This window comes from Microcebus murinus, chromosome 10 (genome assembly GCF_040939455.1).
Source record: "Microcebus murinus isolate Inina chromosome 10, M.murinus_Inina_mat1.0, whole genome shotgun sequence".
In the NCBI taxonomy this organism is placed as follows: Eukaryota; Metazoa; Chordata; class Mammalia; order Primates; family Cheirogaleidae; genus Microcebus; species Microcebus murinus.
Genome location: NC_134113.1, coordinates 4388674 through 4531077, shown reverse-complemented (window position 1 = coordinate 4531077; position 142404 = coordinate 4388674). Strand labels below are relative to the sequence as shown.

Here is a 142404-nt window from a genome sequence, read left to right as displayed (position 1 = left end):
GGAGGGGTGCCGGGCTCTTTAGACACCAGCTCTCACGGGAACCACCAGAGCAAGAGCCCACTCCGCACTGGGGAGGGCAGGGAGCCCGCGAGGAGGGATCCGCCCCCAGGACCCTAACACCTCCCACCTCCAACTCCGGGGATCAGATTTCAACATGAGGTTGGAGGGGACCAAACCAAACCGCATCCCTCAATAAATTGAAATTGATAAAGACACAAGGGCAAAAGTAGAAGCAGTACCCCCCCAAAAAAAAGATTCACAGCAGTTCTGTTTAAAACAGTTTTACTGAGGTGTAATTGACATACAAAATAACTGCCTACAGCTAATATCTACAATTTGATGAGTTTGGTGTCCATACAGCTTTTGCAGAAAAAGGGTTCCCAGAGGACAGGAGTGAGGGGGGAAGGGCCCCGGAAGTCGCAGGGAGCTCAGTGCTCCACCAAGGGGGGGTTGTTCTGTTCCAGGCTAGAAGTGGGGTGGGGACCCCCAACCAAGCCTGGGGAGATGGGCGGGTTCTGGGACAGAGGGCCCTGTTTCCCCCACGTGAGGTGGTGGTGTGGACCCAATGCTTGTGTGCCCCCCAAATTCATATGCTGAAGCCCTAATCCCCCATTAACTGTATCTGGAGATGGGGCCATTATGGAAGTGATTAAGATTAACACACTGACTGCCACACTTGAAAAAAAATTTTTCCCCCCTGGGGCCACAGTGTTTTATGAAAACAAAAAACAATCCTTTCTAATTTGTTGTTTTTTATTGTTTTCTGTGTGTGAGTTATATGCAACACAATCCAAGTTTTTAGAATTAAATTGCCAGTATTAATTGTAACCATAAGAACATCAACAAGTAAGATTTTCATGAGCCAACTGCAGGGTTTTGCTTCACAAGGCCTCAGGCTCAAAACTAGTGTGAGTTAAATACAACTCACATGGCAGTCAACGTGTTAAATGAGGTCATGAGAGGGGGCCATGATACAACAGGATTAGTGCCCTTGTAAGAGACAACAAGGAGCTTGGCGTGCTCTGCCAGGCAAGGGCACAGTGAGAAGGTGGCCGCCCGAGATTCAGGAAGAGATGAGGCCCCACCCTCACCCTGATCCCAGACTTCTGGCCTCCAGAACTGAGAAACAAGCGCGTGCTGTTGGGAGTCCTGCAGTCTCTGGTGCTTTGTGACGGCAGCCCAGCTGACCTTTGCTGTCCCCAACAGACCCTCCCACCCCTTCCCTCCTTGGGTCCCCTGCCCCCAACTCCCACCCAGACCCCCACACTTTTGCCCTAATTCGAATCAGTCCCCCTAATTCGGAAGTTCGGGATGTGGGTCCCTGGGCAGGTGTCTTTTGAAAAACTCTCCAGGCGATGCTGGTGCAGCCCTGCGCCTCTGTCCCAGGAGAGCTGCTACCCTGCCCTGCACGTGCTAGGCGCCTCCTCTGGCCCCACACCCATGTGATATTGGGCACTACTATCATTATTCCCACTTTATAAGATGAGAACATTGGGGCTTACAGGGCTACTTGTTCCATGTCTCGCAGCTGGGAAGGGACAGAGCCTGGCACAGCTGGAAGGGCGCTCGGGACCACGTCACCCAGGGGTCCCCACCACGCTGCGTCGGAATCCCCTGGGGACTCTAACAAGCTCCTCGCCTGGAGACCCCAACCCAGCCAGCCCCGATGTTCCTTCCCCAGCGAGTCTCTCAATCGCGGCCAGAACTGAGAACCGCGGACTCGCCCGACCCTTCGGCTTTACAGGTGGGGAAACTGAGGCCGAGAGAACCCAAATGACTTGTTCGGGTCACACAGAGTTCTTGACAGAACTAGGATTGACACCCAAGTCTCCGTGTCACCCATCGGAGGCTCTTTCCAACACGCCGGGCGGGAGGGACGGTGCCGTGAGCCCTTTTGCGGGGGACGGCGGAGGCGTCCCTAACTACGGACCATGGAAACCCAAACCCTTGCCGAGTTTCAAGGCAGCGGGGCCCCAGGCAGGGGTCCCTGATAAGCAGTCCCCCAGCCTGGCCTGGGGGGTCCCTGCCCTTGCCTGGAAGAGAACAAAAGGGCTTCTCCAGGAGGACAGGGAGCCAGGCCACTCTCCGGTGCCACCTAGTGACATGGACAGGGCCCTCAGAGCCGCTCGCTCAGCCGGAGGACAGAACTCGCAGATCACACGGCGGGAGTGTTGGGGGCGGCCAGAGGCAGCAGGACGCAGGGTGGGTCCCCAGGTAAGAGGCGCCATGGACAGGGGTGGCCAGAGAACTGTCACCAAGGAGGTGAGACTTGAGGAAAGTTACGGATTTACATAAAAACAGAGCACTCTACTGAGAAAGAGTTAGATATGGCAGTTCCTCGGAAAATCACACACCGAGTTGCCACGTGACCCAGCGATTCCACTCCTGCGTGTAAACCCCAAAGGGCTGAAAGCCGGGACTCGAGCAGACACTTGCACGCCCGTGTTCACAGCCGCCAAAGGCGCCAGGAGCCCGCGTGCGGGAGCAAAACGTGGTCGTCCCCACAGTGGGGTGCCGTTCAGCCTCGCACAGGGAGGGGATCCTGGTACACGCTACAACACGCGTGGACCTGGGCATTGTGCTAAGCGGGTCAAGCCAGCCACAAAGGACAAATATTTTATGATTTCATGGATGTGAAGTGCTATGGCTGAGCATGTTCCCCGCAGTGCATGTGTGGGAAACTTAACCCCCAACACAGCGACGGTGTTGGGGGTGGAGACCAGGGAGTGATTAGACGGGAGGGTCCCACCCCCATGAATGGGCCACGTCCTTGTCCTGTGAGCAGGTTCCTCATAGAAGAATGGGCTGGGCTTCAGTGCTCTCTCTTTCTTCCCCCACCCAGCCCCTCTTACCCTCCAGTCTTCCACACGGGATGACAGCAATGAGGCCCTCCCCAGATGCTAGCTGCAAATTCTATTAGAGCAGCACAAACAGGCTAAGACATGAAGTACCTGGAAGAGTCAAATTCATATTTTGTGACGCTAGGAAGTAGCACCGAGGCTTAACCAGGGGCTGGGGAAGAGGAATGATGGGGCATGTTTAATGTATATGGAGGCGCGGTGGCTCACGCCTGTAATCCTAGCACTCTGGGAGGCCGAGGCAGGCGGATTGCTCAAAGTCAGGAGTTCGAAACCAGCCTGAGCAAGAGCGAGACCCCATCTCTACTATAAATAGAAATAAATTAATTGGCCAACTAAAAATATATAGAAAAAGTTAGCCGGGCATGGTGGTGCATGCCTGTAGTCCCAGCTACTCAGGAGGCTGAGGCAGGAGGATCGCTTGAGCCCAGGAGTTTGAGGTTGCTGTGAGCTAGGCTGACGCCACAGCACTCACTCTAGCCTGGGCAACAAAGCGAGACTCTGTCTCAAAAAAAAAGAATTTAGAGCAGGGTTTTGAACATTAGGCCCACAAGCAGTGCCCAATGGGTGTTGTCTGTCACCATCATCACTGTCATTGTTGTCATTGTCACCATTGTCAGGATTCAGAGGAAAGGCAGGTGTGGGAGGCATATAGCACCAAGAGGTGGGTCTTGAGTTAAACCTCAAAGCAGAGAGGGGCCTGCTGTATACCTGTGATAACCTGCTGTATACCTGTGATAACAGGTGCTTCGTGGCCCCTCCTGTGTCCTTCCCAGGCGTGCCCGGGGCTCACTGAGAAAGAGTGAGAGTTGGCGCCAGCCAGCCAAAGTTGTGCGTGGAGCACAAAGGACTCGGTGGCATTTGCAAGCCCACTGAGTGCAGAAGGCGTTGAGAGCTGGCGTTCCAGCAAGAGCACAGGCGACGTTGATCGTGCTGGGCTTTCTGGAATGCTGAGCCCCCTTCTCGCCCCCACGCACTCCCCCGACCCCCACCTCCTACCTCCCAAGCTCTCCGTGGGCTGTTCGGGCCTTAACAGCTCTGGAGAGCTATTATGATCTATCAGGTGAAAAAATAATTTACTTTGCAAAGTGGCGTGTGTGATTTTCCCCGTCGGCTGCAATAGCAACGGGAAATCATTTCGGTCGGCTGGGTGCATGATCCGTGTGTGCTAAACTTCTCTAAGCTTGAATTTACACAACGGAGGGAAACGGCCCCCTGGGACCCACTCGGCGCCGTGGAGCAAATAGCGCGCGTTTCCGAAGCGTGCCGGCTCGCGCCAGAACCACTGCCCGGGACCCTCCGCCGCCAGCCCGCAAGGCCAGCAGCGCTCAGGGACCGTCTCCCAAGCCCTCCCGTGGCGGGGCGGGGGCCCCAGAGGTCACCCACCTACCCGGCTAAGAGGCTGCTGGCGCCTTGCTCCTCGGCCACCAGCCGGCACAAGGAGAGGGGAGAGCGGCCAGCCCGAGGACCACGCGGCCCTGCTGCTTCCGCCTCCCTCGAGTTGGCAAAGTGCCCGAGTACTGAGGACCGTAAAGGCCACCAGCAGGCGGGCGTCCCCTGTGCTCCACTGCTTGCTGGCCAACTCTCAGGACTGCAGTCCTGAAGAAAAGTGCTGGGGTCGCCACGGCCAGGTTGCTTCAGTGTCTCAGGACGTGCCCGGCCTCTCGCTCCAACCTCTGCATTCCCCACGGGAAGAGTCCCCAGGGTCCTCCGGGGCCCTGGTCCACCCCGTCCTGAGGCAGGACACTTCGGGGAGCCCCGGGCTGGTCATCAAACGGTGACTTGAGTTATAAAATTGTACCTACAGCATAAGCTCACCTAGGTATGAAGAAAGAAATACGCCAAACTCTCAGCCGTGGCTGCCTTTCAGAGACTGGATGATGACTAAGGCTTTTTCTACTTTTTTTGCATTTTCTAAAATTTTCAACAGTGAACATGCAAGTAATAACAGTAATGCAAGACCTTGACGAACAAATCTCAAGTTTCCACTCTGACCTTGTGTCCAAGTTCTGGCAACAAGACTCGTGTGCAGAGAATGCCGTGACCGATCCCCAGCGGGACTTGGGACATCACAGACCCCATGCATCAGGGGCTCTTACTACGAAGTGCAGGGCGCAGAGGGCAGAAGCAGCGGAGAGACTGGAGCTCGCGCCCTGCAGGTGAGAGCTAAGGCAAGCCACCTGCTGCCCGGGACCCTCAGCCTCCGTGTCCCTCAGCTGCAGGTGAGAGTGGGCCTGCCCTCCCGTAGCTGACACCTGTCACTTCTTCCCGCTCAGACTCCACCCCTTCCCCCTTGATAACGTGGATGTCCCTGCTTCTCCCAGGTGACGAGCAGCCCGGCCGGAGCACAGGTGCTCACCCGATGGGGTGGGGGAGGTGCACGTCAGCGGCAAAGCTGGACACTTGGAGAATTTCTCTCTTTGGGGCACTCGAGCCCTGAGGCTCACGGAATCCCAGCACTGCCATTGTTGTGGCGGTTTTGAGAAAGTCAGTCTGGGAATTAAGCCAGGAAATGAGAAAACAGAGCAAAGACACAGAGCCCCGTGACTTGCCTTAGCCAAAGAGGCAGCAGCAGGTAACAAACACGGGCTTGGGGGCACTTTGTCCCCGTGGAGAGGAGGGTCAGAGAACCAGGCAGTGCTCAAAGAAGGATGGGGACGCAGCGAAAACCACAGGCGCTGCCTTTGAAAGGCTGCCACTGGCCAACTCTAGGTCAGTTTGAGCATGAACATAACTCCCATTCATAAAAAATGATCCACTGAATGTAACAGGAAACCATGAATCCAGACGCTCATACTCAAATCCACGCTCAAAGCAGCTCCGGGACAGGCCCCCTCACTGCAGGGCCCGCAACTCAGCCTTCTGCGTGGGATCGTAGGGTGACAGCAGCTCTCTGCAAAGAAAATTCCAGCAAATCCTCCCTCTTCTTTCTTTAATCCCATTCTTATGCCTTGAGAGTCCAGGGCCCAAGAGCCATGGAAATAGCCCCTGAAATTGTCCTTACCAATCCGTCACAGTGAGATCTGGTTTTGGAATTTGACATCTATTTGACCTTGGCATCATCCTTGAAATTCCTGTTTTAACGAGATGCTGTATCTAAACTAACTGCTCCGCCACCCCGTGTTCCTGTGCCACTGCGCGAGAGAAAACCTGGGCGCAGACAGCGTGCCCCCCAATCTCACAACTGCAGAAGAAACAGCGGCACCGACTGCCCGGCCGGCCGGCCGCAAAGAAAACTCAAACGCGGAGAATCGTGGCGGCGTGCCTCTGGCCCCTCTGGACGAAGGGAAACCATTTAACCGGACGCTTCCCTGGCTTTCCCTTGTCTACGCCATGCGCACCATGCATTCTCTACGCACTCTCCCACAAACATCATCTGTGCCTTCTCCTTCAATGGCAGCTCCTACTTTTCTTTCAAAAGAAAAAAAAAATTAAAATATGTGCTTTCTCTGGCATTGGTTCCCCTGTGGGGTAGAAGTCCGTCTATTTAAGCCTGTTGGTGGAAAGCGCTTCTCGCTACTCCAGGGCGCGACAGGGGCGTGGAGACGCCCAACAGCCGGCACTCGGTCGTCACGTTCTTCCTGCTGCGCCCCGTCTTGGCTAAGCACCTCTGAGAAGCAACTGCCAGTCGAGGGTCTGAGTGCGAGCGGTTACCTGGGAGGACGCTGGATTGCTGCGGCTGTCGCAACAAGCCGCCGCGGGCTCGGAGCCTCATCACCGGCGTGTTCTGCCACGGCGCTGGCGGGAGCCAGAGGCCTGAGCGTGGGTGTCGCAGCGCTGTGCTCTCCGAGGGCTCTGGGGCAGGCCCGTCCCACGCCTTCCTCCCGGCTTCTGGTGGCTGCAGCGGTCCTGGGTGATCCCCGGCTTGTAGACACACCGCTGTGACCTCGGCCACCGTCTTCACGGGGCCTCCCGCCCCGTGTCTGCCCCTGTGTCCGTCCTCTTCCCATGAGGACACCTGTCGTATTGGGTTAGGGCCCACCCCCCCCCCCAGGGTGACCTCGTCTTACCTTGGTGACATGTGGAAAGACGCTATTTCCAAGTAAGGTCACGCTCACAGGTACCAGGGGTCAAGACTTCACGGGACACGGCTCAGTCCCTGGTAAACGGGCCCCGCTGGGGAGTGTGGGGGCGTGAGGCAGGGAAGGGAGGAACCCACGACGAGTGTTCTGCAGCAGGTCACCCCTGGGAGCTCTCCAGTCCCGCTGGAGGTGGCACAGAGCACCTGTGGTGACTGCAGCCAGCCCGGCCAGGGAAGCCGGGCACATCTGCTCCCGCATGCCCATCGCTCTCCCGCACTTCCCACTCGGCTCGCGCTGGTGGCTCAGAGCCACGGAAGAGGCGGCAGCAGCACGAGGACCACAGGTGTCGCACTGAGCAGCTCTCCGTGCGCCCAAACGCAGGCCGAGGCCAACGGTGCCGGCCGCACACGCCAGCTGACGCGGGCTGACTCTCTGCAGCAAAGCCGAATAAAAACATGAGAAGTTGGACCTGCTCAGGTTCCACCCAAGGGCTCTACCGCTAAACGATGGCCTCGGGACGTTAAAGCGTGGCCACCGGTGCGGACACCAAGTCCGGCGAGACGGACGCGGCGAGGTCCTGGGACAGAGGCTGGCCGGCCACGCACCAGGGACAGGGCCCTCCGAGTCCCCGCTGGCACGTGGGCTGCTCCCACCGCCCCCCTCCTCCTGCTGAGCCGCAGGAGCCGAAGCCCCGCGTCCGTCAGGGGTCAGGACGTGGGCGCCGAGCCCGCCGCCATTCCCGCGTCAGACGGCGTCTCCTTTCCTGACGCACGAGACGGAAAACGAGCTGGGCCTTGGCCCACCTCGTTTCGAAGGCCACCACACTGTGCTGACCAAGGCCGGCCCTGCCGTCGGCTCCGGCACCTACGCGCCCCCAGGCACCAAATCACAGGGCAGCGTGCCCGCTTCAGGAGCGCTTAGAGCAAGCCTAATCGCCGGCCCAGGGGATGACGGAGAGGGGGAGGCAGTCCGAGTGTCCCCGCGCTTCCCTGGAGACGTAATTTAGTGTGTCTTGGCAGTTGTTCGCTTTCAGCCCTGTCGTAATTGTCAGCAGCAGGTTAAGCTTCTGAGAATGAAGTAACAGCTATTAATTAGAACATAGATTCATCGAGCAATAAGAAATAGAAAGAAATTGGTTTGGGGGACGGAAAGTGTACTTTAAACCGTTCCTCCTGTCGATTCCCACCGCGGCCGCACCGGCCCAGCTGTCGGGCTGCAGGGCGGTCACCCGCTGTCTGCGGTGACCCGGCCTGGCTGGCGCCGGGTAAGCAAGGCCCGCTCTGCATGCTGCCAACAGGGCAGCGAGGACCGTCCTCTTCCGGGTGAGGCCTCCCCAGACCGGCTCAGCCCAGAGTCCCTTCCCCACTCACCGAGTTCTAGGACCTGTCATTCATAAGTTCACCTCGTCCCGTTCGGGACCCAGCCAGTGTGGCTGCCGTTAAACTCACACCGCTGCTTAACGTCCACTGTCATTGTGAAATATTCCCAGGGAGAACATGAACTTGAGAGTGGAGAACATAGTCATTCCCCCCACTCCCAGATGTGACTCCTCATTTCAGATAAAATTGCCTAAGGAAACTGTTACTCCTTCATTACCTCCCTGCAGAAAACACGCTCGTCAGTGGGAGCCTGCGTATCCCAAGTCCCAGGTCCTTCAGAGCCAGGACTACGGGACCCTAAACTACCAGTCGACAGAGACGGGGGCAGGGAGGGGAGACCCCAGAGATGACCTCGGGGTCACTGAGGTCTGGAACCCACAGCAGTGCAGTGAGGGAGGGTGGCGATGAGAATGGGGGCATCTTCTCTCAAGTCTCCGTATGACTTCACTGGTCTCGTTTGGGCTGTCCTGGAAGTAAATGCCTCGCCCCCGGCTCCAGCCCTCTCCAGTACAATTAAAGTTCAGTGGAGAATTCCTGAGCGATCCTGGTTTGGCCGAGAGAACAAGCCTGGGTGGTGTACGTGGTTCCCCTTCACCAGGCAATGTCCTAGCGGGAGGACGTGCTCATTCATTCGTCCATCAGATTTGCACTGGGCACTTACCGTGGGCAAGACTTGGTGCCGGCCTCTGTCTGGGGAAGGGAGGGCTCGCGGGTGGAAAGGAGGGAGGACAGACCAGGCCAGCCTTCCACATGTCCAGCACAGGGAACGGGAGGATTGCTTGTAATCTTAGTACACCGAGAGGCCGAGGCGGGAGGATCGCTTGAGGTCAGGAGTTCGAGACCAGCCCCAGCAAAAGCAAGACCCTGCTCTCCACTAAAAATAGAAAGAAATTATCTGGGCAACTAAAAATAGGAAAAATTAACCAGACATAGTGGCACATGCCTGTAGTCCCAGCTACTCGGGAGGCTGAGGCAGGAGGATGCTTGAGCCCAGGAGTTTGAGGTTGCTGTGAGCTAGGCTGACGCCATGGCACTGTAGGCCAGGCAACAGAGTGAGACTCTGTCTCACAACAAACAAACAAACAAAAACCATGTACAAGTGGAGAGAGCTGCATAAACGCTAGCTAGTGATCCTGCTCCTCCTCCTCAGGATGATGGCACAGGCCCCGTGCTGGTAACCCCCCGCAGGCAGTACGGCAGGCAGGTAAAGAAGGAAGTGTCCAGAAGCAGCCAGTCTGACTACTGAATTCCAGCTAACCTTAAGATGGGCAGTGGGAGGCGATTTCCTATAATCCTGGACAACAAGTATGGGAGACTATTCTGAGTTTTATCCGAGAGAGACCAAAGTCAGGAGACCGGCTGTTTTCGGTCTTCGGGGGTGGGGTGCAGAGAGAGGAGGCTCAGGAACAGGCTTCTCGGTGTCCATGAGCCATTTGCTGAGCCCAGGATGAGTGCCTCCCTGTCCCCAGGGCCTCTCGCCCCCCTCCAGCCTGCGGCCAACCCAGCGCACCAATGCCCGGCTGACCGGGCATTTTTCTGGCATGAAGTGTGAGCTCTGATTGGCTTAGAATGGAAAGCAAGGGGAAGGTGGGGAGAAGAGGGAGAATCTGGTGGTGGTGGGAATGGGAGAAAATATTTTCAAAATAAAATTTAAATCCATATCAGGGCCACAAAGAAAAATGATTGATAAGAGTTGCTTACATTTCTTTTTATATTAAAGACTTTGCCATGCATCTAATTTGCAATGATAAGATGTCTTCTTTTTAAAAAATTTAATATTAAGGCCAGGTGTGGTGGTTTCCACCTGTAATCCTAGCAGTTTTGGAGGCTGAGGTGGGAGGATTGCTTGAGGCCAGAAGTTTGAGACCATCCTGAGCAACATAGGGAGACCCTGTTTCTACAAAAAATAGAAAAATTAACTGAGTGTGGTGGTGCATGCCTGAAGTCCCAGCTACTTGGGAGGCTGAGGCAGGAGGATCACTTGAGTCCAGGAGTTTGAGGTTGCTGTGAGGTAGGCTGTCATCACTGCACTCTTGCCTGGGCAACAAAGCAAGACCCTGTCTCAAAAAGAAAAAATGTAATATTAAGAGACCCTAAAGACAAAATACATTTTACAATTAAGTAACCCTCAAAATTATTAAAGACAAGATAAAGTAGTTTCAAAAGTATCTAAATAGGCCGGGCGCTGTGGCTCACGCCTGTAATCCTAGCTCTTGGGAGGCCGAGGCGGGCGGATTGCTCAAGGTCAGGAGTTCAAAACCAGCCTGAGCAAGAGCGAGACCCCGTCTCTACTATAAATAGAAAGAAATTAATTGGCCAACTGATATATATAAAAAAAATTAGCCGGGCATGGTGGCACATGCCTGTAGTCCCAGCTACTCGGGAGGCTGAGGCAGCAGGATCGCTTGAGCCCAGGAGTTTGAGGTTGCTGTGAGCTAGGCTGACGCCATGGCACTCACTCTAGCCTGGATAACAAAGCGAGACTCTGTCTCAAAAAAAATAAATAAAATTAAAAAAATAAAATAAAAGTATCTAAATAAATTTGTTCAAAGATATAATATTACACTGTGTGGGGGTTAAATATATGTGTGTGTGTGTGTGTGTGAGAGTGTGTGTGTGTGTATATATATATATATATATATATATTTTTTTTTTTTTTTTGAGATAGAGTCTCACTCTGTTGCCTGGGCTACAGTGCCGAGGCATCAGCCTAGCTCACAGCAACCTCAAACTCCTGGGTTCAAGTGATCCTCCTGCCTCAGCCTCCCTAGTAGCTGGGACTACAGGCATGCGCCACCATGCCCGGCTAATTTTTTGTATATGTTTTTAGCTGGCCAATTAATTTCTTTCTATTTTTAGTAGAGACAGGGTCTCGCTCTTGCTCGGGCTGGTTTCGAACTCCTGACCTCGAGCAATCTGCCTGCCTCGGCCTCCCAGAGTGCTAGGATTACAGGAGTGAGCCACTGCACCCAGCCTAAATAATTTTTCATTTTAACTTTCAAACAAAACCCTGCAAGCATGGAAAAATATGAAAGAATATACAGAAATAAGCCATACACAAAATGGCAAATACTACATGATTCCATTTACATAGGTATTGATAATAGGCAAATTCCTAGAGACAGGAAGGATAATAGAGGTTGCCAGGGCTGGAGGGAGAGTGGAACGGCAAGTAGTCATTTAGTGGGTACGGAGTTTCTATTTGGGATAATGAAAAAGTTCTGGAAATGGACGGTGGTGAGGGTGGAACAATTCAGTGGCATTGTGAATGTACTCAATGCCACTGAATTCTACACTTACACTTAATACGCTTAAATACAGTGTGTGGACAGACTGCCAACTCATTCTATGAGGCTAGTGTTACCCTGATACCAAAACCAGACAAAGACGTCACAAGTATAGACCAATATCTATTTTGAATATAATACAAAAATCCTCAAGAAAAAAAATACAAGCAAACTAAATCCAGAAACATATGAAAAGGATTATACACCATGGCCAAGTGGGATTTATCCCAGGAATCAAATAGGTTCTTATACCAGCAATGCCAGTTTTGTTGGGCCTCCAAAAATCTATTAATGCAATACAGCATATCAATAGAATAAAGGACAAGAATTGCATGATCATCTCAGGAGACACAGAAAAGACATTTGACAAAATCTAAAACCTGTTTGTGAAACCATTCAGCAAACTAGAAATAGAAAGGAACTTCCTCAACCTGATAAGGTTCATCTGTGAAAACCCGCAGTTGCCAGTTGCGTCATAATGAGAGGCTGGGTGCTTCCCCCAAGACTAAGAGCAAGACAAGGATGCCCATCCACCACTTTATCCAACATATTGCTGGAGGTTCTAGCCAGGGCAATGAGGCAATAAAAAGAAATAAAAAAGCATCCAAATTAGAAAGAAAGGGGTAAAAAAAACTATTTCTATTAATAGATGTCATGACCTTATATATAGAAAATCCTAAGTAATTGAGAAAAACTATTGGAATAAACAAGTTCAGCAAAGTTACAGGATACAAGTATCAAAAACTGATTATATCCCTGTATTTTAGCAATGACAAATCTGAAAATGAAACAAAGAAGACAGGTTCATTTACAATAGCGTCAATAAAAATAAAATAATTAGAAATTCATTTAATAAGTATAAGACTTGTACACTGAAAACTATAAAACAGGGCCGGACGCAGTGGCTCACGCCTGTAATCCCAGCACTCTGGGAGGCCAGGGCAGGCGGATCTCTCGAGGTCAGGAGTTCGAAACCAGCCTGAGCAAGAGTGAAACCCAGTCTCTACTATAAATAGAAAGAAATTAATTGGCCAACTAATATATATACAAAAAATTAGCTGGGCATGGTGGCACATGCCTGTAGTCCCAGCTACTCGGGAGGCTGAGGCAGCAGGACTGCTTGAGCCCGGGAGTTTGAGGTTGCTGTGAGCTAGGCTGACGCCACGGCACTCACTCTAGCCCATGCGACAAAGTGAGACTCTGTCTCAAAACAACAACAACAACAAAAAAAAAAACCTATAAAACATTGTTGAAAAAAAGTAAAGAATATCTAAATAAATTTAAAGATACCCATGTTCATGGATTGGAAAACTTGATATTGTTAGAACAGCAATACTCCCCAAATTCATCTATGCATTCAATTCAATCCCTATGAAAATTCCAACTGCTTTTTTGCAGAAATTGACAAGCAGATCCTACAATTCATATGGAAATGCAAGGGACCTAGAATTGCCAAAACCACCTTGAAAAAGAAGAACAAACTTGGAAGAGCCACATTTTCTGATTCCAAAAATGTACCACAATGTCCCGACCCGCAGGACCTTCTGTTACTCGCGGGGGTCAAGGGGGACCGTGCCTGAAAGAGATGGGCGAGAGAAAGGAACGAGACCAAGCAAATGGTTGTCAAGGTCTACTTTACTTGGATTCTTTGTAGGTTTTATAAGCATACAGAAACAAGGAAGTAGGAACAGAAAAGTAGAGTGGGGTGATGATGAGGCTTGGGCTTGGTCTTATCAGCTGTTTGTGACTGATTACTCAACCCCAACCTGGCAGGTGGTCAGGAACAATTGCAGTCAGCACACCCTGGAGCATTCCCTGGTCAGCAGTCATGGAATGCATTCTTCTCGGAGCTATAGCTAGAGGGTGGAGTGTTATTTTCGTTCTGGGAATTTTCCAGGGCGAAGCCCGTGCATAAGACAAGTCATAGGGGTGTTGAGGGTCCTAGCTTCCAACACCACAAAGCTACAGTGACCCAGGCAGTATGGTACTGACACATAGTAGACATAAACATCAATGGAACACAGTCGAGAGCACAGAAATTCACATTCATAGTCAATCAGTTGTGACAAGTGTGCCAAGGCCATTAATGGGGGGAGGGGGGAACAGTCTTTTCAACAACTGGTGCTGGGACAACTAGATATCCACACACAAAAGAATGAAATCAAACTACTACCTTACACCATATGCAAAAAATTAACTCAAAATGGATCAAAGCCCTACCTTACACCATAAACAAAAAGTAATTCAAAATGGATCAAATGCCTAAACAGAAGACCTAAAACTACAAAATTCTTAGGAGAAAATATAGGAAAAAAACCTCATGACATTGGATTTGGCATGATTTCTTGGCTATGACACCAAAAGCACAGGCAATAAAATAAAAATTAGATACACTGAACTACATCAAAATTAAAAACTTCTGTGCATGAAAGGACATAACCACAGAGTGAAAAGGCAACCCCCAAACAGAAGAAATGTTTGCAAATCATGTATCTGATAAGGGGTTAATATCCACAATATATATAAAGAACACCTACAACTCAATAACCAAAAAAAAAAAAAAAACTCCAATTTTTAAAAATGGGCAACATAGACATTTCAGTTTCAATGGAATTGACATTTCTCCGAAGAAGATACACAGATGGCCAATAATTACGTGAAAAATGCTCATTATGGAAATGCAAATCAAAACCGCAATGAGCTATCACCTCACACCCATTAGGATAGCTACTATCAAAAAAATAAATAAATAACAAGTGTTGGCAAGAATGTAGAGAAACTGCAGCCCTTGGTGGTGGGAATGTAAAATGATGTAGCGGCCATGGGAAACAGTATAGCAGCTCTTCAAAAAATTAAACATAGAATTACCATATGATCGAGCAATTCCACTTGTGGGCATATACCCAAAAGAATTGAAAGCAGAGTCTTGAACAGATATTTGTACACCCATGTACATAACAGCATTGTTCACAATAGCCAAAAGATGGAAGCAAACCAGGTGTCCAGAGTGGATGGATAAATCAACACAATGTGCTCTGTACACACAAGGGAATTTTATACGGCCTTAAAAAGGGAGGACATTCTGACACAAGCTACAGCACAGGTGAACCTGGAGGACATTATGCTAAGTTAAATAAGCCAGTCACAAAAAGACAAATATTGCATGACTCCACTTATAGGCAGTACCTAGAGGATTGAAACTCACAGAGACAGAAAGTGGAAGGGCGATCTCCAGGGGCTGGGGGGAGGCAGAAGTCGACGTCTAACAGATACAGAGTTTTTGGTTTTGCAAAATTAGAAGAGTTCTGTGGATTGATGGTGTTGGTTATTGCACAATAATGTGAATTTACTTAATGTTACTGAACTCTAAGTTTAAGAATAATTAAGATAGTAAATTTTGTATTATGTGTCTTATCACAATTTTTAAAAAGAAAATATAGGAAAATTGATTAAAGGTCTAAAATAATACCTAAAACTATAAAACCCTCATAACAATACATAGGTATAAATCTTTGTAACCTTGAATTTGACAATGACATCTTAGATATGACAGCAAAAGCACAAACAACAAAAGGAAAAATAGATAAATTGGGCTTCGACAAAATCACAAACTACTTCTGTGTTTCAGAGGAAACCATCAAGAAAGTGAAAACGCAATCCACAGAATGGGAGAAGAGATTTTCTAATCATGTATCTGTAAAGGGGATGCTATCCAGGATACGTAAAAAACTTTAACTCAACAAAAAAGACAGCCCAAGGTTTTAAATGAGCACGGGATTTGAATAAATATTTATCCAGAGAAGATATACAAAGGGCCAAGAAACACATGAAAAGTTGTCCGACATCATTAGCCCTCAGGGAAATGCTAACCAGAATCTCAATGAGCTAATACTGCACATCTGTCAGTACGGCTATGACCAAAAGAAAGGACAGCAACGAGGGAGGGTGTGGAGAAACGGGAACACTTACATGTAGCTGCTTGGAATATAAAATGGTTTTGCCTTGGAGCAGCTTTGGGAAAACGTTTGGGAGCTCCTCCCAATGTTAAACATGGAGTTACCGTATGTCCCAGCAACTCCACTCCTAAAATATGTAGCCAGGAGAACTAAAAACACACGTTCACACAAACACGTTTACGCAAACGTTCATAGCAGCATGATACATGATAGCCCAAAAGTGGAAACAGCACAATGTCCATCAACTGACGATAACCATAAGCAAAACGTGGTCCATCCATAGAATGGAATATTATTCAGCTGTGAAAAGGAATGACGTACTGACACACGCTGCAACGTGGCTGAACCTCCAAAAGATGCTCAATGAAGGAAGCCTGTCACGAAAGCCACACGTTATGTGATTCTGTTTATATGAAAGGTCCAGACTTGGGGAACCTGCCTAGACAGAGAGCAGGCCAGCCACTGCCGAGCTGGGGGACAGGGGAGGAGTGACTCACTGCGGCTGGGTGCAGGGTTTTTTTCCATGGTGATAAAAATGTTATAAAATTGTGTGAGGATGTTTATACAGTTCTGTGAATATACCAAAAGGCATTAAACTGCACAATTTAAATTGGTGAATTTTATGACGTGTGAATTGTATCTCAATGAAACTGTCTTTTTTTAATTAAAAATCAAATTTTAGGGGGTCCAAGTAAGCACAGTGATGTGTTTTCTTCTCCCACTCAGGTGGCAATACAAAAGGGACGGTTACATTCGACCACCCTCCCTGTGTAAAAAACCACATTTCTTTGGACAATCTGGTCTTCTTGAAGAATGCCAATTTACCCCTGCCCTGTGGCTGTGAATACGCAAAGCTACCAACCCACGCCAGATGACTCAACGAGGCTCTCCGTGCTGATGTCCACTTACTCTTCCTAGCTCTCTTTCCTGCCATCAGATCCTGCTGCTTAGTGAGTACTAAACTTCATTCTTGGGTTTGATCTTCCTGATTTGACAGGAAACGTGGAGAGGCCGTCTCCAAAGGCAGGTTTTGTTGTGTTTTGTTGTAAGATAAACCATAACCCACCAGTGGTTACTGAAATAATTACGTGAGGAACAACATCCTTCTTGCAAGTCCTGGCAGAACTTTGGGGTACAGAACGAAAAAATTCGCTTGCTCAGGACACAGTCATTTTAGGGCTTAGGCCAAAATCCCAGCTTGTACATAGTTGCTCTTTAGTGTATACTGATGAGAACAGTCACACGAAACGCCTGTGCATACACAGGTACGATAAACTCGTCCCTCAGCGACAGCCGTCATTCCGTGACCGCAGACTCCCAGGCTTCCGAATGGTGACGCTACGTAGTTTTGCACAACAAACCTGGGGTCTGCCTCTGACGATGCCTGTCTCCCGGGATGCAGGAGCCCCGAAAAGGGTGACCAGCTGAAAGACAGACGTGGAAAGAGATGAGTCGCGGATTGACGTACAGCGGCCTCCTGAGAATCCCCGAACGCTCAGGTATTCCGTGGAATGTTCCCGAGAGTGGCCGAGCAGGATGGGATGCTGCTCTCAAAGAAAAGCCCAGTCCCGGCTGGGGGGGGGGGGGCGTGTGCCCCAGACGTCCGTGACAGCCACCTTCAGGCCTCTGTCACCTTTCGGCTAAACGGTGGGATGGCTTCCTAACTCATCTTCCCTGGTCACTTTTCTCAGATGGCTGTCCGAGCCCTTTCACAGTCTGGCCTAGGGGCAAAAGTGAAATGTTCCCCCAGGGAACCTAGAGGTAGAGGGAAATAAGGTCTCTTTCCAAGATTTACTCTCGAATTATTGGACAATGATAACATTAAAAGATTTCCAGGAGAGGCCAGGCTTGGTGGCTCACGCCTGTAATCCTATCACTCTGGGAGGCCGAGGCGGGCGGACTGCTCAAGGTCAGGAGTTCGAAACCAGCCTGAGCAAGAGCGAGACCTCGTCTCTACTATAAATAAAAAAGAAATTAATTGGCCAACTAATATACATAGAAAAAATTAGCCGGGCATGGTGGCGCATGCCTGTAGTCCCAGCTACTCGGGAGGCTGAGGCAGGAGGATCACTTGAACCCAGGAGTTTGAGGTTGCTGTGAGCTACGCTGATGCCACAGCACTCATTCTAGCCTGGGCAACAAAGTGAGACTCTGTCTCAAAAAAAAAAAAAAGATTTGCAGGAGAAATAGAGAATTTCTGTAAACGTGAGATCCAAGAGTTTGGGGCATCTCCCCTCCTGCTCCCCACACTCTCCGAGAAGTCGGGTGGTGGTGTGCTGGTAAGTGTTGAACAACGGGCTCTCTGAGGAAGACGTCCTGGTTCCTAGTGTTTGCCTGTTTCCGTGGCTTAAATGCCCCCGAGGTGGCCAGTTCAAGCCACCAACAGGGTTGAATGAAGGGTAGGGGAGACATGCGCACAGTCAGTTCTCCTGAGCCATGTGGGCCAGCTCCAGCACGTCCCTGCATCCTAGAGAGACCGGACTGGAATGTAAGCGTCAGCTGGTAAGCAGAACCCAATTAATCACTGCTTACCCCATGTGAGGAAATCTGTGCACACTCAAGGAATGGTGATCCATGGAAAATAGGGAAAAGGAGCCACGTCCACAGTGCCTGTGTGGGCACCACCCAGGGAGGGGGCGCCCTGCTCCTTGCCCCCGGGGGCAGCTCTCATTCCCCTGGCCTCGACGGACTGCAAACCGTGACCCTACCCCCACAATCCGATCCCTTGCTTTATCGAGCAACCTTCTGATTAGAACCCCACTTCCCTCGAAGGGCGGTTTGCATGTCCCGAGGGCCAAAGCACGGCTGCTGAGCAGGTGTTTTGCTCTACTGAGCACTTGTACTTCTGGGTCTTTGTTAATTGATAAACTGGAACCCTAAAACGCGTTCCCATCACAATCCTTTTAGCACGTCCTGACTGCTTCCGGGGCGTAAACTCCAGTGCTGTCCCCGGGCCGTGAGGCCGCCCAAAGCTCTGGGCAGCAGCCCTGTCTGCCTCCGGGCTCCGCGCACGGGTCAGCAAAGCCCCCACGGGAAGAGCAGTGCCGACATCCTGGCTGTCCCGGTCGGTCCCAGTGCCTTCGAGCAGTGACTCTGGCGTATTTTCCGGCTTCTGTGCTGCTCTCAGGAGGAATGCTGCTCTGTTACAGGCACTGGTCACAGCCAGAAGTGGAAACCCCTGAAAACATTCCTCTTCCGTATCTGACGTTTACTCCTATTTCAAGGTCTGGTTCAAATGACACCTCCTTTCCACAGTTTCCTCCACCCAGGAAGAGCCGCTTCCTTGGAAACGGCCTGTAATACCCACTTTCTCCCACAGCCCAGGGAAGTAGAAGCCGGCCGCTGCGATGTGCTAAGACTCCTTCCAGCCGCGGGGTGTCTTCTATCGGAATCCGTGGGGAGCAGGAAGAGAAGCTAGGAAGCCTAGCAAACAGGACCGGTCTTCAAGGTCAAGGTCCAGAAACGGGCGACCTCTGCCTTCCTGACATTAAACTGCTTGAAATTAGACTGTGACCCAGGACGCTGTGCTTCCTGACGGACGTGGGGCAGGCACGTGAATTGAGACGGAAACGGCTGCGCATTGAGAAAAGGCAGCTTCAGGGTGCGTTTAGCACGCAGCTGCTCCGCGGGGGCAGAAGAAATGGCAAGTGCGGCCCAGCCGCACGGCTAAGGAGCGGCGCCACTGAAGCCCGCCATAAGGACGGGTGGAAGGTGACAGTCTCGCCACCGTCCCCACCCCTGGCTCCGCTGAGGAGGACGTTACTGAGACAACCGCCACGCTCGCGAGGGGGCCTGAGCGGTCTTGGATGCTCAGAAATAGCATCAAGATGGGACAAAGATCATAACCCTGCCGAGGCTTTTGTTAAAAGCTTGAAGCATAAGAACCATTTCTTAGACATCTCAGCACAAGTGGCCCTGGGCACCTTTCTCTCGAAATCCTTGGTCCCGACAAAGGCAATGCATTTAAAGGATTCCGTTTAAAGGAGCGGCTTTAAAGGATTCCAAAAAACGAAGAGGCTGCCGCGATGGCCCCCGTTCACTCTGACCGCGTCCCTGACGATCTCGTACTTTGTTTTGAAGCTTTTCGGCTGTCCTTTGTAGGTTCGCGAGAATCATCTGCAAAGGCTTGGACGCACCGACCTCATCCCAACTCCCAATCCCCTAAGGGATTCCGTGGCCTGCGGTTCACGGGACCCCCGGGGTTCCCGCATCGCCTCTGGGGGACCCGCGCTGCACACGCACGCCGCAGGGCATCTGAGAAGCGCCGCCCTGCTCCCTCCAGACCAGCGTCCCGCTGCAGGAGGAAAGAGCTGAAGGCTGGCCCTGCTTCCCAGGAGGCTGAGGCAGCGAGATGCCAAAAGCTGCGGGACACCTTCCACGCCGACAGCATTCCCTGAGCGGCTTCCGGAAACGAGCCAGGGCGGCTGTTCCTGGAGATACCAGCAGTGATGAGCCGCTGTTCTCTTAAAGATGACCAAGTGTGCAAACTGCCCCTCAGCCCCCCACGACGCTGGACGCTGCCCCTCATCCCCCTACGACGCTGGACGCTCCCCCTCGTCCCCCTACGACGCTGGACGCTGCCCCTCATCCCCTACGACGCTGGACGCTCCCCCTCGTCCCCCTACGACGCTGGACGCTCCCCCTCATCCCCTACGACGCTGGACGCTGCCCCTCATCCCCTACGACGCTGGACGCTCCCCTCATCCCCTACGACGCTGGACGCTGCCCCTCATCCCCTACGACGCTGGACGCTGCCCCTCATCCCCTACGACGCTGGACGCTGCCCCTCATCCCCTACGACGCTGGACGCTGCCCCTCATCCCCTACGACGCTGGACGCTCCCCCTCATCCCCCTACGACGCTGGACGCTCCCCCTCATCCCCCTACGACGCTGGACGCTCCCCCTCATCCCCCTACGACGCTGGACGCTGCCCCTCATCCCCCTACGACGCTGGACGCTGCCCCTCATCCCCCTACGACGCTGGACGCTGCCCCTCATCCCCCTACGACGCTGGACGCTGCCCCTCATCCCCTACGACGCTGGACGCTGCCCCTCGTCCCCCTACGACGCTGGACGCTGCCCCTCATCCCCCTACGACGCTGGACGCTGCCCCTCATCCCCTACGACGCTGGACGCTGCCCCTCATCCACCCACGACGCTGGACGCTGCCCCTCGTCCCCCTACGACGCTGGACGCTGCCCCTCGTCCCCCTACGACGCTGGACGCTCCCCCTCGTCCCCCTACGACGCTGGACGCTGCCCCTCGTCCCCCCACGACGCTGGACGCTGCCCCTCGTCCCCCCACGACGCTGGACGCTGCCCCTCGTCCCCCCACGACGCTGGACGCTGCCCCTCGTCCCCCCACGACGCTGGACGCTGCCCCTCGTCCCCCTACGACGCTGGACGCTGCCCCTCGTCCCCCCACGACGCTGGACGCTGCCCCTCGTCCCCCCACGACGCTGGACACTGCCCCTCGTCCCCCTACGACGCTGGACGCTGCCCCTCATCCCCTACGACACTGGGCGCTGCCCCTCGTCCCCCTACGACGCTGGACGCTGCCCCTCGTCCCCCCACGACGCTGGACGCTGCCCCTCATCCCCTACGACACTGGGCGCTGCCCCTCATCCCCCTACGACGCTGGACGCTCCCCCTCGTCCCCCTACGACGCTGGACGCTCCCCCTCGTCCCCCTACGACGCTGGACGCTCCCCCTCGTCCCCCCACGACGCTGGACGCTGCCCCTCGTCCCCCCACGACGCTGGACGCTGCCCCTCGTCCCCCTACGACGTTGGACGCTCCCCCTCGTCCCCTACGACGCTGGACGCTGCCCCTCGTCCCCCTACGACGCTGGACGCTCCCCCTCATCCCCCTACGACGCTGGACGCTGCCCCTCATCCCCCTACGACGCTGGACGCTCGCCCTCGTCCCCCCACGACGCTGGACGCTGCTCCTCGTCCCCCTACGACGCTGGACACTGCCCCTCATCCCCTACGACGCTGGACGCTGCCCCTCGTCCCCCTACGACGCTGGACGCTGCCCCTCATCCCCCTACGACGCTGGACGCTGCCCCTCGTCCCCCTACGACGCTGGACGCTGCCCCTCATCCCCCTACGACGCTGGACGCTCGCCCTCGTCCCCCCACGACGCTGGACGCTGCCCCTCGTCCCCCTACGACGCTGGACGCTGCCCCTCGTCCCCTACGACGCTGGACGCTGCCCCTCGTCCCCCTACGACGCTGGACGCTGCCCCTCATCCCCCTACGACACTGGACGCCGCAGAGGTGTCCTCCTGCTGGCCAGCAAGCCTACATGGTCGGCAGCCCAGTCCGGCTGGAAGGCGGCAGGCGAGGAGCTGCTTCTCTGACGTCATGAAACATGATCTTATCAACCCTCCCATTCGGGCAGCGGGTGCTGGGTTACTATTGCACATGCAAATCACGACAGAGCCGCTTTGGTCAACGAGACAATGACAGAGGCGTCCCCAAAATATCTTCTGGTGGTTAAACCCGTATTGCAGCTGGGCTCTGCCAAGAGCATCCCACGTGAAGCAAAATGTCTTAGGATCTGTGAAACGTGCTGTCTCAGTCCATGTGGGCTGCTACAACACAGCACCACAGACTGAGTGGCTGGGACAACATTTATTCCCCACAGTTCCGGAGGCTGGGAAGTCCAAGATGGAGATGCCAACAGATGCGGTGTCTGGTGAGAGCTCCTTCCTGGTTTGCAGACAGCACGTTCTTGCCGTGTCCTCACATGGAGGGAGAGAGAGAGAGAGAGAGAGCAGACTCCCTCCTGTCCCTTGTCATAAGGCACTAATCCTATCCTGATGGCTCCACCTTCATGGCATAGTTACCTCCCAAATGCCCTACTGCCATCAACATCGGGGATTAGTGTTTCAGCATGTGAATTTGGGGTGCACACATTCAATCCATACCATTTTTACTCAGCCAAAAACATGTCCTTTAATATAAAATAAGTCAATAAAAGATGCTTTTAGCCAGACACAGTGGCTCACACCTGTAGTCCCAGTGACTCTCGGGAGGCTGAGGCAGAAGGATCACTTGAGCCCAGGAGTTCAAGGTTCTGGCCACAGTGAGCTATGGTCACACCACTGCACTCCAGACTCCAGCCTGGGTGACAGAGCAAGATCCTGTCTCAAGAACAAAATGCCTTTAAATAGCCAGTTCAGCTCCCCAACCCACCTGAAGCACAATCAGATAGTAAACATCCAATTCATCGTACAGATCTTCGGAAACCAATGAGAGCCCATGGTTAAGAGCAGTAACTTATTACGTAGGCACTCCTATGGGTTTCCACCCTGGAAGTGCTTATATTCCAAGCCAGCAAAGGGGAGGAGAAAACATTTGTTCTTTTTGTTGTTGTTCATTTCCTTGATATGTAAATTGCACGGAAAGGAATTGTTGTTTGTTGGAGGCAGGGGCTGGTCATAAAAGAAAGCTGGATTTTGAGGAGAGAGAAGAAGTGTGCCTCCTTAGAGCAAAGAGAGCAAAAGAGCTTTGCAAGAGGCTTCTGGTCCTGCAAAACAGTGGTCAAGTTGCCCCAACACACTCTCCCACGAAAAACACCTAAAGTTCTAGATTAAATATAACAATGTCCTTTTATTTTATTTTATTTTTTTTTTTTGAGACAGAGTCTCACTTTGTTGTCCAGGCTAGAGTGAGTGCCATGGCGTCAGCCTAGCTCACAGCAACCTCAAACTCCTGGGCTCAAGCGATCCTCCTGCCTCAGCCTCCCGAGTAGCTGGGACTACAGGCATGCGCCACCATGCCCGGCTAATTTTTTTTATATATATATCAGTTGGCCAATTAATTTCTTTCTATTTATAGTAGAGACGGGGTCTCGCTCTTGCTCAGGCTGGTTTTGAACTCCTGACCTTGAGCAATCCGCCCGCCTCGGCCTCCCAAGAGCTAGGATTACAGGCGTGAGCCACAGCGCCCGGCCTAACAATGTCCTTTTAAATGCATGGTTAGGCTTGTGAGAAAGAAAAGGGAATTCCCACCAGATATATTCTCCAGCAAACTGGTATTAACTGAGCAGCACCTAAGTGGGCACATAGGTACTACAGTAATAGGGTATTGGGCAGGTGGGAAGGGGTAGGGGGCGGGTATATACATACATAATGAGTGAGATGTGCACCATCTGGGGGATGGTCATGCTGGAAACTCAGACTTGTGTTGGGGGGAGGGCATTTATTGAAACCTTAAAATCTGTTCCCCCATAATATGCCGAAATAAAAAAAAAAAAAAAGAAAAAAAAAGAAAAGGGAATTCCAAGATGCCAAAAACAAAGCCAGAGCAGGAATGACGGGAGGAAAGTACGAACGCCCTGAGGTCTGCGGCTCTTGAGCACACTCTGCCAACTGTGGGGAAACGAACTTCAGCGTTAGGATACCAGGCCAGCACGCACACGAGACTGGCATGGCCACCAGGGACCCCGAAAGGGTGGGCTAGGAAGAAAGTCCCACCTGCAAAGGAGTCAGCAAGGAACTGAGACTGTCTCAGCTTCGACTCAGGGTGGAAGGGGACAGGCTGCCCTGAAAGCTCTTGACCACAAGCCAGTGCTCAAACGGGTTTGTGCTTCAATTACCACCACCTGCATGGCCGGGGAACTTCAAACTGAGTATTTGACCCAAAGTATTTCCAGGTTGGTGGTGCCCCAGGAGCCTGACAACAGATAACTAAAATCTTCACCCTCAAGCAGGTCCTCAAAGAGTTCCCACTGAGAAAGTTTCAAGGAGCTTGAACTTTCCATCAAAAGCACTTACACATGAAGACATGTCTCCGTGACTGCAAGTGAGCAGATTCCCCATAGAGCAGATGAGTGAAGGCATCAGATTTAAAAAATTATCAAATATAGAACATAAGTGTGCCTAACATATTTAAATAAAAAAAGAATTGAAAACATGAGTAAAAAATAAAATAAAAAAATAAAAATGGGCCGGGCGCGGTGGCTCACGCCTGTAATCCTAGCACTCTGGGTGGCCGAAGTGGGAGGATTGCTCGAGGTCAGGAGTATGAAACCAGCCTGAGCAAGAGCAAGACCCCATCTCTACTATAAATAGAAAGAAATTAATTGGCCAACGAATATATATAGAAAAAATCAGCCGGGCATGGTGGTGCATGCCTGTAGTCCCAGCTACTCGGGAGGCTGAGGCAGGAGGATTGCTTGAACCCAGGAGTTTGAGGTTGCTGTGAGCTAGGCTGACGCCAAGGCACTCACTCTAGCCTGGGCAACAAAGTGAGACTCTGTCTCAAAAAAAAAGAAAGAAAAAGAAAAAGAAAAATCTTATAAAGAAAAAGACCGGGCAGATCTGAAAAAGAATCAACTAAAACTTCTAGAAATAAAAGCATAAGACTTGCTCTCAGAAGTTCTATGTTAAACTTCTGGTTAGACAAGAGCTGGGCGTGGTGGCATGCACCTGTAGTCCCAGCTGCTCCGGAGGCTGAGGCAGGAGGATCGCTTGAGCCCAGGAGTTGGAGGTCACGATGAGCTATGATCACACCACTGCACTCCAGCCTGGGCAGCAGAGCAAGGCCCTGTCTCAAAAAAAAAAAAAAAAATTACCCATGCTGTGGCTGGACTATGAACATGCATAATAACTTGGAGGGGAGCCGATGGGGCACACCGACCGATTGCACTCGGGCATCTGAGAGGAGCAGAGGTTTGTCTCCAGGCACCTGGAATTATGGTGCTACCTTAACCCAGAGGGGGAGAGATTGCAGCCAAGGCGGGGGGCAGAGGCAAAGGCGGAGGTCGGGGTTCCCTGGAGTTGGAGACGTCAACACAGACACAACAGGATTCGCGGATCCCGAGTCCAGGGGGGAGGCTCGGGCTGGAGATGAGAAGCTTGTATCTTCTTCTCTGTGAGCCTTTTGTAAGATTTCCCACACAATTCCTAAATTAAAGCAAATCCTTCGTGCCCCGGTTTGGGACGTGGAAAATAAGCATAATTAAAGAGCGGCAGGATTGAAGCACAGGCTCTGCGGACGGACGGGGCGGAGGCCGAGGCAGGCTGGACTCGCTGCCGGGGGACAGGAGCGAGGCTGTGAGGCGCCGGGAAGAGCACAGCCCCCAGCCCTTTTGCCGAGTGCTCACGCCAGCCCCACGGTTTCTTCCAACCTAGGACGGCGATTTCGCTTCTCCGCGCCTCGCCTCCCTCCGTTACTGTGAGCTAGAATCTCGCTCTGCGCGCTTCCCGGGGCTCTGGCCAGAACTAGGCGCTGACTGCCAGGCCCGGAGCCCGCGCCCGCAAATGTTAGCTCTGACCGCGGTCATCCGTCTCCCCGTCTCTCTGACTCCGTAGGAGCTTCAGGCTCCTTCTCCCTCGTGTCACCAGCTTACGGCACAGCGTCAGCCGCAAGTGGGCGATCGGCACGTGTCTGGTGCGATGAATGGCACAGGGAAGTGGCAACAGGCCGTGGCATTGGGGACAGCCAATTCTTCACCGCGTGCACCTGCGGGCACCTTCCCCGCACCCCCTCGGCTAACGTCCCGGCTCGTGCCCTGGCTCCGGCCACCCCCACCTTCTCCAGAACCGCACTTCCGTGCCTCCCTTTCCTCTACCTTCAACCTCTCCTTAGATTTTTCCCCTTTCGTTTTCACACGCTCAGGGTTCTCCCGAGTAACAGCAAAACGACTAATCTCCCGCCCCACACCCCCTCCAGCTTTCCCACCACTACAGCTCTGTCCTCAGCCAGACTTCTGCAAAGTCGGCCACACGTGCCCTCCACACCCCGCCCTGCCCTCGTCACCCTGGCGAAGGGCTGCTGCCCAACCCTCCCTTCTCCCAAACGGCTTTCTCTGGGGCCACCGGTCATTTTGCTGAATCCAATAGACACTGCACAATCCTCCCCTTTCAACAGCGTTCGAGACACCGAACCACCCCTCTTCCTTGAAACACTTCTGCTCCTCCTGTATCTGGGCTGGCGGTCCCCAGCCGCCCCGGCTGGTTTTCCCTCCTCCAGGGATGAGTAAGTGCCAGGGGAATTCCTCAAGAACACGCCTTCTCATTGTAAATTCCACCTCTAGGCAATTACATCGCTCTCATGCCGTAGGTTACTCTTTGAACACTATTTTTTTTTTCAGAGACAGGATCTCGCTCTGTTGCCCAGGCTACTGTTGTACAGTGGCCTGGTCACTGTTCACTGTAACCTCAAACTCCTCAGCCCAAGAGATCCTCCTGCCTCAGCCTCCTGAGTAGCTGGGATGACAGGTGTGCACCACCATGCCCAGCTAATTTTTTTAAATTTTTTGTAGAGACAGGGTCTTGCTATGTTGCCCAGGCTGGTCTCAAACTCCTGGCCTCCCACAGTGCTGGGATTACAGGCGTGAGCCACCACGCCTGGCCTCTTTGAACACTTAATGACTCCCGGCTCAAACCTCCTGTTTAAAACTTCAGACCCACATGGATGTATCGCAGACACCTTAGACCAATATGTTCAAAACTGAACTCACCGTCTCCACTCCTGTCCCCACTCCTGTCCCCAGGCCCTTGCCTCTTTCAAGGTTGCTATTGCGGCTGCTTTTTGCTCCTGAGCTCGGTAGGGAAGGAAGGAAGGATTACTCCAAACACACAGGAAACACGTAGTGTTCAGAGAGGAGAGGCCAAAGTGAGAAGGAGAAAACAGCCTCCCCAGGTAAGTCCCTCCTATATTTATTTCCAAGGACACGTGCAAAGGGTCAGGGCTGTTTGCTAATTTAACCACGTCCATACACGTCAGCTGTTTTCAGCTGACCTGTGCACTCAGCAAACAAGCAGCTTCGGGCAGGTGTTTTCTCCTGACCCTTCATTCACCTGCCCGCGTGCTGTACATCCATCCATCACTCCACCCTTTCTTCTAGGCCCAGCCCCTGCAGGCCCCCTCTCATAAGCAGGAAATGAGAGTCGTCCTTGACTTTCCTGTCTCCCAACCCCTATAATCAAATCAATCCCCAAGTTCTGTCGATTCTAGCCCCTCAAGTCAGATCAAATATCTACGAAGTCCCCCACCCCCACCCCATTGCCATTGCTGAGAGAATTAAGCACTGTCCCGCAGCTTCACTGGGACTGGACACCTGGCAGCTCCGGGCCTGGTCTCTCCTGGCCTCTGCCCCGGGCGCTATTATCTCTGCTGATCGTAATCTCTATCCAACCAAGAGTATAACAGCTGTTCTGAATTCTGTGAGTCTGTCTAGGAAATCAATGGACCTGAAGGTGCTCTTGGGGACCTCGGGTACATCAGCAATAATCCAGTGCTAAGAAGCATGAAGATGGTCTCAGATGTGAAAAAAAAAAAAAAAAAATGGGAGAACTCCTTTTGGTTTCTTATAGGACTAGATGCCTTGGCTATTGGGTTGGGGGCTGGGGGGTGGAAAGAGTAGTGAGTGATCAGAAGCTATTAGGAAGTGAGGTTGACATGTCTCATAATGGAACTACAGAGCTGAAAGGCACCTTAAAGAGAGCCTTGGCAGAGAAGGCAATGGAGGGAAGCCCAGGGGTGCGAAATGATTTGACCCACGTCACAGGTTGGTTCGAATCGCTGAATGCTCCCTGAACACTAGGTGCCAGGCACTAAGCCAGATGCTGGGGAAATTAATTCCCTGGACTCAAGCAGCTCATAGAAGAGGCTCGGGTCGGGGCAAGCAGAGCAGGACGGCTCAGTCTTTGGCCACTCAGCGGGTGGTGGGTGTGCAGTGGTTCCCAGACCTTCGGTGCTGCCAGTGTGCTCCGGGCCGTGCACGACACAAAGCAGTAGAGAAAGGAGCTATTACCCTCCGTGGGAAGCTGCAGGTGCAGAGGGGTGGAGAAGGGGCGGCTGGGGACAGGCTTCTCAAGACAGATGTCCACCGAGACTCGGGAAGCCGCACGTGGCCCCCAGCCCCGTGCTTTTTAATTCACACATTTTGGGTAATTCACACAATTACCCAAGTTCACTTGGGTAGTTACTGCAGCAAACAGAACCAAGCAAGGTGACGGGTGCTTAGCCACCTCGGTACGAGCGTCGACTACAGTGGACAGCCACAGATGAACGCGCACGGCCCAGTGTCGACTTTAGCCGACAGCCGTGATATGACTTTTCTAATTTTTCATGTATCAAACTAAAATTGTGAACATTTAAAAGTAACGTCATGAAAACATATATGTCTATGTTACCTATTCTGATATTTACATGACAAGTAAAGGTGCCTGTAAAGTAAGACGAGCGTTCAGTGCTTTCAAGCTTTCCTCAACACGCAAGAGCAAGACGGGCGCGTGGTCAACGCACAGCGCAGACTGCCGTGCGGACCGTGAGAGCGGCTGTGGGCGAGGCGTCGCGGCCGGCGGGCGCCGGACCGAAGCGGGTAAGGGCCTGGTCACCTGAAGGAACAGGAGCATGCTCCCACAGAGCTGCAGAGACCCGCTGCGGCCTGAGCCAGGCAGCGCCCGCAGCGCCGAGACCCCGGGCGCTCGGTCAGGCAGGACCAGACTCGCGGGCGCGTCCTGTCTGTGGTGCAGCGCTGGACATTTCTCCCGGACTCTCCAGGGAAACGAGAGCTCGGGGGAAGAGTGTCAGCTGGGACCAGCACAGGCGTCCACGGTGGATTGCAGACGGGCTGCCGGCTCGCTCTGCCTGCGGCTCTGTGCGCACACGGCAGTCATCGAGTCCATGCCGGGGGCCCAAGTGGACAGTGCCCCACGTGTCGCACAATGCGGCCCTGGGGGAGAGGGCAGAGTCCCTGGGTGGGCCTCTGGGAACTCCGGGAAAGGAAGAGACCGAAGTTGCTGCCCTTTCCTCCAACGGCAGGGCCTCCCGGGAGTCCGGAATGCGGAAGGACGACCTCCAGGCGTCAGCCTCACTGGGAGAAGTCGGTGGCCCTGGCGGCGTCCCAGTGAGCCAGCACGCGCACCCTCCCCGCCCTGTCCAAGCCCCAGGAACTCTGTGCCACTTTTGAGTCCCCCCTGGGGACTGTTTCCCTTCCGAAGTCTCTGCGCCTGTGTCCTGGGGCGGCTTCAACAGCAGAAACTCCCTCTCTACAGTCTGGGGTCGAGAGTCCAAGATCAAGGCCTCAGTCTGGCTGGTTCCTCCTGAGGCCATGAGGGAGGACCTGCTCCAGCCCCCTCCGAGCCGAGCCGCTGGTGTTTGCCACCGCGGGCTCCTAGACCGCACCTCAACCTCTGCCTCCAGCCTGGCACGGCCTTTTCCCTGTGTGTGTGTCTGTGTTCACACTGCCTCCTGTTATAAAGACAGCAGTCACACTGGATCGGGGCCCACCCCACCCCAGTGTGACCCCATCTTCGCTAATTACATCTTCAACGACCTATTCCAAAGAAGGTCACCTTCCGAGTTATTAGCAGTTAAGACTTCAACATATGAATTTCAAGGAGACACAATTCAACCCGTTAAAGTCTCCCTCAAAGTTCCCATTAGAGGAAGCAGCCTCGCAGGCCCAGAGATCTCCACTGTCCCCAGGAGGGGTGGTGGAGGACACTGCCTGACCCCCAACCCGCCACTCACTGCTCCCTCTGCCAATGGGCGGGACACTGCTGGGCCTCGGTCCCCAGGCGACGCCCACTCCTTGCTCCCTCCAGGGCTGCTCTCCCGGCACTGAACACGCAGGGTGGCGGCTGTCCAGGGCTCTGCCTCTCTGCCCTCGTGGGGTGGGAGCAGGAGGGGGGTCCACCCAGTTCTTCGGGCCTGTGGCACCTGGTAACCCTGCTCTTCTGAGGTCAACGGGCACTGGCGCGGCCCGTTAATAAGGTGATGCTGTCCTCTGGTTGGAACCTGGTGCACTTCTTATGCAAGAGGTATTTAGTGAGCACATGAATTAAACCTTGCTTTGGATACAAATGAGTGTGTGTGTGTGTGTGTGTGTGTGTGTGTGTGTGTGACAGCCATAGAGACTGGGGGAGGCAGGCAGGGGAGAGGGGAGAGGGGAGATGGGAGGGAAGAGAGAGAAGATGAGAGGGAAGCACAAAGTACCTTCCCCACACCGGAATCCCCGGGAACCTGCGATGCCCGCCTGGGGCTTCAGACACCGAGACTTTAAGATGTGCCCATGACACCCTCATCCTGGAAGGCCTCCTGGGCCTTGAAGCTGCTGACGGCCTCACAACTGACGTGGCTTTTCCAAGCTGGCTTTCAGTTGCCTGCCCTCCGGACAGAATTACCTCGTACCTTCCATTTTTCTCACCTCTCTCACACCAATGTCAGTCTTGCTTAACGTCAGTCTCGCTTCCGCATCCGAAGAAGGGCTGCCTTTTAACACCTTCCCTTTCATAATGTTTTTTTTTTTTTTTTCCTCCTAACCTTAACTTAGGATTTTTTTTTTTAACTTTTTATTTTTTGAGACAGTCTCACTCTGTTGCCCAGGCTAGAGTGCCGTGGCACCAGCCTCGCTCACAGCAACCTCCAACTCCTGGGCTCAAGCGATCCTCCTGCCTCAGCCTCCCAAGTAGCTGGGACTAAGGGCGTGCACCACCATGCCCAGCTAATTTTTTCTATATATTTTTAGTTGGCCAATTAATTTCTATTTTTTTAGTAGAGACGGGGTCTCGCTCTTGCTCAGGCTGGTTTCGAACTCCTGACCTTGAGCAATTCTACCAACTCGGCCTCCCAGAGTGCTAGGATTACAGGTGTGAGCCACCATGCCCGTCCACTTTTATGAGTTAAATCTACACACATATAACCCTCTTAGGATCAGAAGAATAAAGTAATGTAGCCTAGAAGGAGTGTAAAAACATTTGTAAACTTTATTTGTAAATCACATACATTTTTAGAGGGAGTCTCAAATATTTCCCATAAAAGTATAATATAAGGCAATTCAAGCAAAAATTTTAAATGAAGCCTTTCCCCAATTTTTTGTGAGCAAAGAAAGAAAAAAGAAATTAGTATTTGTTGATTGTGTACAAAATGCCCAGGAATACACTTCTGTCTCAGTATGTGATATTCCCAGGAATCCTTGGAGGTAGGTGGCATTGTCCTCATTTAACTGATGGAAAATAATAATAAAGGGCTCAGGAAGATGAAATAGCTTCACTGCTCAGTAATAAAATTGTAATTTGAGCTTAGCTGTGTCTGCCTTTTCCAAGTGCATTGGGCTGTTTCCACTCTAGGAAAAACTTCCTTGGCTCCAACTTTTAGGTAAACTCTGGTTAATAAATGTCATGTCACAGAAAGTTCTGGAAAAGGCCACAATAAGGGAAGCCCGGCATTCATGCACCTGCAACCAGGAAGTGAGTTAACATCCCATAGAGCAAGCCTGGACTCCTGGGAGGTGGCGCCAGTGGATAACCGCTTCCCTCTCTGTCACCAGTTGGCACAGTCTGAGGCACATTCGATACGTTCCCAGGAGGCACCAGGGGGTCAAGCGTGTGGTGGTTAATTTTATGTGTCAGCTTGGTGGGGAGTGGCGTGGGTGAAATTCGCATTCAAATCAGTGAACTCCAGGAAAGCACATTTCCTTCCATAAGGTGAAGGGGCCTCATCCAATCAGTTGAAGACCTGAATAGAAAAAAAGGCCAGTGTGATGGCTAATTTTAGGTGTTAACTTGACTGGATTAAGGGATACCTAGATAGCAAAAGATTGTTTCTGGGCGTGTCTACGAGGGTGTTTCCGAGGAGACTGGGGTGTAAGTTTGTGGACTGGGCGAGGAAGATCCACTCTCACCGTGGGCAGGCATCATCCAATCGGCAGGGAGACCTGATGGACCGAGAAGGCAGAGGAAGGGCGAATTCATGCTCTCTCCCCACCGGAGCTGGGATGCCCCATTTCTCCTGCCCTTGGACACTGGAAGTCCAGGTTCTCCAGCTTTTGGATTCCAGGACTCACACGAGTGGCCCCGCCACCCTGGCTCTTGGGCCTTCTGCCTTAAACTGGGATGACACCGTCAGCTTGGAAGGAGCCACCCTACTAGCTTCCCTGGTTTCCGGGTTGTAGACGGCCTACTGTGGGACTTCTTGGCCTCCATAACCTGTGCGCCCATTCCCCTAATAAATTCCCTCTCATATATGCATACCTGTATATAACATCCCATTGGCTCACTCTCTGGAGAACCCTGCCGACTACAGCTGGCCTCCCAGAGCAAGAAGGAATTCTGGGGCACACCGCCTTTGGACTCCATCTGCACCGTCAGCTCTCCTGGGTCTCCCACCTGCCAGCTTAAACTGCACATTTTGAACCTGCCAGCCTCCCTAATCTCACGAGTCAGTCCTTTATAATGCGTACACACCCCGAGTCCTCTGTTTCTCTGGAGAACGCAGACTCACACCGAGCACCCGGGCCCACAGCAGCACCTTTGGCATGGCTTTCCCCGGCTGGAGCAGAGAATCCATCTTCTGGATTCCCTGTTAAATGCTCCCTGGCCTCTGTGATCACTTACTTCCCAAAATAAACTAGCTATGTGCAAGCCTTGCCTCGGGCTCGCGTGTGTCCCACCCAGGGCAATCACTACACACGCGTGTTCCTAGCTCAAAGGCAGCGCTGTGTGTTTCTTATTTCCGAGCATCCTGAAACCCATCCTGAAACCCACTCCGGCCAGGGAGGCCAGAGTGTGACAATAAATGCTGGTTGAATACTTCTCACTTCCCTAATGGGATTGCAGTTCTCTCTGTCAAAGGATAATATTCTTTTGTATCCTTTCCTCCTTTGCTGCTCAGCATGTGGGAAGTTTGCAAAAATGCTTGCTGAACTGAATTGAGTACTGTATTTTAAAACTTGCCCATGTGCTGTCATGATGTAGATGCACTGTAGACCTTGTTATTATTCAAATATTATATTATTTGGTGAATACAATTAAGAAAGGCTTGGCTAACAACTTCCGCTCTGGTGTCAGATGGGCCTGGGTCCCTCCACTGACCAGCTGTGGCACAATGTAACTTCTCTAGAAAGAAACATAATTACATCTGTACCCTGACAGGAGATAAATGCCTTCCTAGAATTCCCATCCCAGCTAAATGTCAATAAAAGAATAAGGGAGAGAAGGGTTGTTTTTTTTTTTTTTTTCTCCTTTATAAGACTAAAAGAAAGAATGCCACTATAAAGATTCCCACTGAGGCCAGGCGCGGTGGCTCAAGCCTGTAATCCTAGCACTCTGGGAGGCCGAGGCAGGCGGATTGCTCGAGGTCGGGAGTTCGAAACCAGCCTGAGCGAGACCCCGTCTCTACTAAAAATAGAAAGAAATTAATTGACCAACTAAAAATATATATACAAAAAATTAGCCGGGCATGATGGTGCATGCCTGTAGTCCCAGCTACTTGGGAGGCTGAGGCAGGAGGATCGCTTGAGCCCAGGAGTTTGAGGTTGCTGTGAGCTAGACTGACGCCACGGCATTCACTCTAGCCAGGGCAACAAAAGTGAGACTCTGTCTCAAAAAAAAAAAAAAAAAAAAAAAAAAAAGATTCCCACTGAAAGAAATACTACAGGATTTATTTCAGGAAAAAAAAAAAATTTGAAAGAGAAAAATGTAAGAAACAATGGTGAACGATAATTGGTAACTCCAGAGGCAAATCTATATGAGCATTGACTGTATAAAAGCAACAGCAATAGCAACTAATTTGAAGAATATAAAAATGAGGGGGAAGTAATGAACAATAATGACATATAGGATATAGCGATGGCTGTTTGGATTCGAGCATTTTAAGCTCTTGGTATTATTCAAGGCCAGAGGAGAGATATTAATTTCAGATAAGTCAAATATGAATGTTAAATATGCAAATAGAACAAAACTTCAAGCCTGTGGGTGAGGAAGAAGTAGAGGAATAGGTATTATAAAAACTATAGAAGAATGCATGGGTTTGGATTTATGGCAGGCCTGTCCCCTTGAGTCTCTCATAGTGTCCCATGCCAGAGCAAACGGTGGCCCCAAACCATTGCCTGGCCTGTAGGGGGTTGCTGCCACTGAAGCGGGTTGCACAGTGGAAAAAAACCCAAAAAACTATGAAAGAGTTTATTTTCTAAGGTATTTATGCCACCATTCCAGAAGAGCATCGCCCTTGATATCTTATTTAGAGCTTAGAGAATGTGTAAGCTTTTCAGTTAGAATCAATCTTGTTCTACAAGTAGCTTCTAGGCTAAAATATCAGGGTTCATACAGTTTACAATGATCATACCTCTTTTCTACAGTTATCATTTAACAGATCTTACCATGCAGTGACATATTATGAAGATTATGATAAAGTTGAAGATAAAAACTAATGTACCAACGCCTAATGCCTTCTTCAGTTTTCTTATGTAGTAAGCGTATGTACCGTATCTACAACATCCTCAAACTTTACATTATATTTCACCAAGGCTATATATTTCATCTGAAAATCATAATCATCAAACTATACAGTTGTCATGACTTTATATCCATCTAGAATCTATGTAGACTCCAACCTAGCTTGTCTCCTTATATCCAAGTTCTCTAAATTCTCAGTACAAACAGTCCCCAATTTATGATGGTTTGGCTTAAGATTTTTCGACTTTACAATGATGTGAAAGCGATATTCTTTCAGTAGAAACCATATTTCATGTATCCATAAAACCACTCTCTTTTTCACTTTCAGTATGGTATTCGATAAATTACAAAAGATGTTCAACACTCTATTATGTAATATGCTTTGTGTCGTGATTTTGCCCAACTGTAGGCTGACGTAAGTGCTCTGAGTAGGTTTAAGGCAGGCTAGGCTACGCTGTGATGCTCGGTAGGTTAAGCGTATTAAACACATGTTTGACTTACAATGTTTCAACTTACAATGGGTTTATTGGGACATAACTCCATCCTAAGCTGAGGAGCACCTGTACCTGCCTTTATGTATTAGATATTTCACTTAGACTATTTCATTTTATTAACTGCACACCTCTCCATTACTCCTCTCTCGCAAGGTTGCTTTTTTGCTACAAAGAAACAAAAAGTGAAATATTAAACAGGGATTTCATTAAATTCTATAACGTAGAATTTTACCCAGTACCTTATCCCCCTTAGTCTCTGTCTTTATAACATGCTCTGAGATGTTCTTTTCAGATCAAGTTTATCCAACTGTAAATACTAAACATTTATTTTGCTTTCAGCATTTTATGCCAATTTTTTATGTGAGTTTTCCTGGCAAAAAAAAATCTGAGCCTACAGTGCAAAACAATTATGGAAATAACTTAGCTGAGTCATAGACTGAGTGGCTTATTACTATTATAGACATCTAAAGGTAACATGTTCTTCTGGAAAATTCCAATTATAGTGATTGTAGTATTATTTCTAATACAACTCAGTGCAAGTATTCTGCATATATAAGTGTGTATTACTAGATATATAATCCCACATTATCTTTTTTTTTTTTTTTTTTTTTTTTTTTTGAGACAGAGTCTCTCGCCTTGTTGCCCAGGCTAGAGTGAGTGCCGTGGCGTCAGCCTAGCTCACGGCAACCTCAAACTCCTGGGCTCAAGCGATCCTCCTGCCTCAGCCTCCTGAGTAGCTGGGACTACAGGCATGCGCCACCATGCTCAGCTGGTTTTTTCTATATATGTTCAAACCCACATTATTTTATCCCACTTGTGATCATGGTTTTCAATATTTGATTTCTATTTTTATTCAAAATGTTCTTTTTATTCAAATATAATTATTTGCCTATAGCTCATGTCTAGATAGACTGGCGTTCACTAACAAATTTCTTGAGACTTAATTTTTTTTCCAAATCAGTTTAAGCCCTGATTGACCATGTGTCATGGACTGGATTTTGTTCCCTCCCACCCACCCAAAATTCATGTTGAAGCCCTAATCCTCAGTGTGACTTTACTTGGAGATAGGAAGTAATTAAGGCTAAATGAGGTCATAAAGTAGGGCTTTGATTACCGATAGGATTTCTGTCCTTGTAAGAAGAGACACCAGAGAGCACACATGTACTCGTGCTCATTCTCTCTCTCTCTTTCCCCTTCCTCCCTCCATGCATGCATTGGAAATGTCCTACTGAGACATTTCCTCCATGGAAAAGACCACGTGAGAACATAGCTATAGCTGGAACGTGGTTCTCTATAAGCCAGAAAGAGAGCTCTCACTAGAAACCAAACTCGACGGAACTTGATCTGGGACTTCCAGCCCCCAGACTACCAGAACTGTGATGAAAATAAATGTCTGTTGTTTAAGCCAGTCATCCTGTGATATGGTGTTCAGCCTTCATTACGGCAGCCTGAGCAGACTAACACCCCATGTTTGGCTCTAGAGGCACAAAACTGAACCAGAGTAGGCTCTACACTTTGGGAGTACATTGTCTAATGAGAAGAGGCATTTTATGAAAATACATGCCATAAGTACTTCTAACTCAGCCATAGAGCACACGTTTGAACAAGGTTTTCAATGAGGTCCAATGAGAAGAAACAGCAATCCAGGCAGAGAGAATCCCAGCAAGGACTCAGAGGCACTCAAAGGCAGGATGTACCTGGTGAACACCGAGAGACTAAAGGGCACAGGGGCCATGACAGGCAGTGTCAGAAGGGGAGGCTGAATCCATGCACTGGGGCAAGATGTTCATGAAGGTCCCTGAATGCCAATACCAAAGAACTCAAGTTTCAATGTAAGAAAATATTTATTAAACAATATATGAGTAGGGGGTGCATGGTGGCTCACACCTGTAATCCTAGCACTCTGGGAGGCCGAGACAGGCGGATTGCTCAAGGTCAGGAGTTCGAGACCAGCCTGAGCAAGAGCAAGACCCCGTCTCTACTATAAATAGAAAGAAACTAATTGTCTAACTAAAATATATATATAAATTAGCCAGGCATGGTGGCACATGCCTGTAGTCCCAGCTACTCGGGAGGCTGAGGCAAAAGGATTGCTTGAGCACAGGAGTTTGAGGTTGCTGTGAGCTAAGCTGACACCACGGCACTCTAGCCCAAGCAACAGAATTGAGACTCTGTCTCAAAAAAAAAACAATTTTTGAGTAAGAGCTTACTAGGGCTGCCATAACAACTACCATACACTGGATAGCTTAAACAACAGAAATTTATTTTCTCACAGTCCTGGTGGCAAGAAGTCCAAGATCAAAGTGTCCACAGAATTGGTTCCTTCTGAGACTTCTCTCCTTGGCCTCTAGTTGGTCTTTCCTCTGTGCATGCATCTACATCCAAATTTGCTCTTCTAGCTGGGCACAGTGGCTCACACCTATAATCCCAGCACTCTGGGAGATCAAGGCAGGAGGATTGCTTGAGCGAGACCAGCATCGACACCATAGCGAGACACCATCTCTACAAAAATTTTAACAATTAGCTAGGCATGGCGGTACACACCTGTAGTCCCAGCTACTCGGGATGCTGAGGCAGGAGGATCGCTTGAGCCTAGGAGTTCAAGGTTGCACTCAGGTATGATAACACCAGTACACTCCAGCCTGGGTGACAGATTGAGACCCTGTCTCTTACACACACACACACATACACACACACAAAAAACCCTCAGCCTCACATCGCCCTCTTGCTACTGTTTCTTCTTCCAAAGGTATCATTCATATTGGATTAGAGGCCACCCTAATGACTTCACTTTAACATAACAGCCTCTTCAAAGTGCTTCTCTTCAGATGCAGACACATTCTGAGGTTATGGGGGTTAGGACTTTATATGAATTTGGGGGGGAACACAACTCAGCCCATAACAAATACCATATGCATAATACAAATAAGTTTAAGGCATGGCCCTCTACTGAAGTGATTCTTCTTGCACAACTTTTTTACTTTTCCCTTACTTTCCCCCCAATGGACTCCCAAGTTTTTAAAGATTTCATCTGCCAAACCGCATTTATTAACTTTAAACTTTCTCATTTTTCCATTTATCAAAATCAAAGACTAAATATTGATCAAATCTCATCAATAGAAAACATTTATAATTACAAAATAAAAAAGCCATGGTCCAAATGTTTTGACATGAAGAATGGAAGAACAAGTTGGATCTGTTTAAAAACATGGTAAATCTGCTCTTGTATAGTTTCTATACCTTCTTCTCCAACACTCCTATACCTTAATTACTTGATACCTCTATGCCCTCTGTTCACACCATTCCATCTCCCTGGTAATGTTCCCACCCTACTTCACCTTTCCTCCTCCACAAAACCAATCCACCCTCAGAGGTCATTTAGCTCCAAGACATGAATGTTTCCTTGATCACTTCTGCTTGCAGAGATTTCTCCCCTCTGGGAACTCAGAACAATTTTTCCCTCTGCCATAATTGGCCTTGATGGTTTTATTATTTAATCAGCTAATTTTGTTCCCAGAAAAATGATATAATATGCTCTGTATAATTCACAGTATCTTTTTTTTTTTACATATTATACATTGTTACTATTTTAGTGACTATAAAACCTCAAGCAAAAGCAAGTAACAGCACTAGAAAATTTAGCCATTGGCTTTAATCCTTTTGCAATGAAGCCTAAAATATGAAAAATACAAGTTGTGAAAGTTTCTGAGTGCTCAATGAATTGGATTCTCTAGGACAAAATAAGTCATGCTCTGCCCAAAGTTTCAAAATCTAGAGAATGTAGCTGAATCACAGCTTAATAATTCTCTGTAACAGAGCCAAATGTGTTCAGGTTGAAAAATATCTAGTCTAGAATCTATGAATGGGGGTGGGGAGTCCCTGACCCCTGGGCAACATTTCAAAAACCCTACTGGAAATCATAAATCTAGCTCACAATAAAACTGCTCTGGCTAAAACATCACAGCTCTTTTCTTTCAACCAGGATTACAGGAACTCTGTGCAATGGTATTTGTGATGTTACAGAAGCCAAAACCTCTGAATGCCAGTTACATTTTTGATTAGTAAAAAAGGGAAACTGAATTAGCAAATCAAAAATATGTTATAACAAAATCTTTTAAAACAAGAATCAGAAAAATATTAGCATTAGAAAAAATGAAAAGGTGTTTAGGGGGAAAAAAGTCCCAAGGAACTTAAAAACAGGGGATATTGCCTTAATAGTAATAGTCTATTTACTGAGCCCTTACTGTGTGCTTTGAATAAGTGCTCACATTTAATCCCCACAACTAAATGAAGCTACTACTATTATACTCATTTTACAGATGAGGAAACTGAGCTCTTAAGAGTTTAATAGTTTGTCCAAGGCTGCCCAGCTGGTAGTTGGTATGGCCAAGAATCAAACTCTGGGTGATTAACTCCAAAGCCCCACTGCCAGCTCTGATGGTAGAACATCTCCTGTTTTAATTCCTTCACATTATGAGCAAAGTGTGGACCTGCAGGCTTCCTATTGTTGGGGTGTTTTCTGGTAAATCCAAATAAAGATCGACTCCATCTCAGGGCTCAAGCCCACATAACACGAAGGCCAGAACACAGCCAAAACTCAATATTATCTTGCAATTCCCTTTACTGGGTTAAACTGGGCTTTAGCCTAGTAAAGAAATTGCCTGAGACATTTATGAATTGATCAGAGGGGCCAAACTGACACAACGGTGGTTCCTGTCACAGAACTATATTAGCAGAAAGGAAGGCAGGACCACATCACCATAAACTTGTTTGGAATTATGTAAAATAGGTAAAACGACATGTCTGGTCATTTATTTACTAAACACGAATATGAAAATAACCCAGCCTAAGCAACCGTTAAAAATCCTTTAATCAGGGGTTAAGCAAATTGAAAAGGATGTTTGAAAGGCAAAGTTCAGAAAAAACTGGCTAACACCTTTGGAAGACTGTTTCGTAAATGAGGACAAACAGCCTCACTAAAAAGAAGTAGCCAAATTCAATGGAGGTCGATGTCTGCACGCAACCTGTCAGACCGCCCCATTGTCCTGAGGTATAGCCAGTTTAAAGGTGTCATTTTAGTAAGCACTGAAATCCATCCAGCAATGTGCAAATCTGCTACAGTGCTATTATATGAATAAATCTTTTTATCTGCATTGCAAAGGCATAAATTACTTCATGCTACAATGTATAATTAAGAAGTTAGAGGCCGGGTGCGGTGGCTCACGCCTGTAATCCTAGCACTCTGGGAGGCCGAGGCGGGCGGATTGCTCGAGGTCAGGAGTTCGAAACCAGCCTGAACAACAGCGAGACCCCCGTCTCTACTATAAAATAGAAAGAAATTAATTGGCCAAATAATATATATAGAAAAAATTAGCTGGGCATGGTGGCGCATGCCTGTAGTCCCAGCTACTAGGGAGGCTGAGGCAGAAGGATTGCTTGAGCCCAGGAGTTTGAGGTTGCTGTGAGCTAGGCTGATTGATGCCATGGCACTCACTGTAGCCTGGGAAACAAAAAAAAAGGAAGTTAGGCCAGGCGTCGTGGCTCACGCCTGTAACCCTAGCACTCCGGGAGGCCAAGGTGGGCAGATCTCTGAAGGTCAGGAGTTCGAAACCAGCCTGAGCAAGAGCGAGACCCTGACCCAGTCTCTACTATAAATAGCAAGAAATTAATTGGCCAGCTAAAAATATATAGAAAAAATTAGCTGGGTATGGTGACGCATACCTGTAGTTCCAGCTACTTGGGAGGCTGAGGCAGGAGGATCACTAGAGCCCAGGAGTTCGAGGTTGCTGTGAGCCAAGCCCACGCCACGTCACTCCAGCCCCGGCAACAGAGTGAGACTCTGCCTCAAAAACAAAAACACCCCCCAAAAACAAACAAAAAACAATTAAGAAGTTAATGTGTTATTTTGTTTCACCTGGCAAGATAAATATTGCATTACTGCAAAAATAAAAGTCATGTTTTTTTGTTTGTTTGTTTGTTTTGAGACAGGGTCTTGCTCTGTTGCCCAGGCTAGAGTGCAGTGACATCAGCCTAGCTCACTGCAACCTCAAACTCCTGGGCTCAAGCAATCCTCCTGCCTCAGCCATCCAAGCAGCTGATATTATAGGGGGATGCTAATTTTTGTACTTTTTATAGAGACAGAATCTCACTAAGTTGCTCAGGCTGGTCTTGAAATCCTAGACTCAAATGATCCTCCCACTTTGGCCTCCCAAAGTGCTAGGATTGTAGGTATGAGCAACCCCCTACCCCGCCCCACCAAAAGTTGTGATTTTAATTAAGCCACATTTCAATATTAAATACAAAAAAGTCTACCAAGAATTAAGCTATCTATATTCCTTACACCGTAACAGCCTAGAGATCACACAGCAAGTTGACTAGTGGTTATCCTTTGAAGTTAAAAACAAAAATCACTATTCGATTTATAAGAAGGCATTAGAAACAGCTTGGAATAAATGAGCTTCACACAGAACCAAATATGAAGAGCCACCACCAGTCGGGCAAGCTGTTAGAAAGAAACTCAGAAATTGCCTGGGATGTTTCTCTCAATGAAGAAAAAGGGTTCATTCATTTGAATAGGTTCATTTAATGAATAGTTGAAGGGTTCATTCAATGAATAGTTGAATACCTATTATATACCAAAGACAGTGCTAGGTTCTTGGGATCTTAGAGGTTGAAAATACAGATTGAAAGTCATATACTGTACTGAAAAAAAACAAAAAAAGAGGAGAAAGAAGAGATAATAAAGAAAAATTCTGGAGAAAGTAGGACTACTTTACCAGATCTAAGGGAAGAAAATGAAAATTGGGTGAGGACAAAGTTAACCAAGACTGCCTCTCCTCTGTGAAGAGTTGAGGCTGGGGGATGGGAGGTGGGACGAAGAGGGAGGTAGCTAGAAAGGTTTAGTGATGAGGGCTTAGAGCAGTTCACTGTGAAGTACAGAACACAGCTGGAAGAGAGGAGGGCCCAGCTGTGTGGCTCTGCACTATAAATCTGTGGAGCCCCCAACAGTTCATATTTAATGTTGAAAGAGCACGTGGAAAGGGATGTTGGGCTGGAAGTGAGAACCTGGGTCTGGCCCTAACTCTGTCACTAAACAACTGGAAGGATCTGGCAAGTCACATATCCTAAGGGTTTGTACTGTAAGTTCTCTTTTGGTAGATTAAAACAAAAACATTGAAGAGTGTGCCACTAAAGACCTCTCTTTGAAATACACTGTTAATCAACATTCTCTGATGATGGTTTTTCCACTAGTTATGCATACAATTCATATTGTTCCATCCAACTCACAAGGATGGTGTGAAAGATCTGTTGAAATGAAGATGCACAAAATCTAATACAATACAGCTCCCTGGCTGCATGTTTCTGTTCACATCTAGCCTCAAAAAAAGAATATCTGGCTACATCTATGTTTTGGATTTCCTGTCTTCAGGAAGTAAATGTATTGGCAGGGAACAAACCTGAATTTATCTTAGATGTCCCAAGGTAGGGCCCACTTTTTCTTTTTTTAACCCTTGTATGTGCAATCTAGTCTCTCCATAAGGAGATCATAACAAGGGAGGAGTCCTGGAGCTTTTAGGAAGGGCTCAAACACCCTGAAATCGTAGATTGATTATCTACATGCACGTATGCACAAACTTTTTTTAGATTTTCAAAGTATATCCATACCTCCCCCAACAAAGTTAACTTCAGTGTTCAATGAATGCTCTAAGAATGTTCCTTTTCCGAAGCCAGTTTCCTAATTAGTTAATAATTGGTCTAACTCCCAGGGTTTTATTAATAGTCTAACCATCAGGCGAGGAGAGTTGCACAAAACACCATTGCTCTGCACAGCTGAACCTGTTAGTACCCTGCTTGAAAATGCAGTATTCGAATAAAGGAACAAAAACACAGGCCACGACACGGAACACACGTTTATCAGTCCCACGGTTTCAAAACGCCTTTGCACGCTTCATCTTTGTCGATCCTAACTAGTCGTGTAGTTCTGGGCGAGTCACTGCACCTCCGCGCCAGCCAACGCAGGAAACACGCAAAACTGCTGAATGCCGAAGGGGGCCGTGTTCCACCCACGACGGAAGTGGGTGCCCTACACAGTCCCTCCTAGCTCCGAAATCCCAGGCCCTCCAGAGCCACCGCCAGCCAGGCAAACTCCAGGTAAGGCCGGCAGGTGCGTCCCCGCGGAGGCCGGCGGGGCTAGGCCACCGGACGTGACCCCGACCTCACCGCACTCGTTTCCGGAGTCGCGGCCGCCCTCCCCTCAGCCCTGCAGCCCCGCCCCGCCCGGGACTCCGAGAGCCTCAGTCGCGCCCACTGCCTGTCCACCCTCTCCCGAGCTCCTCAAACAGCCCGGCCCCGCAGACCCCGCAGGCCCCGCAGGTCCCGGAGGCCCCGCAGGCCCCTCAGCGGCAACTCGCGCGCGAACCGCCCCCAGCACGCACGGCAGTCTCCAAGCGAGCACTGGCGCCGGCTTCGCAACGGGGACCGGCGCGCCCGTGCGCATGCGTAGGACGGGTGCCCGCCACCCGGCGCCGGGTTCCGGGGAGCTGGGCGCATGCGCCTCCTGACGCCCCAGGGCCGGCGGAAGAAGGGGTAGCAGCAGACGGCTTCCGCGCGCTTGCGCAGTAACTGAAGGCGGGCGTTTCTTTCTTCCCTTCCCCCCCCCCCCCCCCGATTTCGTTTTGGGGGCAGATTCGAGTTATAAAATGGCGGCCTGGGGCGTGCGCGTCGTCGTCGCAGCCGTCTTGGGCTGAGCGCACGGCTCTCACCTCGCCGCCGAGCACAGAGACGAGCCCCCGGGGGATATGGTGTTTGAGCGTCCGGGCTTGCAGAGCACCAAGTCCTCCCAGGCTCTCGGCGCGCCGGAAGCGACCGAGCGCGCGCAGCCGGGCGACCAGCAGCCGCCTGGAACGCGAGCACCGCGGCCTCGGCCCGCTCGCCGCCGCGCCCACTGCCCCACGAGGACCGCGGCGGTCGCCGGGGAGGTGAGAGGCGGCGGCCGGCTGCGGGAGTGGAAGGGGCCGAGGGCGGGAGCCGGGGACGGGAGGGCGGGGAGCGGGCCTGGGCGGGGGTCGGGTGCGGGGCCCGGCGGAGGGGAGCCGCGGCGGGTCGGGAGCGCCGGCCGGGCCTGCGGAGGGGCGCGCGGGCGGCGGGGAAGCCGGTAGGCGGAGGGTGGGGCGGGATGACAGCGGCGACGCGGGCGGGGCTGTGTGTGAAGCCGGGCCCGGAGCCGGCCTCGGTGCCGCGGCGTGCGACCTGAGGAAGGCTCGCCCGGGCGCGGGGCCCCTGCGGCCCCGGCGGAGGTAGGAGGCCGGGCGGGCGGCGCTGCTCGGGCGCGGGCCTCCCGGCTTAGCCCCCGGCGGTTCCCCTCACCGCTGCCCCCCGGGGCGGCCCCACCTCTCTCTCGCCCCCGTCCTTCACCGCCTCGGCCTGGCGTCGCCTGCTTTCTGCGTCCTCGCGCCATTCATTGGCGGCCCCTTTCCGCGGGTCCGTTTAGAAGCAGTTGGGCGACCTGGTTTCTTCCCCGTGGCGTTTGGGTCCCCGTGGTCGGCCCCCTTGCTCTCTCGTTTCGCTCTCAGGTCCTGCCACCTCTGTTTTCATCTCGGAGTCCCCTGATGTTGGCTGAAGTTCAACTCCGAGGGCAGGGCCGCGCCAGGTGGCAGCGACCACAGAACTGTGTCGGGCGCAAATGATGTCTTTTACAGTCTCCCAGACTTTGAGTTTCCTGTCACGTCGCTTCGTGCCTAGGCACCATGTCAAAACTTGGTGCCTTTTTACCCACAAGTGCAAACGTTTTTTAAACTCATTTTCATAATAGGTCTAGCTGGCACTTAGGTTTTTGTTTTAAGTACTTTACAAGAGGTTCTCTGTTTTTGGTTTTTCCTCTTCTTGCATAAAAAGAAAATGTGTTGTCTGAAGTATCTTATACTTCTGAGTAAAATAGGGATTTGGTAAAATAAATAAAATATTCTTAAAGTCTGGCTTACCATTCACGTTACTCTCTTTTTCTATGCTACAACTTTTAAATTCTGGAGGGAAAATGGTGGTTTTTTTTGGGGGGGGGCGTTGGTTTGGTTTGAGACAGTCTCTCACTCGGTCGCCCCCGGTAAAGTACCAGGGCGTCAGCCTAGCTCACAGCAATCTCAAACTCCTAACCTAAAGCGAACCTTCTGCCTCACCCTTCCCAGTAGCTGGGACTAGAGGTGCGCGCCACAACACCTGGCTAATTTTTCTAGGTTAAGTAGAGATGAGGGTTTCACTTTTGCTCAGGCAGGTCTCGAACTCCTGACCTCAAGCGATCCTCCCGCCTCAGCCTCCCTAGAATGTTAGGGTTACAGGCATGAGCCACCGCACCCCGCCCGCCGAAAATCATGTTTTATAGGTTTTATAGGTCATGGTTGACTATTTGTAAAAAAAAAAAAAAAAAATAGCCGTTGCATCTGACAAAACTTGTTTCTTTAAATTAATGTTTATCAAGCCCTTCCTCTGTCACAGGCACTGTTATGAACTAAGCTTTTTGTTTACTTCATTTAATTTTCATAACACTCCCTGTTCCACAGATGAAGAAACTGAGGCACAGAAATTAAATAACTTGCCCAAGGTCTCACAGCTAGAAGGTGGCAAAACTGGGATGCCAGCATCTTGAAATATTTTCTCAAATACCATATGCAGTACTCCAGGTCACTCGTTCAACAACAAAACACCAGTGATGAACTGGGCAAGTTTGGGGCACTTGGAGTATGTCAGTAAACAAAACAAAGGTCCCTGCCTTTCGATTATATATGACTTTGATTAATGTTAGAAAATGGAAGCATAATTAATTTAGATCATTTTATTAGGCCAGTTATCTCTTCAGATGTGAGTGTTAGATGTTTTATTTTTATTACAGTTTTTGCACATTCAACTCTACCTTTTTTTCCCTCCCCACAGTTAATCTTAAGTAGTAAATATAACCATTCCATCTTCTCATGTCTTCTACCCTCTGGTGGAGATGTTCTTTAATAAGTATGAAGTGGCAGCTGGGTGCTGTAGCTCACGCCTGTAATCTTAGCACTCTGGGAGGCTGAGGCGGGAGGATCCGTCAAGGTCAGGAGTTCGAAACCAGCCTGAGCAAAAGCGAGACCCTGTCTCTACTTAAAATAGAAAGAAATTAATTGGCCAACTAAAAATATATAGAAAAAATTAGCTGGGCATGGTGGCACATGCCTGTAGTACCAGCTACTCAGGAGGGTGAGGCAGGATTGCTTGAGCCCAGGAGTTTGAGGGTGCTGTGAGCTAGGCTGACGCCATGGTACTCTACCCTAGGCAAACAAAAAAAGTATGGAATGCCTAGAAGAATCCACACGGAGATCTTGCCTCTGAGCAGTTTAATAAGAAGTTACATCTATTTCTGTATTTGTTTTTGTTTGTATAACAAAAATTAATAGCAAAACTTGACCAAGGATATTTGGGGAGGCATTAAAGAGAGTTGCTTTCCAGGCAGTGGAAATGTATTCATTAAATCTCATATTTTATATTTTAGAATCTTGGACTTTAAAATCATTTGTTATGTAATCAGAAAAAAAGTACATACTTACAGAAGAAAATTTAAAGATTATTAGGATGTATTAAAAGCTAAAAGCCCCTATGTAATTGCCATACAGGGCATTAGATTTTGGAGGACTTTGGAATGCCAGTATTTGGATTTTGTTCTGTAGATAATGAAGAGCAATAGATAATATGTAAGTTAGTGTCTTAATGACCTTGAAGTTTCTAGGAAGCTTACTCTTTTGGGTTGTGGTGTTGAGAGCAAATGAGAGTGGGGAAAGACTACCAGGAAGGAGTCTAAGCTTATTTAACAGTCTAAGCCTTGGCAGGTGCCTAAAGCTAGTTGATAAGTTCCTGGGTGAGGTAGGTAGCAGAGGAAATGGAAAGGTGTTTTTTTTATTGTTATTTAGTAGGTGAGTTAGCAGAGAAGGCAGCACAGTACTCACAATGGAGCTCTCAGTTAGTTCTAGTTTTTTTGCTCGTTGTTGTTTTAATAGCAAAGGATATGACATTAGGATCAGAAAACAAATTACAAATTTGAGGGGATGCACACAAGCATCCTGTTTGGATAGGTGCTTACATCCAAAGCATAGATAATACTGTCAGTCCCCCAACTCCTACCCTTTCCCCTAACACTGTGGTATTAGAACAGTTAAGCTGATGGTTTATTTTTGAAGGGTTATAAGGCCTCAGAATGTTAACACATCCACATTATTCATTTTTTGAAGTTTAAAATGATTTATTAGCAGTATACAATTTGGGACAACTAAATGTTCAATCTTGGGAAACATATATTTCTATGACCTGTATCCTGAAGAAAAGTATTCATGTTGTGAAGGTATCAATATTTCCATTGTCTTATTAAAATTCTTACCTAAAGATAAACTTCTTTAATGAATCATCTTTAAGAGAATTTTCAATATTAAAATAGCTTTGCTAGTCTGGGCATGGTGGCTCACACCTGTAATCTTAGCATTTTGGGAGGCTGAGGCGGGTTCGAGGCTAGCCTGAGCAAGATTGAGATTCCCCTCTCTACTAAAAATAGAAAGAAGTTAGCCCGGTGTGGTGGTATGCACATTGTAGTCCCAGCTTCCCAGGAGGCAGAAGGATCAATTTAGCCCAGGAGTTTATGGTTGCTGTGAGCTAGGCTGATGCCATGGTACTCTTGCCTAGGCAGCAGAGCAGAGACTTTGTCTCAAAAAATATAAATAAATAAAAATTAAAAATAGTTTTGCTTATGGCAAGATGGGAAGTGTAATTTGCATAGAATAAGTTGGTTAAGGACATTTTGGTTGTATATACATAGGATTCTAGATTTTTTTAAAAATCAGTTGATGTTTTAATTTTTCCAGAAAAAGAGTGCTAGTGTTCCTTAGGAGTCATCAGCTGTCTCCTCAAATAATCTTGTATTGGATTTGTGACACTAGAAAGCCTAGCAACACCATTGTAGAGTTCTCATTAAAGCAGTTTCTACTGGCATCCGAAACCTTTTTATCTCATTTCGTGCTAGTGCACTTTTAAAATTCTTACAGAGTTAAATCTTGATGTAGAAAAGTAAACCACCTACTTCTGTTTTCTGTAACTTAGGTTTGATAAAATGGCCAAAAGAATTGCCGAAAAGGAATTGACAGACAGGAACTGGGATCAAGAAGATGAAGCTGAAGAGGTAAAAAGTAGTTTCCTTAAGAATCATTTTCTGCTTCTTCTATTAATACATGTAAATTCATTTTGGAGATTCCTCATGAAGATTGTGATTGTGATAGAATTAAAAGACATTGTAAAGAACATCCTGAATGGGAGGTATTATGGTTCCTTATAACCTGTTAGTGTAGAGGCTTATTACGTACTTTTGGGTGTGCTTTTCTACTAGCACCTGCTCCTTAAATACTCTCCTTTGTGGAAGCACCTTCCTCCTGAATTTCATGTACTTGCAGCATTCTAAATCCATGGATTTGAGTATGATATTTTAGTCATGACTAAAAGGTGAGTTAAGTGAGCTAGTCATGAACTTGGCATAGTGACTGTGCTCAAAGGTGAAAAGTGGTACATCACCACCATCTCAGTCTGCTGTAATCCATTACTTAACTGCTTTTTGGAGGCCTGCTTTATCTCTTATTTTTATAATAGCTCTGAGACCCCTAACAATTGCATTTAATAGGAACAGAATTTAGATTGGCCCAGTTTCCTTGCCAGCAAAATGCAAAGGATCTTCCCTGAGGAAATGTTTTTTTCCCTTATAAAGAATAGAACGCAACTGTATTTCTAGTGCCTTACCAGCAGTTTGATATTGCCAGACCATTTAGCTAAGGAAATCTTTAACCAAATTAGCCTTTCAAGTTAATGGCATAGTGCTAAGTTAAAAAAAATTTAAAGAACCTGCAAAAGTGTTTTGAAGCTTCTTATTAAACTGGTAACTTCCTTCTTTCTGAATCTTTCTAGTGCTAATATTTTTTTCCTTTACACATACACATACTCTAATATGTTCAGGGATACCAAAATCACAAATATATTTTGATGGGCCTTTAACTTACTTGATACTTTTTAACTAAGTCTTTGATTATGGATTTTTCTTTAGATCTTCAGCACAGTTACATTTTGTGCTATAGTAAGATTTGAACTATCATATAATAATTTGCTTTGATATTAAAATATCTAGGAATGAAAGAGCTCCCATTTGAAAATATTCTAATGAAATGAATGGTAGAAAGATTACATTTAATTAATTACATTTAACTTGGGGCAAGTGCAGCAGTCCTTTCTATGGATGTAGGGATCCCGTTAAGTTTAACATAATCTGAAATAACTGTAGATGAGTTTTGTTTTTTGTTGTGTTTTTTTTTTTTGAGACAGAGTCTCGCTTTGTTGCCCAGGCTAGAGTGAGTGCCGTGGTGTCAGCCTAGCTCACAGCAACCTCAAACTCCTGGGCTGAAGCAATCCTACTGCCTCAGCCTCCCAAGTTGCTGGGACTACAGGCATGCACCACCATGCCCGGCTAATTTTTTCTATATATATTAGTTGGCCAATTATTTTCTTTCTATTTTTAGTAGAAACAGGCTCGCTCTTGCTGGTTTCGAACCTTGAGGGTTTTTTTTTTGTTGTTTTGTTTTTTTTGAGACAGTCTCACTCTGTTGCCTGGGCTAAAGTGCCATGGTGTTAGCCTAGCTCACAGCAGCTTCCAAGTCTTGACTCAAGTGATCCTTCTGCCTCAGCCTCCCAAGTAGCTGGGACTACAGGTGCACAACACCATGCCCAGCTAATTTTTTCTATTTTAGTAGAGACGGAGTCTCGTTTTTGCTTAGGCTGGTCTCGAACTCCTGACCTCAAATGATCCTCCCGCCTTGGCCTCCCAGAATGCTAGAATTATAGGCGTGAGCCTTCACACCCAGCCTGTTGATGAGAATTTTTGCACAGGAAATATTTTATTCTGGCCTTACATGGGTCAGAATGAAGGGTTTAAACAAAGCCAAAGATCTTCTCTTTATCAAATTTCTGATTGTGGGCCTGGCATGGTTGCTCATGCCTATAATCCTAGCACTCTGGGAGGCCAAGGCAGGCAGATTGCTCGAGGTCAGGAGTTCGAAACCAGCCTGAGTGAGACTCTGTCTCTACTAAAAATAGAAAGAAATTAATTGACCATCTAAAAATATATATACAAAACATTAGCTAGGCATGGTGGCTCATGCCTGTAGTCCCAGCTACTCGGGAGGCTGAAGCATAGGATTGCTGAGCCCAGGAGTTTGAGGTTGCTGTGAGCCAGGCTGACGCCACGGCACTCACTCTAGCCTGGGCAACAAAGTGAGACTCTGTCTCAAAAAAAAAAAAAAGAAAACTGATATTTTATTCTATACTTTATTAATATCTTAGAATATACATTGGAAATATTTGAAGAATTGGTCATGAATATTTTTGTACCAAAGTTTTTTTTTTTTTAGACAGTTTCACTCTGTTGCCTGGGCTAGAGTGCCATGATGTCCTAGCTCACAGCAACCTCAAACTCCTGGGCTCAAGCAGTCCTCCTGCCTCAGCCTCCCGAGTAGCTGGGACTACAGGCATGTGCCACCATGGCTGGCTAATTTTTTCTATATATATTTTTAGTTGGCCAATTAATTTCTTTCTATTTTTAGAGACGGGGTCACACTCCTGCTCAGGCTGGTTTTAAACTCCTGACCTTGAGCAATCCTGACGCCTCGGCCTCCCAGAGTGCTAGGATTACAGGCGTGAGCCACCATGCCCAACCTGCACCAAAGTTTTGATGGTCTTAGTCTTTTCAAAACTTTTTGTTTATATCTTCCCTCTCTCTGGATTGGGCTTTGAAGCCTAGATTTGTAGATTCTAGGAGATTCATGATTTGCCTAACTGGAATTGGAATATACAAAAGAGAGAATAGACATAAACTTTTCCTTTTCCTTTTTTTTTTTTTTGAGACAGAGTCTCGCTTTGTTGCCCGGGCTAGAGTGAGTGCCATGGTATCAGCCTAGCTCACAGCAACCTCAAACTCCTGGGCTCAAGCGATCCTACTGCCTCAGCCTCCCGAGTAGTTGGGACTACAGGCATGTGCCACCATGCCCGGCTAATTTTTTCTATATATATTAGTTGGCCAAATAATTTCTTTCTATTTATAGTAGAGACAGGATCTTGCTCTTGCTCAGGCTGGTTTCGAACTCCTGACCTCGAGCAATCCACCCCCCTCAGCCTCCCAGAGTGCTAGGACATAAACTTTTTCTTAACATGCCCTCTCAGTAATTCACATTACCAGTATTAACAATATTATAAAATAAGATATAGATAAGTTTGTTGTAGCTTTTTTGCTCAGCATTTTATCTCCTTTTGGGCCTTATCTTACTGCTATTTAATTTGTACACTTCTGCAGGTGGGAACATTCTCAGTGGCCAGTGAGGAAGTCCTGAAGAATAGAGCCATAAAGAAAGCAAAGCGTAGAAATGTTGGATTTGAAGTGAGTGAGCACTGTTTCTTACAACTTTTGGTATTAAATACTAATTTGATTTCTGAGTTGCAGAGCATTTCCAACTCTGGGAGCAGTCACATCAACAAATGCTTTTTTTAAAATGGCTTACTTCTTAGTGTAGGTAATGGGAGATAGAAAAAAATAATAATGAAATCTATACCTTAATAAAGGGAGCTTATCCAGTTGAGGAAATAAGATAAATATTTTAAAAATTCAAGTCGAGTGACAATATGAAGAGGAAAAACAAAGATAGCAACATAAAAGATAGGAGAAATGGTATCAGATGGAAACGTAAGTATATTCAGAATTTTTTTTTTTTTTAATTGAGACAGAGTCTCACTCTGTTGCCCAGGCTAGAGTGCCGTGACGTCAGCCTAGCTCACAGCAACCTCAAACTCCTGGGCTCAAGTGATCCTCCTGCCTCAGCCTCCCGAATAGCTGGGACTACAGGCATGCGCCACCATGCCTGGCTAATTTTTTTTAGATACATATTTTTTAGTTGTCCAGTTAATTTCCTTCTAGTTTTTTAGTAGAGACAGGGTCTCTTGCTCAGGCTGGTCTCGAACTGCTGAGCTCGAAGGATCCTCCCACCTCGGCCTCCCAGAATGCTAGGATTACGGGTGTGAGCCGTAATCTGTTTAGGGAACATTATCTGTTCCCTGGGATCAAGGCCTGGGTAGGGGGAGCCCTTTCACTATGCTGGAAGCATTTCATGTGTCAGTTTTCTTTCTAGTATGACAGTATAGTATACTAAGATGTTTCATTCCTATGCTCAAAAAGATAAAAGATGAGTTGTAACTCTTGAGTTGAAATCATGCAGTCTGTAGTGGTCACTCAGCATTTAACAACTTTTCCCCAGTATAGTCCTCACTCCTCAGATACATTCCAGACCCATAAAGTGTCAGCTTTGTGTTGTAGACATCTATTGTCAGGCAGGAGAAGCCACTTTGAACATACTGGGTGGCAGCTTTGGAATAAACCACACATTTTGCAGTGTTCATTTTTTTTTATTAACCACCTCGGTACGAGCATCGACTATAGTCGATAGTCACAGATGGACACTCACAGCCAAGTGTTGACTTTAGCCAATAGCTGTGATAATGACTTTTCTAATTTTTCATTTATCAAAATAAAATGGTGAACATTTAAAAATCACGTAATGAAAATATACATGTATCTGTTACCTATTCTGATTTACATTACAAGTAAAGCTGCCTGTAAAGGAAAGCAAGCTTTCAGTGTTTAAAGCTTTCCTCATCACACAAGAGCAAAATGGATTTGTCATCAATGCACAGCACAAACTATCGTGCGGACTATGAGTGCCGGCTATGGGCAAGGTTTCACGGCTGGTTAGTGCTGTACCAAAGTGGTTAAGGGTGAAATATATTCTTACACAGGTTGAGTATACTTAATCTGAAAATCCAAAGTACTCCAAAATCTGAAGCTTTTTGAGCACTGATATGGCACTCAAAGGAAATGCTCATTGGAGCATTTTGGGTTTCAGATTTAAGTTTGAAAATATATAAGAAAGGGAGCGGATAGGTGGGGTATATGGGGAGGCAGTCACAGTTAGAAATTTACAACGAGTTACTATAGCAAACCTGGTGCTCAAAACATCTCATAAATGATGGTATATGTTAATAGGAAAACAATTCCAATTACAAAAATAAAATGTATTTACAATTTTCCTAGGAGATAGATATATATGCAATTCAAGGCAGAGATACACAGTCACATAGCAAATTAATTCTCAAGTGGTTCCATATAGTCACCTAGACGTATTTAAAATGTAATGGCTAATGTAATAAATACACATTCTTTGTTCCATTGCCTGCTTTAGAGTGACATGATTTCCTGGAGCTGTAAGAGCTCTTTTGTGTAGAATTTCATGTTAACTCAGGTTGCACTGCCAAGAAAGGAGATCTGAGAACCAACTCTAGAGATTAGGATTGCTGTTTTTAAATTAATTAATTTATTTATATTTTGCTGAAAGACTTTTACTTATGTTTTAATTGACAAAAATTGTCTGTTTATGGTGTACAGTGTGATGTTTTGAACTCTGTATACATTATGGCTGAATTGAGCTGATTAACAAATACATTGCCTCACTTTTTTGTGGTGAGAACACTTAAAAATCTACTCTCAGCAATTTTTAAGTATATAATACATTATTATTAACTATAGTCATCATGTTGTACAATGGATCTCTTGAACATCACTTTTTTTTTCAATTCCTATTTTTTTCTGGTCTAATTTCATTATTGCCTTATTTCATCATTGCATTATTCATCTTTGCGCTCAGATGTCAAATGTGACTCGACACGGCTAGCAAAAATTATAGAGATTAAAATTACTCTTTGAATGTATCAATAATTTGAAATATTAAAAAAGCCAAATAAATAAGTTTGTATGAAAAGAAACTCTAGTTTTTTATTCTGCCATGCTTTGTAAAATCTTGGGTATTTTAAAAACTTAAATCCTGAGTAGAATAAAGGAATCAAAATAAAAGCAAGCAAGTGCACAGGGTTAAGACTGGTGGCTAGCTGGTGGATGTAGAGGTTGGGCTGAGTGACGTTTGATGGCTCCTTCCCAGAGAATGATGCATGGGACAAGGGGACAGCCTATGGAGCCAAAGTGGATATCTTCTCGTTCAACTTTTACTTTTCTGAATGTCTTTTTTAGTTTTTGTTTTAACTAGTGGTTCTTTAATTTTATTACGATTCTAGAGCCAATTTACTGTCAGCAATTTCTAAAATACCTGTAAATAACATGTGGCTAAAGAGCCACTTGCAGCTTTACAGCTTGTCCATGAATCATTGTTTTTAAATGATAGCTATCAGTTTGATGTATTTTGATTTTGAATGATGAAAAATCAAATTTAGAGCATCAGAATCTAAGCTGTGTTAAGTGGGCAGTAAACTGAAATTTTCTATAGATGTGATTGAAACTTCTGTGGAAAAAGATACAATAATATATAGGCTAACTGGCTCATTTAGGAAATGAAGAAGTTCCAGTTGAAGTAATTTTTTGGTGAGGTCATGATTATAACCCATTTATGTGGAAACTTCAGATTTATGAACTCTCTTGGAAGTTTGGTGAAGAATACTACCCCCTGTGGTGGTTCAACCAGTACTTTGTTTTGTTTTTTGGAGACAGAGTCTCCCTTTGTTGCTCAAGCTAGAGTGAGTGCTGTGGTGTCAGCCTAGCTCACAGCAACCTCAAACTCCTGGGCTCAAGCAATCCTGCTGTCTCAGCCTCCTGAGTAGCTGGGACTACAGGCATGCGCCACCATGCCCGGCTAACTTTTTGTATGTATTTTTAGTTGGTCAATTAGTTTCTTTCAATTTTTAGTAGAGATGAGGTCTCGCTCAGGCTGGTCTCAAACTCCTGATTTTGGGCGATCTTCCCCCCTCTGCCTCCCAGAGTGCTAGGATTACAGGCGTGAGCCACCGCGCCCAACCTCAACCAGTACTTTGAACAAGAAAAGGTGTTTTGGTGGGCATGGTGGCTCACACCTGTAATCCTAGCACTCTGAGAGGGTGAGGGCAAGCCTCTGGGAGGGAATCATTTGAGCTCAGGAGTTTGAGACTAGCCTGAGCAAGAGAGAGACACCATCTCTACTAAAAAAATAGAAAAAATTAGCCGGGCATGGTGGCACATGCCTATAGTCTCAGCTACTTGGAAGGCTAAGGCAGGAGGATCCCCTGAGCCTAGGAGTTTGAGGTTGCTGTGAGCCAGGCTGACGCCACAGCACTCTAACCTGGGTAACAGAGTGAGACACTGTCTCAAAGAAAAAAGAAAATATTTTAAATTGCAGTGAGCTTAGCAAAGCGCACTATAAAGTGAACCTTTCTCCAGAAGTTCCCGGGACAGAGAGCAGCTTTAGAATCTCATAAGGAATGCCAAACATTTCCAGAGCATCAGAGGGTGGTGGAGATGAGAGCAGGCTAGCACAAAGAGAAAAGGCATACTAGAAAGACCTTGCTAAAGAAAGTTTAAGAAAGAAGTAAGAGGGTGGGCACGGTGGCTCACACCTGTAATCCTAGCCATCTGGGAGGCCGAGGTGGGAGTATCCTTTGGGCTCAGGAGTTTGAGACCAGCCTGAGCAAGAGAGAGACCCTGTCTATACTAAACATAGAAAGAAATTAACTGGATAGCTCAAATATATATAGAAAAAATTAGCCGGGCATGGTGGCACATGCCTGTAGTCCCAGCTACTCGGGAGGCTGAGGCAGGAGGATTGCTTGAGCCCAGGAGTTTGAGGTTGCCGTGAGCTAGGCTAATGCCATGGCACACTAGCCCAGGCAACAAAGTGAGACTCTGTCTCAAAAAAAAAAAAAAAAAAGAGAAGTAAGAAAAATAAGAATAAATGTTGCCCTGGATTGCTCACCTGACAGAAGATCTAGATTTGAGACTTGATCATCTTCTTAAGTTTCCATAGGCTGAAAGCTACAGATGTTCTTAGGAAATTAGGGTAGTGGGTAAAATATTTTTAGTTAATCTAACTTCATATTTCTACAACTTTTTTATGCAATTGGTCTTTGACTGGGATTTAGTTATTGAGAATATTTTCAGTTATTTAGAGACTCAGTGGTATGTACATGAATGTATTGCATTCGTCTTTGTTACCTTTTACGTCCTAGTACATTTTTTAAAATAATTTGCCATAAATTATGACTATCCTTGCTATTTCAGGAAGGCAGTTTTGGGTTGCAGAGCTATTCTCACAAACAGTGTCTTTCTATCTCACTTTATTTTTCTGCTTGTGCCAGCAGTTTCTAAAATGCTAATTGCATTCGGAGTCTGGGTACTATTTAGCCAAAATGATGCTGTCGCTTGCTTGCTTATTTGGTGACAGAAAGTATACTTGCCTAATGCGTAATCTTTTTTCATATTTCAGTCTGATAGCGGAGGAGCCTTTAAAGGTTTTAAAGGTTTGGTTGTACCTTCTGGAGGAGGAGGGTTTTCTGGATTTGGTAGTAGCACTGGAGGGAAGCCTCTAGAAGGACTGTCAAATGGAAACAGCACAGCTATCACCCCTCCCTTCACCAGTGCACGGGTGGCAACAGAGACCAAGGCAGCCTTCGGTAAGTAGGTTCCCCTCTCCCAGTCACATCTATTTAAGTATAATCTATGAAAAATAACTTTGCAGGAGGTTTTTCTTGAACTTATCCTGAGTCCTGGGACTGTGTGAGCAAGAACAGGGTAATAATGTAAAGGCTGGAACTTGAAGGGTTGTTGGCTGTCACAGAATGAGTGAGTAGAATACAGCCTTTTGAGCCGAAAGAGACCTAGGTTTTGTTCTCACCTCTGCCAGTTACCAGTTTTGTGACAGTGGTGAAATTCCTTAACCTGTAAGCCTCAGAATCTTCAGCTGTGAAAGAGAATGACCCTCAGAATTGACCTGAAAGTCAAAGGAAGAAAAGGAAGCACTGCATAGACCCACTGAGGCTTCTCTTCCTGCCCACTCATTCGTTATGCGTCTACCCAGGGCTTTCTGTGCACCTTATACAAAAATGCTTGCTGGGGACTCAGACAACATTGTCCCTGGTCATGGGCCTTCCAGGCTAGCTTCGTTTTGGCACAGGATGTGTTGATTGCCCTATCCTAGATTGCTGGAGTTAGTCAGAAGCTCTTGGAATTAGCAACAGAGAATGGGATCATGGACTAAAATCTTGGAAATGATCCTCACTGGTTGGATTGTATTTAGCTTATTATTCTGAAAGTATATTATTGGATTTTAATTCGGCAGAGTGTTTAATGTGGTTTAAAATAAGCATTTTCTGTTAAGGTTTTAATTACAGTTTTCTTTCGGTATCCTTGGAGACTGGTTCCAGGACCGTTTCCAGTGCTCAGTTCCTGCAGTTGGCCCAGCAGAACCCCCAGATAGAAGTCAGCGTTCTGTATCACTGGTCCTGTGTCCCATCAACACTGTGTTTGAGATCCGCAGTTGGCTGAGTGCACAGATGAGGAACCTGCAGCTAGGAAGGGTTGACTGTGCTTTGATGCTGTTCAGCCCGGCAACTTTGGATATTAAGTCTTACGCTTAACCTAATATATTCATAGTTCTGTTTGAAATAGTCATCTTTTTGAAGGAAAAGATTATTTCTTGAACACATACTTCTTGAGCTATCACAAAAATAGGATACAGTAAAAGCAGAAAATAGGAAGACAGTGGTATAAAAATCTAGATGGTTTAATCAAATCAACTTATATAAATAAATTCTTCAATCTTCAATTTCCTATAGGTTCTATGGCTGCAAATGGCCCCACCACCTTGGTTGATAAAAAGATTTCAAATCCCAAAACTAATGGTGACAGTCAGCAGCCTTCCTCCTCTGGCTTTGCTTCTAGCAAAGCCTACGCCAGCAACACCTATAACAAGCAGTTGGCTGCCTTGAACTGCTCTGTCCGGGACTGGATAGTGAAGCACGTGAATGCAAACCCACTCTGTGACCTGACACCCATCTTTAAAGACTATGAGAAATACTTAGCAAACATTGAACAGCAGCACGGAAACAGTGTCAGTAATAATTCTCAAAGCGAAGCTGACAAGACGTTGGTTGAAACACAGTCTCCTTCCCTATGTGGTTCAACAAAATTACAGCAAGAGTCATCATTTTTGTTCTCTGGCAACAAAACCGAAGATACATCTGAAAAGAAGACTGAGGTTGTGTCTGAAAAGAAAATGGACCCGTCACTAGGAGCAACAAGTGCCTCGTTTAATTTTGGCAAGAAAATTGATAGCTCTGTTTTGGGCTCACTAAGCTCTGGCCCTGTGGCTGGATTTTCATTTTCCTCTGGAAACTCCAGTTTATTTGGCAAAGATACTACCCAGAGTAATCCAGTTTCTTCACCACTTTCCACTAAAACACTGGAGAGCCAAGCAGAAGGTGGCAGTAATGAATGCAAAGGTAAATATTGCTTTAGATTTGTGTAAGTTTTGTGTGTAGTGGAAAAAGCTAGACTTGATTTGGGGTGGATCTGGATTTGCATTGTGACTCCATCATTCCCTAGTGTGATCCGGGATGAAGCTGATTAGCTTCTCTGAGTCTCAGTTTCCTTATTTGTAAAATAGAATAAGACCTATTTTGTAGGGTTGTTACAAGAGTTAAGAATATTAAACATAAAATGACAAATATGGAAACATCTTACAATTTTTTTTGAAAAGTATCAAACACTTGGCTTTTGATACATTAAAAGTAGCTAATTAAAAACATTTTGTGAGATCAGGTAGGGGCAGTGGTAGTGGCCCATGCCTTTAATCCCAGTACTCTGGGAGGCTGAGGTGGGAGGATTGCTTGAGTGATAGAGTTCAAGATCAGCATGGGCAAGATAGTAAGAGCCCATCTCTTAAAAAAAAAAAGGTTAGCCAGGCATGATGGGGCGTGCTTGTAATCCCAGCTACTCACTTGAATCCAGTTCAGGGCTGCAGTGAGCTATTACACCACTCACTACACTCCAGCCTGGGTGACAGTGAGGCTCAGCCAAAAAATAATGATGATTTTTTTTGAAAATTGTGTTTTAGGAAAGTTCATTATGAATATTCCCTGAATTAACTTATATTTAGGGGATTCGGTTATATATAAAGTCATGTGGCCACACAATATTTGACTATAAATTTAAAAGACTTTTCCTAGCCATAGGGAAGAGTGTTTTCCCTATGGGTCTGGTGCACCACCTTTCCAGGAGGACAGCAGTGGTGACATGTCTGCAGTATGTATTGTCAGTGTCCCAGGCCAGGCAAAACATCTGGGCCTCGGTTGCAGCCCCTCCACTCCCTTTGTTCTTGGCTGTAAGAAGCTGGGTAATGTCATAATGCCTCTTCATCACCTGGTGGTTGCGAACAGATGATGTCTGTAAAGATGCCTACTTATAAGCAGTTAAAAGTGCACTACTCAGGAAGAATCACCATACTGAGCCTGCTGCAGTACTAGCTGGAGCTACTGGAGCTACTTCCCTTACTGTTATATCTTGCCCCACCTCCAAGTCTGTCCTCGGGCTAGGGCCCTCAAGGGCAAAGGGTAGGATAAGAGCATCCCCTTTTATTCTTCTCTGCCCTCTTAGATTAGACAAATGGAGTCTTTCATGATCCTGAGGCTGTCCCTGGACACAGTAACATTGCATTTGAATTGAGCCCTAATGGATGCAGGATGCCTCTCAATAAACACCTTATTTATCTCAAGGTTACCACATTTCATGCATCAGAAAGACTTGCTAGTGTGTTAAAATAACCAATGTCAGGGGCCCACCCAGGAGAACCTAACTCAGGAATCATTTTTTAAAAACTCTTTGAGGACATTCTAGGGCACATTGTCCTTAATATAGTATCATCTTACAATTTAAATGTGACCTAATTGGTTGAACACCAGAATTTTTTTTCTTAAACAGAAGTGCTTTTCTTTTCTCTTCTCTTCTCTTCTCTTCTCTTCTCTTCTCTCCTCTCCTCTCCTCTCCTCTCCTCTCCTCTCCTCTCCTCTCCTCTCCTCTCCCCTCCCCTCCCCTCCCCTCCCCTCCCCTCCCCTCCCCTCCCCTCCCCTCCCCTCCCCTCCCCTCCCCTCCCCTCCCCTCCCCTCCCCTCCCCTCCCCTCCCCTCCCCTCCCCTCCCCTCCCCTCCCCTCCCCTCCCCTCCCCTCCCCTCCCCTCCCCTCCCCTCCCCTCCCCTCCCCTCCCCTCCCCTCCCCTCCCCTCCCCTCTTCTTTGGAGACAGAGTTTCACTCTGTTGCCCAGGCTAGAGTGAGTGCCATGGCGTTAGCCTAGCTCACAGCAACCTCAAACTCCTGACCTCCAGCAATCCGCCCGCCTTGGCCTCACAGAGTGCTAGGATTACAGGAGTGAGCCACCACTCACGGCCCAAAAGTGCTTTTCAATGAGGTTTATGCTGTGTTCTCTTTAAGAGGATCCCTTATTTGCATTTAAATAGTGTCCTAGATCTCCCCCTGTGTTTGGGCAGGCACTGGGGAGGGTCACTGGGGTACCTTTGGTTTCAGAGCAGTGAGCTATGTGGCAATTCAAAATAAAGCTTTAGTTATTTACACTTTGGGTAATTTGGCTTTGGGATGATTTCTCTAACTGCTTGCCGTGTAGAAAACATTTATTTTTTCCCCCATCTTTGGGCATTGCTGATACCAGTTATTCCTTGAGATGTTGTGGATGTGGTCACAGGGACATTAGGGATAAAGGTATTAGAAGCCTTTTTGAGGTTTAATTTTCCAGTGGGTAATCTGAATATAAATAATTGAGTGTTGAATGAGTATTTTTCTGTAAATGTTATAAGCGAGGACATCTTTTCATTCTAGGGCTTTCTATAAATTGGAAGTTATTTTAGAATTGAGAAATAAGTTCTCGTCAAAAATTTATTTTTCACAAAATAATTAAAATCCAGCAGGTATTCCCCCCCGCCTCCCAAAATTAAGTGTTTTAGTTTTAGTCTCTATATCCACTTACATGAAATGTTCAGGTTGAGGTTTAGGATGGTAGGTAACAAACTTCAATCACTTTTTCAAGCTCTTGATTTGAATCTTGCTGAGTTGGTGTCATTTTTGTACAAGGTGGAGATGAAGAAGAGAATGAGGAACCACCCAAAGTAGTAGTTACTGAAGTAAAAGAAGAGGATGCTTTTTACTCCAAAAAGTAAGTCATAATCCCTGAAATGGAAGCTTCTGGTCTGGAGAAGGCGGGATTAACATTGTCCTCATGGAACTTTTACTGAGCATCCAGTCCGGGCGTCAAGCTGGGCCTGCTCTGAAACGGAACCAGAAGAATTCTTGGCCTGCTTATTTAAAAACCAATTCTAGGAATTCCTGCTGGGTATATCTTAGTCTTTTCTGTGATTTTAGCTTTTTTAAAGTGCTTTAGAGATGGGCTTTTCTATGATTTTCCTGACCTCTTATAGTTCTCTCCCTTTCTTTTTCTCCTTCCTTCTCTTACCTCATCCTTCCCCCACAAAGAAAATCTCCTAGTTGCTGATTTCAGGTTCTGTTTTCTCTCTCTTAATCTGGGAGCATCTCTGATTCCTTCCTAGAGACCTGGTTGGCCTTTCTAGATTTTCTCACAACTGAAAAGTTATACACAGTAACCATACCTTCCTGCTTAGGATGTATAAAAACTCTCTTTCCTCCAATAATGAGAGCTTTTGTTTTGGTTTTTGTTTTGTATTTGTTGTAAAATGAGAACTGCTTCTTTCGGAAGAAAGAGCAAAGGAAAACTTCAATTATCTTCCTCTCTATGAAAGGAGATTACTTTTTACAAAGATATTTAGTGAAAAATAATATCTGCCATTTCAGAAGCTTTCAAGATATTTTTTAATATAAAAATTTCATTCAGAATAATGAGTCAGCAGTTTTGAATGTAACAAATCACTACATCCTGTGGTATTCCCAGGTGCTATTTTATTTTTTGAGAACTTTTAAAGAGGCCAACAGGTGGGATGTGGTGGCTCACACCTATAATCCTGGCACTCTGGGAGAGAGTGTAATCCTGGCAGATCGTTCAAGGTCAGGAGTTCGAAACCAGCCTGAGCAAGAGCGAGACCCTGTCTCTATTAAAAAGTGGAAAGAAATTAATTGGCCAACTAAAAATATATAGGAAAATTAGCCAGGCATGGTGGCACATGCCTGTAGTCCCAGCTACTTGGGAGGCTGAGGCAGGAGGATCGCTTGAGCCCAGGAGTTTGAGGTTGCTGTGAGCTAGGCTGACGCCACCACATTCTAGCCCAGGTGACAGAGTGAGACTCTGTCTCAAAAAAATAAATAAAAGAAGCCAGTAATTCCTTTTGCTTGTTTTTAAATTGAACGACTTAGATGATATAAAGGAGTGACTCTGACTTGGCGAGTTTTCTTCTAGTTAAAGTAAATCAGATGAGCAGATGGTGGGTTTGTATTATTAATAACCTAAGATTGTATAGCATGGGAGGCTGGGAAAGACATTTAATTACTTTAGCTTTAGTTAGGCCTTGCCTAAGAATGTTTTCCAAATTTATTTCAACATCTGTGGTAATCAAAATTGATGGAGCCTTTAGGAGAATTTTTAAAATAAGAAATAGGGGCCGGGCGGGGTGGCTCACGCCTGTAATCCTAGCACTCTGGGAGGCTGAGACGGGCGGATTGCTCGAGGTCAGGAGTTCAAAACTAGCCTGAGCAAGAGCGAGACCCTGTCTCTACTATAAATAGAAAGAAATTAATTGGCCAACTAATATATATAGAAAAAATTAGCCGGGCATGGTGGCGCATGCCTGTAGTCCCAGCTACTCGGGAGGCTGAGGCAGGAGGATTGCTTGAGCCCAGGAGTTTGAGGTTGCTGTGAGCTAGGCTGACACCATGGCACTCACTCTAGCCTGGGCAACAAAGTGAGACTCTGTCTCAAAAGAGAAAAGAAAAAGAGGGAAAAAATTGAGGTGGGGGAGGTGCAAGACAGGGTGTTTACCCTGTATTTGTTCCTATCCTCATAGGACACATCAGCTCCTTAAGCTTAAGGCCACAGGAGCAGAGCAGGGAAGGAGAGATGTTCAGCTGTGATTTTTGACTCACTCAAGAAAACACTGTTTCAGAAAGTGTTATAAAAAGTTTCATAGAGTCGTCTGTTTAATTTGAAAAAATGGGGAGGGATTCTAGAATGTATAAGCCGATTTTCTTATTCTGGTTTTTGCCCAGACCCAGTCAATTTGGATCAATAAATGATTTATCCTGAAGCTTCCTGTGTTCTCATTTAATGCAAATTTTCCACACAACTGTAAGAGTGGTTAGGAAACTGTGTGACTTGATTTGTCATTGAATGCCTAATCATACCTATTATTTTTCACCACAGGTGTAAACTATTTTACAAGAAAGACAATGAATTTAAAGAGAAAGGTGTAGGTACTCTGCATTTAAAACCTACAGCAAACCAGAAGACACAGCTTTTGGTACGGGCGGACACCAATTTAGGTGGGTACCCTTTTTCAAATGGCACAACGTGATCATAATCACATCATATAGAAAAGCCTTTAACTTGTTGACGTAGTCATTGAGATTTTTGAGTTTATTAATGTGTATTTTGGAATGGAACTGAGATCATTCAGGCCAGATTCATCTTATATTTACTGATTATATTTAGTTTCAAGTACCAGGAAAATAGTAAGAAAATGTAGATGTGTTAAAAGCTATAACCAAAATGGTTTTCATTTTCTTTTGTAATAAAAGTGTGACTAATAAGCGATAGATTAATTGGATGGTTTAACAAATGCCCAAGGGGAATTAACCATTTAAAGGAATCCTTTCTTATTTTTTATCAGCCAAATTTAGTAGTAGGGGGTCATATACCAACTTTAGTGACACTAATGCTAATAAGTTCTGATAACCCACCAACATCAGACCAGCCTAAAGGAATCTTTTTATATATATAGCAAGTAATCACTAAGGTATTGCTGTCCACCCCCACCCCCGTTTTGTCCTTAAGGTGGTCCAGTGAGAGACTAGTAGCCGGGGGACGAGGGGGGCAGGCCTAAGATGAAGTGGGCGGTAGTGGTAGACCGCAACAGGCTGTGTTGCAGAAAGAAGCTCCTGGGAGATGTTATTTTTTCCCCATGGGCTTGACTAATCTGGAATAACATCACAGTAAAGTCACTGTTTCTCAGCGAGCTGTGCTTGCCTCCGTGACAGGTTCGGTGTTCATGTAACGCGGTGAAGACCCTGGGTTGCGCTGATGTGTTCTCTCTCGGTGCAAGAACACCCAGTGTTCAGAGGGCTGGTGGTTCTGAGGGGCTGTGGAAGGGCAGGAAGAAGGGCAGAGGTCGCACGGTGTGACAGGGACACTGCTGGTATCTGTTGGGGAACAGTGCCTGATTTTGTGACATTCCTGATGGCTCCCAATTTTAGATCCATTAAACATAAGTTGCTTCAGTATTTAATGTTTAGAGTATTATAGACTCCTTTCATGGAGCTAGAGTTCATATAACTTTGATGCATTTTTTCCTTTTAAATGCAGGCAACATATTGCTGAATGTTCTGATTCCACCCAATATGCCATGTACCCGAACAGGGAAAAATAACGTACTTATTGTCTGTGTTCCAAATCCACCTGTTGATGAGAAGAATGCCACTACCCCAGTTACCATGTTAATTCGGGTAAAAACTAGCGAGGATGCAGATGAGTTGCACAAAATTTTACTGGAGAAAAAAGATGCCTGAACACGTGACATCAACTGAGGAATCGTTGCCAAGTTGCTGCTCCCCCCACGCCCCTTAAACTCAGTCAGTTTTTCTTCTCTTCTTTGACATTCTAAGAACTTATAGATAACTTAAAACTTTTGTGAGGAAGATTAATATGGCCAATAAAACCTTTAAATATTAAGTGTCAAGAAACTGTATTCTCCCTTCTTAAGAACTGTCTAATGTGTAAAATACATTTCAATGAAATTTTTGGAAGATTTTTTAAATGTTTATTAAACTAACTGTAAGTGATTTCATAAAGGACTGGAATCAGGGTACCGATTAGCTTTCCCAAAGGCTCTTCCGACCCGTGGGTGTTCCAGCTGTTGCCGCCGCGGGCGAGGCTTTCCGGTGGCCACAGGCCGCGTCCAGAAAGGAACTTGCCTGGATGGTTCTTCACCTCTCCTGTGGGCTTGGCCGGCTTGTGAGACGAGCACTCTTAACCAAATGAAAAATGAACCATGCTGCCGTGCTGTGACAGATGTGTGTGTTTTGCTTTGTTAGGGTTTATGCTTAAGCTGAAACGTGAGTACGAGATGTCCACCTTCAGCGTTAGTCACGAGTCTATTATTCGCAGACATTGGCCTTTACCCCTGTGGGCTGCTTTACCATATATAATCCAGGAACTGCCTTTTCATTTTAAAAGGAAATGAATAGCTTGAGTTTCTTAGTTTTGTAGGTTTGGGTTTGTAGTTTTATTCATGAGGTGCTGTTAACTTCTTTATCCCCCTAAAGACAAAATTAAGATAGAGGGGGGCCTGCCAGGAATGAGGTTTAAAAGCACAAATTTGGTAGCTTACCATTTTTAGACCATGGACAGTAAACCCTAATGAAAAGAAAGTTAAGTCAAAGTGAAACCATATTAGAAAAGGAAGATAATGATGCTTATAGTCCTTTGTACCATGATGGCCCTGTGGATAGAAAAGCTGCCTGTGCAGTGAAGTGCATAGGAACTTTGATTACACATGAGCCAGTGAGTTCACTAGGAAACTAATGTAATGAGGTGATGGAAGAGAAAATTGAGTGTAAATTTTGCCTTTAACTTTAGACAGCAGTATATTATACATTTGATATCTGCAATATCCATTTACTTTTTTACAAACAAGATATTCAGTATGTCCATTTGGAAGGGAGCTGTGGTTATGCACAAGGATCCCTGTCACTTCTCCAGAGCTGTCAGGTAACTACCGCTAGCATTCTTTGAAGACTCTGGGCACATGCATCAGATGCAGAATTTAATGTTTAAATTTCTACTTTCATTTCTCATGAATCATCTAAAACTGGTAACTAGCTTATCTTACTTAAAGGCTCAGGTTCGGGGCCCAAGGGCTCACACTTGCATATTCTGATCTTCAGTGCATACTGTGTTCTGACTTAGAAAAGAGTAGTCAGAATAATTGTGGATAGTACAGTTGCTTTTTTAAAACTACAATCTGTGTGTGTAAAATGGGGTTCAGTTTTATGGTCAAATATGGTTAACTCTTAAGTACATGGGGTGTGGTATTTGGGCCAGCGTTTATCGCGAGACCCTTGTTCTACTTTGTTTTCTGATTGCAGTGAGAGTTGGCCCGGCGTGAGCACGTGCGGAGAGAGGCGTGCCTGCGCGGCCGCCGGGCGTGGCCAGGCTTGGCTACACTCTGCGACCGAGGGAGGAAGTGACAGTTATTTTCACATTCACTTTTTAGAATTGAGAATGTGAGTTTTTGTTACAGATGATTTATAGTAAGCATGTGGTTGTGCCCAGTTCACATCAGGTTTATCCAACTGTTAAAGGATGAAGAGGAAATAAGGGGAACAAATTCCAGTACATTGCAGCGTAGCCACACAGGCTCCGGGTGCCAGCTTGGAACCGCAAGCTCCGGCATCTTGAGGAACACTTCAGCCTTGCTGCAGTATTTTGTTAGCGCCTGCATGTATAGTGGAATGTTTACAAAAAATGGCATGAAAAGATGGTGATTGGATTACCTTTTAGCTGCCCTTCCCATAAAAATAGTTTATATAATTAGTGGATATGTGTGGCTTTCTTTTTTTCTAACATTCCCAGCAAATTTTGCTGCTAAGACTATCACTGTTAAAGTGAAAATTACAGGGAAAAAAGTGATGTGTAACTCAAAATGTGATATTTTCTTAAAATCACTCTTTTATGCTTTAGGAACTTGTTGGGTCTCCATTTTAATTATGTATTAGTATAAAAGAGCCTAAGTATATGTGGATTTTATTGTAAAATCTGACTCCTTGTCTGTTACCTGGGGCAAGGGGCCCCTGGAGGGCTTACCTATTTTTCCCCACTGTGTTAACAGCTAATTCTGACCTGTGGGTTTAGTTTAATTCGTTTTTAACAAAATATTAGAAGTTAGGCTTAAAAATGTTTAATGTGGACCGAAATTTTCATCTTTAGTTTGAGAATCCATAAATTGTAACATATATGTGGCCTAAAGTAAGATGTGTATTTTTTTGTTGTTAATTCTAAAATTGCTTTGCATCTTGACAAATACTGAGTATCCCAGTGGCCTTTTTTAAAAACTGATGTATCCATCTCATCCTTTTGTGCATTCCCAGGAGGCAAAAAATTTGTTGTGCAGTCTTCATTATTAGAATTACAGACTGAAAACATGTCCAGTTTTTAAAGTTTAGGTTGTGTTTTCCACGGAAGGACAAGTCTGACCATTCAGGGACTGATTGTTCTTTAAGAGGATTGTTCTGTTTTACAATTTCAATTCTAAATCACATTTTAATATGCTGCATGCCAAAAATCTACCTCTTCTGAGGTAGAGGAAAAAAAACTAATATGCTACCTTACTATTAGAGTTCAAATGAAGTTTTCACTGAGAGTCTTTCGGTAAAGTTAAACAAGTTTGTTTTTGAGCATTTGTCATTTATTCTGATATTTCAGAAGACTTAAACTGCAGGCGCAATGGATTTGAAGGCTTTGCAAACTCCCAAACCCGAGTCTTCTCATTTGGGAGGTGGGGATTAACTGATTTGCCCTGTGGTGTGTGCAAATGACAGTGAGCTCACCCAAACTGGCCTCTTCCAATGCAGAGTTCTGAACACAGGGCCACCGTGTGTTCTTGGCCAGTAGCAATCACGGTAAGGACTGAGGACTCTCCGTGGGATGCAGACACAGTTGTAAAACTTAGCAATCGAATGGATAAATTGTTTGTTTTTATTTTAAATAGGAAATTGTTTTCTAAAACTAAAATACTTGAATCGTCAGACAATATAATCTCAGTTTGTATTAGATTTTGAGTGCTCCCACTGAGAAAGTGTAACAATCCATGAAATGTGAATAAATGGAAAGTAAACAAAATCAGTGTTTGGCAATTTTATGTTCCTCTGTGATGCACTTGGCATTAAAACAAATCAGACAGACCTGAGGAAGAGAATCGTGCAAAAGGAGCAACCAGAAACCTCCCTGGACAAGAGGAAAGTGGATCTGGGGATGAAGGAGAGACGGACTAGCAGACTCCCTGTGGGGCAGGGGGGGTACAACCACTTCCAAGCCATCAGACCAGGGTTTCTGTTGGATTCGGTTTCCACAGATTAGAGTGGGAGTAATATGTCCTCGAGTGTTGACCAGTGTGCAAGCATTGGGTGCCTTCCATGTGTTCTGTTTAGTCCCCAAAGCCTCTGGGACCTGGGCTTCAGGGCAGGTTTTCCAAAGAAACAAGTCTTAGGGGGTTGTGTTTCTCTGGAAAAAGTAAATGTGCCTGGGATTTCTGTTCACAAGTCTCAAAGAGCTGAGCTCTCTTAAGACATCTGAAAACTAGGCCTCAAAATGATCAAGAGAAGTAACTATTTTGACTTTATGTAACTAATTTTTTGCAATTTAGAACATTATTATTAAGGCACTAACATTAAATTCTAACAGGATGGTGCTGTATTTTGGAGTCATGTTCATTTTTTTTAAAGTTTCCTAAGTTATTCAACATTTAGTTTATAAAAGGTATTGCCCAGTTAAAAAATTGCAAAGACTTGTTGTCCATCAAAGTATTTTTCCTGAACTATTAACATCTGATGGAACTATTTACATGACAATAAAAAGGTGCTATCTAAAGAATAAGGCTGTGCCTAACCTGCACCAGCCCTGTTGTCGGTTCTCAACTGGATGGCCGGGCTGCAACAGGACTTCTCAAAGCGGATGTGGGACTAGCAACACCCTTTTGAAGGATACAATTCAGTAGCTGTTAGTATGTTCGGAGTTGGGCAGCAACCTGCACATGTGCTCCGTACACTGTTACTGGAGGGTAAACTACTAAAAATACCCTTTGGGCACATTTCGGGGAGAAGCAATGATTATCAGAATCGCCAGGAACTGTGCCAGCCCCGTACGTGGCCCCGTCTCCCTGCCACGTCGCCACGCCCCGGAAGGTAAGTGGTGATTCCACCTGGGAAAACCCAGGCCCAGGGTTTAGATAACGTTCCTAAGGTGACGTGGCGTGTTGACTAGCAGATATGTATGTGCCCATTAACAGACTAAACTTGGTTTCTAGAGTTGGATAAAATATTTTGGGCAAAATTGTTTATTCAGAATATCAAAGTTCACTAAAAACCATGGTTATTTCAAATGGGGCAACCTAGTTGTTTTATTAAAGTCAGACTCCAAGATGAAAGACCCTTAATCCACAAGTCAGAAAGAATACTATGTTGACCTGTTGGTTTACGTACATATAGGTTACGTGAGGAGGCAATTCAATGAGGCTGTAAGGAAAAGAGTACTATCTTTTAACCCCCAAAACAAGTATTTTCCCTTCCTCATGTAAATGTTCCAGCTGTTCTCGTCATTTTGATAATCAAGCACAAAGTACAGCATGTTTCCACAGTCAACCTGTATATTTACAAATAAACTGTATGTTAGTGTGTGGATTGCGTTACTTTACATTTCCCTCTCCTCCCAGTGTAACATTTTTTTTTTCTAAGCTAGTTCCTAAAAGTTCGTCTAAGAACTGAAACCAGCAATAACAGCCTTCAAGAGTAGGCAGTTAACAGGACTGAATTTATTGCAGGTAGCTTCCAAGGCAGAGACTTTCTCCCCAAATATCAAACATTTTTCAGGTGACTGTTTTAAAAGGATTTCCCAATTATTTAACAAAGGTTTGACCTGCATGGCAGGGACGTCTTCACCTTCTAGACCACCTCCTCCTTCACGTCTTCGCACAGGCTGCCCTTGGGGAGGCTGGGTCAGAAAATCCTGGTGTTTCTAAAGCAGTGACTGTTTCTAAGGGGTGTCGTTGGTGTGCTATATCCCTGAATGTGTGCACATGCTCCTTCAGACCCTCTTTTCTCTGCCATCATTCTCCATTCTGTGACTGTCTTAGGCCTTACACCCATCACCTGTGACATAACACATCCATCTTCTGTAGAAAGAAAAAGCCTGTTGAGTGCACAGGGGACTCAGGCTTCCACCTCTGATGCCCTTGCAGTAGCGGGCTCTGGGAGGATGAGCCAGGAGCGCGTGGGCCTGCTCCAACTTCCGCTTAATGGGGTGCGCGTGGGCCTGCTCCCCGTCCCGCTTAATGGAATGCATACGAGCCTCGTCCTACTTGCAAGGCAACAGCGACCACCTGTTGCAGAAGACCTGGTAGCTAATTGGGAGCCTGCTAACACCTGAACTCAGGACTACTGGCTTCTATTCAAGTCACTTTTCCACTTCTGTGAGGGTTTAAAAGGTTCTCAAGAAAAAACTTGGGAAATTTTACAGTACAGCTGAAAGGGCAAACTGAGGTTCAATCACTGTTATCATTTTGCTGTAATATCTGTGGAGTATTTAACCTGAAATGCCTATTACAGAAAAAAGTATGTTCAAATTCATTAGAGGAAAACACAGAAGAAAAACAAATAGCTAACATGCAAATCAACTTTCAAAAGAAACATGAAATCATAAAGCAAACAGGCAACCACAAATACTGCCTAGAAATGATTTCTGCTAGATGTGGAAGATGGTTAATCAAGAAGCTATTGATGTTTATGGAAATACCACTAAAAATTAGCATCCATTATAATATATTCAATGTATGCCTTAGGGGTGTTTTTGCTAAAATATATTTTGTAGAAATCATGAGTTAAGCTTCAAAGTGGTGAAAAATCTCAACAGGTTTTCTTTGTAGATTTAATTACTCTCCCACAAAGACCTCATTTGGAAACCAAAGTTACCTATTTACACCCAAACTGCCTGACCTGCAAGGTGGGGGACTAAAGGACAACAGGAGCTAAGAAAGACTGAGGCGCCAGGCTGCCCAGCAGAGTTGGAGAGTCACTACTGTTTTTGATCTACTGAGCTCAAGGACCGGAATCGTAATGATAAACATGCCTGCCGTAGGAATCATAGAAAACAGTAAACACACACTTCCCCACACATCTGTGGCTTCCTCCCTGTCCCAGGCTCCACCTGCTGCAGTGCTCTGAACCCACCCCCAAGCCACAAGGCTGTTAAGTCCTCTGGCTTGTGCATGTGGCCCAAGGAGGGCTGAGGTGGCCATTTGTTCCAGGGGCTCAGAGAAAAGGCTCAAGGACTCCTTTTCCGCTGAGCACCAGGTCAGCATGAGAAGGAGGTCACATGGTCACATGTCACATGGTCAGTCAGTGAGAAGGAAAAAGGAAAGGGCCCCCAGCAGGTACTCGCCACCTGAGGCCCAGAGGTCACCTGCCCAGAGCGACTGGTGGCATTCTGGCCATCTGCCTGGGGAGTGGCTCCCTTGGGGGGCTGCCGCTGGTCCCTCCTAAAGCTGCTTCCGTCCAAGCCCCGGGGCACTGGCATTTTCATACCTAGGGTGGTTATTCACAAGAGCAGCACAGCAATTCTGCTTTCTGCTGCAAAGACAGGAACAAGGAAACAAGAGTTGAGGTGGTGGCAGAAGTACTTGGTTTTTGAAACTGGATATGAAACCAAATTCCAGCCAAATAGGAAAATAGCAGAGTGAAACCTATTCATTTAAAAGCTGGAGGATTTTTAATATATAAGCCTTTAAAGATTTCGACCAATTGTTTAAAACCACCACGTCATGACACTGTAAAATATATATTTTTCAGAAGTTAGTCATTGGCCAGGCGTGGTGGCTCACGCCTGTAATCCCAATACTCTGGGAGGCCAAGGTGGGAAGATAGCTTGAGCTCAGAAGTTCAAGACTAGCCTGGGGAAGAGCAAGACCCTGTCTCTACTAAAAAAAATAGAAAGAAATTAGCTGGACAACTTAAAAATTAACTAGGCATGGTGGCACATGCCTGTAGTCCCAGCTATTTGGGAGGCTGAGGCAGAAGGATTGCTTGAGCCCAGGAGTTTGAGGTTGCCCTGGGCTAGGCTGACATCACGGCACTCTAGCTCCAGGCAACAGAGAAAGACTGTCTCAAAAATAAAATAAAATAAAAAAATAAAAACATTCCTTCTTCAGTGTTTTATAAAAAAGAAAAAAGTTAAAACATAAAAAAATAAAAAATAAAAGCAAGTCAGTCATTAGAGTATACCAACTGCATAGAGATATTCCCCTGGAATGTCTTTATATGAAAAAGCAATTTTTTTTTTTACTTCATTCTTTAAAAGTCTTCTAACTAGTCTGTGATTAAAACAGCAAAAACAGATCCTGATTTGAGTCTAGATTCTTTGAGGGAAAAAAATATCTAAGGAACAGGCCTTTATATCCTTACTGTCATTCCTCCATGCAGACAGAAACCTCACTGATTTGTGCACAGTCCTTAAAAAGTCTGTTTACAATGATTTGACTCACAGGAAATTCCAGCCTATCTCTAAGTTGACTTGGCTACAGAATATTTTGCTTCTTTTTGTTCTCTTTTGACTATTTCTCTGTTTTCTATGTTACTTGTGTTTTAAATAATATTCTTTTGTGGTTTTTTTGTTGTTGTTGTTTTTTGAGACAGAGTCTCACTCTGTTGCCCAGGCTAGAGTGAGTGCCATGGCGTCAGCCTAGCTCACAGCAACCTCAAACTCCTGGGCTCAAGCGATCCTCCTGCCTCAGCCTCCCGAGTAGCTGGGACTACAGGCATGCGCCACCATGCCCGGCTAATTTTTTCTATATATATTAGTTGGCCAATTAATTTCTTTCTATTTATAGTAGAGACGGGGGTCTCACTCTTGCTCAGGCTGGTCTCGAACTCCTGACCTCGAGCGATCCTCCCGCCTTGGCCTCCCAGAGTGCTAGGATTACAGGCGTGAGCTGCCACGCCCGGCCAATATTCTTCTTTTGGAATAACGAGGCTTGCCTGTTTTGCAGGCAGCCAGAAGTTGTGGCGAGACAGCAGGCGGCGAGATGAACACCACCACCTGGACTCACAGCGCTAAAAGAAGAGATGTGAATGGAGATGACACATCACCCTATCACAACCTCGTATCGTGACATTTCTTTAAAAGAAAAAAACTCACAACTTTCTTCTCAATGTCCTAAAACATGAAACCAGGTTTCCTCAAAGGAAAATTGTGCGCCAACCCCAAATCCCACGCGCGCCGTGCTCTTCCCGCACCACCCACGAGTCAGGCCTGTGCCCAGGAAGACGCCAGACGGCCTTACAGGGAGAAAAAATGTATCAGCACTGGGACTTTGGGGGCCCAGGTTCTGGCCCTGTCACTTGTTACTCTATTACTCTGTTCCTGGCGCCATTTGTCACTTTAAGAAAAACCAATGTCAGAGGAACAGCTTAGTTATCAAGTGCCTCTGAGCATGTTTAAAATCTGGCCTCAGAAGTACCCTTTGGAGAAGGATTTCAAGGCTGAGAAAGGTCCACTCCGCCCCATGTCTGTCCATCTGTCCGGGCAGCACAGTGCGGATCAGAGCGCGGGCTGGCCCGTGCCTGGGTTTCACCCCTGCCGTCAGTGCTTGCTGTTCAATTTGAGGCAGTTCGCTTAACCCGCCTGCGGTTGTTCCTCATCTATGAGATGGGAAAGATGAAACCACCCGTTGAGACCGGTGCCTGCACGCGGCAGGAGCTGCGCGTTAGACAGAAGCGGCCAGACCATCGTGCGCGTCTGTCCTCGCGCTTTGCGGATGGAGGCGTGGTCTCCAAAGCCGGCCATCTGCACGCGTCCATGCGCGCGGTCCGCAAAGCACTCTCACACGTGACTGACACCGGCCTCACAGTCACAGGCAGGAGGAGGGTCACCGCCCTACAGAAGGGAGCCTGACCTGCCCGGGCCCAGCTGCGGGCGCTGGCCGAGCCCCAGGGCGCCAGGGGAGAGGGCCTGCGCGCCTCTCACCTCTGAAGACAAAGCCTGCGCTGCCGCACGTCCTGGACTGCCGCCTTCCCGGAGATCATCGGGACTGAAGTTCTCCAAGATCTAGTTCTAGAGTCGTCAGACCCCAGCGCGAGCAAGGAGGGACAGTTCCTGAAGAAACAGGTGTATTTCAGCCACGTGGACACGCACTCGGGAGCAGTGCTCAGCACCCCTGGAGCGCTCGAATGACATCCTGAGGGCCGGGCCACACTCCAAGCTCCCTGAGGCTTCGCCCCACACGCTGGGGCGTGCCCTGACTCTGCAGTGCCCCACAACACCAGTTTGGAACATGAAATCACGCAGAACCGAGACAGCTCCGGCCTGAGCCGGCCCCCGCTGGAGGGCGTGAGCGCGTTCACTTCCCCAGCCCACACACCAGCCTGCACCAGGCTATCACAAAAGCGGGGGCGGGTGTCAGCATCCCCTGGTCTAACACCTGACCCAAGCTGTGCCCTGACCCAGTCGTGCACTTGAACCCCGCAGACTTCAGTGAGGTAGGTGGTATTAGCCCCATTTTACAGGTGGGCAAACCGAGGCAGAATGAAATGCAATAGCTCACTTTTAATAACAATATACAAAATCTGGAGAAAGCCCCAAAGTAGTCCCCTATTTCCGGAGCCCGCAGAAGAAACACAGACAGGAGAATGAGCCCCTCCTCTTCCTTTTCCCCCACAAAGAAGATCTCTAAACACACCCCTGGAACCCTGGAAAAATTCCCGGGGACTTCGAACAAAAAACCCATAGCAACAAAGAGACCCAGCTTCCAGTTTATTCCCAGTTGGGTAGGGGGTGCCTCTGCTCGAGGAGAGCAAAGCGTCTGTCGCTGCAGACGGAAACTCCTTCATGCTGGGACAAGGCCGCAGACAGGCCTGGGCCCGGGCGGCCGCTCACAGGAGCGGTGACATGGCTGCGTGAGCACAGGGGCCATCCCTCTTTGCTTCAGTGAGCCAGTCCTGGAAATGGTCCCAGCACACGCAAAGGAAGTAAGCTCTAGGAGACCAGGGAAGATGAAATGACACCCCTCCACTGCCCCACCCCCAGAGGATGGGGGTTCTGCCAAAACCTTCCTGGGAGGATGCCAACCCCACCCCGCAGCAGACGCCCTTTGGCAGAAATCCTGTTCTCCTGCCCTCAGAATCGAAGTCTGCGGTCACTCCGTGTGAGGCCCGGCCGGCGTCGCGGGCGGAGGTGTGTGCGTTGGCGGTGTTCTTTGGCTGGAAGCAAAAGGCCGTTCTGGCAGGACCGGGGCCTGTCAGCTCAAGGTCTTTCTGGAGCTGGGCACGGGTGAGGCACTCCCAGCCCAGGGCAAAGCCATCAAACATCTTGGGTTCCCATCTCCCCACGGCCACCTGGTAGACAGGACAAAGTGGTAAACTCGGGAGGACGAGTCGGGACTGACTCGGGTGCTGAAGTTCATGGGGACAGCATTACAAAACCTCAAATCGGTTTCCCTAAGAAAGAGTTGACAGCGTGACACACTGCGTGCCCCCAGCCAGGTGGCTGTCCCCTGCCGCCTGTCAGATGGGAATGCCACACCAGGAGGCCCGGCCCCTCCAGACACTCGCTGCCCCCTCACTCTCTGTTACGGCCTCTTGACACCTCTGTCCTCTCTGGGTGCAGAGGGCTCTGCAGAGCCGGCTGGGCGCTGGCGCTGGGCGGTGGGCGAGGGGCGGAGCAGAGCCAGCAAGGGAGGAGAAAGAGGCACTTCAGTTTGGGCTGGTGGTCGTGGAGTCGGCCCTGGCCCCGGGAGTTGAGTGGCCCCGCCTGGCTGCGGCTCCGGCGCTGGCTTGTCACAGAAGACTCCGGTGGCGGTGGACAGGTAGGCACTTGGCAGCACTCCCAGGGCCGGGCGGGGCCGGGGCTCCACGCGGGCTCCGCGCACGGCTAGGTCATCAGGATGGGCTTCTGCCGCACTTCCAGGATGTCTGGGCAGAGGAGAGAAGCGCGAGGGACAAGGAGGCTCAGCACACCGGCTACAGCCACGCCGGCTCCGCGTGCGAAGGAAGCCGCCCCGCCAAGCGCCTCACATGCTGGCGGGGCCACACGCCACCCCGCCCCCCAGACCGGACACCGGCCTGCGGCAGCTGCTCTCCGCCACCCCGGTCAGCGGTCAGCGAGGTGGCCTGGGAGCCTCGCCTCGCCCATAGGTGACACACTCCAGGGGTCTGCAGCCACCAAGAGGGGACGGCAGGGGGCGCCAGAAAGGTACCCAAAGGGAGGCCTTTAGCTGTGGAAACCTACAGCCCCATGGCAGCCAGAGGCAGGGAGGCCAGGACCCTCACGCAGAGAGCCAGCTGGCAGCTCCTCCCCTGAAACGACAGGACAGGGACAGACACCCAGGCACAGCCCTCGGCAGCGCAGGGCCCAGGAGTCACGGCTGGCTGCAAGGCGCGTCTGTCCCCACCGACGAGCATTACCTGTCAGAATCCGATGCAGTGGCAAAGTGACATAGGTTAAGTGTGCATAGAGAAGGAAGTTTCCGTCTGCTCTGTTCAGCTTCAGCCAGGACCCGACCAGCGACCTTCCCGTGCCGGACAGGGACCGGGACCGCAGGTTGGTTGCGTTGTGCAGATCGGCTGGCGGGCAGAAGGCCAGGTCAGGGCCCGGGCAGCCCTCGCCAATGCCCCCGCACCAACACCCTCACGCCCCAGAGTGCCGCCTTGCCTGTGACACCCCTCCCCCACCCCAGGGCCCAGACCCGTGCCTCCACCTCCAGGAAGACCTCCCTGACCATCCCGAGGTCTCCTTCTCTGTCTCGAGCACAGTCTCCCCCGTGGGGTCTGGCACATCACCACGATGTGTGATATCTCCACTCCCCAGTGCTGTGTGTCACTGGAACTTTTGGGGCATGAGCTGAAGTCTCCTGATCCTGGGTTAAGGTTCTACCAAGTCAGACCCCTGCCTCTTGGTCCCGGAGCTCAGGACAGGGACGGTCATCTCTTCCCACAGCCCCAGCTCCCTGCTCGGGCCCGGCCCGGGGAAGACACTCAGTCTACGTTGTCGGTGAATCCTTCACTCCTCCACGCGCTTTCCAAATGCACCCACAGCAGGCGCCCGCTCGGTCCCGACAACGGTGAGCAAGGCACGTGGGCCTCGCCAGCACGGAGCTTGCCGGACCCCCTGACCCGGCTCTGCAGGCCGCCCCGGCCCCCACAGCCATTTTCACGTGGACCGCCAAATGATATTTTGAACCCTCAAATCTGATTTTGTCCATCCCTTGCTTAAAACCCCCCAATGGCTCCCCCAGCTCTACAGACCAAACGCGACTCCTGTTTTCTGGCTGCGCAACTTGCTGACGGTGGCGCCGACCCGAGGACGGTGGCACCGACCCGAGGATGGTGGGAAGGCGCAGCCCGGGGCAGAGAGGAGATGGTGCGGGGCTGCACTGAGGGTCTCGGGGGCCTCCAGACACACACCTGGGAGGCCGCGAGGGTCGCCAGCTCCACGTGGTGACTATCACTGGAGGGCGCGGGGGCCTGAGCAGGGGAACCCTGAGGGCGAGGCGCCCGAGACGGCCCAGAGAAGGGGTCGAGGCAGGAGCACGCCAGCCGCAGTCCGCTCAGCGCGCACCCGTGTTTGGGGCAGTCAGACCATCAGCTCCAGCCCCTTTTTTTCTTTTTAAGAGATGAGGTCTTGCTATTAACACGCTGCCCAGGCTGGTCTCAAATCCTGGGCTCAAGCGGTCTTCCCACCTCGGCCTCCTGAGCAGCTGGGCCTACAGGCGCGCCCACTCCCAGCTCAAGCCCTTCTTAATCACGCAGACGGAAAGTCTTCAGAGTCTAGGAACCCCCGCAATCGTGCGCGAACTGCTAAGTGTGCGTGGTCCCGAGCACTCTGCCAGGGAGAGACCGAGCCACCAGGATGGGAGCTCCTAGAGGAGGGATCTCTGTCTGTCTGTCCACAGCTCCACCCCCAGCCCCTGCATCGCTACCTGGCACAGGGCACCTGGGGAGGGGCTCCAAATGTTGCTGAATGAGTGAGTGAGTGAGTGAGTGAGTGAGTGAGTGAGTGAATGAATGAATGCCTAGTCTAGATCAAGAGGAGACAGAAGGTGGCAGGCGGGCCCTCAGGGCACAAAGGGGACAGGTCACCTCCACCGTCGTCCTCTCGGAAGAATTCCTCACTGTCGTTGGCCGAATGCGACTTCTTCATCTCAGCGATCCGGTTCCGGGGCACCTTCCTCTTGAGGGACGGGGAGAAGAAGGTGGGCCGGTTGTTCCGCTCCGGGGTGGGAGGGGTGCTAAAGGAGGTCACCTGGAACAAAGCGCTGAAGTCACAAGAGCAGCAAGAGCAGCCTCCGGGAGCCCAGGGCCCACCACCCATCTCCTGCCCTCAAACTGAACCCGACCCAGCTCCGGGAGACGACACTCCCGCTGTGCTGACTGGCCCGGCCGTCCTGGGCCAGGCCAGGCCTAGAAACTGGGAGGCGTGTTTCAGCCTGAGGACCGGCAGGTCACCTGACCGCCAGCACTGCCCAAGGAGGAACCAGCTGCCGCCACAAACAGCAGAGGGCCCCCCGCCTTCCAGACCTCAAACCCCAGTCGGGTTGTTCAAGCACAAAGTCACAGCACCTGCTGACGCCGTCCAGCCAAGCACTTAACCGCACCGCACGGATCGCTGAAAACCCCCCGCTCCGTGAGTGGGAGCGGGCACTGGCCCCATCTGACAAATGAGGAAACTAAGGCAGGGACAGTGACCTTGACTTGCCTAAGGTCACCCAGCAGGGTGATGACAAAACTGGGAGTGCAACCCACGTCTCCTGCCTCCTAAGGCCACTCTCCTCCCCCTAACTTCTCTTGGCTAAAATGTCCCCACCCCTCTCGCCCCAGCATCTGCCATGAGAAGTCCTGTGGCTCAGTGGCTGTGCCTCTGTCTCCTTCTCTCCTCCCTTCCATCGCCAACATTCACACCCACTGCAGACGGACAGGCGCATGACACTGGTCCCTGCCCTCAAGGAGCTCACAGTCTGCTGGGGATGACACTCAGGAAGTGGCAACCATAGACAGCATGCTGGCTACTGAGATAGAGAAAGAGGAGCACATGGAGCAGAGGCAAAAGGGATCAACAGCCTGGGAAATCAGAGAAGGCTTCCTGGAGGAGGTGCCGCTGGAGCTGGGTCTTGAAGGACGAGTAGGAGTTCGCCAGGTGAAGAAGGGGGGGAAGGGCGTTCCAGGCAGAGGGAACTTGGCCCATCTCCTCCCTCCTCCCCATGCAAACAAGAATCTGAGGAGCAAGATGAGCTGGGACCGAGACTTCGGGGGCCCCATCAGCCTCCTCATCATGGCTCCGACATCCACCAAAGTCCCGGCGGCTGCTGGGCTCCAGACGGTCCTCCCACAAGCCGGGGAAGGTTTTTAAAAGATAAAAAAACAAACACCAGAAACCACAATACACAGTCTGCATTTCTCATGCACTGGTTACAGGTGACCCCTCTGGAAAAGGAGACAGGCAACAGTGAGCACACAGGTGGCAGTCCCCGGGGATCAGCCCTGCTGCTGACACTGTGTGACCCTAACAAGTCCCTCCCCTCAACCCCAGGGCCTCCCTGCTACTAGGAGCCAGGGCTTTCACACCCCTCGCAGCCGCACCCATTGCACAGATGGGAAAACCAAGGCTCAGGCAGGTCTAGTATCTACAGTCACTTAGCAGACACCCTGTGTCTGGACTGGCACCAGCCCGGAGCCCAGGCCGCATATGCACAAGGGCTTCACACACACATTCTGTCAGAGTCCCAGTGGGCAATTTGGGACTGGGGAAGAATTAGGCCACTTATCCCAGAGATTAACACAGAAATGTGAACTACCTCACTCCAAAGACAAGAGAGGCCCCTGCATGGAATCCTCACCCATCTTCATAAAAAATAGCACTTACTGTTTTAGTTTGGCTCATAAAACACACTGATTGCAGAAGATACCAAAGAAAGACAAAGGTATGAAGAAGAGAAAGAAAACCAACATCTGACCGCCTGGAGACATGCATGGTTAAGATCTTTTCACAGAATTGAAAGTGTCACAAATACACTCCACCGCATCTCAGGCGTGTCAGCAGTTACGCGTTGTTCACACCCCTAAGAGGCAGTTTTCCGAGCAGAACAGCGAACAGTGACTGCAGCAGCTGCCGCTCGGAAAGGGCCTAGGCCGAGCCCCGCCCACGGGCTGGACGTGCGGCGGCTCTCTGGAGCCTCGGCACCTCGGGAAGCGGCTGTTTCCACCCTCATTTCTGGATGAGAAAACTGGGACTCAGAGAGGAAAAGAGACACGTCCAAGGTCACGGAAACAGCCGAGCGGGATTCTAGCCATGGATGTCCCTCCCAGACGGGGCTGGGCAAGGCTGCCCCTGGTGCACTGACTCACCTGTCCTGCCCAGCCGCACCTGCCCTGCACTCTGAGCTGTCCCCCGGGAGACCCACGCAGAGCAACAGCCCGTGGCCGGAGCCTCCCTCCTGCCTGCTCTCCCGGGCCTGCAACGCTGGCCCCACCAAAGGCGTCTGGGAACAGAGCTGACCTTGACCTCCCACCCCGGAGAAGGGTGGGCCTCGAAACAGCAGGGCTCAAAGTCCAGTGCCGTCCCACGAGAGCCGGTGACCTGAGGTCGCACGAGCAAGGCTGGCGAGCCTGGTTTCCAGGTCTTCGAGGCAGGAGCACGCACGCCTCCCCACAGGGGTGCTGCTAACCGATGCCACGCTGCCTCCTAAACAAGCCAGCCGGGTGGCCCCAGGGCCTCTGCCTGCCCTGGCTACCCTCACGTCATCATCGTCCCCACTGACTCACCAGGGAAGGGTGGCCACGTGCCCACGCTCACCCAGCCGGGCCACTGAGGCAGGCTTCATGGCTGGGCCTGGGTCCCCAGTCAGTCCCTTCTGCCATGTCCCTGTAGACCTAGCCAGGCTGCAGAAAGTACTCCAGCCCCAGCACTGCCCTGCCATGTGACCCTGGGCGAGGCACAGCCCTCTCTGCCCCTGGGCCCTCTCACCAGTGGGTGGGGTGGTGAGACCTGCCTCCCTGGGGCTGTGAGGAAGAGGGGGGCAGCGGGTGGATCCGAGCGACAGGAGGCCCCACCCCCCGCCGCGCAGCCCTTACCGGCTCATGCATGGGCGATGCTGGGCTGGAGTCCTCCTCGGTCCCACAGGGGGACGTGTCGCCTGTGGACACCCGACTGACCGCCATCTCAGCGTGGCCCTTGCCCTGCGGCCCCTTCATGCGCACAAACTCCATGTTGTTGTACTTGTAGAAGCCAAACGACATCTTCTGTGCCATGCGGGCGGCCACGCTCACCTGTGGGCCGGTGGGAGATGGCCTGAGTTGAGGCAGGCGGGGTGGCTCCACGGGGCCTCTCCCTCGGCATGAAGCCTCGGCGACCAGCCCTCGAGGCGCAGCCGAGGGCAGGCTCGAGGGAGGATCTGGGGGCAGACCTGGCTGCCGCTGTCCTCCGCCCCCCACCCCGCCCACGGCCAGCACAGCTCCAGGCGGGCACGCCCAGCTTGCAGACAGCCTTGCCTGGGTGGCCCCGCCGCAGGAGAGTGGCCTGCCCACCTGCTGCTCGGCCAGGCAGGGCCAGCTTCGGGAGTGTTCCCAGAGCCCGTCAAAGAGAGCAAGTGACTCGTGGTCACAGGGGCAGCGCTGCACCATCAGCGGTCACCTCGGGGAGTCACAGACTGGGGAGGACGTCCCTGCTCACATTTCAAATGGGGGTGGGTGGCCCGAGTGAGCTGAGGCAGACCATGCAGAAGGGACCTAAAGTGACCACGGAGCACCCAGGAGGAGCCCAGAGGGCAGCAGGTGCCCTGAGGGACAGCCACAGTGCAGAAGCGGCTGAGTGTCCTTTGGTGAGGACGAGGCTGAGTGGCTGTCCCCTGGGTCTGGGCAAGCTCCTGGAGGCCGCCCGCACTCACTCGGTTGTCGTACACCTTCTTCAGCGCCTCATAGCGGATGGAGCCCTGGAAGATGACGCCTTGGAACGTGTTGGTTTTGTCGCTGGCCACCAGCTCCACACAGACCATCTCTCCTTCCCCCACAGTCATGTCGCTGAACACCTGGGAGGGCAAAACAGGAGCCGGGGACGAGGACTGTCAGCTCCCGTCACCTGCAGCACCACCTGGCTTGGATGCCAGGGAGGACTGCTCAAAACCCCTGTTCCCAGTGGCATCACCCCCTGTCCAGCAGGACAGAAATACCCTCATCGTGGGATGGCAGCTGGGCAGCAGGGCAGGTCTTAACAGTGACTGTGGGGCTGGCAGAGGATGAGTCCTCGCTGGACCACAGGGAGGACCACATCCCTCCTCATGCTTCCCCGTGCCCAGGAGTCACACGTCTGCCAGGACTGCTGGCCACTTTCTAGCCTCCTTCACAGCGCCTAGGCGTGCCCTGCCCTGCACTCTACCGCACGCTCAGCAGCACCGACAGAGTGACCACCTGCCCAGGAAGACAACACCTGGACACAGGTGTCACAGACAGGTACAACCCCACACTGCTGCCTTCCGAGGTCACAGAGACTCAGGTGCAAATCTCAGCTTTGCCGTGAACAAGCTGTGCGAGCCTGGGGGGGGACATGACCTCCCCGAGCCTCAGATGCTTCCAGACACCGTCAAACCCAGCAGGCACCTGCAAGACAACCTGCCGCCCTTCCGAGTCCTCCCAGCGCCTTGAGCGCCTCTGGTGAGTCCAGCCAAGGACCCCACGAAGGCCTCAGAGGGGAGCGGGGACCAGGCCATGCAGGTCCTGTTCTGGCCAACTCCAGGCTCCCAACCTTAACACAAACGCTTGGCCCGGGTAACTTCCGGAGCCCTGCCCTCTCCGACACGCTGGGATTCCGAGGCAGGGCAGGCGCGGAGGCATTTATTTCCAGTTTACTAGTGACAACTATGACCCCTCCTGCCCAGGCAGCACTTTTTGTGAGAGTTTACGACGCATTCTCCCATTCAGGAGTCTTTTGATGTTGGACTCTGACAGGTAAGTAGGGCAGTCGTTTTACAGAGGAGGAAACTGAGGCTCAGCGCTGCGTGAACACTTGCCCCAAATCAAACACCGGGAAGAGTGAGAGCCACGTTTGTCTGTGTCCACACCCTGCCCGGCTCCTCGCTGCAGCCTCCTCCGCCCTCCTGAAAGGGGACAAGGCCTAGGGCACAGGCGCCTCAACTCCCGTTCCCGGGACAGGGACGCTCGGGAGACACCGCCACTGGCAGCTGCTCACCTCCTCGAAGCTGTCGATCATGAAGAAGATGTTGGGGTAGCTGATCCTGGACTCCTCCCCTTTGCTGTCCATGGGGTGTTTACTGGGGGACGCAAACACTTGCTGGAAGAAAGCAGATGGGAAGCACTGAGCCAGGCCCCGCTGCGTGCAGGCCCAGAGCCACTCCAAGGACAGCCGCCGTGGCCGTGCTGCCCGGGGCTGGTCATGAGCCAGACAGCCGCCCTGGAGGAGGAGCTGTTTGGGACGGCCTGGCTCTGCCCTATGTGCACAGGACACAAGACCCCCGGGACTGAGTGGATTTCTAGAGCCAGACCCCCACCTCGGGGGCAGGGAAGTGAGGAGGAGGAGGACTTGTCCCCCAGAATAAACACCGGGCAGCCAGAGGGAGGCCTCAGGGCCCTCGGACTAGGGCTCACCTGGGATTTCTTCTTGTGGATGTGAATGTCCCCGACATCCGTGCGCGTGCACACCGCACAGGTCACCATGTAGTCCAACTGGAAGAGAACACAGGTTAGAGTGCGCGAAGGGGTCTGCTGTCCCCCTGCTGTCCCTCTGCTGTCCCTAGGGCCTACTTGACGCCCCCACCCCCACCCACCCCGTACCTTCTGCAGGATGAGATTCAGGCAGACGCTCTCCTCCCAGTCAATGTCAGGGTCTCCCAGGCCCGGCAGCTTCTTGGAGTCCCGCCGGTACACCTCCACCTCCACCTCGGGCTCGGCCTCAGCCACCTGCGAGGCCCAGGGCAGAAGTGGGCGTCCAGGACGTGCTGTGGCCTCCAGGACGTGCTGTGCTCTTCCCGCCCCGGACTGTGCTCTGGGCAGGCACTAGGTAGGCTAGCACTCCAATTCTTGCTCCGGAACTCTCTAGCTATGTGACCCAAAGGTCAACCATTCTCCTCTTTGAGCCTCAGTTTCCTCATCTATACAATGGGCTAAGGGCATCTTCCTCTCAAAGTTGTGCTGATTATAAGAGAAAATATTTGCTAAATGTAATCCTAGCACTTTGGGAGGCCGAGGCAGGAGGACCACTTGAAGCCAGGAGTTTGAGAGCAGCCTAGGCAATGTATGGAGAATTTACCTCTACCAAAAAATGTTTTAAAACTTAGCCTGGCTTGGTGGTGTGCACCTGTAGTTCCAGCTACTCAGGAGGCTGAGGTGGAGGATCGCTGAGGCCCAAGAGTTTAAGGCTGCACTGATCTATTGTCATGCCACTGCACTCCAGCCCAGGCAACAGAGTGAGAGACTGCCTCAAAAAAAAAGTGACACTTACTGAGCTCGTGATGGGCAGCAGGGTCTGGGCTAAACATTTTGCAAATTATTAATGCTTTCAGTTCTAACAACAAGCCTAAAGCCAGGTATTACTAGCTCCATTTTAGATTAACAAATCTGCTGAAGATCAAATAGTAAATACAATTCAAAGAGAAAACAGAGCATCTGTCTACACCTCTCCTGGGAGAAGAGTTATTAAGGAAAAATCAAAAGCGGATTCAAATGCAGCCTATCCTGGCCGGGGGCCTCAAGTCCTGGGTCCTATTTAAGCCCAGGAGAGTCTCGCAGACTCGGGCTCTGAGGGGTAGCTAGGCACACCCCGCTGGGCAACGCTGAGCCCTCACACAGGCCGAGCACCCCAAGGCAGAGCTGGGATCCTTGGAAAGAGGTGCAGGAGGCCGAGCTTGCCCGAGTGAGAAGGAAACGTCCGGCGGGTGCGGAAGCTCCCACTTCCTACTGCCTGTGTGGCTCTGCAAAGTCTCCCTGCGTCCCTGAGCTGACAGTCCTCGTGTCCACGAGACTGTTGCTCCTCTTGGTCTCACTTCATTGCCCTATTTGGGTATTTTTCCTCCCAGTTTGTACCACTCTCTGCTATCATCTTGTTTGGTCTCCTCCAAGAGACGGCAGCTCCCAAAGGGCAGGTAGCACGTGCGCTCTGCACGCAGAAGGTGCCCTGCAGACCTCCGCCCCCCAGGAAATGAAAGGAAAAGGGCGCGGGCACAGTCGAGAGACTGTCTGCAGGCCAGCAAAGCGGTGCACTGGACAGACAAAAGAGCAGGCTCCCATCAGAAAGGTGCCCGTGTGTGCGCCAAAAGACAGGTCCGAGGAAGTACCAGGAGCTGCTCGGTGACCACCCACAGAAGAGACGGGCGACTGGCGTAAACTCCATGGGCTATCATGCAGCAATGAGACGGCACAGACTACAGCCACCTGTGTCAACAGGCGCCACTCTCCCAAATATAACACGAGAAGGGAAAGAGCTGGCGCTGAGCAAGCCCAGCGGGTGGCCTGCGAGACCAGGCCGAACCACAGGAAGGGCGAGGTGTCAGGGCAGAGGCTGCCCTGGGGGAGGCGGAACGCCGGATCAGTCAAGGGGCCTTGGGTGTTCTGGTCATGCTGCCTCTTGATCTGGGGGCTGGTGACGCCATGTGTTCATGCTAAGCAAAATCATCAAGCTGTATACATTTCTCTGTGCATTTTTCTATGTGTACATTAGATTGAAAAACATCTTCCAAAAAAGAAAAAGCAAGCCTGCGAGTAGAGCTTCACCACCCAGAAGCTGTGTGAGCCAGGGCAGGTCCTTCCCCTCTGGGCTTTACTTTTCTGTGAGTAGGGGTGAGGACTATCTGCACCCCAGCATGCTGAGGGTGTCGATGTGAGTGACAGTGGCACACAGCACAGGCCATGAGCACAGAGCAGGCCTGAATTCAGATGGCAGTTCCCCCGCTGCCAAAGACAAAATCGGCTGCCTGGGAACAGTGCGTGTTTTGTGCAGGGGAGTAAACAGAGAGGCCAGGGAATCACGACATCCCTCCCTGGGAAAGGCTGGACCGGGATCCCCGAGGTGGTCCCCAGGGCCCTGGAGCTGGGTGCACAGATCCCAGCATCCTGGGCCTACCCACACTGCAGTCCCTGCCTATCCACCCTCCTCTAGCTACGACCAGGAAGGCGGGCTGGGCTGGTTGCCATGGTGACCAGGTAGCAGCAACATGGGGATGGGAAGGGGGTGGGAAGCAAGCAGGAGGGCGGGAAGCCGCCGGCTTGCTGCAGAGGGCGAGCAGTGCGCAGGCGCCTCCGGTGGGGCCCATGGCTTGCTGCCTTCCAGGGGCGGGTCTCCAGCTCGCGCCGCCAGCCCGCCCCTGCAGGCCGTCCTCCGCACTGCGGCTCCGCCAACTGGGAAAACCAAAGTCGGGGTGATCCCGGGCTGCTAAGCCCTACAAACACTGCGCCAGGCTCGCGCGCGCGCGCCCTCACCCACCCTGCAGGGTCTATGCTGGCGCATGGCACCCGCCGTCCTGCTCTGCATGCGCTGATCTCTCCACTGCTGCTGCCCCCTCTGTCCTACGACCTGCCGCGGCCAGTGTCACCTTCTCTTTGCAACGCCCCCCTTCCCGCCATCCCGGCGCTGAGGGCTCCACACCACTGGCCTTGCTGTCGGTCTGTCCCAACAGACTGGGGGCTCCCTAAGAACTGGGGGCAGGTCTGAGTCATTTCTGCGCTCCCTGCACTGGGGGAGGAGGTATCTGCACTTGGGTCAAGTGGGTGTCCAATGGAACATTCTAGCACATCAATAGATGGATTGTTACATGCTCCCATGGGACTTAGGCTTCTGTCACTGACCTCCACACCCCCAAATCTTCAAGAAAGTTTAGACACTGCCCCATCGCCTCCTGCTCCAAATTCCTCAGTCCCAGATCCAGGTCTACTCTTTCTCAGAGAAGGGCTCTCACCTTTAACTTCCCTTCCACGCAGGAAGGATCCATTACCTGCCCATTCCTTTCTCTCCCCACCTGTGCTCCCCCTTCTGCCTGCTCTCCTCACCAGAGCTGTGACCGCTCCTGGACCCGAAATTCAAAGTACAGTCGAGAGTGTCTCAGATGTGCCAGTCCTCATCAGAGCCTCTGGTCACAACAGACTTTGTCTTGGGGAAAAGACCAACATTTTGCAAAAAAGATTCTCTGCTATCTGAACTCCTGCAGAAGCTGACAGGCCAGAGTGGCAGGGGCAGAGGCTGGAGTCCACAGCACTGCCACCTCCTGGCTGTGCATCCTTGGCTTTAACCCCCTGACTGTGGGTAGGAGCTGGGCTGAGGCTGGAGGAGGGTGTGATCACCATGGGGGTCACAGGCACACGGAGGATGCCTAGACACCAGGAACCTTCCTGCCAAGAGTACTCATGTGATCACATCAACCCCAGGCATGCCAGGTCCCAGGAGTCCACAATGGAAGGGACCTAACCTTACAAAGCACCTGCCCTGGCCCCTTATACAGAAGGAAAGGCTGAGCCCCAGAGAGATGACTTGACAAAGTCGCATGGCAAATCAGGGGGAAACAATGCCGGTCTAGAAAGCTGGTCTCCTGACTGCACAGCAAGACAGGGAGGACCTGGTGGCCATGGACTCAGAAACTCACAGTCAGGCTCCAGAAGGTGCTCAGCTCAGACTTCCCACCACCAACACCCTGCCCCCACAATTCTACCAATCAGCCCACCTTTGCATCCCTCCCAGAGGACACCCTTTGCCCTGCCCACTGAAACTGCTCTGCTAAAAGCCTCCCCCCATACCTGCTATCAAATCCAATGGGTCCTCTGGGCACTGTGCCCCAATGGCCACGCCCACTTCTGCAGGCGCTCCCCTCCCTAGGAACCCTTCCCTCTCCCGCCTTTTCCCCCACCTCTCTGGCTGGTCTCTGGTCTCCTGCTGGTCCATCCAAAGTCAGGCTAGCTCAGGGCTCAGGATCTGCATGTGGCAGACCAGCCTGGCAGGGACATCACCAGGGCATCCTTTGCAGTAGCACCCAGGCCCCTCCACTTGCAGAAAACCTGCTCTGCATGTTTTCAGGTTCTCAGAACAGGTACATGGCAAGGCAAGGGCTGCAAACACTCACAGCATGAGCCACAGCTAACAAGCCACAGAGCACCAGACCAGGAGCCAGGCAGGCTAGGACTCCAGACCTGGCTCCACGGCCCTCTCACTTTTGTGTTTAAAGGAAAACAAAAGCATTTCCATGTTTGGCATATAGGTTGCTTAAACATTTAACAAACTACTAAAGCTTATGAAAAACAGAGAAGGAAACCTAGAAAATTTCTTTTATTAACTCCTCCACACACTTCAATTTAGTAGGTGAAATACCTTAGGTGAGTCACTTAATGTCTGAACCCTCGGTTTCTTCATCTGTAAAAAGGGGACACAACACCCACCCCAATGAGCTGCTGGGAGCTCACAATGAGATCAAGAGGCAGAGAACGCAGCTGGCACCGTGCCTGCTACACAGAGGAAGTGGAAGGCCTCACCCTCATCCTCGCCACCACCAACGCCACCAATCCAGGTCACCATGCGTGGCCAGAGGAGGGTCCTGGGCTCTGGGGTCAAACCCTTGCTCTACCATTTATTTATGAATTATGAGATGCCAGCCAAGTTGGCTGGCCTCTGAGCCTCAGTTTCCTCAAAGCTACAATGGTGATAACAATCGCTGTCCTCAGGGTCACGGTGAAGATGGATGACAATGTGTACGGCACACCCCGCACAGCCCGCACTCGGCACAGAAGACTGTCTACGTGGTTCCTGGAATGCCGTAGGTGCTCAATAAATGGTGCTTACCCCCTGACCCGCCTGAGGACCACAGGGAAGCCCACCTTGCGCTCCAAGAGCAGACCTCAGAGGGATGCCTGCACACACCTGAGGCACTGGGGCAGGGGCCACTTACCTTCCTCCCCTCGGTGCTGCTCTCACTGCCAGCATACGCCAGCTTCCGGCGCACATAGAAAAGCATGTCATCCTGCCGGGGAGCCCATTTCTCCATGAAGTAGGTGGAGAACATCCACGTCCAGAAGACGATGCGGTCATCCTTGAAGCACCCTGCAGATGGGGGCCAGAGGGGGGTGAGAAAGGACGGGCCGCCCTGACCCTTGCTGTGTGACCTTGGCCACCCCCCCACACCCTGCATTTCTGCTCAGAAGCCTGACAGGGCTCTGAGATGCTCTGCCCTTTCTCCCTCAAAGACCCTGGCCCCCACCCAGGGGGCATCCACAGAAGCTCGAGGACACCTCCAGAGAGGCCGGATTCCAACCCCAGCAGCAGCCGGAGAGCCCGGGCTCCTCGCCCCACTGCCGAGCCTGACTCCAGCCTGTGGATGAATCAGCAGCTTCAGTGGAAAAGGAAAAACCCAACGAGACGGGCACGTCACTGGCTGGCTGTCTGGGCTGGAAGCCGGGAAGGCTTTGGGGGGAGATCCTTCAGGCAGGGAGGGAGGCAGCACCACTCTCACCAATGTCCTTCGCCCGCACCCACGACACCCCCCAGCTGCGGCAATCCCCACGGAGAATCCGACTTACAGCAACGCTTAAGGCAACAGCCGCCCTCCAGCCAGCGCCCTCCAGCCAGCGCCCTCCAGCCAGCCGTAGCCGCGGAAAGCCAGCAGGGCAGCTGGGGGACAGCGCACGCCCCCCACCTGCCGTGGAGCCCTGAGAGCACGCCAGCTTTACTCCCATTTGATTCTCACCGCGACTTTTCCTTCTATCACAAATGGTATTTCTTTACGATAAGTATCTGTAGCCTTTTCCTGCACAGAGAGAAAAAGCCCACAGGCTTTGGTAGGAAAGCTCTAGGTTCCATTCCAGCTCTGGCACTTTCTGTGATGAGGGGCAGGGGGCTTGGCCTCTCTGCCCCACAGGTTCCTCGCAGGCACATACAGGTTACCAGAGGCCATGGGGCACACAGCAGGATCAACAAAGGCAGGTTTTCTCCCTTTCTAGATGGATCCAACAGAAGTTCAAAACATGCCCCCATGCTATCTCACCAACTCAGTACATTGAATCACTGCTGCTTCCTGTGACCCAGGCCTGGCGCTCTGTGCTGGAGCAATCCTACACGCAGAGATGGGAACCTGAGGCCGGCCGCACACTCACCCTCGCAGGCCGTTCAGCCAGCCAGGTCTCCTGACTCCGACCCTGTCCCTTCCTCCTAGGAGTCAGCCACTGGGCTGAGTCCGATGCCTTTGTTCACCTCAGACACCCCACACCCCAGAACCAGGAAGAGCCAGGGCTCAACACCAGCTCAACACCTGCGGCGTGTGGCCCATGCACTTCACGCCCTGCCTGGCTCCTGGACACTCGGGCAGGGACAGGGAAGAAGAGAGGAGGTGGCTCCCTCAGTGAGGGACCAGGCCAGCAAGCCCATCAGCCTGAGGCCAGGAGAGCCCCTGGGCCTGGCAGAACCCCCAGGATCACAGCACACTTTTGCAGCAGGCAGTGCCCCATCCACGCTGCCTGCAAAGTCACGTAAAGGTGCTCTGACCTTCCCGGGTAAAACTCCAACTCCCGCTTCCCTCCCCCATGCTGTTTCACTTCCCTCCCAACAGCAGGCCCTTTAGGGTAAACGGCTCAGAGGCTGCCCACAACAACCGCCTTCGGGGCCAGTGGTGTTTCAGAAGTAACTCTGGCCATGACAAGAAGGCGGTCATGGGTCATAGCTCGAAGCCCCACACCTGCCACAGCGAGGCCAAAGTCTGCCACAGCGCCACTCTTAGCACTCCCTTCCTCAGGGGTGTCTTTTTATTCTTTAATAAAAGTGGGCTGGCAGTAGTACTAGAGCACCCAGACAGTGGCAGCACTCACAACAGCAGTGACAACAAAGACAATACCCTCAGCGAGACTTGTTAGTTAGCACCTGGCACAGAGCTCCAGGCAGACGGTCTCATCACAGCCTCCTGAGCACTCGGGCATTACTGCCCCACTCCACAGAAAACACTGACTCTCCAGAGGTTCAAGAACGTGCCCAAGTTCACAGAGCTAGAAACAGACAAAGCCCTTAGATCGGCCAGGATCCCACACAAGGAGCAGCCGATACACACAAACTGCTCGCAGGTGGCAGGCTTGCCAGCAGGGAGGCGGGCTGGGAGTCTGGCCCCAGCAGGGTCCCGGCAAGGTGTCCCATTTCCTGCTTCACAGTGGGACACACACTCATCCCCTACTCTGCTGTGAGTCACGCCTCTGGGCCCCAAGAGTCTGGGTAACTGCAGCTGGCTGCCTGCCAGGACTTACTCCTAAAAGGGAGGCTCGTCATGCACAGGGCTCCTGGGGCCTCCACCCACTGCTCCTGGGGATTGAGGGGCACAGCCATGGGCCACGTGCAGTGTGCCAGGCCCAGTGCTGGTCCAGCCTGCACATGTTCCCAGTTGAAAAGCACAGCAGCCACATGACCATCAGCAAGTCCAACAGTGCCACCTGCTGCCACCACCCCAACCCAGCCAACCTCATGTGCAGTGGCTGCTGGCCAGTACACCTATACAACAGCCCACCCTCCACACCACAACCAGAGGAACTTTATTTCAAAGATCCTTTTCTGCCCCCTCCCTTAGAAACTTGCCATCAAATTCAGAATGAAATCCAAAGCTCTTACAAAGCGCTGCACGCTGCCCCCACCCCCTCCCCTGCCACACTGGCCGCTGCCCCGTGAGCGCTGGGCATGTCCACCACGGAGCTGTGCCCTGCTCCTCCTCTGCCTCCAACCCCTCCCTGGGCTCTCTGCATGGGCGGCTTCTACCCCCGTCCAGCTGCAGTTTCAACGTCACTCCCAGAGCCTTTCCTGACCCCACATTCCTCCCCAGGGTCCTCCCTAGCTTGTTGTCTTATTTCCTGCCATCATAACCCCTGTCACCTCCTGGCTTTCCACACTGGCCCCGGAGCGGGGGCTTTGTCTTGGTCACCATTAGACCCCAGCACCCAGGTGAGTGCCAGGGTATAGTAGGCATTCAACAAACCAAGCTGGATTCATGGATTACCCCAATTTAAAAGGAAACAGGCTCAGTACGGCGGGGCAAAGTGTTCAGACCCCACAGCAAGGAAGGGGCCCAGCCAGGACCGCCCACCTGAAGCCTGAGCTCACCACAAGAGCACAGGGCGTGGACTGGCCACTTCCTTCAGCCTCGGGGACCCTTCGGCTTAAGATCTTTCAGAGAAGCCCCACTTGTCACATGAGGCCAGGCCCACTTGCTTAGCTCTCCCCAGCCTCAGAGCCATGACTCCACTGTGGAAAACTGCTGCTGGCTGCCAGAGGTGGTAGCCTTCTGTGTGCTGAGCAGGTGCAAGCAGGAGGGGGGAGGAGAGGGTGTCTGGACAGGCCACTCCTCACAGCTCTCCAGCCTTCCTGGTCACCTGCTGCCACCACTGAGAGTCAGAAGACCCAGCACCAACCAGCTATGAGAGAAACACAAGGGGCCTTCAGTTTCACCGTAAGCTAGAGAACACCACACTGACACTATCACTATAGTTACTACTTTAGTACCAGGGTGACAAACCCAGCAGGGAGAAACTCACAGTCTGCGGGGAAACAGACACACACCCCTCCCTCTGACACGAGGGCAGAGGCCCTCCCCTCAGTCCGGGAGAGGCATTCACGGCAGGAAGAACTGCCAGAATATCACTGGGGGACAGTGTGTCCATGTGCTGCACTCCGAGAGACACTGAAGAGACAGATCGTGCAGAACATCTTCACACCCACTCAACATTTAAAATCACAAAGGAAATGGCCAAGAGCTGCCCTCTTACAAACACTGAAAACTCCCCTCAATCCCTGGTAATTTAGTAGTTAGGAAAAAACAAAACAAAACAAAAATCACCTCTCCCCTTCATGTCCAAGAAGGGCATAACCAAAATCCAAAGAAACAGGATGCACTGGAAGACGGAATCCATGACACATGGCTGACGTCCATGACAAATGACGGGGCCACATCACGGCAAGTTATAAAAAAGGCGCATAAGACTCCAATAGATAAGTATAAAAATACTACAATAGGCAATACACCAAAAAGGAAACATACTGGTTAACAAAAATGTGGGAAAATATTAATCTCACTAGTAACCAAAAATTCATATTAAAGACCAGTTGTCATTTTTTTTTTCTTTTTTTTTGAGACAGAGTCTCACTCTGTTGCTGGGCTAGAATGCCATGGCGTCAGCCTTGCTCACAGCAACCTCAAACTCCTTGCCTCAAGCAATTCTCTTTTCTCACCCTCCCAAGTAGCTGGGACTACAGGCATGCGCCACCATGCCCGGCTAATTTTTTCTATATATTTTTAGTTGGCCAATTAATTTCTTTCTATTTATAGTAGAGACAGGGTCTCGCTCTTGCTCAGGCTGGTTTCGAACTCCTTACCTTGAGCAATCCTCCCACCTCAGCCTCCCAGAGTGCTAGGATTACAGGCGTGAGCCACCGAGCCCAGCCCAGTTGTCATTTTTTAAAAGAGCAAATTTGGTCTGTAAAAAACAGCACTTAGGAAAACTGTCAGATTCTTATAAAATTAAACATACCAAATTTACCAAACCATTCAGCCACACCTCAGTCCCTACCCAAGAGAAATGAGGCATGTGTCCACACAAAGACGGGCACAGAAGTGTTCACAGAAGCTTTATCCATAATGGCCCCAAACTGGAAGCCGGGAGAACGGCATGAAAGGTGGTAGAGCCATTCAACAGAATATTACCAGCAATGGAAACAAACCACTGATCCACACAACATCACAGATACATTTCAAAGTCATCTTTCCTTTCTCTAATTGTCTAAAAATAAAAAAATAAAAAAAAACAAAGTCATCATGCAAAGTGAAAGAAGTCAGGCCTAAAAGGCTATATATGATCACACTTACGTGACACTTGACAGGTGCGTATAGCCATCAAAACTCATCAAACCACTCTACATGGATGTGGTTTATTTTATGTAACTTATACTCCAATAAAGTTGATTAAAAGTTACAGCTGAGGCCGGGCGCAGTGGCTCATGCCTATAATCCTACCACTCTGGGAGGCCGAGACAGGCGGATTGCTCAAGGTCAGGAGTTTGAAACCAGCCTGAGCAAGAGCAAGACCCCATCTCTACCATAAATAGAAAGAAATTAATTGGCTAACTAATATATATAGAAAAATTTAGCCGGGCATGGTGGTGCATGCCTGTAGTCCCAGCTACTCGGGAGGCTGAGGCAGGAGGATCGCCTGAGCCCAGGAGTTTGAGGTTGCTGTTAGCTAAGCTGATGCCATGGTATTCACTCTAGCCTGTGAAACAAAGTGAGACTCTTGTCTCAAAAAAAAAAAAAGTTATAGCTGATAATGGCAACAGTACACTGAACTGGAGCTCTCAGATATGTTAAAAACTAGAAATCACTATATCCTTTGTGAAAAGCAAATGAGCATCTTTTCTAATTCTGTTCATCAACTTTATGGAAGAGAAATGCAAAACACAAAAATAAAAGCCTTTTGTATTAAAAATGTTTCCTCCACTAGTAATGAGAGCAAATAATATAACAATAATAATTAAAGAAGAAGAAAGAAAAGAGCATATTATTCTATGATTATAGATCTTTAATTTAGGTAAATTAAACTACAAGTACTAAACCAAATCTTTAATCTTTTAAAAGGACGGCTATGAAGACTACATGCAGATACATGGAAATGTGTGTAATGTGATGCTTATCAAAAAGCCAAATGCCACGTTGTGGACACACTGACTACAATTGTGTAAACCACATGGAAACACTAGAAGTAAATACACCAGAATGACAGGAGTTGCTGAATTTAACAGAGCATATATTTTTTTTTCGACTTAATATTTTCAATAATAAGATTACGCTACTTTTCCCCATGAATATATGACTTTGACTGTCCTAAGGCTCATTAAGGAAAGGGGCTGAGGGGTCCCTCTGCTCAGAGGGAAGGCAGGAGGTGGACAGACACAGAGACACATTCCACACCCAAAACCCAGAGGTCAGCACTGGAGTGAGACTTTTGACTCCTGGAAGTGCAGTACAACGTTAGGATCTGCAGGCAGGCAGTCTCTCAGTCTCTCAGTCTGTCTGTCAGTCTGTCTGTCTGTCTCTCTCTCTCTATCTCTCTCACACACACACACACACGAGTTCAGGGCCTGACTCTACCCCTCCCTACCTAGATGGCCAATTCATTCACACTCTCTGAACCTCAGTGACTTGTCTGTCGGACGGTCTCTAACTGGCCCCCCTCCCAAAATCAAGAGCAAGGACCTGGGGGAGAGGCTGATGTGAAGTCCTTTGCCCGCTGGCAGGTCCTGTCCCCGTGTGGGCTAGTGGGGGCCCACTGCTCTGCTGTTCTGCATGTTTCCATTCGCAGCATGGCAGAGGGCCCCACCAACCCACTGCTCAGACGAGGCCACTGGACGCCAAGCCTTCCTGTCCTTTAGCCACGGGGCATAGCAACTCTGTGTGGATAATCACACAAGAGGCAACTGGCCCCCTCAAGGGCTGTGAAATCACCACTGCCTCTTTCTCCCCTTCTCCTTCATCCTTTCTCAAGGCCTGCCCAACGAGAAATCCCCAGGTAGCAAGCCCTTGGGGCTGCTACTCTATGGAGAGCTTTCAGCCTCCTGAACTCTCTTGTCCCTGTCCCCCAGCTGTCTGGCCAATTGGGGCTGCAGGTGTCCCCCCCTTGAGTGCAGTGAGACTTAAGGGAGCAGACACAGGCCCCTGGAGCTCGGCCAGATTCAAGCAGGCAGCACCAGGGACAGCTCCATGCCCTGGCCCTGCCCTCCCGGCCGGGGTCCTAAGGAGCAGCAGTAAAAATCCACTCTCCTTATTTGTGTCACCTGTGTTCTATAAAGTGGTCGTGAACACTGAATTAGCAAATATTGACCTACTGCTCCTAGGTTCCTAAGAGCCCCTGATCACACTTTCACCAAGTGATCAATTCATAACCTTGTTGTATCTATGGCTTCTATTTGGACATCTTATTTAACATATAGTTCATCCACTAATATTGAACTCACAACTAACAGCATTCATGCAGAATAAAGCTTATCTAACACACATATTTTCTCTATAAAGCATATCACAGCCTTCTTGTGCCTGAGACTAGACAGAATCTCAGCCTAGGACCATTTAGGGACCATTTTAAATCACCAACAAAAAGCAAAAAACGTGCAAAATACATGGCACTAAATAGACTGGGAAAAGGACACTTATCTATAGTACGAGCACTAAAACACAAAGGCAGAGCAGCCTTGTTTGACCTCCGCTGGGAACGTGTGTGTCAGGTGACTCAAAATTTTCACCATTCTCCAAATGTCTGTCATCAACCACAACAAGAGCCAGGAGTACTTACATGGGGGCTACAAATAAATTTTAGTGAGTAGGCAAACTCATGAACACAGAATCTATGAGTAATGAGAACAGACTGCATCAGGAAAGCTGAAGTTGCTCAGCTCCCAATGGGGCTGTGGGGATCCTGCCGCTTCCCCTGCCTCAGGTGAGCGACCTGCTTTTGCAAGTCGCTCTCTTGGAACTCCAGACCTGGCAGAGTGGGAGAGGGGTGCCCAGAGTGGTGAGCACCACAACTGTGCCCCCCGGGTCCCAGGGCTGCACTCTTTGCCTGTGCTGCCACAGGTTCTCGCCTCGTTCTGCATGACACTGAATCGGGGACATGACAGTACCAACAGCTCAGTAGTGTTGGTTTAAGGGATAAAGAGCAGTGATGACAGCTCGCAGGTCCCCTGCACTCTACAGTTTATAAAGCTCTTTCACCCATTACCTCTTTGGATCCACATGGCAACTTTATGAGGAGGGAACAACCTCAGTTTAGTTTTAAATCTCAGCTTTCATTTTCAAGATAGGGCAACCAAAGACTGGGGATCAAGTGGCTCAGTGGCACAGGCAGGAGCTGGGACTCCAACCCAAGCCCTCAAAACAGAGCCGACATTCTCTCCAAGCCCATACACAGGCACACACAGGGCCAAGATTCTTCTAGCTGCTTCATATATGAGGAAAATGGGGACACCCAGGGGTCACCTGGGGAACAGCCGGGAAAGCAGCTCAGGCTTCCGACCCCTCCCTTATACACTCCTGATTTGTGGGGGACAGGGGCAGGGACCAGACTCAGAGGGGCCATTCTGAGCCCTAAAGCGCCCTCAGGGCGTCCTGCGTTATCCAGGAAGGAAGAGACGCTTCGTGCACAGCAAGGACCGTGCTCAGCAAGGACCGGGCCATGGGGTCCACTTCCCAGCACAGTGCCAATTTAACATAATTAAATTATTTTCTATAGAGATGATTCTTCAGATATATCGAGAAAAGGAAGGGAACTTTATATCTTACATGGCTTTTCACATGAAGACGTAGAAGACTTGTCAGACCAGAGTTCAACAGTAGCCCTGACTCATATTCTTGCCCCTTGCCCACTTGAGTAAGTGACTTAACCTCTCAGACCTTCAGTTTCCTCATCAGTAAAATCAGGAGAATAGCTACTTCCTACAGTTGCTATGGAAACCAAATGAGAAAATATAAAGTGCTCAGCAGAGGAACTAGCACTTATAAACACTCTATGAATGACAACTGCTACTGTTGTTACTACTAATAGCTTGGAATAATTTTCCATTAACCAGGCCTTGGGAACAATCATGAATCGGATTTTAGGAGGCATGCCTTGAAACCCACCCCAATCCTTTTCTAGACCATTAAGCAAGCCATTGTAAAGCCCTAATTAAAATAGTTTACAGCCATTTAAAATGATGGTCATGTATTACGATAGAGAAAAATGTCCAAGAGCTACTCCCCCAAAAAGTACACTGGGAGTTAGTAGGCCAAGAGATGTTTTTGAGAGGACAATTCTACCAGATTTTCAAGAAACAGCGAGCTACCTCCAGGGCTACTGAAACATTTTTAGAGCCTAAGAAACTTGCAAATTCTTTTTAACAAGGAGGCATACCATTGATTCCAAAGACAACAGAGAGAGAAAATTACAGGCTAATCTCACTCCAACACAAAAATTTAAATATAGTACGAAAAAGAATCTAGCAATTCAGTAAAAATATATGCCACTGGCCAAGCAGGATTAAATCAGGAATAAAGAAGGGTCCAATATTGGAAAATCTATTAATATGTTCATATCTATTTATGGCTCAAAAGAGAAAACACAATGATCATCTCCACAGATGCTAGAAGAACATTTGATAGAATTCAATACCCATTCTTTTTTCTGGCCCGGCGCGGTGGCTCACGCCTGTAATCCTAGCACTCTGGGAGGCCGAAGCGGGCGGATTGCTCAAGGTCAGAAGTTCAAAACCAGCCTGAGCGAGAGACCCCATCTCTACTATAAAAAAAAAAAATAGAAAGAAATTAATTGGCCGACTAATATATATAGAAAAAATTAGCCGGGCATAGTGGCGCATGCCTGTAGTCCCAGCTACTCGGGAGGCTGAGGCAGGAGGATCGCTTGAGCCCAGGAGTTTGAGGTTGCTGTGAGCTAGACTGACGCCACGGCACTCACTCTAGCCTGGGCAACAAAGCGAGACTCTGTCTCAAAAAAAAATAATAATAATAAATTGGCCGGGCGCAGTGGCTCACGCCTGTAATCCTAGCACTCTGGGAGGCCGAGGCGGGCGGATTGCTCGAGGTTGGGAGTTCGAAACCATCCTGAGCGAGACCCCGTCTCTACTAAAAATAGAAAGAAATTAATTGACCAACTAAAAATATATATACAAAAAATTAGCCGGGCATGGTGGCGCATGCCTGTAGTCCCAGCTACTCGGGAGGCTGAGGCAGGAGGATCGCTTGAGCCCAGGAGTTTGAGGTTGCTGTGAGCTAGGCTGACGCCACGGCACTCACTCTAGCCTGGGCAACAAAAGTGAGACTCTGTCTCAAAAAAAAAAAAAAAAAAAAAATAATAATAATAATAATAATAAATAAATACCCATTCTTTTTTTTTTTTTGGAGACAGAGTCTCCCTTTGTTGCCCAGGCTAGAGTGAGTGCCGTGGCGTCAGCCTAGCTCACAGCAACCTCAAACTCCTGGGCTCAAGCGATCCTCCTGCCTCAGCCTCCCGAGTAGCTGGGACTACAGGCATGCGCCACCATGCCCGGCTAATTTTTCTATATGTATTAGTTGGCCAATTAATTTCTTTCTATTTATAGTAGAGACGGGGTCTCGCTCTTGCTCAGGCTGGTTTCAAACTCCTGACCTCGAGCAATCCGCCTGCCTCGGCCTCCCAGAGTGCTAGGATTACAGGCATAAACTATCGCGCCCAGCCACCCATTCTTGATTTTTAAAAAAAGTCTCAATAAAATAGGAATAAAGAGGGACTTCCTTAAACGTAATATGTATTTCAACTAAGTTAGAATCTAAGTATTATCACAATCCACTGCAATTAGCATTGTTCTAAGGTACTAGACATTGCAATCAGACAACAAAATGGTATAAGAGTAATGGAAATTATAAAGGTTAGGTAAAGTTAACATTACTTATAGAAGATATCATATAGATCTGACCTGGAAAATGCAAAAAAAACATCAACTGAAAAATTATTGAAACAATAGAAGTCATAAGGTATCCGGGTACAAAATCACCAGTACATCCAAAAACTAACAGCTTTGATACAAACCAAAGCTCCTAGTTGGAAGATATAATTGGAGGAAGTATTCTGTTTAGAATTAAGGGGGAAAAAAAAGACTTGAACAAATGAAAAGGTTGACCAAATTCTTGGCTAAGAGTACTCAAATCATAAAGGGAGCAATTCTATCTAATTTGATCTATTAATTTAACATGCCAAGAGAATGTTAAAATAACCAGAACAGTCAGCAAAGTTCAGAAGAATGAGGTAAGAATTCCTATCGGATAGCACACTATAAATCTTCCCGTCACTGTCAGCTCAGGCTATTCATGACCCTTCTGTGCTGTGACACAACTTGGAGCTGCTGTGCTGGATGCCTGTCCTGCCACGTGGAAGATCAGCCCAGAGGGAGCCGCACCAGGAGAGCCAGGCCACTTGAGGCCATAGCATCGGGTGTTCCTGTTCTCCTCCAGGGATAAATTCAAGACTCATCTAACTTTAAAAAAAGGTAAAAAATTTAAAAACCAGGCCGGGGCGTGGGTGCTCACGCCTGTAATCCCAGAGACTCCAGAGGCGGAGGCAGGAGTTCGAGACCAGCCCGAGCAACACAGCAAGACCCTGTCTCTACAAAAAAAAAAAAAAAAATAGAAAAATTATCCAGGTGTGGTAGAGTACACCAATAGTCCCAGCTACTTGGGAGGCTGAGGCAGGAGTTCCAGACCAGCCTGAGCAATGCAGCAAGACACCATCTCTACAAAAAATAGAAAACGTATCCAGGTGTGATAGCACACACCGGTAGTCCCAGCTAACTTGGGAGGCTGAGGCAGGAGTTCAAGGTTACAGAAAGCTATGATCACACTACTGTACTCCAGCCTGGGTGACAGAGTGAGACCCTGTCTCTTAAAAAAAAACGCCCCCCAATCTTGACCCCCCATCACCTTCTACTGTCTTATCAGAAGCTGACTCCATTCTCCAATGGAAACATTTCAGTCCTCCTCATCTTAGATCTGTTCCTTTCTACCACTGCTTTTATTTCTCCTTGCAGAACTCTCTGATTTGTCTTTCTGCATTATTTTATTGATTCTATCTTCAAACACACCCAGAATCCAACCACTTCTCACAAAATACTGCTTCCACCCTGGGCTAAACCACCACCACTTCCAGCCTGCATTACTGTCACGGCTTCCTAACTGGTCTCCATGTTTCCACCCCCACCCCACTGGTAAAACATAAACCGGTTCTTGTCACTTTCTGATCAATAGCCCAAATCCTCCACAAGGCTTATTTCTTACCTGCCCCCACCCCACCCCAGGCTCTTTAATGAAATACCACCTTCTCTACCAAGCCTTCCCAAATCACCCCCAATAGGGCCTATCCCACTTCTGGCTTCGTTTTTCTCCATAGCACTTATAACTATCATAATACAACTTTTACCTATTTACTTTGCTTCCTTTCAGTCTTTCCCTAGTATGAGAGTCAGCAGACTTTCCCTATAAAGGTCCAGATGGAAAACATATTAGGTTCTGCGGATCACATGGTCCTGTCCCAACTACACAAGCAGCCACAGCAATGCATAGAGAAGTAAGCATGGCTATGTTCTAATTAACAGTTGTTTACAGAAATGGCAACAGTCCTGACCTGCAGCCACAGTTTGCCAGCACCTGCCCTACCATGGCTGATGCATGTTTTAACAGAGGGGCACTAGAACTTAAGCTCCCTGAAGGTATTAACACTTTTCCTCTTAGATCACTTTGTTCACTGCTATATACTTAGTCTCCAGAAGAGTGTCTGGTATATAAGAAACAATAAATATTTGTGAATTGAATGAAATAATTAAAGGAAGCAAAATGGTAAGAGCACATGAGTAGACAGATCAATGGAACAGAATAGAAAGCACAAAAACAGAACTAAAACACACAATAATTGAGTTTTCATAAAGACAACATCTCAAATCAACAGGATGAAGATTATTCTTCAAAAATTAGTCTTGGGGCCGGGCGTGGTGGCTCACGCCTGTAATCCTAGCTCTCTGGGAGGCCGAGGCAGGCGGATTGCTCGAGGTCGGGAGTTCGAAACCAGCCTGAGCAAGAGCGAGACCCCGTCTCTACTATAAATAGAAAGAAACTAATTGGCCAACTAATATATATATAGAAAAAATTAGCCGGGCATGGTGGCTCATGCCTGTAGTCCCAGCTACTTGGGAGGCTGAGACAGAAGGATTGCTTGAGCCCAGGAGTTTGAGGTTGCTGTGAGCTAGGCTGACGCCACAGCACTCACTCTAGCCTAGGCAACAAAGCGAGACTCTGTCTCAAAAAAAAAAAAAAATTAGTCTTGGGAAAAGTGACTAACTGAGGACAAAGAGAAAGGCTCTAGCCAAAATAAATTCCAAAAAGATCAAAACTTTCAATGCTGAAAGTAAAACCATTAAAAAAAGGGAAATAACCCATGCGAGAATGTTTGTTTGTTGATTGATTAAGTCTCACTCTGTCGCCCCAGCTAGAGTCCATAGCTCACAGCAACCTCAAACTCCTGGGCTCAAGCAATCATCCTGCCTCACCCTTCCCAGCAGCTAGGACTACAGGCACATGCCACCAAGCCCAGGTATTTTTTCTACTTTTGTAGAGACAGGGTCTCGCTATTGCTCAGGCTGGTCTCGAACTTCTGGGTTCACATAATGCTCCAGCCTCAGCCTCCCAGAGTGCTAGGATTATAGGCGTGAGCCACCACGCCTGGCCAAAAAAAGGAAATAAATCATAAGAGAATTTTTATTCTTTCAGAAAGGGAAAATCTTCTCTAAGTAGAATATAAGAACTATTAAAGAAAAAAATGATAAATCAAGCTATATAAAAATTAAAAATTTCCCCCTTTGCACCATATGAGGACACACCAAGAAGGCACCGCCTATGACCCAGGAAATGGGCCCGCATCACACATCCAGTCTCCTTGGAACCTTGATCTTAGACCTTCAAGCCTCCAGAATTGTAAGAAATAAATTTCTGTGGTTTATAAGCAAAAAAATAAATAAAAAATTTCTACAGTGAAAACTCCCACATACACATACAATAAGTAAAAAACAAACACCACAATGGAAAAATAATTGGAACTCTTAAATGGGGGTTAATTTATTTAATAAATACTAAGTTCTATACAGTGCATTAAAAACTAAAACAGAATAGAGAGCAGAGGAATGCAAAGGGGCCACGCTTGTGATCCCAGCACTCTGGGGGGAGTACGGTATTGCTTGAGCTCAGGAATTCAAGACCAGCCTCTACTGAAAAAAGAGAAAAATTAGCAGGACTTGGTGGCATGTGCCTGTAGTACCAGCAACTTGGGAGGATGAGGCAGGAGGATTGCTAAAGCCCAGGAGGTTAAGGTTGCAGTCATCTATGATGACAAAACTGCACTCTACCTGGGGCAACAGAGCAAGATACTCTGTCTCAAAAAATTAAAAAGTATAATAAATTACAATAAATTAAAAAGAACTGAAGCAGCTCTATGTGTACCGATGAGAAAAGATCTCTAGGATGAATAAAGTGGGCAACAGATCAACATTAGAGATTTTCACTATTAAAGTGAATAATTTACAATGATGTCAATGCTGTCGTGCAGAACGCATGGTGGGGCAGGCTGGGAGGCTGGAGAGGACCCCGTGAAGAAGCTGCAGTGCGCAGCCAGATTGCCAGGGGCCGTCCTGGCTCCAGCAGTTCCGGCTGCAAATCCCAAAACCTCTGGATGCCCATTTCCTAATTTGCATAATGGCAGTAACAGTGGCATCTGCCTCCTCCAGTAGTTGACAGTTTAAATTACTCCATCCACGTCAAGCCCTTTGAACTGTGCTAGCACACAGAACCACACTGGCTTAGCAATGAGGAACAACTGGGGACACCACCCAGGAGCACCAGGCCTAGCAATGAGAAACACTTGGCCTGAAGACCCAGGAGCACCAGGCCTAGCAATGAGAAACACTTGGCCTGAAGACCCAGGAGCACCAGGCCTAGCAATGAGAAACACCTGGCCTGAAGACCCAGGAGCACCAGGCCTAGCAATGAGAAACACCTGGCCTGAAGACCCAGGAGCACCAGGCCTAGCAATGAGTAACACTTGGGGTCAGGACGCACAGGGACAGGGCCTAGCAATGAGAAACACCTGGCCTGAAGACCCAGGAGCACCAGGCCTAGCAATGAGAAACACTTGGGGTCAGGACGCACAGGGACAGGGCCTAGCAATGAGAAACACCTGGCCTGAAGACCCAGGAGCACCAGGTATAGTAATGAGGAACACCTAGGGTCAGTACCCAGGAGCCCTGGGCCTAGCAATGAGGATTACCTGCAGTCAGCACCCAATAGCAAAAGGCCAAGTAATAGGGAACATCTGAGGCCGGCACCCAGGAGCACAGGGATTAGCAATGAGGAACACCTGGGGTCAGCACCAAGGCGCCCACGGGGTCAGCAGCGAGGAGCATCCAGGTTTAGCAATGAAGAGCACGTGATGTGAACACCAAGGATCACCCAGTGTCACCAGGTATTATTTACACCATCACTAGTGTCTTCATGGCCTCTGGAGAGAGAAACTAGGGAAGAGAAAGGAAACTTAGTTTTTTCATTACGAATCTTCTCATACCTTTTTAATGTACCGTAAGCACATTTAAAAGTGTGCTTATTCAAAAAGTATTCTTTTTGAATACCTATTTAAAAGTAACCAAAATATTTTTAATAATGATGCAGTTACTCAAAAAAAAAAATGCTTATAATTGAGGGGAAAAGCCAGGACACAAAATTATACACACCTAAATACTTAAATGAAGGAAACTTTTTTTTAAAAACATGCCTGGGAAGACAGACTGGAAGTTCACCCAAAGGCCCATAATGGTAACTGTCGAGGGTGGTGCAATGACAACTTTTTCCTGTCTTTCAAAAATTCTGCAGTGTGTTTATAAATACACTGAGGGCTTCCATGTGCCAGGCACTGTGCTGAACATTTACATTCTTGATTTCACAACAACTCCATGAAGCAGGTTTCATTTTCCAAAAGGGCACTGACCCAGGAGAGGCTGCCCGGCTCACACTGGTGCTGGAACCCGTTCATCCACCCACCGTTTAGCCTAGAGCAAAAGGCCTGGAGTGCAGTCAGCAGGCCCAGGCACGGTGCTGGGTGTGCAGGCAGAGGAATCCAGGTGGTCCCTACCCCCCTGGAGCTCCAAGGGGAAGCCGGATTTGCAAGAAGGCTGCCCTGTCTGGGGGAAACACCAGGGAGGCCAGGACAGAGGAAGGGCCCCAGGGGAAAAACGGGACAGAGAGAGAACCAGAGCAGGAGGGGTTAGCGGGGAGGAGCTGAGAAGGCCTCTCTCTGCTGTGGGGAGGACAGATGGACGGTGCCTGCCTGTAGAATTCGGGAGCTTGACCTCAGCCGTCTGGGCCAAGGGCCTTGAGAGGGGCCTCCCTAGAGCTCGCCTGGCTCAGCAGCAGACTCTGCTCAGCCCTGGCCACCAACCAGAAGTGGGGGTCAACTGGCCTCTTTGGGGAGAGTCCAAGGTGCCCCTGGGCCCTCTGGAAGCGTCCCCACCCAGCAGGATGAATACGCTTCTGTGGCCCCTCAATAGGCCTTTCATCAGCTGCCCTCCCTCAGGGCACAAAAGACAAAGGACTGTGCAGGAGGCACTTGGAGGAGAAGCACTGGTCATCGGGTCCCATGTGAGCGATCCCATGGGCCTGGCCCGGCCTCTGCCATGGCCTGAGGGAGGCACGGGTTTCGATGATGTCAGCCTGAAACCCCTGCCTGGCTCTGAGTCTTCTGCAGGAAGAAGTCCACGCTCCTCCCCAGGTGAGCCAGGTTCTCCGGACAGCCCCCATAGCCTGCTGTGGGGTCCCTGACACTCCATCCAGCCTAGCCCTTCTTCCCCAACCAAACGCCCCACACCCCCGGCAGGCCACGCTCCGGGTCTGCTCAGTTGTCACCTGCCAGAGGTCTGTTCCTTCCCAGCCCACCCCCACACGGGACCTTCCCTGACCCTGCTGGGGCCCCACAAGATGTCCCACGCACTTCCTGTACCCAAGCACCTGAGCCCTTCCACCTGGGAGCAGCCACGCTGAGCTGCTGCCTCTCATTTGATCTTCACACAGATCCCGTTGGGTAAACATTACTATCTTCGTTTCCCTGATGAGGAAATTGAGGTTCAGGGCCTGAATCCCTCATCTAAAGTCACCAGACCACAGCCCAGAGCTGCCTACAACACGCTCTCAGCTCTGCACCACAATCTTGTCGGACTGGCTCCTGACTACCTGTCTGTGCATGCCCTGCCCCACCAGGCACCCTGCTGGCAGGGCGTCCTGGTGCCCAGCATGGGCAGCGTCCACAACACGGAGCCAGCGAATGCTGAACAAGTAAGTTCATGACGTGATAGACCCCAGCTTTCAGTACACTCGGAGAACACCAGAGCAAGTTTTGCACTCACCCCAAAGCCACCATCAGCAAGAACTTAGTCACCATCCTTCCTCCTAAGATTTGCACAATGTTGTGAAATCCTCAAAGTGCTTTTGAAACCCTCAGAGAACATCTGTGATCTCACTAATAACCCATTTTACAGTAAAGGAAACTGAGGCCTTAAGTCCAGGTCACCCAGTTCATAATGCTGGCCTGCTCTGTGCCAGCCACTGCGTGGGGTCCCAGGGTACAGTGAGGAATAAACTCTGACCCTGACCCCAAGTGCCTTTCATGGGAGTGGGGGCCTCCACCAGAGTGGCCCGCCGGACTGCAGTCCCTATAAAGCAGCAATTCCTGCAAAGCCACCAAACTATCCTGTGGCCACATCTGCCATTTCACGACCTGCGGATCTGTCTTAAGCACAATCATCAAGCCAAACCAGTAGCTCCAGATTCAAATTCCCAGCGCCCATGGGTTGGTCATCACGGGGACCTGATTCAAACTCCTAACGGTGGGTTTGCTCCCACAGAAAATGGCCTCCTACAAGACCAGCCCCATCCCAGACAGGAGCCCGCAACTCCAGCTCCCCGCCTACTCAACTGCCTGGGCTTGAGACCACTCAGCCATTTCCCCGGCCACAGCCCGTCATTACTCCACCTCCTCCCGCCTCTGTCCCAGCGTGCTGCATGGCACCAGATTCCTCGAAGCCCACTCACTCCAACCGGGTCATGGCATCTGCAGAGATGCTAAAGCCCAGCCAGAGGAACTCACTCCCGACTCACTGCCTGGCTCCCGGCAGGGCAGGGAGCCAGGCACACAGCAAGTCCCAGCCACCCGCCTGTGCGCGCCAGTGCTGTTCACCCTGTGCCCAACACCAGCCCAGCACGGGCCCTCAGTGTGCAGGCCGATGTGCCACACAGAACAAGGACTCAAGGGCGCCTCCACCCTCACTGCCATCTGGTTGCTCCCTGTGGAGGCCAGACCAACCCACACTGCCCACCCCACCCAGGGGGCCCCTCTCCTACTGGCTGCTCATGCCTGGGGCCTCAGTCCCTGCTCAGTCCCACACCCCTGCTGGGCAACTTCCCCCTCGGGAATGCACCCTCCCACGCAGGAATCCTCTTTTGAAACCTCCTTTACTCTCACTTCTTGTAAGACAACGTCCTTCACTACGAAACCAGGGGACTGGGCTCTTCCTCATACACTAGACCGGGACAGGGCCACACAGAAAAAAGGGGCATCAAATGCCTCTCTGTGGAGAAATGGGTACGTCTGCACGTGAGAAGGACAGGCCCCTGCCTCCAGGCAGGGAGAATTAGGTCCCCAACCCCCTGTTGCTAGGCACCCCCAAACCAGCACCTTAACCTCTCTGCCAACGGGATGACGCCCCCTCGTCACAGGCTGCTCTAGATGAACTGCTGCTGACACAGTACCAGGCCCTCACCAAAGGGGATGGAGATTGCTGTGGCTCCAAATGTCCTTGCGAGACAGCTGGCCTCGCTGGACTTCAGGGAAGGCTCCTGGACGCACAGCCTTCTCGTCGCAGCCTCTGGGTGAGGATGACCTCATCCCTGTACCCCGCAGCACTGCGGCTGATTCACTGGAATTTGCTGCAGGGACGGAGGACTCCCAAGCTGAGCTGCAGCTGAGCGGCACCCTCTGCACACAGGGGCAGTGCGGTCCTGCCTGGATCAGGAAGAATCTGGAATCCTAGACCCCCAACCTTCCTGGTAGGTGGGGTGGACTCAGGCAGACCTGGGTCAGCACCTCAAAAACATGGCCCAAAATGGTGGGAAGACACGGTTCATGTTTTCCATTTTGTGGGGCAGGGGTGGGCATGTGAATCTTCCCATATGTCTTCTTTCCTTCATTTTTGTTGTCCCTGTACCCAAGCACACATGGCACTGGCCTCCCTGAGCAGCTGGCCCTGCTTGTCAACAGGACTTTTCACAAGCGACTCCGTTTTAAGCAGTTATGAGTGTGGACTATTGAACCTGTGTCCAAGAACCTCAGCTGCAAGCAGTGGCCCGACTCAACCTTCCTTTCCCAATGTGCATGACAGGAAACTGAGGCCCTGGCTCTGCCCACTTCCCAAGCAGCCTCCAGACCCCTGCTCCCTCCCCAGGTACAGACAGAGCAGAAACCAGTCCTACTCTGCCATGAGAAATGGAGGCCCAGAGAGCTGCTGTGAATCCCGAAGCAGCCCAGCAAATTGATTTTGGAACCTTTTCTGCCTTTTTTCCCTGCTGTCTCTGCTCAGGTGGGGCCCTCCGCAGGGAATGCCCTGCTCAGGGGCCTGCTCCCCTACAGTCACCCCTGCACTCAACAGATTCCTCCCCACTCTCCCATCCCCCGATGCACCCCCAGGCACCGCCCTGGGCTGCTCCCATGGGCTGCGCTCAGGCATTGATCTACCCTGAGCTGGGACCCGGACACAGACCAGTGCTGACAGAGCCCTGGAGAGGGCTCAGGTGGGTGAGGGACAGAGAGGCTGTGCAGTGTCACGGGGCTGGCGGCAGGTGCCCTCCAGAACAAAGGGGGCTGGTGGCTGACTCCACCAAGGGGTCAGGAAGAGGCCACAGAAGGGCCCTTGTGCTAGGAACTGAGGCTCCCCCAACAACAGAGTGAGGAGGGCAACTCCAGGCAGAGTGTGGAGGGGCCCTCGGGGAATCCCGCCAAGGAATCACATGGCTTGGGCTCAGGCAGTCAGCAGGAAAGGTCACCAAGGGTCTTGGACGTTATGCCTGGCAGACAAGAGATTTTTAAAGGTGTAAGCAGCAGGGTGTGACACCATCAGGTGTGGGCACAGTGGGGACAGACTGGACCAGGCAGGTGGGGAAGAGACAGCCCAGACATGGCCCAGAACTCAGCCACAGCAGGCTAAGTGGGGTAAGGGAGGGCCAACTCACGGCCTGCGGCTTAGGGAACACAGAGGAGCAGCAGGTATGGTCACGCTGAGTTGGAGGTACCTGTGCTACATTCAGGTGGGGACAGATGTCCGAGAGGCAGTTGGTGATAGGGTTCAGACCACACTACCCCAAAATATGACACCTGGGCATTTGAGAAAACAGCAGAAGAGGGTCACTCTCACCTTCCCCTGGCCCTCTCTCTGGCAGCAGGTAGCAAGACCCTCATGGAGACTAGCCCTGCCTATGTCCAGAAGGAATGAGCATCCTTATCTCCGAAGACACAGGGTCACAGAGAAGAGTCTTAACACTTGCTAAGTCCTCCAGTTTATAACCATCAGATCATACTTTTTTACCCAATCATCTCCACGACTATCCCTTTCTTCATCAGCCCGAGCATAAAAATTACACAGGCTTACACCGCTTCTTTGGGTCCCCTGCTATGTAAAACGTATACTAAATAAATTCTCATGCTTTCTTCTTGTTAATCTTTTGTTAAAGGGGCCTCATCCATGAGCCTAAGATGGGAAGAAAGATACTTTTCATCCCCTACAAGGGCCTGAGGCCAGGCGCGGTGGCTCACCCCTGTAATCCTAGCACTCTGGGAGGCCCAGGTGGGCGGATTGCTCAAGGTCAGGAGTTTGAAACCAGCTCTGAGCAAAAGTGAGACCCCCATCTCCACTATAAATAGAAAGAAATTAATTGGCCAACTAATATATAGAAAAAAATTAGCCGGGCATGGTGGCGAATGCCTGTAGTCCCAGCTACTCGGGAGGCTGAGGCAGTAGGATCGCTTGAGCCCAGGAGTTTGAGGTTGCTGTGACTAGGCTGACACCACGGCACTCACTCTAGCGTGGGCAACAAAGCGAGACTGTCTCAAAACAAAAAGGGCCTGAAAATCTGGGAGTGTCTGGGCTGGTCCCAGTGCAAGTGTGGACAGGACACCAGGGCAGTGGCAGGGAGCCACAGGCATGAATGCTGACCCTCTACCAGGCTCCCACTAGTTCCCCCAAACCCCCCACACTGGCAAGCGCTGAGTCCTGGGAAGGCAGGGCCAACCCCCACCCCACTCGACATTTCCAGGACTCAATGAATAGGCCTTCCATGAGTGAGGCGGCAGTGAGTGCAAATGCATGAGAATGCGTACTCAGGGGCAGACACTGCAGAGACAGTAAGAAATTAATAGGCACAAGGGTCTTGTATAGTGTTTGCTAGAAAAGTGCCCATGAAACAATGTTTTAGAAAGAACTAGAAGGCAGCAGCCCAGCGCAGGGCTGCTTCTCTGCAGGCCTGCGTGCTACTCTGAGCCTCGATCCCCTCTGTAAATGGGGACAACACCCCTCCTGCATTCTGATCAGCACTGCTGCAGGGACACCCAAGAGTGCAGAGGAGAGAGCCCTTTTCTACTTATATAGATAATAAACGCTTTTCATAAAAAGTAGTTTCGTATTCTGCTTTTCTCCCTTTTTCTGTTGTAAGTATTGCCCCAGGTGTGAAAAGCATTTTTTAAGATTCAAAGCACATCCAAACACAAGGGACTTTCACATTAAAGATAATGCACACATGCAATAAGGACACTCTGCCTGCCATTAATGGGCCTCAGTCTCTTCACCTGTGCAGCGGGCTCCAGGTGGCAGGGGTGCAATCAGGCATCTCCCGTTTAAGCCCCCTCCCCGTGTGCACCATGACACGCTGGTTGAATTCTGAGGTCCTTCACGCTCCGTCCCAGCTCCCCCAGGACAGGCTGTGACCCAGACGACATGCTGCTGCCTGAGCCAAAACCAGGAAACTGGAAGTGAGTTGCCGCCCCCCCCCCTCCTTGCCAGGCAGGAGCTCATCAGGCACAGGAAGCGCACAGTCCAGTCTCCCCGCAGAAGAAAGCTGCATGCCTGCCTTCAGAATGCGGACGGGAGACAGGGCTCCCGAGCAGACTGGCCCACTGCCTTCCCATGTGCTGGAGCTGAGCCGGTGGTTTGTACTTGACCTCAACCTCCATTTCCCTGACGTGCAGACATCTCTGGCCACCCCCTACCCCTACCAGAATGTTCACGTGGACATGAAAGGTCGTGCGGTTGGGATTCAGCCAGTCAGCCCAGGCAGGTCCAAGAATGGGCAAGTAGGAGTGGGGCCAGGTCAATCACAGCAAGAAGGGTGGGGAAGAGGGCATCATAGCCAGTCCCCTCCCCCTTCTGAGCCTCAGTAGCTCCATCCATAAAATGGGGACAGGGTGATAACTGGACTTATTAGTGGTCACCAACCATGTTGATGCACCCAAACACATAGGGAGTGTGTTAACGCCATCGACTCGCGGGCCCCACCAGGAAGATTCTACCTTAGATGCCCAGACGGAGCGGGCATTTTGTTTTTAAAGTTCCCCAGGGTTCTGTGTGATAGAGTAGGTAGACTGAGGCAGGCGGGGTGATTCAGGAAGCTAGGGCTGAAGTTCCAAAGAGACACGAGCAAGCACAGCTGCTGGGCCAAGAGCAGCGAATGCCCGAGTCCCCAGTGCAGGCCAAGCACTCCCCAGCCATGAGCCCCCTAGAAGTCAGCAGGACCAGGTGGGAAAGGCCACTCAGGGACAGGCAGCAGCATGTGCAAAGGCCCAGAGGCCATCACCTGGGCAGGGTGAGGAAGTCACAGCTTGTCAGAACATGACTGACTAAAGTCAGTGTGAAAGCGCCCTGGCCCCCAACTCCTGGGGGACCTGCGCTGGACTCTAACTCACCAGGGGGACCTTGCAGCTGCTCTCAGGAAGCTGTGAGGGTGACTCAGCCCAGCCCCTCAAGGACACTGCAGGGTTTGTGTGATGGGCAGCAAGCTCTGCCATCTTAAGAAGATGGGTGCAGCCAGACCCAAACTGGCAGAAAAGAGCAACTGGAAGCTCTACCCAATTATTTGAGCTTCCATCGTTTCTCTGTAAAATATGTATAACAATTCCTGCCCTGCTGGGGTTATGGAAATTAAGCGAAGTATTGTTACACCGCTTAGCCCCTGAGCCTATCGCCACATGGGTGAGAGCTCTGAGGCCCAGACGGGGACAAGGGCTCTCCAGAGCACAGAAGAGAAGGGCTGGGATTGACCAAGGGCTGCCGCCACCTCTCTAGGTGTTCTTTCCCCCACAACCCCTAGTGGGAAAAGTGGCGACTGGGGCTTGCCACTGCACCCAGAGGGCCTCAGCACAGGTAGCTGGGCACATACACCGACCTGGAGGACCAATGTCTGTTATCTCTGAGGCCCAGGTGGGCTGCAGTAGTCTGGAGTAGGGGATGACCTGGAGAGGGGGAGGCGGGCAGCCACTGCTGGCGGGAGCCAGCCTGGCCTGTGCTCAGAGGCTCAGCTCCCAGGCCTTGCAGAACAACGGGGCCTCCGCTTCCTGCCCTGGGGAGACATGCCTGAAACCCCTGGCACAGAACCTGGGGGGGAGAGGACAAGATCAGAGAAGCACACATCTGCAGGGCACCGGGCCCAGAGTCTGGCCTGATGCTAGATCCCTTCTCAGCTCCTTGCATACCCTTGTGTGGCCCCCTCTTCCAGGGCCACAGAGTGAGACTCCGTCTCAAAAAATAAATAAAACAGAAAGTTTCTCCTTAAGTCTGGTAAACATCTGTCCACCATCTGTGGTCCTAGCCCTGCCCCTGCGGGTTGGACTGCAGCCTCTAAGAAATGGCCTTCCCAGTTGCTAGCCTAAAGAAAATACTCCAAATACAGAAACCTTTTCAGATATCAAGAGGTTTGTTGCAAGTTATTTATAACAGTGAAAACCTGGATCCAAGCTAAGTTTCCAACAAGACCAATTAAGTAAATTACGGCATATCCATTCAACTATTGTGTAGTCATTTAAATAACATTTAGATTATAAACAACATGGAAAATGTTTTAGGAATTTTAAGTGATAAGACATGATGTTTAAAATCTTCTGTATAGAATATCAAGTAAAAGGCTCTGGGAAGATCAGAGGGCAAGACTTCGCAAAGTTAATAATGTATCCCTGGGTAATTGGACTAAGAATAACTCTTTCCTCTCTCTTCTATTTTCCAGTTTCTATAATATGCATATGACATTTTTTTTATTGGAAAAAATTTGTCCTGGGATTTTGCAGATGCTTACTAACAAGTGTCCTGCTCTGGGCTGCTCTTCAGCAGCCTAGTGGCTTGGCTGATATTCATTCACGAGCCTTCCCGGCTCCATGAAGGACACGGGAGACTCAAGGAGAGGGAGGAAAGGCCCAAGCAACAGAAGCCCCTGTGCAGAAGGCTGAAGTCAGAGGGCAGCAACCAGGGAAGGACAGCACAGCACTCTCACCCTGGCTGGCAGAGGTGGCCTTCAGCCTGTTTAAAGTGTGAGGTCCAGGCCGGGCGCTGTGGCTCACGCCTGTAATCCTAGCTCTTGGGAGGCCGAGGCGGGCGGATTGCTCGAGGTCAGGAGTTCAAAACCAGCCTGAGCAAGAGCGAGACCCCGTCTCTACTATAAATAGAAAGAAATTAATTGGCCAACTGATATATATATAAAAAATTAGCCGGGCATGGTGGCGCATGCCTGTAGTCCCAGCTACTCGGGGGGCTGAGGCAGAAGGATCACTCAAGCCCAGGAGTTTGAGGTTGCTGTGAGCTAGGCTGACGCCACGGCACTCACTCTAGCCTGGACAACAAAGTGAGACTCTGTCTCAAAAAAAAAAAAAAAAAAAAAAGTGTGAGGTCCAGAGTTCTCTGGTTCCCCTGAAAGGACACAGAGTCCCTGCCCCAGGAAAGAGCCTCCTGGGCTGCTCCGGCCCTGGGAACGGGTAGAGACGGGAACCTACTAGCCTTAAAATAGGCCCAGGAACTGATAGACGCCCTGCTGCCACTCCAAACGGCCACACTTCCTTCCTGCCGTGCTGGCCCACAACCAGCTCTGACTACCTTCAGGTTGGGGGGACACCAGGAGCCCCAGGAGACCAGGAAGATGGTCCCCAGTGACTGCAAAGCAGCTGAACTTCAGGGCACGAATACAACTTTGATTCTCTCTATGGGTACTGAGTCGGTGTTTTGTATCCTGGACCATAACAGCAGCAGGACAGACTGTGCCTGACCCTGTGCTGGGGTCTGTGCTTAGCCTGTACCTGTTGCATCTCACTTACTACCTGTCACTTATCCTGTACAATCCCCACGTCCCTCGAGAGTTTATTGTCTCCACTTTACAGATGAGGATACTGAGGCCCAAAGGCTGGAGTGCTTAGCCAGGGCCTCACAATCCTCCTTTCCAGCCACGTCTCCCACTAAAATCCCTCTCCCCGGTCTCTGCCACTTATGCCCAGTTACCCCTGGCCCAGCAAAACGCAGAGTGCCAATGCACAGGGAGGTACCAGGGGCCTGGCACACAGTAGGGGCTCAGCACAGAGGCAAGGCTATGGGAGGGCAGCCTCCCCTCTTTCCTCTGGCCCATTCTAAGAACCATCTCCAGGATGGCTATTTGCATGTGACTGACCTCAACTGGAATCCCACTCTGTTACCTCCCAGCTAAGTGACCTTGTATGAGTCACTTTCCGGTCTGAAGTTCAGCTTCCTCACATGCAAAGTGGGGTAATGACAGAATCTAGCCCCAGGGAGGGAGCAGGACTAAAGGAAACTCCCAGCATGCAGAGTCCTGAGCACTCTGGCCCTCCATGCAGGCCCTCACAACAAGTCACACCTGCTAGGCTCTCTGAGGCCAGGACCAGGAAGTACCAAATTCTCAGCCAGGCACTGCTCCAGCCTTGACCCCCACACCTCCTTCAAGCCTCTGGGCCTCTGCTCTCCCACTCAGCCTCGGTGGAGGCCATGCCCTCTACAACCCCTGCCCTTGGCCTCTCTGGCTGAGTGCTCACAGCTCCGCTGGGGCACCTCCTCGACCAACCTTGGCCAGGCAGCCGTGTGATCTGAGTCAGCCGGGCATCAGGACCCTCAGGACACGCCTGGCTGGGCCTCACCTCTGCCCAGAGTGAAACAGTAAAAAGAGTGTGGGCTCAGACAGACTCTGCCACTTTACAGCCCCGCAGCTGGGGGCGTTACCTCCCCGCCAAACCTGTGCTCCCTCTTCAGGACAAAGAATATACTATCTACCTCATAGGATCACCTCAAGGATAAAAGGAAAGAAAGAACATTAGAACACTCCTTTGCCCTGTAGCATTCCAGGGAGAAGAGGAATCCCCTAGGCCTCCTAAAAGGGCGTTAAGCCCAAAATGCCCAGGCATGATTGGCTCCAAAACTGTGCAGCCACAGTAGGACCCAAAGGCCAGGAGCAAGATGCAGGCCCCTCTCACAGCACTTCTCGGAATGCACCCTAGGTCCTGGGGCCCAGTCACATCCACGGCACCTGACTGTCAGAGTCAGGCCGCCCTGTTGAAAGGGACCTGCCAGGCCAGGCGCAGTGCTCATGCCTGTAATCCTAGCACTCTGGGAGGCCGAGGTGGGCGGACTGCTTGAGGTCAGGAGTTCGAAACCAGCCTGAGCAAGAGTGAGACCCTGTCTCTACTATAAATAGAAAGAAATTAATTGGCCAATATATATAGAAAATATATATAGAGAGAAAAATAGAAATATATATAGAAAAAATTAGCCGTGCATGGTGGCACATGCCTGTAGTCCTAGCTACTCGGGAGGCTGAGGCAGGAGGATTGCCTGAGCCCAGGAGTTTGAGGTTGCTATGAGCTAGGCTGATGCCACGGCACTCACTCTAGCCTGGGCAACAAAGTGAGACTCTGTCTCAAAAAGAAAAAAAAAAAAAAAAGAAAGGGACCTGCCCACACAGCATGTCTGGGCTGACATCCAAGGCCCAGGAGACTGCCCAAGCCCAGGATCAAGCGGCAGGCTTTGTCCACCTTCCATCCAGATAGCCAGACACCTGGACGTTGAACCACCTGACTCCTCCCAGCTCAAAGATTCTGGACCCCACAGAAGATACCGCAGCCGGCCCACTTGGTCCATCTGTTACCTGGAACCACACGCAGCTTCCTATGGATGCAACACCAAAACCTTGCTTGGGAGGCGACCCCAGCCCTGGAGCTTCCGGCAGGGTTTTTACTTCAGCTAAGAGTCACTTGTAGGGGCCAGGTGAGGTGGCTCACACCTGTAATCCTAGCTCTCTGGGAGGCTGAGGCGGGAGGATCGTTCGAAGTCAGGATTTTGAAACCAACCTGAGCAAAATCGAGACCCCGTCTCTACTAAAAATAGAAAGAAATTAATTGGCCGACTAAAACTATATAGAAAAAATTAGCCGGGCATGGTGGCGCATGCCTGTGGTCCCAGCTACTCGGGAGGCTGAGGCAGGAGGAGGATTGCTTGAGCCCAGGAGTTTGAGGTTGCAGTGAGCCAGGCTGACATCACGGCACTCTAGCCTGGGCAACAGAGTGAGACTCTGTCTCAAAAAAAAGAATCACTTGTGCACCTGGCTTCTCTCCCCCATCGACTGTGCCCTCCCATAGGCAGGGATCAGGGCCGACTCAGAACAAGTGCTCAAAGGTGCTTCTCCTGCAGAGGCCACCACAGGCGAGACACAACAGTAAGGTTTGGATCTAGAAGGTGCCTTTCATCACGAAAGCCGGGCGACAATCCCTGCATGGGGAGGGACAAAAGCTTTGTCCCATCCTACGGACACTGACTCAGAGATGACAACAGCTTGTCTGAAGCCAAGTGCCTCCACCTGAGGCTTCCCCACACCTTCAAAACAACCTCAGAGGACACAGCACAGTTCTGAGTCACCTGAGCTTTAATTAAACAACAACAACAATCTGACAGATTTAAATTCATTCATAAACAGGTTGTCACCACTATAAAATGGAGACGATAAAACATAATCCTGAACCCAGATTATGTTGGGTTGAAAAAGTTAACGATTCAGTGGATGTTCAAGTGCCCTGGGGCAAGTGTTCTGGGTACTTGAGCCAATCACTGGGTCCTAACTCTGCTCTGGGCATTAAATTCCTAACAAGCTCGCTTCTCTCTGAACATCAAATCTCTCCTCTGAAAAATGAAAGAGATGGGCAACGTGAGCCCATCTCCAGTCTCCTTGGCCACGCACACCCTTTATTTGCCGGTCCAGAAAGTAATTCTTCCATTTGTTTGCTAAATGTTATTGGGCACCTGCTCTGTATATGCCCCATGGAAGGTACTGAGACTATGCAATACCCTCAAGAGCTCACTGCTAACGGAGGAGACAGCCACATAGACTATTATGATCCCTCAATTGTCCTCACTGTCCCAAGGGACATGTACTCAACACAAAGAGAACACAGGCAGTGGTGGAACAGGACTGTGTGCCTGGGAGTTAGAAAAGAGTTCCTAGGATTGGCGGGCACAGTGGCTCACACCTATAATATTAGCACTCTGGGAGGCTAAGGCAGAAGGATTGCTTGAGCCCAGGAGTTCGAGACCAGCCTGAGCAAGACCAAGACCCCACCTCTACTAAAAATAGAAAAAACTAGCCAGGTGTGGTGGCGCATGCCTGTAGTCCCAGCTACTCAGGAGGCTGAGGCAGGAGGATCACCTGGGCCCAGGAGTTTGGGGTTGCTGTGAGCTAGGCTGACGCCACAGCACTCTAGCCCCTAGGTGACAGAGTGAGACTCTGTCTAAAAAAATTTTTTATTTAAAGAAAGAGTTCCCAGGGTGGCAGCATCGGAGCCAAGACTTAAAGGAAGACCTGTAGGTGCTCATGGGGCAAATGAGTAGGGGCGGCTATCCAGGCAGAGAAAACAGCCGTGTAAAAGTGCAGATCTTCGGAACCCTCAGGGACTGAATTCAGGAGTAGGGTAAGAGGGAATTCCTTGTGTGAGAGGGAAAAATGGAGGCCAGGAGAGCAAGCAAGGCTATAGTGTGAGAGTCATCAAGCCCTGGCTGTCCTTGCGCAAGTTTCAGGCTCTCTAACCCCCAGGCTCTACATGGTGCTATGGACATAATGTTGCTACCTGGCAAAGTCAGCATTGTGTCAGACTAAATGGACAGAGCATGCATAAAGCATCTGGCACAGGGTAAGTGCTCAGTAAACGCTAGGTGCCAATATCACTGTTCTTAGAGGATGGCACTGAGGCCTCCTTGCAGCAGGAACTGCATAACAGAAGAGAAGATGCTCACAGGTAAATGCAGTCAGAGGACAGAAGGCATGTGTGGACAGGGGAGCAGGGAGGAACTGCTTGGAGCTACTGAGAAAACAGGACCAAGGGGCCTGCAGCAGATGGTCCCTCAACCCATCCCAGCTCATTCTGTGCCAGGTGGCAGGTGGGCCTGCCAGGCTAGCACACAGTAGGTACTCAATGAATGTTTGCTAAATGAATTAATGAGCATTCTCCAATTTCTGCTCAAAAATAAATCTTAACACCTATGTTATCCCTTCCACTTCATAAGCACCACCTCTCCCCCTCCCCCAAGAAAGCTCCAGCCTGGGACCTGCTCACTGAGAAATGCCTTGTGCTAAGCCAGTCTCCTACAAAGGGGAGGATTCCAGCGTATTTCTCTCCTCACCCCAGCCTCCCGGGTGTGGCCTGCTGGGGGGCCTGCTACTGTGTGACCTTAGAGTGGATGCCTTTGCTCTTTGGGACTCAGTTTCCCCAACGGTGAATGAGGGGGCACTGGTAGAATCTGGAAGGCTGACATTCCCTACCCAGCAATGCTGTCGCCCCCTCAGAAATCCCCAGCCCAGATGGGGGTGGGGGTTGGGGGTGGCTGACAATGTGGTATGAAGTCATTCCCTGCATGGAGAAGGGAGGGGTCTTTTCATGGAGAAAATGACAAACCCGAGACTACAAAAGAGGGGGCTCCTCCCTGGCTTAGATTCGGGCTCGATCCATCCATAATGGATTACCTCACACCCAGCCACGCTGGGAGACCCCACCCACACCTGCACTCCCAGGCCCTTTCAAACCGTAAGAGGCACCCTCACCCCACCTCACCCAGCAGATTGATGACTTAGGGCCTCCTTAGACCAGAAACGTGCCCAGGGAGGCAGCGCGCCCTGCTCCCTTACCAAGTGGGTGGGTTCAGGTGGCCACTGCCCAACAGGTCCCTGGTTAGAGCTAATGGATAAAAAGGAAGGCTGGGTGCAGAAAGACAAAGGCTTCAGGAAGCTGGAGCCTCCACCATCCGCGTGAGCTGGGGACAGTGACCAGGGCACGCTCCAGGGAGGTCCACCTGGATCCCACGGGGAACCGGCCCTGTCGCGTTGGGCTAAGGGGTCTCCCCAAATCCCACGCCCACACTCCCTGCAGCTGCGCTTCCTGCAGAAGGAAGGGCACTTGCAGAGCTACGGAAAGAAAGGAGGGAGATGAAACATGAAACAGACACGCGGACGGCTGGAGGGAGACACTGAACGACCAGGGGAACAGAAAGCGGCACAGGGACACAGGGTGCGGCGGGGCGCTCGCGGGACCCAAAGCAGAGAGGGAGCCACAGGGACACACGAAAGACCCAGATACAGGGCCATGGGGTGCACGGAGGGCAGGACAGAGACCCAGAGACACGCGGAGGGACAGCGACAGACACCGAGACGAGCACGCAGAGACGCGCACAGAGACGCAGAGACAGCCGCACTCAGGGCGACGGACACGCGGACGCGCGGAGGCGCGCACACCTGCGACGCTCCCGGCCCGCCGCCCCCGGCCCGCCCCGGCCCGGCCCACTCACCGAGGCCGCAGACCTCCCGGCGCAGGCAGACGCGGCCGCGCTCGTCGGCTATGGCGCGCAGCATGTGCTGCAGCGAGCGCTCCTCGGCCTCGGCGGCGCCCGCAGGCTCCGGGGAGGCGGCGGCGGCGGCGGGGAGGGCGGGCGGCCCGGCCCGGAGCCCCGCGGGCGCGGGCACCGAGGCGCAGGCCCGGCCCGGCGGCCGCGCGGAGGCCATGCCGGGCCCCGGCTCATCGCCCGCGCCGCGCCCGCGGGGGCCCCCGGCACGCCCCGCCGCGCCCGCCCCGGCACCGCCCGCCGCGAGCACCAGTGAAGCCACAGTCCGCCTTTGTGCGCGTCGCCGTCGCGGCCGCCGCCGCCGCCGAGCCCCGCTGAGGCGAGCGCACCTCAGCGCAGACGCCGCCCGCGCGCCCGCGGCCGCCGCCCGCCCCGCCCAGGTCCCGGGCCCCGCCCCCAGGCCCCGCCCAGCCTCGCCAGGCCCCGCCCAGCCTCGCCAGGCCACGCCGCCCGCCCGGGCCCCAGGCCACGCCCCCAGCGCCGGAAGGCCCCGCCCCCGGCGGGCCTGACTGGCTCCTGGCTCCTTGGCCCCGCCCACTCCCACAAGGCCCGCCCCCGACCTTCGGAAGCCCGCCGTTTCCCTGCGGTAACGGCTCGGGGATCCCGCGTCTGCACGCGGCCCTGCCCCCGGTCCCCGACACTCCCCGGGCCCTCCGCCGGCGTCCCTTCCCAGGCCCTGCCCCCGCGGTCCCGAACGCCCCTCCCGTCGCCCCTTCCGGCCCCCGCCCCGCCGCGCCGCGCGAGTTTCCTTCGTCACCCGCCAAGCCGCCAGGAGGCCCCCGCAGAGCTTCCTCCGCGGAGCCCGGCGAGAGGCCGGCCCCCCTAGGGGGCAGAGTGGCAGAGCCCCGCCTGCCGCGCCGACCCCTGCACCTGGCACGGCGCAGAGTGTTGGGCCTCAGTTTCCTCGGCTGCACAGTGGGGGAGGGGGCCCTATTTGACGCCCTGGACATGAGGGGTGCAGGGGTGGGAAGGCGCGCGGTCGGCCGGCACGTGCTCCCGAGGAGGCCGAGGCCCGGCCGGCCTCTGCTGGGGAGGAAGGCCCCCACACCGCAGCCCGGCGCCCCTTGCCAAGGACAGTGGCGCCTTGGGGCCTCGCCGGCCAGCCTCCACCCCTGCCCCGCACAGCCCCGGCCTCTCCTCGGATGTGGAGGCCGGGCCTCCCGCTGCCTCGAGGCCTCTTCTCCCCCATCTGCACAACCTGCTTCCTCATTTCCTTCCCAGGTGTCGCCCTCCCCTCCTCCGGACGTCCAGGTCCACCGCCGGTGCTCCGCTCGCTGTCCTCCTCCCCACGCAGGCGGCGCCCTCCCCCGGCACGGAGGGCTCGGTGGCCAGGAGCAGGCAGGGCATTCGGAAGAGGTGAATGCCACAGGTGTGCATCTCCGGTCCCGTGGGCCTGCGTCCCCTCTGCAGAATGCGGGCACGGGTACGGGGCCACGCGAGCAAGGCCGCAGCGCTGCCCGGTCCAGGGGCCACGTCCCTCCTTGTCCTCCCACACCCGCAGCATCCCCGGCCTGTTCCCACTGCCACGCCTTCGCCCACGCCGGTCCTCTCGCCTGCAGTCCTTTCGGCTCCAGTACTGTCACCGCTGGGGCCCGCTTTCCTGGGCGCCCTTTGGTCAGGCTTGGCCAACGCAGTGTGTTCTTGCTGCTCCCCAAACTCCTTCCCCGCCCTACAGTTTCCTCCATAGGTTCTGCGCCGCAGGACAAGCATAGAATCAACTCATCCCTTTTGCCCCGGACGCCCAGGACGAGTGCCAGAAAATACTTGTTGAACGAATAAATGAATATCACTTGTGCTCGCTCCTTTCTATTTCAGTAATACTCCAGGTATTGCCCGTACACAGCATTCTCTAATGTCAACAAATACTAAATTGCCTTGAGAGCAGGAGACAGGAGCAAGGCCTCTGGGGCGACAGGGCATGTTCTGTCTCTCCATCTGTGTGCTGATTGCACCATGTGGTCAGTTTATGAAAATTCATCTGTAACTTTGTAACTTGTGCCCTTTTCTGTAAACAGATACTCAGAATATAAAGCAGAATTTTTTTAAAACAAAGATTTTAAATCTTTGAAAAAATTCTGATTCAGCCATATTTTCTACAACAATGGAAATTGTTCTTTTCTGCAAAAGATGTGACATGCCCTTTTAGGGAGACCACTGAGAAGAAAAAAAAAAAGTACGTAGGCAGAATAATGGCCCTAAAACTGCCTACACTTTAATCCCTCGAGCCTGAGAATATGTTACCTTGCTGAGCAAAATGGACTTTGAGATGGAGACAGTATTCTGGATTATCCAGGTGAGTCCAATCTAATCACATATATTTTCAAAATCAGGGAACATTTCCTGGCTCAGAAAGAGATGTGCCTACACAAGAATGATCAGATAAATGCAATATTGCTGGCATTGAAGATGGAAGAAGAGGCCACGAGTCAAGGAATGTAGGCAGCTTCTTGAAGCTGAAAAAGGAGAAAAACAAAAAAAACCCACCAATTCTCCCATAGACGCCCCCTGCCTGCTCCTTGATTCAGCCCGGTGAATCCTCAGTTGGACTTCTAGCCTAAAGAACTGTAACATAACAAATATGTGTGGTTTTGAGGCACACAGTTAAATTTGTGTGCATTTGTTATAGCAGCTAACCCAATACAGTAAGCAACTTAAGGTAGAGAATTGATTGTATCAGCTCTCAACACTCAGCACTTCTTTCCCCGAGGTTTCTTTTACAAACAACACTAGAACAACAATAAAGCAAAGTGTAGCAAAAAGAAAAAACAACCACGAGCCAATTGCTTTAATGGGTCAGCTGCTTCATTTTTCCATGTTCCCTCCTGGGACTTGCCTAAATGCCATTTTCTACACTGCTGTGACAATGGCATCAATGGATTACCTTTTCATCTTTGCATCTTTGGGGCTGATCTTACTCAATGAGCCAGTCAGTGTTAAGAGCAAAAGCTTCCATAGAACGCGTCTCCCATTTTTTAAGTGTCCGACAGGCCCAGAAACTTGTTAAAGAAGATGCCAGTTCAGCTGAGAGGCCCTGGCCACCACCCTGCCTTCTGCAGGCCTCAGTTCGCTGTCTGTATAATGGGATGTGGAGTTGGCTGTTCTCTGAGATCACTCCTGGCCTTAATGTTCTGCAAGTCCATGATTGGACCCCGATTGTTCCTCCTTTCTCCTTGATCCCTAAAGCCAGCAGCACTTTCACCAGCGTTTTTAAAGGAGTGGTCTCATGAACTCACAGACTAAGATGGTTCTGGCAGAGATTTCTATGTTGATGCCGAGCTAAGGGAATATTTCCAAGAAGTCTGTCCTAGAGCCTTTACAATAACCATTCTTTGAAGAATTGCCTCACCTTCGATCACCATTACCTCAAGAACGGTAGGCCTTTTCACCAACCATCCTTTCAAGAACCGTTTTTTGCAGCTGGCCTTTGTGAGAGGTGGAAAGTGCGGGTCCTGTGTCAGTCCTCCCTTCTAGCTAATTATCCTCCGAGATGAGGAGTGCGCATATGCGAGACGGGCCCAGAAGAAAAAGCAATTAATTCCGGGGCAGATTAGACCCCATCTTGGGTCAGTGAGCACATGTTCCAAAAGGCAGGTTCAAGGGCTCTTCCATCCAGCCCTGAAAACCAGTTAAAACATGTGCGGTGGTCATGTGAGTGCGTGTGTCAGTAGCTTCCTGGCCACGTGCTTTCCCATGACTCATGGGTCTCCTCTGCTCGGGTCCCTGTTCCCCAGCCTCTCTTTCACTTGGAAAGTTAAGTCCAACCACCCCCGGGTCTAGATTGCAACACTGGCCTTGTCTTACCTGCTGCAAAGGCTGAGGCCCTACCTGAAACCTTCAACCGCCTCCCTCCTCCCTTCCTCCAGCCCCTCTCCACCCCCCACCCTCTGCACGGAGTATTTTCTCAGCCTCAGCTGTCCTCAGAAATTCTACCATTAGCACTCCACTTATTATTATTATTATTTTTAACAGATCCCTGCTAAAATTCCCCTGGAGGGGATAACCTTAAATTTATTATGCTTGCACCTTGGTGAGAGTAAAGGATGCAGAAGAGATTTCGCAAGAGGAAATGCCGGCTGGGAGTGGGAGACGCATGCTGTTATTATTGGAGAACCCGCCCTGTGCCCAGAGCTTCATGGATGTGGACAAGCGGAATCCCTGAGCCCTGGAGGACAACAAGTGTTATCTTTGTGTGTTAGAGGAGGCAATCAAAACCCAGAGAGGTTGAGTCATGCTCCAAATCACACAGCAAATCCGACCTGGAGCCAGGATCCTAAGGCTCCTATAGCCAGGAAGGAAGAGACCCCAGTGCACACACCATTTGCTATTAACTCGTCCCTTTCCTGGTTTAAGTCAGGAAGGCCCATTGGAGAAGGGTATGCAGAATTATGAACTAAAATAAAATCTTGGCTGGGCGCGGTGGCTCACGCCTGTAATCCTAGCTCTCTGGGAGGCCGAGGTGGGCAGATCATTTGAGCTCAGGAGTTCACAACCAACCTGAGCAAGAGCGAGCTGCCGTCTCTACTATAAATAGAAAGAAATTAATTGGCCACCTAATATATATAGAAAAAATTAGCTGGGCATGGTGGCTCATGCCTGGAGTCCCAGCTACTCGGGAGGCTGAGGCAGGAGGATCACTTGAGCCCAGGAGTTTGAGGTTGCTATGAGCTAGGCTGATGCCACGGCACTCACTCTAGCCTGGGTAACAAAGTGAGACTGTCTCAAAAAATAAATAAAATAAAATAAAATAAAATCTTAACCCCCAGTTGCCTGAACAGACGCCCTCTTGGCCATGAGGACCCCAGAAATACACTAAAGCTGACTTGCTGGCCATGAGAAGGGAGGTCAGACATGGAAATCCACTCCAGGGCAGGGGTGAGGTTCACGGTGGGCAGGGATATCACAGGGAAAGAAACTGGGCCATCAGGAAACCTGGGACCAGCACAGTTTAAACCTGGGCAGATCCTTTCAGCTCTAGAGCCCTCAGTCTCCCACCTGTTAATGAGAAGGAGGCAGAACTAGCTGTCCCCTGGGGTCTTCCCAACCCTGACATTATGGGATAACAGGTGGGGTGAGCCAGGTGGGGAGCGCTAGAGAGCCAGCCCTCCTCCTGCCTCCCCAGGCTCCTGCTCCCAGCGCTCTTGCTGGAAGCTGCTTCCCTCATCCATACACGGCCTCAGCCCTCCACCTCCCTTGTCACGGACTGTGACCCAGCTGAACTGCCCAACTCCTCCCTGGGAAGAACCCTCTGATCTCTGCTAATTCAGCTTCCTTCTCACCCTCCCCACCCCCACAGCGCTGGTGGGCGGAGCCAGGTGGGACTGGCCAATAGGTCTGGTCATTGTCCCCATCTGGTCAGCTCAGAATCAGCCCCCTGGATGCACCTGTGTGCCGTCTGCCGCTGGCGGAGCTGCTTCACTGGTTAGGCTCATGGTGCTGCGTCCATGGGATTTTCAGGGGCCATGAAAATTGTGTTAACAATTAACATTGTGTACTGCTGTAAAATGCAAACACAAAATGGCAAGATTAAAATTGAATAGATGTTTCATTAAATACCTACAAGTTGTAAGGTTATGTCCTCTTGATTTTTGACTTCGTATTTATGAGAGTTTTGTAACAGAGGTAACAGCCTGAGAAAGAGCAAACTGTTTTACGAGCCTTCTCTTTAAAACTCCCTCACCCTTTTGGGAATTTATGGCCTGCATTCCTGCCCTGGGCCAGTGATCAGAGGGGCAGACCAGTGTTCTCTGTACCACAGGAGATGGCTGGACAGAATTGTCCCTGGCAGAGATCACAGGAGATGCTGTAGTTAAACAGCAACAGCCCAAACCTGAAAACTCCCTGCAGAAGCTCTGTATTTCTGCTTCTAGATAGGATAATGGCTTCTTTTGTTTTTAAGACTAGAGGCTGACATCCTCCTCATTTGCTGGCAAATTAATAATCTTCTCTTTCCTTCTCCTCAAGCTACTTGTCCTCATTCTTCCTTCCTCCACAGGGACAAGTACTGAACTTTTGGTAACAGTTTCACTACATTTGAGAATTCTTTGTGGGTTAGATTTCCTCACATTGCAAGAACTCTGAGAATGCCAGATGGTTGATGAGAAACCGGAAATTAAAGGTTACTGGCATTTGAGTTTATTTAGCTAACACGTATGCAGGACTTAACTCTGCGCTGGGCATGGTATTATGACTTTATACATGTCAACGTGTTCTGTGGCTGAAGAACCGTCATTATACTTGTTTTACAGAGGAGGAAACTGAGGCACAGAGAGTTTATGCATCTTCTCCAAGGTTATCAAAGGCAGAGTCAGGTAGCTAAAGAAATTAAGAAGCAAAATTATAGAAATCTTTTCTGAATTTTTTTGGAAAAAAATACATTTGATAAGGGTGCATTCATGGGCCATGGGCCCTGCGCCCTCGCCCTCCCCAGTGTCTGTTTTGTGCTGCTATAACAGGGTACCACAGACCGGGTAACGTGATGGTCCTGGAGGCTGGGAAGCCGCTATCAAGGTGCTGGCATCTGGCAAAGGCCTTCTCTCTGCGTCATCCCACGGCAGAAGGTGGACGGGCCAGAGAGCAGTCGAGTGCACCTGAGAAAGGGAGCCAAAGTCCTCCTCCCCTGATAATGATGTTGCTCCGTTCAAGAGTGCAGAGCAGGCTGGGCACAGTGGCTCACGCCCCGTAATCCTAGCACTCTGGGAGGCCGAGGTGGGCGGATTGCTTGAGGTCAGGAGTTCAAAACCAGCCTGAGCAAGAGCAAGACCCTATCTCTACTATAAATAGAAATAAATTAATTGGCAAACTAATATATATAGAAAAAATTAGCCGGGCATGGTGGCACATGTCTGTAGTCCCAGCTACTCGGGAGGCTGAGGCAGGAGGATCGCCTGAGCCCAGGAGTTTTAGGTTACTGTGAGCTAGGCTGACGCCACTCACTCTAGCCTGGGCAACTGAGTGAGACTCTGTCTCAAAAAAAAAAAAAAAAAAAAAAAAAAAGAGCACAGAGCACACATGACCCAACCACCTCTTAGAGGTCCCACCTCTCAACACTGTTGCACGGGGATTGAGTTTGCAACACATAAACTTTGGGGAGCACACTCAAACTGTAGCACCCAGCTTTTAGGACAGGACACCACCCGTGCCTCCCTGAATCAGCCCCTCCAGGCTCCCTCAGGGCCAGGTCCTTGCGGCTCCGTCCTGGCCCAGCTCCTCCCTCCCATGGCGCCAGCCTCCACCACCCGCCGCCGACTCTCCATAGCTGCCGGCCGCCCAGCCCTCACCCGTCCCCGTGCCCAGCTGGCTGCTCGAGAAATTCACACAGATGCCCCAAAAGGACCCCTCAACCTGTCCCCCAACCTCATCCCTCCCGCCTTCCTTCCAGACGCCACCGTCCTCGCCGTCCTGCCGTCACATCTCGTCCAGCATGTGCTCTCAAGTCCATCTGCTTCACACCATCCCCTCGGCCATGACCCCAGCCCGAGCCATGGCTTCTTCGGCCTGAACTCTGTTGGCAGTGTATTCGTTTCCTGTTGCTGCATAACAAATCGTCACAACGCTAACAGCTCATTAGCTCCCGATTTCTGTAGGTCCGTAGTTCAGCCCAGCAGGTTGGCCTGGGTTCTCTGCTCGGGGTCTCATAAGGCCGAAATCCTATAGGGGAAGACCAGGGTGAAGGGGGTGGAGGCAGAGGAAAAAGGTGACTTCAGAACAAAGGCAAGAGCAGGGACCTGAGTTCAAGTCCTGACTCGGCTCCTAAAGTGCTTGGTGACTGGCAGCCCCCCCACACACACTCTGGGCCTCAGTTTCCCCATCAGTACAAGAAGGAGGTGAATATCACCAGGGGCCCTCCTTCCTTCTGGATGCTGAGGTCATAAAGAAGTGGGAACTCACGCCTGTGATCCTAGCACTCTGGGAGGCCGAGGCCAGCAGATCGTTTGAGCTCAGGAGTTCAAGACCAGTCTGAGCAAGAGTGAGACTCCGTCTCTACAAAAAAAAATAGAAAGAAATTAGCTGGACAGCTAAAAATATATAGAGGAAAAAAACAAGCTGGGCAAGTTGGCGCATGCCTGTAGTCCCAGTTACTTGGGAGGCTGAGGCAGGAGGATTGCTTGAGCCCAGGAGTTTGAGGTTGCTGTGAGCTAGGCTGACGCCACGGCACTCTAGCCTGGGCAACAGAGTGAGACTCTGTCTCAAAAAATAAAAGAAGTGGGAAGAGCAACACTAGGGATTGGAATCCCAGCCTCGCCAGCCCCTGACTGGGGAAAACTACCCGGCCGCTGTGAGCCTCAGTCCCCCGCTGCCAAGTGGGGCTCAGGATGCCAGCCCCACGGGCTGTGTGCAGTTCCATCTGGTCATGCCTGGAAGCCTCTGGCACTTTCTATAGATGAATGGTTTTTGTGGTCTCTGTTCTCCTTAAGACCCAATTCATGCAGGTGTCATTCAGTCGCCCTGCCCGCCTTCATCGTTCCGCTTCTCAGCCCTTGATGGCTGGATGCTGGGGACACCAAGGGGATTCCTGCACAGGCTGGGACCCCAGGGGTCATGGCTTGGCAGATTGCCCTGTGACTGAGGAAACAAGGAAGCCACAGGTGTGTGCACAGAGGTCAGGGGGCCAGGTGCTGACACAGGTGTGTGCTCAGAGGTCAGGGGGCCAGGTGCTGACACAGGTGTGTGCACAGAGGTCAGGGGGCCAGGTGCTGACACAGGTGTGTGCTCAGAGGTCAGGGGGCCAGGTGCTGACACAGGTATGTGCTCAGGGGTCAGGGGGCCAGGTGCTGACACAGGTGTGTGCACAGAGGTCAGGGGGCCAGGTGCTGACACAGGTGTGTGCTCAGAGGTCAGGGGGCCAGGTGCTGACACAGGTGTGTGTACAGCAGTCTGTTCTACTCCTCCTGGGCAGGAAGGCTTCCCGGTGGAGGTGGCCCTCGGGCTTCCTCGGCTGCTCTGGGGCCCTCGGCGTCTGACCCTGGCGGGTCTCCCTGAAGCACAGCAAAGCTCTTTCTATGTCGGCACCAAAACGTTTCCAAGGACCTCACGCGGCTCCCCGGGCCCGGGTGGAGCAGAGATCTTCCCCTATTTAAAAATGAGACTCTGCAAGGTCCAGTGACTCACTGGAGGTCACCCAGCCAGTAAGAAGAGGAACTGGAACTTACACTCAGAGCTTCCACCCAGCACTCTTTCTTCCACTCCACAAACGCAGCCCAACCCTTGAGGGCACCGAGTGGGAAGGGCCAGGATGGCAGCCCCCAGCCACCCGACGAGGGGCAGGAGCAAAGGGAGGACACCCCTGCCTTTCCGGAGTCCCACCCCCCGGGACAGGGAGGGAGGCTGCGGGGCATCTGCTCTCCACGCAAAGGTCTGCCCCAGTGACAGGCCGCAGTGACAGACCACAGGCGGGCCAGCGGCCACGTGCTGGCCACTCCTGCCTCCATGCTGCCCCCTTCTGTCACCCCACATAGAATAAAACCCCAGCTCCTTGCCTGCAAGTCCTTGTGCCATCTGGCGCCTGCCGGCTTTGCGGAGCTCTCCCGGAACCGGATCAACAGAGTGAGCCGTGCCAGGGGCCTCCGTGCCCCGCACTGAACCGGAGGCAACGTCAAGGCGGAGGGTGCCGGGCCGGGACTGAGCTGGGGCTGAGGCCCGAGGCAGCAGGTGCCTGGCCAGGGGCCGGCAGGGAGGTCTGGGTGCTGAGGTCTCCGTGGGAGGACCTGTGGGAGACAGAATCAGAGGACAGGCAGGGCCCACACCAGGCGGCCCCCCTATGGGCTGTTTCTTTGGTCCACACAGTATATTAAAAATAGACCCACACATATATGATTAATTGATTTTTGACAAAAGTGACAAAGCAATTCAGTGGGGAAAGAGAAGTTTCAACAAATAGGGTTGGGTTAAGTTGATATCCATATTAAAAAAAAAAGAAAACTTCCACTTTTATCTCACACAAAAATTAATTTGGGGGGTGGTCTATAAAATGGATCATACCCCTAAATGGAAGAGTTAAAATTGTGAAACTTCTAGAAGAAAACATAGGAAACGATCTTAGTGACCTTGAGTTAGACAAAGATTTCTGAAATAGAACACAAACAGCACAAACTATAAAAGAAATAACTGATAAATTGAACTTTGTCCTAATTAAAAATTTTTTGCTCTTTGCAAAACACATATGCAACAAGGGATTTGTTTGTTTTTATGAAGGTGGGGAAGTGAGACTCAATTTCCTTTTTTTTTTTTTTTTTGAGACAGAGTCTCACTCTGTCACCCTGAGTAGAGTACCGTGGCGTCATCATAGTTCACTAAAACCTCAAATTCCTGGGCTCAAGCGATCCTCCTGCCTCAGCCTCCCAAGTACCTGGACTGCAGGTGCACTCCCACAGCCAGCTAATTTTTCTATTTTTAGTAGTCCCAGCTACTCGGGAGGCTGAGGCAGGAGGATCTCTTGAGCCCAGGAGTTTGAGGTTGCTGTGAGCTAGGCTGATGCCACGGCACTCTAGCCCGAGCAACAGAGTGAGAGTCTGTCTCAAAAAAACAAAAGAAAAAAAAATTGGGAGTTTCTTAAAAAGCTAACCACATGCCTCCCACATGCCCCAGCCGTTCTAGTCCTAGGCATTCACCCAAAAGAAATGAAAGCACATGTCCACACAGAGGCTTGAACAGGAAGACTCATAGTAGCTCTACTACCAACTGCTAAAAGAAAAAGGTGCCCATCCGCACGTGAATGGAGCAGCCAACCACACATCCTTGCAAGGAAATACTACTCAGCAATAAAAAGGAATGAACTCTTGGCCGGGCGCGGTGGCTCACGCCTGTAATCCTAGCCCTCTGGGAGGCTGAGGCAAGAGGATTGCTCGAGGTCAGGAGTTCAAAACCAGCCTGAGCAAGAGCGAGACCCCGTCTCTACTATAAATAGAAAGAAATTAATTGGCCAACTAATATATATAGAAAAAATTAGCGGGGCATGGTGGCACATGTCTGTAGTCCCAGCTACTCGGGAAGCTGAGGCAGGAGGATGGCTTGAGCCCAGGAGATTGAGGTTGCTGTGAGCTAGGCTGACGCCACAGCACTCATTCTAGCCTGGGCAACACAGCAAGACTCTGTCTCGAAAAAAAAAAAAAAAAAAAGAAATGAACTCTTAATATCATGTAACAAACAGATGAATCTCGAAATAATTATACTGAGGGAAAGAAGACAAAGAAAAAGGGAGAACATACTATATATTACTCCAATGATATGAAATTCTGAAAAATGCAATCTAATCTAACCCATGGGCCGGGAGTGGTGGCTCACTCCAGTAACCTTAGCACTATGGGAGACCGAGATAGGAGGATCTCTTGAGCTCAGGAGTTTGAGGCCAGCCTGAACGACTGTGAGACCCCGTCTCTACAAAAAATTGAGAAATTAACCAGGTGTGGTGGCACCTGCCTGTAGTCCTAGCTACTCAGGAGGCTAAGGCAGGAGAATTGCTTTAGGACAGGAGTTTGAGGTTGCTGTGAGCTATGATGACGCCACCACACTCTACCCACGGTGATAGAGCAAGACTCTGCCTCAAAAAAAAAAAAAAAAGAGAAGCAGACCCATGGTTGGCTGGGGGTGGAAGCGGGTAGAGGTGCAGGGGTGTGGAGGGGAGGGGGGATGAAGAGGGCAGGATTATAAAGGGACAGGAGTAAACTTTTTTTTTTTTTTTTTTTGAGACAGAGTCTCGCTTTGTTGTCCAGGCTAGAGTGAGTGCCGTGGCACGTCAGCCTAGCTCACAGCAACCTCAAACTCCTGGGCTCGAGCGATCCTTCTGCCTCAGCCTCCCGAGTAGCTGGGACTACAGGCATGCGCCACCATGCCCGGCTAATTTTTATATATATATATCAGTTGGCCAATTAATTTCTTTCTATTTATAGTAGAGACGGGGTCTCGCTCTTGCTCAGGCTGGTTTTGAACTCCTGACCTTGAGCAATCCGCCCGCCTCGGCCTCCCAAGAGCTAGGATTACAGGCGTGAGCCACCGCGCCCGGCCTAGGAGTAAACTTTTGGTAGTGATGAAAATGGCCATCATCTATTTTGGTCATGGATTCAATGATTTTATATATATATATAAATATATATTATATATATTTAATATATAATTAATTATATATTAATTATATATTTATGATATATAATTATATATTAATATTAATTATATATTAATTATATTAATAATATATCAATTGTTAATATTAATATATCAATGATTAATAATATTAACATTAATATAATATTAATGAAATGTTAATTATATATTAATATTAATAATATATATTTAATATATATTTATATATATTTTATATATATGTCAAACTCTAACTGTATACTTTATATGTGGTTTATTATATGTTAATTATACTTCAAAAATATGTTCAAACAATATAAAAAAATGTAAATTGATTACCAACCTTAAACACGGAGCTGTCTTAGTTGGTTTGGACTGCTGCAACAAAATATGATAGACTGGGTGGCTCATCAATGACAGGAATGTATTTCCCTAGACTGGGTGGCTTATCAATGACAGGAATGTATTTCCCTAGACTGGGTGGCTCATCAATGACAGGAATGTATTTCCCTAGACTGGGCGGCTCATCAATGGCAGGAATGTATTTCCCTAGACTGGGCGGCTCATCAATGACAGGAATGTCTTCCTCACAGTGCAGGCTAGGCAGTCCAAGGTCAAGGCACTGGCATATTCGGGGTCTGGTGTGGGCCTGATTCTTGGGTCACAGATGGCACCTTTCTGCTATGTCCTCACATGGCAGAAGGGGTGAGGGGTCTCTCTTGGGCCTCTTTTATAAGGTCACTAATCCCATTCACAAGGACCCCAACCTCATGACCTAATCACCCCCCAGAGGCCCCCGCCTCCTAACACCAGCACTTTGGGGGTTAGGATTTCAACATATGAATTGCGGGGGGCACACACATTCAGACCATAGCAGGGGCAGTTTCACTTCTTAAAAAATCTGTATTTCTAACTTTGCTTGGAAAATGGGAAGGGCTAGTCCTGTGGATGGACATAGAGACAGGTGGCTGGAGCTGAGGCCCCGAGGTCCCCCTGGGCAGGGCAGGGCTCCCCCGCAGCCTGGGCATGCGTTGTCGCTGCATCACCTTTCCAGCTCCACGGGCAGCTGAATGTGTGGCCTGGCTTGTAGCTCCGTAGACGCTATGGGAGCTGGGGGTCGCTTTGAGCAGGGTGACACAGATCTGTCCCTCCAGACCCTTGTCAGCTGGCTAAGCCTCCCTGGTGATGGCCGGGAAACATCAGAGGGTTTCGGGGCTGCCTAGGAAGAGCTACGAACACCACGCATTGGACTTTATCCTAGAACAGTAACTGCTAAGTGGAGTCATGCCAGACATTTTGGCATGTGGTACAATTATCCACATTTTATAGACTGTCACAGGGAACAGTCTGAGGGGGTGACGGGTGGGGGTGAGGAGGGCCCAAGGACTGAGCAAGGACCCCTTCATACATTATTTCTGAGGCTGTGACACAGAGCCCAGCGCCAGGCTGGCCTGAGTGTGAGCTGGGCTCCTTGCCTCGACCCAAACCCTGACCCCTCTTCCTTCGGGGCCTGCGGGAGACCTGTAGACCATGGCTGCAGCTCAGTGCTTCAGCCACATCCCCTCCTCACTGCTCCCTGCCTCAGTTTCCCCATCTCCAAGTGGGAGGTGGCCTTGACACTTTCTAGGGACAAAATTTTCCTTGACAATACGTTTTTCTCCTCTCTGCCTCTTCCTCCTTCCTCCCAGCTGCTAACAACCAAGATCAGTTAGGAAACCCAGGCCCTTGCAGGCTGCATGAACAGGTGTCTCTCTGAGACTTGAGCACTTTAGCCTAGAGGGTGGGACCCTGCCTCCGCTATAAAATATAGGCCGATAGGCACTGTTACATTGTCTTAAGAAAAAAAAAAAAAAAATATAGGCCGGGCGAGGTGGCTCACGCCTGTAAATCTAGCACTCTGGGAGACCGAGGCGGGCGGATTGCTCGAGGTCAGGAGTTCGAGACCAGCCTGAGCAAGAGCGAGACTCCGTCTCTACTATAAAATAGAAAGAAATTAATTGGCCAACTAATATATATATAAAAAATTAGCCGGGCATGGTGGCACATGCCTGTAGTCCCAGCTACTCGGGAGGCTGAGGCCGAAGGATCGCTTGAGCCCAGGAGATTGAGGTTGCTGTGAGCTAGGCTGACGCCACGGCACTCACTCCAGCCTGGACAACAAAGCGAGACTCTCTCTCAAAAAAAAAAAAAAAAAAAAAAAAAAAAATATATATATATATATATATATAGTAACAAGCAAGATTATTTTGCGAGTGCATTGGTAAAAAGACAAATATATCAACATTGTATGTTAAAACGGTTTCTTCTACCTGAAAGCTCCTTGTTTTTCTTCTGATTCTAACGGAAATCAGATAAATCAGCTCTGGGTTGGGGGCTTTTCCCGCCCCCACCCCCACCCCCACCCCCACCCCCACCCCCACCCCCACTCCCACCCCCGCGCGTTCGCACCCCCGCGGGCGCCGCCAGGGGGCGCTCGGCACCAGCGCGGGGACCCGGGGCGCGGACGGCAGTAGGAGGCCCCGCTCAGCACCGGGCGGGCCCACCGGGGGCCGGCTGCGCGCACAGCCCACTCCCTGCACCGCTTGCCCGGCCTTGGCGCCTAGGGCTCCCTGGCAGCGCCTCCCTCTTCAAAACCCAACAGACGGCCGGGCGCGGTGGCCCAGGTCTGTAATCCCAGCTCTCTGGGAGGCCGAGGCGGGAGGATGGCTCAAGGTCAGGAGTTCAAAACCAGCCTGCTTCCACTGTTTTGTAGTTCCCTAATAAAAAAAAAAAAAAACCAGCCTGAGCAAGAGCAGCGAGACCCCGTCTCACTATAAATAGAAAGAAATTAATTGGTCAACTGGAAATATATAGAAAAAATTAGCCGGGCATGGTGGTGCGTGCCTGTAGTCCCAGCTACTCGGGAGGCTGAGGCAGGAGGATCGCTTGAGCCCAGGAGTTTGAGGTTGCTGTGAGCTAGGCTGACACCACGGCACTCACTCTAGCCTGGGCAACAAAGTGAGACTCTGTCTCAAAAAAAAAAACAAAAACCGATTAATAGATCAGAGAGGATCCCAGCCGTCCCTGTGGTAATCTGTCTCACTCGAGTGTGACCCTGCGGACCCGCTGGTTTCAGAAAGACTGGATTCCAACGCTCTGGAACACTCAGCCTCCCACTCCCCGAGGTTTCGTGCTGGCATCAGGCTCGCACATGCACCTCGTGAAATGGCTGGTGGCAGAGTGAGACTGCCTGGGTTCAAATCCCAGCTCCACTCTAAATAGCTGGGTGACCTTAGGTAAGCTACTCACCCTCTCTGCGCCTCAAATATATTCCTTTGTGAAGTGGGATGGTGATGTCAGAGCTACCCCTGTCAGGCTTGTCGAGTCTGCCCTGGGCCCCGATAACCTCTCTCCTCACGCTTCTCTCCTAACCCTGGCCACATATGGGAAGAGTGTCCCCATGTGTTTGTACTCTCCCCCACGCCCCTGGCTGAGGGCTTCTTGCGGGAGGGCAGGGGCTGAATTGTTGTCGGGGACGGATGACGTGGCCGCCCGCCTTTTCTGGGCAAGAACTCTGCACCCCGGGGTTGGAATCAAGGCTCTGATTTGAGGAAGCAGGGGCTCTGAGGGTCAGCGGAGTGAAAGAATGAATGAATGAGTGAGTGAATGAATATGTCTGGGGCAGTGCTACACCGTGGCTAAGGGCAGGGGCGTGGGCTTCCAACAGCCTTGGATCCAAGTTCTGGCTCACCCACCTGCCATCCACGTGACGCGGAGGTGCCAGCCCCGAGCTGCGGCACCCTCCTCTGCACCTCCACCCCACGCCCAGCTTCTGGATGTCTGTGTCCCCCTATATTCATAAGTTGGAGCCCCAACCCTCCCTGTCTCAAAAAAAAAAAATCCTTCAAGCAAATCCACAAGGGAGAGAGTATTGTCATTTTCAAACGAGGACACGGTGCAGAGAGGTAAAGAACCCACCCACGCCCAGCCCCCACCAGAGGTGGCCCAGGGAAAGCCAGCGGAGTTCGCGGCCAGCTCGAGCCAGCCTGTTGGGACTTGGAGGGCGGTGGCTGTCTGGGGTTGAGTTAGGACGTGGACGTGGAACAGAGAACTGATTCTAGAGCTGAGGCTCCTGGCAGGATGTTCAGAAAGCGGGAACTAGAGCACAAAAGGCCAAGTCCGGATTGTTCTGCGTCTGAGCAGAGACAGGCAGCAGAGCAGGGCGGTGGTTTGCACGCGCGTGTGTCAAGAGGCATGCCTATCTGTGGATGGGAAGCGGGAGGGTGGATCTGAGGGATATGGGGGTCCTTGGCAGCCCCCAGGCAGGCTCTGGGGTGGGCAGGGGTGGGGGACGGTCGGAGCAGACTGTGGCTCAGAGCCCAGGGTGCCCACCCCGCCCCCTCCATCCACAGACCACGTACTAGAGCCCCTGAAACGGCACTCGGGGTATCAGAGCATCCGCAGAATGGCAGCCTGGTACCGGGTTCAAGCCCTGACAGCAGACGCAGGGACAGCCACTGCAGCACTGTAACCTGGTTTTTCTCCTCCGTAAAGTGGAGGTGACATCTGTCGCCTCCCCGAGTTGCTGGGGGGATGAAGGGGGCTGCACTGGTAAATAAATATGGTGTTTACCCGGCTCTGACCCGCCCAGGGTCGGCTCTGGGTGAGGGGCCGGTGGGGAGTGACGGGCCTCCTGTGGCCCCATAGGGGAGAGAGCCATCCGGGGCCAGCAGAGCCTTTTCAGGGGGCAGGACAGGCCCTCATGCCCGCCGGCTCCCAGACCCGACAGATAAGGAGGACTTAATGTCTCACCCGGGCTTCATTCCGGACGCGGACAAACCAGTTCGCCCCTGCTCGCCCAGAGGAGCCGCACCTTCCAGGAGGCAGCGGCCCCGCCCGGCCACACTGCCCTTTGGCCTTGACAGGGGGACGCCTCCCGGGGCTCTCCTTGCCCAGCATGGGGCAGGTCAGCCGTAGGCCTGGGGGAGATTTGTTAACATCAGAGTGTAAGTCTGTCCCTCCACCTCCCACGACCCCTGGGTGTCCTGAGTGGGAGAAGGGGACTTGGAAGTCCGGGTTGGGGGTCCCTGGGCAGAGAAGCAGCTCCTGGATCCCAGCGGGGCTGCCGTCGGAGCGGAGGGTGCCGGGGTCTGAGGCTGCGCTGAGCAGAGGTGGCCTGGCCCAGCCCTCCCCGCCCTGGGCTCCGGATCCCCTGCTATGCAAAGGGGACGAGTAGGTCTAACCGAGTCCCGACTCACTCCCGTCCACACCTGCTCTTCCCTGGCTCGTGTCTGTTGGGAGTTTCCGAATGCCGTCCTTCTGGCCCCCGGCCGGAGCTTAGGGGCACCCTGGTTCCTGTCCACTCTCGCCCCACGTCCAGCCCATCAGCGCAGGCCTGTTGGCCCAGCCTTGGGTACGTCCACAGGGCGCACACTCCTCCCAGCCGCCTTGTGCCAGCCTGCGCCCGGCCAGGTGCTGCTCCTCCCAGTCTTCCTGTCTGGCGTGATCGAGGTGCACTTGGCGCCTTGAAGGAGCCTCCTCTCCTCTCCTCATATAGATTTAACAGATTGTTCATTCATTCATCAAACAGTGATGGGCATGTGCTCCGTGCAGGCACAGGAGTGACTGTGATGGAGAAGACCCTATCACGGCCTGGCCCGGGAAGGGGAGCTCCTGTTCTGGGGTTTGAGGGAAGGACACGCCACCAGCATGATGTCATCATAGCCACGCAGGTCGTGTACTAGAACGTCATGGAAGGAAGGCTTCCTGGAGGAGGAGGGATTGGGGCTGGGCCTTGGGGGACGGGCACTTCAACGGTGGAGCGTGGAGCATGGGCACCCAGGCAGTGGACGCAGCACCTGCAAAAAGAAAGGGCCTCAGGGCAGCAGTCCAAGGGTGGGGGCTTTGCTTGTTGATAGCAACATTGGGGCGCACCAAAATAGCCCTCATCCTCGGTGCCACCGAAGGGCAAGAGAGAGCCCAGTGAGCTTGGGGACGTGCCGTGGGTGAGGGGAGAGGGGAGAAGGGCAGTGGGGAGGTTGGCAGGAGCTGGCTGGCCATGTGGGGGCCTTGGACACAAGGCTAAGAAGCACGGGCTCTACCCTGAGAACAGTCAGGGGCCCTGAAGGGCTTTACATCAGGGAAGTGACAACCAGGTCTGCAGTTTAGAAATGTCACTCTGGGCCAGGCGCGGTGGCTCACGCCTGTAATCCTAGCACTCTGGGAGGCTGAGGCAGGCGGATTGCTTGAGGTCAGGAGTTCGAAACCAGCCTGAGCAAGAGCAAGACCCCGTCTCTACTATAAATAGAAAGAAATTAATTGGCCAACTAATATATATATATAGAAAAAATTAGCCGGGCATGGTGGCACATGCCTGTAGTCCCAGCTACTCGGGAGGCTGAGGCAGGAGGATTGCTTGAACCCAGGAGTTTGAGGTTGCTGTGAGCTAGGCTGACGCCACGGCACTCACTCTAGCCTGGGCAACAAAGCGAGACTCTGTCTCAAAAAAAAAAAAAAGCTCGGCTTCCAGAACATCTGGAACAAATGTTCACCAACACGGAAGCAGGTGCTCGCGGCAGTGGGCATTTCCGGCAACTTCTCCGACTTCTGAAGGAAAGGAGTGCGGAAGCTGACCGCATCGGGCCTCTCTGGCGCCTGGAGGAACGTTTCTGGGTCAAGCATTTCCAGCCCGTGAGCTGCTCATGTTTCAGATTCAGAGGAGGCCTGTGAAGGGCTGGGCTGTATTAACCTTTCGTGTCACGGAACTTCCTGCTTCTCAGCCTCCCACGGAGCACGTCCGCCAGGCCAGGGTTCAGGAGGACGGTCGGATGGATCCAGACGTATAAACGGACCCAAAGGCAGACTGAAAGCTCAGTGTCCTGATCACTTTATAAGAGGGGAAATTAAAATACAAAATTTTTTTTTTTTTGTAAAAACCTTTTCGGAGTGTCCACGTGGAGCAGCAGGGACAGTGGCAGGTGGCAGGCCCCTCACCTGTGTCCCCTCCACGGGCACTGGCATGGGTCTCTCCCAAGCCATTCCGCCAGGGTGACTCATTTCTCCCGCACTTCCCCCTCTTCGGAATGTGCCAAACCAAAGTCAGCGATCTTTGAAGTGGAGCCTTGTTTATATATCCAAAGTTTTTTTTTTTTTTCTTTTGTGCAAACATTTTTGGGCCTTTGCAGATTATTGTTTTAACATTTTCCCCTGAACGTTCTCTCCATATTTGGGTAAAGCAAGAGATGAGAAGAATTTTAGGGGTTTTTTTCTTTGGTTTGTTTTTTTTTTTATAAGAAACCACAGCATCTTGGAGAAAACAACAGGTTCCCGGGCCTAGTCTCTCCCACAAGTGATTCTGGGCTGAGCCTTCGAGATCACCCCTGCTCACCTCTGATAAACCCCAGGTTCACCAGCAATCGTTGGACAAGAAATGTCGGTCTATAAAAATTCTTGGACTAAAACCCCACCCTTGGTCAAAAGTTCCTTATCTCTGGGGCATTTTCTGTGTGCTGAAGATAACCATCTGGTCACCCACTCTCTGCACAGCAGAGCTGAGAGGCCATCAAACTGCCTCCCCATTTTACAGAGTGAAAACTGAGGCCCAGAGAAGGCAGCGGTGCGTTCCTGACAGAGCACAGAACCTCCCCTCCCCACCAATAATTTTGCAATGAAAAATTTCAAACCTGCAGAAACATTCCAAGAACAGCATAATGAACACCCGTGTTTATCTACCAACTGCTAACACGAGGCTACATTTGCTTTCTCTTTCTTTGTCGTCCCAGATACTTGTTAGTTTCAGAAACTGTGACACTTCACCCACATTACTCCAGCACGCCTTCCTTTTCCGTGCCTAAGAAATTTAACATCGGATCAATATTATCTAACACACAGTCCGTAATTCAACTTTCCCTCATTGTCAAACTAACTACAATAGTGTTCATCACAGGTTGCTACTTTTTATCCAAGAATTAACGAAAAGTCACTCAGTGCAGTTAATTGTTCCATCTCCTTTGTCTGCTTCATTCTATTACGCAACAGTTCTCAGCCTTTTGCTTGGTATTTTGCTTTTGTCTTTCAGGACAGGGACTCTTTCAGAGCACCGGGCCAGCTGGTCTGCAGAAAGTCCCTCAATTTGGATGTGTCTGCTTGTGTCCCGTGGATTAGATTGAGGTCAAAGCGTGTGGGCAGGACACTGCAGAGAGGACGGTGAGCCCTTCTCAGTGCCATGGCACCAGGAAGCACATGAGCTCAGCTTGTCCCCTTACTGGGAACGTTCAGTTTTATCATTTGGTTAACTTGGTGTCTTCAGATTTCTGCACACCTTGTTGCCTAAAAGTCTCCCAGCTTATGCTGTCAGCATCCTCTGAGATGGTTCTTTCATGCATCAGTGATTACCGAGGTAGTTGTCAAATGGTGACTTTTACTTTGTAATTACTTCGATATGTATTAGTTGGTGGTCTTCTTTTATTTATCTATTTATTTTTTGAGACAGGGTCTCGCTTTGTTTTACTTTGTAATTACTTCAATATGTATTAGTTGGTGGTCTTCTTTTATTTTTTTATCTTTTTTTATTTTATTTATTTTTTGAGACAGAGTCTTGCTTTGTCGCCCAGGCTAGAGTGAGTGCCGTGGCGTCAGCCTAGCTCACAGCAACCTCAAACTCCTGGGCTCAAGCAATCCTCCTGCCTCAGCCTCCCGAGTAGCTGGGACTACAGGCATGCGCCATCATGCCTGGCTCATTTTTTTTTTCTATATATTTTTAGTTGGCCAATTAATTTCTTTCTATTTATAGTAGAGATGGGGTTTTGCTCAGGCTGGTTTCGAACTCTGGAGCAATCCACCCGCCTTGGCCTCCCAGAGCACTAGGATTATAGGCGTGAGCCACCGCGCCTGGCCGGTGGTCTTCTTTTATAAAGACTGGTTCTTTCTTCTCTTTTAAAACATTTCTAAAGCCAGGTGCGGTGGCTCACACCTGTAATCCTAGCACTCTGGGAGGCCGAGGCAGGCAGATTGCTTGAGGTCAGGAGTTCGAAACCAGCCTGAGCAAGAACAAGACCCCGTCTCTACTATAAATAGAAAGAAATTAATTGGCCAACTAATATGTATATATATATTATATATATATATATATATATATTAGCCGGGCATGGTGGTGCATGCCTGTAGTCCCAGCTACTCGGGAGGCTGAGGCAGGAGGATTGCTTGAGCCCAGGAGATTGAGGTTGCTGTGAGCTAGGCTGACGCCACGGCACTCACTCTAGCCTGAGCAACAAAGCGAGATCTGTCTCAAAAAAAAAGAAAAAGAAAAAGAAAACATCTCTGAAAGTATCAATATTGACTCATGGATTTGTACTTTCCCAAGGGGCTGAATGTGTTACTTCCATTATTTTTTTTTGTTCTCCAATGTTCCCAGACGTGGCCATGGGAGCCACTGCAAGCTGCTCCGTGCCAGCTCCTCCGGCACGTTCCTACATCCTTCGAGCCCCTCTTACGTTCCAGCACAGAGATGTGAACTGTGGCAGGCTCCTCCGGACTTGCCCCGCCCAGCTCTGGGGTCAGCCATCTCTCCAGGGGCCTGGCCCCTTTGGAGCATGGTGTTCCGCATCTCAGGGTGGTTCTGTGCTCTTTGCAAGTGGGCTGTTACTGCTTCCGGTCCCTTTCAATAGACAGAGGTGGGATGTTGGGTTAATTTAAAAAAAAAAAATGCCCAGTGCAGCAGCTCATTCCTATAATCCCAGCACTTTGGGAGGCCGAGGTGGGAGGCTCACTTGAGGCCAGGAATCCAAGACCAACCTGGGCAACATAGCTAGACAAAAAATTTTACAATTAGCCAGACATGGTGGCACATGCCTGTAGTCCCAGCTACTCGGGAGGCTGATGAGGGAGGGTCGCCTGAGCCCAGGAATTAGAGGCAGCAGTGAGCTGTGGTCTCACCACTGCACTCTAGCCCAGGTGACTCTGTCTCAAACAACAACAAAAAAACCCAGAGTTTTTCTTCCTTCATTCCAAATCTCTCCCTCATGCTATAGCGAGAACCTGGGTCTTGGCAACACCCATCCTAGGGGGGCTGCTTCAGAACCACTCTCCCTCCCTACTGCCAATAACAGCCCCGCTGGCGAGGTACAGGTGTCTTTGTCCTCGGGGTATCCTCCACCAAGGGGGCACGGCCAGAAAGCCAAGCTCCCCAGCTACTCAGGTGCACTCTTTTTCTGTTCTTTTTCTGCAGGTGGAGCTATGTCATCAGTGTCATACACAGATTCATTAGTTTCTGTTGGTTTTCAATTTTGGCCTTGTTAACTTACTTTTATTTCTTCAATGTAAAATGTATTTAAGGTGCACTGGGAGGTGTGCATAGATTCCTGAGGCTGGAAGGAACCCTCTAGTCCAGGTGACAAGCTCCATTCCTATTTTCAAACGCCCCCTCAGGAGGCAGGCGCTGAAACCCTGTTCCATCCCTTTCGAAGCAGCGCTGGGCCGGGCAGCAGGACTCCTGGGTTCCACCAGCCTCGGCGTTTCCAGGGAGCCCACATGCGACCTGGTGAGTCCCTGCCCTGCCCAGCCACCCTGGGCCTTGGCCTTGCACCCGTGAACCGAGAAAGGGTCACACCGGAGGTCTTCCAACAGCTCCCAGGCCCAGGACTTCATTTTCCCACGATGGCACCCCCGTTTCGTTTCACAAGAGCCCAGTGAGTGTCTAGCACATAGTAGGGGCTCCACAAATAGTAGTAGGAACTGGTGTCCCCATTT

General features: G+C 50.2%; 2 protein-coding genes, 1 long non-coding RNA gene and 1 other non-coding gene across 5 annotated transcripts; 3 read left to right on the top strand and 1 right to left on the bottom strand.

The window, feature by feature from the left end:
• The first annotated feature begins 34265 nt into the window (after positions 1-34265).
• LOC142873608 (small nucleolar RNA SNORA42/SNORA80 family) lies at positions 34266-34396 on the top strand. Its single transcript, XR_012921602.1, has one exon. It is a non-coding gene; the product is annotated as a small nucleolar RNA SNORA42/SNORA80 family (small nucleolar RNA).
• Positions 34397-43843: 9447 nt separating this feature from the next.
• On the top strand, positions 43844-68175 carry NUP50 (nucleoporin 50). Of its 2 annotated transcripts, none has more exons than XM_012757474.3 (8): positions 43844-44170; positions 48300-48378; positions 51583-51666; positions 56579-56765; positions 57927-58592; positions 61230-61311; positions 63484-63602; positions 64642-68175. In XM_012757474.3, exons 2-8 carry the CDS (start codon positions 48310-48312, stop codon positions 64842-64844), a joined length of 1410 nt encoding a protein of 469 aa, XP_012612928.1. In that variant the 5' UTR covers positions 43844-44170; positions 48300-48309; the 3' UTR covers positions 64845-68175. The 2 variants fall into 2 exon arrangements, with proteins under 2 accessions (XP_012612928.1, XP_012612937.1); XM_012757483.3 differs by lacking the exon at positions 43844-44170 and adding an exon at positions 44340-44488.
• Positions 68176-74626: 6451 nt separating this feature from the next.
• KIAA0930 (KIAA0930 ortholog) lies at positions 74627-119774 on the bottom strand. The gene is made up of 10 exons (XM_012757458.3): positions 119551-119774; positions 88967-89118; positions 83877-84002; positions 83691-83768; positions 83275-83376; positions 81977-82117; positions 81165-81359; positions 78177-78339; positions 76503-76661; positions 74627-76010 (listed from the first exon to the last, which is right to left on the bottom strand). Exons 1-10 carry the CDS (start codon positions 119762-119764, stop codon positions 75970-75972), a joined length of 1371 nt encoding a protein of 456 aa, XP_012612912.2. The 5' UTR covers positions 119765-119774; the 3' UTR covers positions 74627-75969.
• Positions 119775-120458: 684 nt separating this feature from the next.
• On the top strand, positions 120459-121395 carry LOC105867437 (uncharacterized). The gene is made up of 2 exons (XR_012921299.1): positions 120459-120960; positions 121280-121395. It is a non-coding gene; the product is annotated as an uncharacterized LOC105867437 (long non-coding RNA).
• The last annotated feature ends 21009 nt before the right edge of the window (positions 121396-142404 follow it).

Excerpts from the sequence above, each read along its gene's own strand:
- KIAA0930 (XM_012757458.3), bottom strand. The coding sequence starts at position 119,764 with ATGGCCTCCGCGCGGCCGCCGGGCCGGGCCTGCGCCTCGGTGCCCGCG. Across the intron at positions 84,003-88,966 it reads GCAGCACCGAGGGGAGGAAG|GTGGCTGAGGCCGAGCCCGA; the intron begins GTAAGTGGCCCC and ends TGGGCCTCGCAG. Across the intron at positions 76,011-76,502 it reads ACTGCATCGGATTCTGACAG|ACATCCTGGAAGTGCGGCAG; the intron begins GTAATGCTCGTC and ends TCCTCTGCCCAG.
- NUP50 (XM_012757474.3), top strand. The coding sequence starts at position 48,310 with ATGGCCAAAAGAATTGCCGAAAAGGAATTGACAGACAGGAACTGGGAT. Across the intron at positions 48,379-51,582 it reads AAGAAGATGAAGCTGAAGAG|GTGGGAACATTCTCAGTGGC; the intron begins GTAAAAAGTAGT and ends ACACTTCTGCAG. Across the intron at positions 61,312-63,483 it reads GATGCTTTTTACTCCAAAAA|GTGTAAACTATTTTACAAGA; the intron begins GTAAGTCATAAT and ends TTTTCACCACAG.